General features: G+C 43.1%; 1 long non-coding RNA gene across 1 annotated transcript; it reads left to right on the top strand.

Moving 5' to 3' along the window:
• Positions 1 to 50,866: 50,866 nt before the first annotated feature.
• On the top strand, positions 50,867 to 128,483 carry LOC310681479. The gene is made up of 4 exons (XR_014513339.1): positions 50,867 to 51,473; positions 111,309 to 111,590; positions 115,053 to 115,164; positions 128,239 to 128,483. It is a non-coding gene; the product is annotated as an uncharacterized lncRNA (long non-coding RNA).
• Positions 128,484 to 144,179: the final 15,696 nt, after the last annotated feature.

Here is a 144,179-nt window from a genome sequence, read left to right as displayed (position 1 = left end):
TTCCAGGTACTCGCAAAGTTTCCCCAACCATTCTCTTTTTGTTGGGATGCTTTCCTCTTTCCAACAGCTAGCAATCAAAATTCTTGCTGCTGTTGTCGCGTATAGAAATAAGTTAGTTTTATCTTTTGGGATATCTTTATCTAGAATTCCTAATAGATATGCCTCTGCCTTTTTTGTGTGTGATATCCTTATCAATTTTTTTATTTCGTCATGGATCATGTCCCAAAAGGTTTTAATCTTTGGGCAAGTCCACCACATGTGGTATAACGTACCTTTTGTTCTGTTACATTTCCAACATTTGTCATTGTTCCTTTTATTTATTTTTGAAAGCACATGGAGTCTTAACGTTTTGGTAAAAGGTGGTGGTCCTTCAAGTATACAGGGCTCAGATTGTTCAGGGGCCATCTTGGACAAGTTTTGTAAATGTCCAAACATTTACAAGCATCAAAGGTAGCCATGTTAACCCAAAATAAAAAATCTAAAATCTACATTAGGGCAATGCCTTAATTGAGCCAAACCAAAATGTTACAAAACAGAGTGCAAGCTTTTGAGTTGTCCAGATCTCTTCATCAGGCCTGATTTAAAACAAAATAAGACTACATCGGCCATCTTTTTTCTCTGCTCTGTTTATCAGCTAGCCTGAATTATTCCAGCAAACTACAAAATCTTGCACCTTATTTTATAACATGTTGATTTACTTAACCAAGGTATTGTCCCAATATGGATTTTCAAATTCTGAGAGATACACTGAATTGGGATTAAAACAGCATTCACGTGTGCTGGCTATACAAAAAAATATAGCTTTTATCAAGCATTCATACAGGAACGACAGCATTCACAAAATTTAGGCACCTTCACTGTAGCGTATATAATAGAGAAATGATGAGATGCATAAGGGAGAGATAGGGCACAAGGTCATGGTTTAATCATTCGAAGAGGGAATGGAGTATGTAATGGAGGTTATTGTGGAGTCAAGTGATAACAGAGAATAATAAGTTGAGGCTGACTTGGTTCCGCCAATACTCTGCTAAAAAACAGAAGTGAGTCTTGAGAAATAGCTGCAAGGTGCAAAGGCATACAAGATAAAGGCAGAAGAGGATTCTGTTCTAGATGTAGGGAAAACTATAGATAATAATATGGAAATGGGTGTGGGAAGAAGAAAGTGAGGTGACCATAAATAAGTGTGTGGAGAAAGGGAAGAATGTAGGAGGAGACAAGGAAGGGAAAACGCACATAAGGTCAGTACACACACCATAAGAATGTAAGAAGAGCCTGCTATATCAGGCCAATGTCCCATCTAGTCTAGCATTCTCCTCACAATGGCCTACCCTTGTTTATTGCCTTGCTTTAGTTTATTGTAAGTTAAGCAGAGAGTCGTGAGAAACACAGCTGTCAGTTCTTTATGGTTCCAATCTTAAATACAATTCTCTACATTTTTGCATACATTTGGGGATTTTCTTTTTTAAAAAATCCACCTGAAAATTCTTCAGCATTCAACTTTGAATTTCTCCTTTGGTATGCAGTTTTGACTAATGTAATGTCTCTTAATATAATGTGTTTTGTATGTTACGTTCATTAATATAGTCATTTTTATGCACACCTTTACCTAATATATACATTTTGGAAACACTGGTTGGTTAAGCAACTGTTTCGCAAAATTCAGATAAATGTGAATTTCAATTGGTAACTGTTCCAATTCTCATATTGTTTCAGAAAGTATGAATTTGACAGATTCTGTTTTAAATGTGAACTGAATTGAATCCCCATCCTTTCCTACTCATGAGTCTGAGTAGTGGGAAGAGATTGACCCAGATTTACTCTTCTTATAAACTTTAGGACACCTGTGCTTGTATTGACTCACACTTCAAATCAGTGACAAATGTGATTTATCCATGCACCATTAAGGACACATGGTTTCCAGCATACTGGAACAGGAGATTGGCTATCTATACAATCAGTAAAAATACTTCTATTTAATTAATTCTAAGCTTCATGTGGCATAAATATTAGAAAGACCAGCTTGTTCAAATAAGGTGCAAGCAGATATTATATGTTCAAAAGATACCCTACATCATACATTAAAACCAGTGCTTCAAACAAGCTTTCCATTAATAGTATAATAATCCTCTATTAATTACTTTTATTTCATTTCTCTTAATGCATCCTGAAAATATAGCTCAATAATATTATTTACAGCATGTGGTAACAGTTTCATCCATCACTATTCACTTTTTTACCGCTGGTTGTGCATTTATGGAGATCAGCCAGATGCCACAGCTTTCCTTTAAGGTCTGTAGAAATCATAATTCAAGTCCAATTTGTGGTGGAGGGAGGTGGGGGAACAATGAGGGTGGAAAGCCAGAGATAATGCATGTCTTCAGTGCACTGAAACCTACTGAAACCGAAACCTTGGGGAAATTAACTGTGCATGAAAGGCCTGGTATTCTGCAACCTGTAAAGACTAGTTCTGCATATGGTGAGCAAGATGACCTCTGCAAACCAGAAAAACCTACCCAATTCTGTTATTTGTGCTCATAAGAGCACAATCCTAACTCCCTGCTCCTCCGTGAATGTCTGGAGTGTGAGGTTGGGGTGGAATGTAGCTTTCTTCCTGATAGCTTCTGCTAATAGAAAGCAAAGGTTTGTGTTAGCAAGGACGTGTGTTTCTGCTGTGATGAAGGCTCTGAGATTCTCTGTGGTGGGTAGTAGGCAGTAGCTCCCACTTCCCTGGTCATCAGTAGAGTACATAAAGGCACCTAGGAGGGCATTTTCGAGTGCAGTGCTGGAGGCTTGGGATCTACTGGATCTTAAGCCCTGTGTGTTCTATCCTGCTAGTCTTCAGCTACCAGCCTAGAGTGGGCATAGAGAAGAAAAGTGCCTAACAGTTTTCCACCCTGGCCAACATGACCCACTATTCCGTACCTCATCCATCGTTCTGGTTATGCTGAATTCGCAGGATGTGTCTATGAGAGCCGGACAAACGTAGTCATGCTTTAGTCCCACTGAATTCAAGGACAGTGATTAGTCACAGAATCATAGAATTGTAGAGTTGGAAAGGATCCCAAGGGCCATCAAGTCCAACCCCCTGCAATATCAACTAAAGCATCCATGACAGATGGCAATCAAACCTCCGTTTGAAAACCTCCAAGGAAAGAGAGTCCACCACCTTCTGTTGGGTTGAATAAACGACAGACGACGTGGTGGGATATCATATCCGGGAGGCATCTCGTAGCAGGAGGCTAGGAGTCTCCCTTTTATTGTATTATTGGGCTCAATTGCCCCATCTATGGTGGCTGCTGATTGGATGCAGCCAACAGCGTGAACAACGTGGGTACAACGTTCAGGCATTGAACATATTACATACATAGAACATACGCATCAGAGAGAGAGAGCACAGAACATAACAACCAGAGATAACTACCTAAGATAGATAGGGGTGTCTTACGCAGGGATTATACAGAGTGCACTTAACATTCTTCTAGTCTGTGGTAATAAACATGGGAAGTTTATAGTTAGATTAGGGGGTCATGACATCAGCTAAGCTTAGGGATCTTTCCGTGCCAGGGACGGGCACAGAAGGCACAAAGTAAGGCACTTTCCACTTACGCAGTGTCTCTGAGATATACCAGGGAACAGGCAGACACAGACCATCTAAAGGGGGGGGAAAGCATCCCGTTTCAGGCATACACAGGGATCCAGGAAACGCACTCTACAACCTTCCAAGGGAGTCCGTTCCACTGTTGACCAGCTCTTAGCATCAGAACTTTCTTCCTAATGTTTAGTTGAAATCTCCTTTCTTGCAGCTTGAATCCATTAGTTTGGGTGCTATGCTCTGGAGCAGAAGAAAACAAGCTTGCTCCATCATCCATGTGACAGCTCATTAGATATTTGAAGATGGCTATCGTGTCTCCTCTCAGTCTCCTCTTATCCAGGCTCAACATACCCAAGTTAGTCCTAAATTAGTCATGACTAACTTAGCAGACTAGAGCTAATCAATGAGTGTGACAATTCTCTCCCCATATTTCCTCTCTGCAGAGGAACATGCAAAGGTAAACAAAACTAAGAATGTATCCATCAAGCCACCTTTCTAGTGACCAGTTCCTGGTGAAAATATTGTTGACTAGAATAGCCCTAAGATACCTCACAGATAGCAACAAAGTCTGGGATTCTAAGGACAATTACTTCAGAGTAAGTCTGATTGTGTTCAGTAAGATTTACTTCTCAATAAATATGGATAGAATCTGGCTAACAGTTTTGGTCTTTTTGGATTTTTGCTTAGAAGGTGACCTTCTCTGACTAGATTTTGCTCTCAGATAGCTTGCGGATGATCAGTTTATTGAGCATTCATCCTGATTTCTTTGCACAAAGCTTGCAAGGAAGTTAGCCAACACTGGCTATTTCTTGAGCATTCGTTCTGATTTATTTGTAAGGAGGTAATATGAAGTTTCCTCATCCACACTTTTCATGGCATTTTCCCATCACTTCCCATAGCACAAAAAGTCAGATGAGGGTGGGTTGGTGGAGAGAAGCAGGTTTGTTGTGTAAAACCTCAAAATCAACTTCAGTTGCACGACCTGAATTGACCATTGAGTGACTGAATTCTACCCCCAAAATGCTGACAGCCTGGAAGTGCCCCCTAGTCTCTAATCCAGCATATAGTTGCTTCCTGTTAGTTCCAGGAGAATGTATTATGTTTTTATGTAACAGCATTTCACCCTCCCTCCTCCCTTTGTCTCCAGAAAGCTGTTCATTGCATTTTTTTTCTGCCACAGAGAAATCTGTGATTTAAGACCTAATCTTGGACTCATTGAAATAATGCACATTATGCCATTGAGAGTACAAGCAGATCCATAAATAGGATTTATTTATTACACAAAGTAAAGGGCAAGAACGAGGAAGTTCATACTACAGATAATTTGTAACAAGGGGGGAAAAATAAGATTCCTGAGGCTTGAAAAATAAAATGCCTTTTACTCTAGAGTTTTATCCATCTGTTTTTCAGAGCCTTGGGCTGTCTTCATTTTATGTCTAACCTGGGACATCATCACTCAGTTATGCATTGCATAAAGAGTGCAAGAAGGATTTTGGCTATTTGTCATCAAAAATTCTTTAATGTCTGAGTCATAAGTTTGTAAAGGGGCTTTAAGGGTTTAATTAAACTCAGAGATTCTGAAATGTATGCTATAGATCTCTTTGATCTACCCATAAGACAAAGAAATCAAATCGAAGCAGCCAGTGGAAGACATGTTCAGAGCTGGTGTTCACAGCTGCAAGGTGGAAACTCCAGTATTCAGGAAATGAAGCAGAGGTGAAGCCTGGGCAGTCATAAGAATTTCTGAAACTAACTTATTGCATAAAGCAGGTTGTGGAAGATTAACTACTAGTACTGCTGTTGCCTCTATCACTACTACTGCTGTTAATTTATATAGTGCTGTCCATGTGCTTTAGACTCTAAAGCACTGCGCACACTGATGACACTATATAAATTAGTAGCAGAAGCAAAAAGACGAGGCCTTGCCCCAAGGATCTTATAATCTAAACCTTTATGGATGGAAAACAACAGGTAAAGGAAGAAAGGGGAAGATGAACAGAGGAAGATTGGTTAGTTTTTGCAGGAGGGATGAGGATGGAACATTTAAGCCAAAGGTGCATAAACAAGGTGGATTTGGGGGAGATGGATGTTCCAGAAGAGAATAATGTACCATCATGTATGTCAGGAATGGTGAACCTGTGAAACTACAGGTGTTTTGGAGTATGAGACCAATTGGCCCTGATCATTGTTAATCCTGGATCAGGCTGATGGAAGCAGATGTCCAACAGCATCTGGTGGTTCCAGGTACCCAACCCCAGATATATGTGTTCTGGTATAAGGGATGCAGGAAAATATAAAGAGATGATGGACCGCCATAGATGTTCACACACTCTTGCATCCAGAGAGTCTCTTGTGTTAGCAGAAGGTACTCATATCCCACCCCTATTTCAGCTGCAGACCTGTGCAACAGTCCTGCCCCCATGCAGTTTAAATGAATGTGGAACAGGACTGTCCATTAAGCATGCATCTCCCTAGCCTGGTTCCACAGGAGACTCATCAATTTTGTTCCACTCACATCCAGCAGTTCAAGCAGATGGTCCATTGCTTGAGCAGAAGGGCTGCAGCAACTGTCCCCAAAGCTGGTTTTATGGAGCCCAGCACTTGAGCCACTTGTCGGAGAGAAGCCATTGGTGTAAATCCAAACATACCTCTATTGCATTGCTGTCAGTGGGATGCTCCTCACGATGTGAATATAGACTGCATTGGCACTTGAATTCATTTTTTTATGTATACCCATGATTCTTGACCCAGAAATCATATAAGCCTATAGCATAGATATCATTTAGTTCAGGGGTCGGCAACCTAAGGTCCATGGGCCAGTAGTGGCCCATGAAGCTTGTCTAACTGGCCCATGGCGACCCCTCCCACCCCCCACTCTTACTGGCTGGGGTCTGTGTGGTGTGGCGCAGTGCCCAACTTCCAGGTTAATGGCACCTGTGCAAATGCGTACGGGTGCTCCTCCGACCCAGATGTGCACCGGAAATAGCGTGTGAGCACACGTGCGGGACGGAGAAGCGCCCATGTGCATGCGCACACAATATTTCTGGTGCAGTTCTGGGTTGGAGGAGTGCCAGAAATAGGGTGTGTGCATGCGCACGGTGCTCCTCTGACCCGGAAGAGCGCGTGTGCACACACGATCCGGCCCATCCTCTGATGGACTGGCCCATCCTCAGATAAGGTTGCCAACTTCTGATTTAGTTGGATCAGGATGTGGAAACATGAACTAAAATTGGGACAATTGGAAGCTGCCTTATAGTGAGTTAGACTATTGGTCTCTCTAGCTCAGCATTGTCTACACTGCTTGGCAGTAGCTCTCCAGAATTTCTTGCAGAAGCATTTTCAAGCCATATCTGGAGACACCAAGAAGTGAACCTGGGACCTTCTGAATGAAAGGCAGATGCCTTACCACTGAACTATCATTAGCTATTTATTGATAGGACAAATAACTATATTATAATGTAAAAATGCTGGGACCACAATGGATAAATAATGTTTCTTTCAGCAACTGTCGAGCGAAGTGATGTACTTGTGGGGATTATCATCAACATTAACAACATAAAAATTTATTATTCATACCCCACCCATCTGGCTGGGTTTCCCCAGCCAATCTGGGTGGCTCCCAACAGAATATTAAAAACACAATAAAATATCAAACATTAAAAACTTCCCTGAACAGGGCTGCCTTCAGATGTCTTCTACAAGTTGTTTGTTTCCTTGACATCTGATGGGAGGGCATTCCACAGGGCGGGCGCCACTACTGAGAAGGCCCTCTGCCTGGTTCCCTGTAGCCTCACTTCTCGCAGTAAGGGAACCACCAGAAGGCCCTTGGAGCTGGACCTCAGTGTCTGGGCAGAATGATGGGGGGTGGAGACGCTCCTTCAGGTATACTGGGCCAAGTTCATTTAGGGCTTTAAAGGTCAGTAATATAAGAATACTGGCCTGCCTTACTGAGAGTTACTGAGACAAGTGCTATGAATAATGAAGGGGATCATATATGGAATCTGTTGTCCTCCAGCTGTTTGACTACAACCAGCATCCCTCACTAAATTGACATGGAACAGATTTAGCTGGTCAGCTATTTCAACCTATTATCCAAATATCTACATTTCTGTTTGAACTATCAGAAGATGACCAAGTTTATGGATCTGGTTGACAGAAATTTTAAATGTTCATATTTGTCTCCCTGGCCAGACAGGACCAGTTTACTTAGAAGCATTTTAGTTTTGTTGTTTCACCCTAAAAAACGTGAGGTACAGTGGTACCTCGGGTTAAGTACTTAATTCGTTCCGGAGGTCCGTACTTAACCTGAAACTGTTCTTAACCTGAAGCACCACTTTAGCTAATGGGGCCTCCCACTGCCGCCTCGCCGTCGGAGCACGATTTCTGTTCTTATCCTGAAGCAAAGTTCTTAACCTGAAGCACTATTTCTAGGTTAGCGGAGTCTGTAACCTGAAGCATAAGTAACCTGAAGCATATGTAACCCGAGGTACCACTGTAGTTTAACTTCCCTATTGGGGAAGAGGGGTGCTTATTCTGTCAACCAAGCACGGCCGTTAATCATGAAATTTACTTATAATGCTTAGCTGTTATCACATTCCATGGGAGCAATGAGAAACTATTGCAGTCTCTGTAATTCTGGCATTAAATTAAGCAGGGGAGGGGTGAATGACACGGCAATTTGATTTATTGCTGATTGCACATAACGGATTTTGGAACGTGCACTACAAAACCGCACCTCAGTAGACCTATAAAAAGTAATATGTGATGCAGATGCTTGATTTTAGACAAGTAATAGTCCTTAGCTTGGGGGGGAAAGCAGCGGAAGCAAAAGTGAATTCATTCAACTACATTGCAGGATACTGACAATGATCCAGCAAATGTGAAGCTCTGTAGAGAGGAGCTTCCCTGCTCCCTGGGCAATCTTTGCATCAGTGTAGTGTGTGTGTTTGTGTGTGTGTGTGTATTCTCCATAGGAGAATAAAATTACTAGAGCAGTCTGTCTCCGGTCAGATTCTTATGAACTCAGATCTCATGAACTCAGTGCAACCTGTTGTTTTTGTGTGGTGACCATTTCTTATGAATATGTGTCTCCATTGCAAGATGCGAGATTTTCTGCATCCAGGAAAGCAGTTGAAAAATGAAACCTCTGGAGATCTGATCATGTGATGGCACATTGAAGAATAAAAAAAAGAGGGGGAAAGGCACCTTGTTGTGCTGGCTTCACCACATTAAAAATGAACATGAGACACTGGACAGAATCCAGATCTATCCACACTTCCTTGCATCTGGCTCCAGATACCCATTTTATCACATCATCTGCATCGCTTTGTGAGCTACAGTCACATCATCTGCAAACGGGGGTCGCCTTTGCTGGGCTGGGGAGATTCCCCCCCCCCCCAGCTGCTTACTCTAGAGCATTCCCACTGACTTGTATGGGTCTACTTTGGCTATTTGGCATATTTTGACATATGTGGCTGAAGCACACACACTACTGTTTGCAGAAGGTGTTCTCATAGAAGAAGCAGAAGAGGCTCTAATGCTGCTTTCGAAGGCAATAACATACAGACTATGCACTGGGGACCTTCTTTGGATCCGATTAAGGAGTCCTGAAGCAGCAGGGATAATCGTATTGATTTGGAAGGAATGTCTGGTTAATTTTTCACAAGGCGTAGATTCCTCCAAAATCAATAACTTTCTGCTGGTATCTTTATTCTTCAGAATAAACTGTGTCTGTCTCGGAAACTTGATTCCTAAGCTCAATTACATTCATAAAACATTCACAGACATACCCAGCACAAAAGAAATGCAAGCTTACCCAGGCAGCAGTGAGCATTTAACCCCAAGGTAGGACAAAGAGAATTATTTCCCCTTGATATATTGTTGTCCTTGGACAGATAGGATTTTTCTTTTTTAGTGCTTTAGTGCTCTGATGTTCCCTTGTTTTTGTTGGCAATGTACAGCCATCAACTCAGAGGATTCTTTTAAAACTTTATTTTCTACCACACCCCTCCCCATCCACTTGGTGCACGAAACTGAAAGTCTTATTAATCATCCAGGAACTGGGTGAATGCGAGAATAGACAAACAGACCTTGATCCGGTAACAGAATATGCAGGCTCCAAATGAGAACTGTGCATTCTTTTGCAGAAGCAGCCTGTTGGGTGAGTTAGCTTCCAGCCAGTGGGTTGTTGTGGCTTACCAGAGGGAGAGGCGAAAGGCGGTGGAGAGGTTGGTGCAGTGCAAACACACTAGCAGAGCCAATCTTTTCCAGATTCTTTCGCGAGGTTGAAGGGATCAGCTCAGGGTGGGCTTTCACCAGTGAGGTCAGCTGATGGTTGGGTGGGAATGGTTGGGGGGGTAACCGGTGTCGTAGGTCAAATTGGACCACCTGGCGAGCCCAGGCTGGCCCTTGGGCTGGTGGTTTCATACCCTTGCTTTGTGCAAACTGATACACCTTTGCTCTATAAAGGGTCGGGTTTGGGGTTTTTTGGGTTTTTTTGCACCCTGTCACTTCCTGGAAATTAGTACAGCTCCAAACTTCAACCAATCATAAGCCAACCTGATTATTGTATGTTTTAGATGTATAATGTCCAGTAAAAACATAAAACTTATTTCCATTTTCTGATGCTCTGCACTGGAAATAAACATTCCTATTAAAAAAAAACCTCAGTGAAAGAAAATTGGAAACCCACATTTAGCAATGAGTTTCACTGGGCATTCTGGTCTAGTCATTTTCTTTCCTCCCCCTTTCTTGCCAGTTAAATAGTGGGGGGGGGGGGCACACAGGGATTGTTGCCCCGGGTGCAAAATTGTTAGGAGCGCAAAATTTAAACATCCGGTGCTGCCTCAGTACAGCTGTGGACCTTTGTCTCTGGGCTGTTGAAAATGGCTTCTCCATGCAAACCAGGAAGTGAGCTCTCCAGACAATAGAAGAACTCTTTTTATCTCTGCAGCTGTGATCTCCTGGGTGACGCGGATGCCATTAGGCAATTGAATACACATGTGTACTCTGTCCATTTCCCTCCCTCTGACCCACCCCTCCTTGTGGCCTCAGGCATTGGCAACCTATGCTACACCACTGTTTACCACACGCAAATGCACACTATTGACAAATAGAGCAGATCCCCTTTTTCACAGCAAACAAGAAAATGTGTCCAGTGCTCAGCGCAACAGCAGGAGGCACATCATATGAACAGGTAGGCAGGCAAGTGAGCATGATATGATCATTGCTCTGGGAGCCCCACCTCCTACAGCCAAAAGGTGCATGCTTGACCAAGAACAGGAAATAAAAATGATCCACATGAGAGCAAGGCTGAGAACTAAACTCAGATTGAATGGGGGAAATGTGTGCAGTGCTAACTACTCAGATTCTCAAATATTTAAGTTGCAGCCCTTGACTGTTTCCCTGCCTTCTTTGAAAAGGAGAGCAGCAAATTACGAGCCAAACAATCCTCCCCAACAAGGCCTGGTGAATGTGCACAATTCTTGGTTATTATGCATATTAAGCACATGAATTTACATTCGTTCATATAAAGGCAACAGTAGAAACAATTTCTATTGCAAAAAGGTACTTCCTCCAAATTCTTTTGCTGTCCTCCTTTTCTTGTTCCTTTGAGCAAACCTGGGCTCGCCACCAGCTGTGGAGAATAGAGGGGAGATCAGCCAGAATGAATTGGATAGGACTACACTCTCCTAGGTTGAGTAACAGCATTTCCTGCAGGTTCGTGCTCATGCAATGTTTTCACTTGACCACACACAGGAGAAACATAATAAAATCATCATGTGTTTACATCATCTTGACAAGGTTCATTTCCAAATGTATCTTAGTATTTCCAGCATTTTTACAATCCATTTTAGCATCTCTCTGCGATACAAGTACAGTGTACTGTGCATTCTTTGTACACATCACATCATTTTCCTTGGGTTTTTGTCCTTAATTTGCTATAATTCCTCAAAATGACCCTAAACTAAGAAATAAAGAGGGGGGCGGGACTTGAACTTGTAAAACGATGCTTTCTGAAGATGTATTACTGGTGCAATTGGACAATTAGAGCTTATCCGCATTTGCCTTTCCCCCTCTCTTTCCAGGCGTGGTCCATGTCTGAGTGCCCCCCATTTTTCTCTCTAGTGCTTTCTCCATGAAAACTCAGAGGAAACTCTAATGCAGAAAACCCAAATTGCCGTTCGCTTTGATTGAGTGCTAAAGTACAGGTTTTCATGGGGAAAGCTCTGGTGCAACCCCCCCACCCAGAAAAAACCACCATGGAGTATTTAAGGAGGAGTGGAAAATGTCTGCAGAGTATCTGAAGAATCACGTTAATCAGGTTAAAATGTCAGCAGGGTTAATGTAAATTCAGCAGTATAAAGTATTAAAGATACAGGGGGAGGGAGAAATAGGAATATAAGGGGAAATTGGAATAAGCAGTCTTAATAGATAAAGAAACAGAACCATGAATATATATATATATATATAACCATGCTTGGGCATGGAGCGTTAAAGCACAAACCAGTGCCTGGAAAGAACAGATCAAAAAATAACCGTGGATAAGCCCTTAGATGTTGTTCAGCTGTTATAGACCTCTCTGAGTAACCATGGATCAGTTACTGTCTCTCAAACTGCAGGGTTTCCCTGTAGGGTTGTTGAGAAGACAAAATAGGACAGATACTTATGCTGCCTTGATCTTCTTGGAGGAAAGGTAGAATACAAATGTAATAGAATAAAAATAAATGAAAGCAAGTAATTAATGGGGCCCCCATTGACCCCAAAGATTTTCTATCCACATTCTTTCAAACAGAGGAAGAGGAGGAACGCGTCAGATTCCAACAGTACAGCTGAAGTCATCACTGTCTAAGAAATTGAGTGCTAACAGTCTGAAAAGCAATTCTGAAAAGAAAGGGCTCAAGTGTGGCTTATGTAAGTGGTTGGTGTCTCAAGCATATGACAGCTAGATTACTGATGGGAACTGGTCAGCTGGAACACACAACACAAAATAACTTCACTGGTGAACTGCCTTTTTTCTGTGCAGAATTCAAAGTATTGACTTTAACAAGTGCAGAGGACCGTTAGCCCTTCAGATCTTCCTGAACTACAGCCATCATGCTTGCTGGGGCTTATGGGAGTTGTAGGTCAGCAACACCTGGCGATCCACAGTTTCCCTACACCTGATTTAAAGCCCTATACTGCTTGGGGCCTGTATATCCTTTAGACCATGGGCTGGACACAAGTGGCCCTCTGTATGTTGGATTGCATCTCCTATCCTTCTTGATGATTGACCATGCTTTTAAGGGTTGATGGAATCTGGAGTCAAACAACACCCGGAGGTTACAGCTTCCCCAATCCTATAGACCATATGCTGCCAAGTGAAAGTGAGAATATAAGAATAACCTTGCTAGATTGGAGCAAGGGCCTAACTAGTCCAACATTCTGTTCCCAACAGTGGCCAGTGGGAAGCCCACCAACAAGACACAAGGTTCTTCCACTGTTGCGTCTCAGTTACTAGTATTAAGAAGAATGTCGCCCTGGAGGTATGTGACTACAAGCCATTGATAATCTGCTAATCTATCAAAGTCACCATCCAATATTCTTCTCCAGGTGCACCCATCTCCAGATATTAGGCAGGTGGTGACCTGGGAAATGCCTTTTCTGTATGTAGTTAATTGTTTAATTGATATATCACCATACTAAATACATAAATGATATCAAATGTAAAGTTGGCCCTGGGGGCAGGCAGGTAAGAGGGTGGTGAGGGGACAGTAGGCCCCGATGTTATCTTTGCCTGCTTCTTTCACTCTCTTTATCCTTCCCACAAGACAGATAATGACTGGGAGAGAGGGGACAGTCTGACTAGAGCAGCATTTGTGGGACACTATTTTAATATTTTGTCTGTGAAATCGACACCCTCAAAATCAGTCTTTCCTGTATCACCCATCAAAACTAAAACTCCCATCTGCTTTGAGAGTTCTGGATCAGCTGTAGCATTGTTTAGTTTTTCCATTTGCAGAGTGTGTCACATTTGTCAGCCGTATTTTCATGGGGGACCTCAATGGCTTATCTATTTCTAATTTGTGCAGATCAATCTGGTCCCTGGGAGATCGAAAGAATGGTCACTCTCCAGAGGGCATCTGACACCTTAGTTCAGGAAGCAGTCAATTACCCCATCCATCATTCCTGACTCTGCCAGTCCGCATTTCTGAGGCACAGTGATGATTATTGAAAGGATGCTCAAATGGCACATAATTGCCTTTTTATTGTCCATCATTCTCCTTTATATTTCCTAGCCAAAGATTCTGAGGCATTGCCATTTTGCTTTTCCAGCCGCTATCGCTAAATCATTATTCCCCCATATTGAGTTAGTAACTACAATTTATTTAAGGTCCAGTCTTGGGAGACACTGATTATCTTACCCAGGAAAATGTTGCCTATTACCTGCTGTCTGTGCCATATCTTTAGATGTCAGATTCATTCTTTCTCTTGCTGCTTCTATTTCCTCAGTACTTGGAAGCATGAATTTTGATACCAGCATCCTCAACAATTAACTCTGTTTCTGCAGCTTATTTTAACCTTCCTTTTGTTGCACAGGATTCCAATTTCAATACTTTATTTCCATTTGGCAACGATGTGTCGTTTATTTTCACCTCAGCTGAATCCACTTTCATAGGTTTTGAGTTTCCTTCTATGAATTTTTCATCCCTACACTTCCCACACCCTTTCCTGAAGACTTTATGTTTCTTCTTCAAAATGTGAGCCAACACTATCATGCCTTTCTAACTTTTCTTGGGTTACAGCACGTGGGAAGCTGTAGTTTATGGTATTTTTATGCTGCTTTACCATGTATTGGATGAGATTTTCCTCCTTTGTACGCCATTTGGGGATTTTAAATGTAAAGTGGTTTGTAAGCATATAATCCTTATAATTATTAATTATAAATATAATTATTTGTAAGCATATAATCCTTCTTTTTTGAAAGTTTCAGGGGTCATACATTGCAATTCATATTCCTATCATAAGCAGAGCAGAACTGAATGTTATGGTATACATGGCCATTGATCTGCATTCCTCATGTAATACCTAACTGTTAAACTATTCTGAAAACTGATGTTGTGTGAGGGGAATACAGGTCTCCTAACAGCACCCTTAAGAAACCACAGTTCCCAGAATTCTTTGGGGAAAGTCATGATATGTTTAAAGCGGTATGATGCCACTTTAAATGTATAGTGCAAATGGTGTCTTTCAACACTGGCAACTTAGTAAAGATACTTCTTTACTTAAATACTTGAATCTTCCAGATGTTTAATGTTGCCAGTGCAACTCTTTTTTTTAAAAAAAAACCTGACTCTTCTAGACTTGCTTGAATACTGTTGTCTTAAAAAACCACAATAAAGGTAGCCATGTTGGTCCAGAAGTAAAAAACAAAACAAAAAAACCCAACCCACCTGATGTCCACAAAGCTGTGTAATACCTTTATAAGGAGCAATGAAAAGTCATCAAAGTGCTGCAAGCTTTCAATTTGTCCAGAACAGTTCAACAGGCAAGATGATCTGTAAAGCAAAAGATGGTAGGATGTGGAAAAACAAAAGAACAATAAAGTTGTTGTTTTAAAATAAATAAATAAATGGCTGGATGGTAAAGCCATGAGGTGAACTTGTAAGCTCAGGTGGAGATGGCAGGCTAAATGCTGCAGATATATCAGGTGCTACAGGTATATCAGGTTACGCACCAATATTCAGGGATAAAGGAACAATAGCTGCTCTCTTCATTGTTTGAAAAAAATAAACCTGATCTTCTCAAAACCTCAAGGCTTAAACAGATGCACATAAAAAGCAGAAATAAAGAGAAACACAACAGTATTTTGTCCCATCTGCACTATACAGTGGTACCTTAGGTTAAGTACTTAATTCATTCCGGAGGTCTGTTCTTAACCTGAAACTGTTCTTAACCTGAAGCACCACTTTAGCTAATGGGGCCTCCCACTGCTGTGCCGCCGCATGATTTCTGTTCTCATCCTGAAGCAAAGTTCTTAACCTGAAGCACTATTTCTGGGTTAGCGGAGTCTGAAGCGTCTGTAACCCAAGATACCACTGTACGTACATCTAAAGCATTATCACACCACTTCAAACAGCCATGGCTTCCCCAAAAGAATTTTGGGAACTGTAGTTTTGGGAACTGTAGGGTGCTGGGAGTTGTTACGAGACCCCTAATCCCCACAGAGAGCTGTATTTCCCTGAGTGGCTTAGCATGGAACTCTGGGAATGCATAGGCTTTCCTGATGCACACAGTCTATGCATGGATATCTGGAGGTGGGTCTGGGCCTTTTCCCAGTTTCACGTGATTTCTTCTTCATGCAGTTGACAAAGAGAGATTATTAAACCAGTACAAACCTTATGTGCAGATATGTCCTGCCACCCCACCCCCAAATGCCATATGGATGTTTTAGCCTTTTCCTTTAAGAGTAAAGCTGAGAATCATTCTTAAACATGTATGTTTGATTTATCCATTTCATTTTTTCCATTTGAATATTACCTTTCTGTGTTGCTAAACACAAAGCAATTTACAAGCCACAGAAACGACAAAATACGCATGTCCTATGACAATCCCATCCAAAGTCATAATTAAAGAACGGCTGGAAAAGCCAAGAATTTAAAACAATTAAAGTAATAGTCACCAATCCATTTTGAAATATATTGCATGATGAAATCAACTCTTAAAATCAGCAAATGATCAATAAACAGAAAAGCATTCCCAACAATTACGTCATTCCTAGATTACATTTAGTGAACATGACAGCAAAACCACAATAAATAGAATACCATAGTCCAAACTGAACTTAAAACTGGAAAAAATGAGAAACTGAGAGAAACCAAAAGTAATATATTTATCTTTAATGGCAAGGGTCATTTGTCCATGTTGCTGTAGTCGTGCCCTTCCTGGTTGCTGACAGACCTGTCCTCACATGAAAAGCAGGCATCAAGAGCAACCAAACTATTACAACTGCAAAAGCTTCTACACTGAACTTTTATCCAGTGCAAAAAATCTCCCTTCCCCAGGTGCCACTATACTGTCTCTGCTTCATAATAAAGCTGCCTGTGTAATCAAGTACAAAATAGCTGAGGATCTGACCGCAAATTATAACCAAGGCAGTTTAATCCTATGGATTAGTTGTAGCTCCTTGAGCGTAAATTCTATACTTGGTCAATGATGCAAAGACATACCGCCATGCTTCACTGTGCATAAACCCCAGTTATTTTCCGAGTAACAACAAAGCAGAGCTGTGCTACTGTTTTCAATTGCAGCGACAATAAACAGCTCGGAGCATGCTGGCTTTGCAGTCCTTCCTACTAATTCTCCATCCCAAATAACACTGAGAGGAAAGAAAAGAATGCTGGTGCAACAATAGGAATGTCCAGGGACCACTGCACAACTTCTTGGGCTAGAGCTATAGGGACAGGTTGTCCTTTGGCACAGATGCCTGTTCAGCTGATCAACCAGAAAGTGCCATCTGCTTGCTTGTGCCCAGTGGCTTTCATCCAAACCACTCAACCATTTTTGACCAAGAAGGTTAAATATACAAGTCTGCAGCAACACATGCAATTTAGTTAAGCAAAGTTGTTTATTTCCCTTTCCAATTTTAGTTCTAATATGCTCTCCACTTTAGCTTTCAGTTGCTTCACATTCTGTGACATCAGAGCAGCTCACCCAATGGCAGCCAAACAAGCCTCTCTGCCTGCCCCCACCCCACTAGGACACCACAGGAGTGTTTCTATTCACTGTAATATGAGGCACACAACCCATTGGCTGCAAATCAGTTAAAATTAATTTCACGTTATTGGGAGATACTGCCACTGAGCTAAAAATTCAGTTTATTTTCTGGCTTAAAATATTTCTAAAATGCCCTTCACCGCAAGCAATCCATATGGCAGGATGAAATGTAAACAATTTTAAGCCATAACAAACATTAATGAGTGCAATCATACAATAAAATGAGGCAGATAAATCAAATGGATTAACAGCCTATAAAATACAACCAAATACAGCTGAGCACCCAGTCTAGACACTTGGAACATATTGTACTGTTCCAGTTTCCTCACATCAAAAACGGTTCAGAAAAGGGCAATGGAGAAACTCCATATAAATAACATTTGGGGCATGTTAGCTTAGAGAGAAAAGGTGAGTAAGAGGCAACGTGATAGACATTTACAAAATTATGCATGGCATGGATAAAGTAGATAGTGATTTCTTTGAAGAAACAAATGTAAATTTTACCTTTGCACGGTGGCCAGGTTTCTACACACAGTTGCATTCATACCCCTATCTTCCACCCAGTAAGCAAGATGTTCAAGGGAACATTCCAGCCATGCAAAATCCCTCACATATTATGCGAAGTAGGACTGAACAGGGGCATAGGAAGCGGGGTGTGGGGATGCGGTCCACCCTGGGTGTCAACCCTGAGGGGGTGACAAAATGGCACACCACGGGGGGGGGGGCAGCACTTACTGCGAGGCCTGGCCTGCAGCACGCCTGAGCCAGGCGTCTCTCCTGCGAAAGATGTGGTGGCTCAGGGCCCCACGCTGCCCGAAACGGCAGTGTGGGGCTTACATCTGCCAGGCGGACTCTGGGAGCAGCTTGCTAAGACGCCGCCCTGTGCGGATCGCTGCAGCACCCCCGTGGCCAACTTGCCCCACGCCCGCTGCTCCGGGTGCCAGAGCAGCTAGCTACGCCCCTGGGGCTGGAGAGAGGTATGGCCTGGGGGAGGATTGTGTGCTGTGGGGAGTGTCCTGGAGGGCCACAACAGGTCCTCATCCCTGGTGTATTTCAGCCATGGGTTTAACAATTCGAATTATTATTCTCATCAATAATATTTGACTCTTGATCCCTGGAAGAATTCGGCTGGGTGTAGAGAGGGAAGAGAGAGAGGACGATGAACATATCAATTTACACTGACAAGCATACTGCATCCTTCAGGAGGCAGCTAATTTTAAAGAGACCTTTGCAGAGTCAACATTAGAAGAAAACATTACAGCAAAGGCAGACGAGCCTCATATATTAATTCCAAAACTTTAGAACTTGGAGGACAAAGAGTGCTGTTCAAAATAGCTTGAAGAACTTGAGTTTTGCATTAGACACAGATCTATTTTTACTCCACTCATTTTCCATTCTTGCCTCTGCTGTCTGACAGCTTTGCCCATTCCCCATATTAATTTATAATTCGGCAGATGATGTCAGGCAACCCTCAGATCCTACTGTTTATATCAAAAATAATTTGCTCCAGATTTTGTTTGGAAGTGTGTGTGTCAGTATGTGTGCGTATGTTTAATGCCAGGGACCACACAAAAGCTTTTGCAAAGTTATTATTTGCCCACCCCCTAAACTTTCAGAGTAAATCTTAGCTTTTCAAAGTGCCCTTATGTAATTAATTTCTCACTCCATGCATTCTCCTGTTTGTACATGGGATGCAGAGTGCAAAGAGCCGAAAACAGGGTGGTGTAGGGAATTGGTGGGGAAGGAGGAGTGAAAGTTAATTAGGATCCTATGATTCCTTAGGGATTTTGAAGATGGTGTAATTGTTTACCTGCCAATAATGATGAGGAGATTAAAAAACTAAGAAGAGTCTTTTCAGATTCACTGGATAGCCCCTGATGTTCTCCATCTTCAGGCACAGAGGACAGAATTCAGACTAACTCTGCTGCCAAGCATAGCCTACCACCAGGCGATATATAAGTTCAAGTCCTAATTTTGCATACAAATGGTTTCAGGTTCAATATCCGGCATCTCCAAGTAGGACTGGGAGAGAATTCTGCCTGAAATCTCTGCGATACTCTGCAGGTCAGTGCAGACAATATTAAGCCAGATGGACTACCCATCTGACTTCCTATGTTCCTAAAAGAAGTAACTATAGACTTCATACATGTCAATACACACAGCAATGGGTCTATGTCACTTACAACAGGAATGGGGAACTTGCGGTCCTCCAAATATCAGTGGACTCCAGCACCCATCAACCCCAGCCTTCATGTAGTCACAACAGCTTTTGGAGAGCTACAGGTTCCCTACCCTTGACTTTAAAACAACACAGGTGTGAGGGCTTTGGTAACAAGTACTTGGTGCTCATGATGGAACCAAGTAAAATTTCACGTCACTAAAAAGGTAAAGGACCCCTGACAGTTAAGTCCAGTCGCAGACAACTCTGGGGTTGTGGCGCTCATCTGGCTTTACAGGCCAAAGGAGCCGGCATTTGTCCACAGACAGTTTTTCTGGGTCATGTGGCTAGCATGACTAAGCCGCTTCTGGCACAACGGAACACCAAAATCAGAGCAGTGCACGGAAACGCCGTTTACCTTTCCGCCGGAACGGTACCTATTTATCTACTTGCACTTTGGATGTGCTTTCAAACCGCTAGGTTGACAGGAGCTGGGACCGAGCAACGGGAGCTCACCCCGTCGTGGGGATTTGAACCGCCAACCTTCTGATTGGCAAGTCCAAGAGACTCAGTGGTTTAGACCACAGCACCACCCGTGTTACTAAGGTGATACATTTCTGCTTGCCAGATGGCACAATCTCTCTCCTCCCTCTGTGTGATATTTCGAGAGTTCTCCCAACTACCCTCAGAGCTTATTTGTGAAGGGGATGCACTGGGATAGGAGAGCAGGGAAAGTCAGTTCCACTAGTGGGACTTGTTAATACAGGCTCCTGCCAGCACAACTAGTTGCTTCACTCCACCCCTAAGCTTCTGCTTGCAGAAAATGGAGAGGGTAACTTTTGGTGGTATTCGCTTGTAGCTCCTTGAAAATCTGCTCCAGGGGGGTGGGGACCTTCTAGAGCGGCGTGATAGGGGCTACTGGAGGAAGGGGATACTGGCAAAAGGAAAAAAAGTCAACCCATCCCAGTACCGCAGCATGGAAATCTGCTGGTTCCCAGTTTCCTCCACAAGGTCATCCTTCCATTTAGGGAAGCACCAATAGCAAAATAAGGGAAGATGAATAGTGTTTGTCTTCTCAAAACTCTTATAGCTTAGGACTCTGGATGCAAATATCTGCTAGGAAACTCTTCTCCTGTTCCTGGGGCTTCAAGGATAAGGTGCCCCCACATGTCAGGGAGGGGAGACTATGCCTCAAAGTAGGTCCATTAGCATCATCCATCTCTTTCCCCACCCCTATCAGAACAGCACCACCAAGACACACATCTCATTAAGAGCTAGTATTGACAAAACCATCAGATCCGTGGGCAGGGTGGGGAGGAGGAAATAGGCCCTGTGGAGTGGGGGTCCACTCACAGGGTCCCGATTCCTTTTCAGGAGAAGCTGCCTTCTGTTCTGCTCAGCAGTCACTACAAAATGCTGCATTTTGCTTCAATTACACCACCTACCCTGTGATTACATAGCTTTTCAATTCTTTGCAGTGAAGCATTCTGCTTATCCAATAGAAATTTAAATATTTGGTTGCCTGTCTCTCCTCTTAAGCAATGTCAGGTAAATACACATGCCTAATTTGTTTCAGATGTTTGCTTGTTTTCAATATGGTGGTGAGGGAAGACGTTAGAATACAAAAAGGCCGAGTTAAATCACAGAACATGGGAGCCAGAGTTGACACCAACTGACCTTGGTGGGTTTAAAAATTAGAACAATAAAGCTTATTTTTGTGTGCTGGCGGGGGTGGGGGGCAGGAACAAGGGGAAGAATCACAGCATGCAGATTCTTCTTTTAAAAATAAAAAGAATTGACTATCTGCACACAATGCAGAAGATAATGGAAGCGACTATTCATGCCCGTCTTTCTGAATGGCTGTGCACAGGCTGTAGGTCTGCTCAGTGCCGCTGCTGTAGACAGAGTGAGATTTTATAATGAATTGCTCATTAAATTTTCGGAGTCCTAAAATGGTTGGTTGAAATGCAGTAGTGAAATGCCCCAGAAACTCGGCATCACTTTGCTTCTCTTCATTAAAAAGAAGGCAAAGCAAAAAAAAAAAAAAAAAGCGAGGGATTATTTCATCTTTTAAAGTGACTGTAATCAGTGGAACGAAGGGGGTGGGGAATGGGGGAAAGAAACACACCGTATAGCTCATCATTAATAATTTAATTTTCAAAGACTCCTTTCTCCTGCTGTGGTGCCGCACCGTTTAATGAGACGTACTAAATAAATTACATATAAATACAATGAAAACAGACACAAACAAATGAGCAAGTGAACTGCCAAAGGAAAGGATCAAGGAATTGGGGGGGGGGGGGAGAGAGAGATAACAAAGCTACAGCTGGCTGATCAGAGATTGGAATATAAAACAATTATGGTGTAAGGCTACAATCCTCTGCATCTTACATGGCAGTAAATCCCCCCTGAAATGTGCAGGGCTTAAATGCACAGGACTGCACTGGGGGGGGGAATGTTCTCTAGGTAAATATACAGTTATTCCATTAACATTCTTGAAAGCTAGGTTGTGATTTCCGTGGTCCATGAGGCAGCATGCCTGGCTAGGTCATTCCCATGCTGGCTAAACTGAAGCAGGATCCATCATGCTGCACACATCTGGAGCCTGTGACGTGACGTTGGAGAAACTTCAGGAGATTATGTCTCATTTTGAGGGTCAGCAGCTATTGCTTCTGTGTCCAGAACTGCCCTAGAAGCATTAGCGAGTCAGCAGAGATTACAAGGAAGTGATGTCACCAGAAATGCCATTGGGGTAGGAAGTAGGTCAGCACTGCCACTCCATCCATCTCTTTAAGAACTACATTGAGAATCTAAGTTCGGAATACATTCTTACTCCTAAAATAAAATTTGTTCTAAGAATATAGGAACACCCTGGCTGGATTGCAGAAAAGGCCTGTTAAGTCCAGCGTCCTTTTCTGCACCGGGGCCAACCAGGTGCCCCTGAAAAGCACACACACAGGACATGATAACAACAACAACAACAACAATTTATTTATACCACACCCCTCCGGCTGGGTTTCCCTAGCCACTCTGGGCAGCTCCCAACAGAATATTAAAAACACAATAAAACATCAAACATTAAAAACTTCCCTAAACAGGGCTGCCTTCAGATGTCTTCTAAAACTCAGATAGTTGTTTATTTCCTTGACATCTGATGGGATGGCGTTCCACAGGGTTGGGCGCCACTACTGAGAAGGCCCTCTGCCTGGTTCCCTGTAACCTCACTTCTCGCAGTGAGGGAACCGCCAGAAGGCCCTTGGCGCTGGACCTTAGTGTCCGGGCAGAACAGTGGGGGTGGAGACGCTCCTTCAGGTATACTGGGCGACATGAGGCCACGAGTCCTAGAATCTTAGAATTGTAGAGTTGGAAGGGACCGCAAGAGCCATCGAGCCGAACTCCCTTCGACAATGGATATTTGGAAGAATGGTGCTTGCAGTAGAAGCTATTGTTAGCTTTCTGCTTTATGAATTTGTTAAGAACCATCTAAGGCTGCATTCATGCAGTAATTTTCCAAGGCTATGATGATAGAAATACCTTGGCTGGATCTAGACACACCAAAGAAGCGTTTCAGGAAAAGGTGTTGTAAACGTTATATGAGAAATTGCGTTGGCAAATATTCCACAGTGCCATCTGGTGTCACAATGTTATAATGCACATAAAGTGGTACCTCGGGTTAAGAACTTAATTAGTTCCAGAGGTCTTTTCTTAACCGGAAGCACCACTTTAGCTAATGGGGCCTTCCGCTTCTACCACGCTGCCACACGATTTCTGTTCTTGTCCTGAAGCAAAGTTCTTAATCCGAGGTACTATTTCTGGGTTAGCGGAGTCTGTAACCTGAAGCGTCTGTAACCTGAAGCATCTGTAACCCGAGGTACCACTGTACAATGCATATAAAACACGTTTTCTTTACCCATCTTGCTGAGTCCCTGGTCTGAGCCAGCAACAATACTCATATACCACTATTGTTTCTAAGCAGTTCACAGTTACCGTATTTTTCGCCCTATAGGACGCACCAGCCCATAGGACGCACCTAGTTTTTTTTTGGGGGGGGGGAATAAAGAACAAAAAAATTATTCCCCCTCCCCAGCTGCGGGGCTGGGGCGGGGGAAGCCCGAGCTTTTAAAAACACACCTACCGTAGTTTTTAGAGGAGAAAAACAAGGGCAGCAGGCTCCTTAGGCTGCGGGTATCTGCCCGAAGCGTGGGGTGCTCTGCTTCAGCGCACCCGCGCTCTGGGCAGCAGGCTGCTATTCGCAGCCTAGGGAGCCCTGCGGGAAATCCCGCGGGCTCCCCAGGCTTGCTGATAGCTTCCTGAAGCCTGGAGAGTGAGAGGGGTCGGTGCATTAGCCCCATAGGACCCACACAGATTTCCCCTTCATTTTTGGAGGGGAAAAACTGCGTCCTAAAGGGCGAAAAATACGGTAAGTTACTATAGAGGTAAAATACTGATAAAATCAGATAAAGTGAACCACAAATTAGGGCTTTAAAGGTTAAAGGCAGGACTTTGAACTGCGGCCAGAAATGGACCACAACCTAGTTGGGTTTGGATATTATTATTACTATCATCATCATTATCATCATCTTGCTTTCAAATGCCTCAGGATGATGTAAAAAATTCATCAGAAACAGATAAAAATGGCCAAAAACAACACAGAAATAAATAGCAGATAAATTTTAAAAATAATACAGAGTTTGTACCCATGGAAAAGACCCATTCATCCAGCTGGGAAAGTTTTTTTGGAACAGAAATATATTCAGTTGTTTCCAGAAAGTTCTGATAGTGGGCAGCTGTGATATCTCGATGGGAATGCTGTTCCAAAGAACAGGGGCAGCCACATTACAAGCTCTATTCTGATATTCCTTTTGTATGGAAGAATATTCAATATGGAGATTCCTTCTAGCCAGCAGAACTACCACCAGCCAGTGAGAGACCTGTCCTCTATAGATTTGCCTAACCCACCTGTAATGGTTCTAGGGATTGCTTGTGCGTAAATTGCCTTTAGTCCTGGCTAGGTTGCATGGTTGAACCCTTTCTGACCAGACAGCCTCTATTCTGTGGCTGCCTCAGTCGCTGGCAGAATCCATCAGTGGACTTTTCTTAAACTGCTTCCAAATCTCCTCCCCTTCTCCACTGGTGTTACGCTGATTTCCTTCCCCCGCGTATGGGCTATCCCTCCTCCAATGGGACCCTCTCCACCATCATCCGGGAGCCCTCTCACCTCCTCCTGCTCCGATGGCAGTTCCCTGACACCACCTAACCAAAACGGCTTAATAAATATACATAGATCATGGAAATAAGAATTAGAATCTGAGATTTTTAATGGGCACATCATGTACTTTAAAACACACACACACACACAAACACACACACACACTTTGAATTTTAATGATGCTCTGGGGGGCGAGTACTTGGTCCCAAAGCCCAGAGCTCTGTGTTGCAAGAGAAAGCAGACACACACTATGTCTTGTCTACAAGTTTAACACAGGCCTGGGATCCCAGGGGCATTTGAATATCTTGATAAAAACAATAAATAAAAAAGAAACAGGGAAAAATGTAATAAACTGTAATGGAAAACATGTTTCTGTTCTCTTGCCAGGAGGGATTACAATATTATTCTATGTACCTCGCCAAATGGAAAGAAGAGGCAGGCAAGACGAGAGGGTAGAAAGGACCGAGAAAACAAAACTTCCATTTGTTTTTCTATCTCAAAATATAAAAGAGATCTTTGGGGGGAAATTGATTTGATTTGAAGAAAGGCAGCTTTCATGTAGTGGCCTCATCAAATACCGGAAAACCTCACACTCTTGGCATATGCATCTAGATTGCAGACGTGTGTGTGTGTGTGTGTGTGTGTGTGTGTTAGAAAGGGGAAAAAAGAAAGAAAGACGGCAAGGGAGCCTTCATCTGTGATTGTAAACCCTAGAAAACAACTCGAAGACAGCACATTTTTGACACTTATGTTAGGTGGTGAAAGATTGTTAGAAAGCTGTCCAGCTTCCACCTCTTTTGTAGTAAAACAAAATCCCTGCAAATCCAAGATATGCTTCTAATAAATGCACTAGAACTGATCAATTAGAGAAATGGGATTATTGGAGGGGTGTGTGGAATCCACTGCAACAGATGTTGAGTTTGCAGGAGGCCTGGAACACTCATCTTTGATGCTTTTCTAAAAACAGCAAGCAATTAAAAGTTTCGTTTGTGTGGCTACAATATGGGCAGACTGCTTTTCAACCAAGCAGTTAAGCCAAAACGAGAGGACAGCACCTCATTGGGAGACCATGCGCTTTGCATTCAAAAATCCCCACATGCAAACCTGGACATCTTCTGTTAAGGTTCCCCTCTCTCCTCTCACTATTTTTGGGGACACAACCATTTGTGCTTTATTAACTCTGCTTTGGGTTGGGTTGCCACTGGCAGGGGAAATGTGCTGATACGGAGAAGGGTGCACAGGTAGCTACCACCACAATCACAATATTTCTTCGCACAATCATTCCCCACCCCCAAAAAGTGAAGGTTTGGGGGAAAGGTCTGCCGCGCTGCAAGGACAACACAACACAATGAAAGAAGCACTATGGTGCAGTGGTTAGAGTGCTGGACAGGGACCTGGGAGACCATGTATGTCACCTTGAACTCTTTGGATGAAACATGGTATAAAAATGTAACCACAAATACCGTATTTTTTGCTCTATAAGACTCACTTTTTCCCTCCTAAAAAGCAAGGGGAAATGTTTGTGCGTCTTATGGAGCGAATGCAGGCTGCGCAGCTATCCCAGAAGCCAGAACAGCAAGAGGGATTGCTGCTTTCGCTGCGCAGCGATCCCTCTTGCTGTTCTGGCTTCTGAGAGAATATTTTTTTTCTTGTTTTCCTCCTCCAAAAGCTAGGTGTGTCTTGTGGTCTGGTGCATCTTCTAGAGCGAAAAATACGGTAAACAAAATCATCAGAATAGTTCTGGGAAATCACGGGACAAACGAGTAGAAGTGGTGATGTTACTAGGGGCTGGGACATGTGCTATGTGACTCATGAACAGGCAAAGATCTGTGATACAACCACAGCAACACTGCTAATAGTCTCTGACCATAGGTGACATATGGGAAGGGTTGCAAAGAAACAGGTGCCATAATCTCCTTCCAGAAAATGTTTCCATTATTGGCTATGTGGGCACAGTGTATATAGAAAAGAACCTTCTATCTGTCCAGACCCGGGACAAAAACGTGTGTGTTTTTTCCAGGCAGCCATTAACATGTGCTGGCTACTTTGGGCTCTTTTGTGTGATTCTTGCAGCAGATTCCCTCCTCTAAATTGAGGAGCTGGTGACACTATCGTTTGAACTGTTTCTGCAGAAGGCTTTGCACCAGAGGGTCTTAGGCATTTTGTTTCAACTTTGGACGTGCTCCTGATTAAAGTTCCAAGAAAGCGTTCTTTCACTTTTCTTTTCTCTCCCCACACTTTCCCACACAATTAGTCGGGGAGGCATGTGCCAAAGTCTATGCAATGAAATAGTTAGCAAAATATACAGTTCTTGACAGATGAAACCCAGGGCAAGCAAAAATAAAATAAAATAAAAATAAAAGTGTGTGTGGGGAGACACAATATGTGGTTCCTTCTGAATCTCACGTGATGGGGCTCAAAGCCTCCATGTACATATGCAGGATTAAACAGCAGCTTTTGCACTCCTGTGCCAAATCCTAGTCACGCTAACTACACATGTTCTGTTTGCATTAGATAACAGGAGGGAGGATAGTTAAACTGGGGCCGACCCCAAATTTCTCAAGAAAGAATTTGCTGACAATTTCTGAACAATAGGTTGTATACCTCAGAGATATGGTGGGTTCAGTTCCAGACCATGGCAATAAAGTGAATGTTACAATAAAGCGAGTCACACAAATTTTGAGGTTTTCCCAGTGCTTTCGCAACTTGGCTAACTGTTTGGCGCAAGAGGCCTAGCACTCAGCCTATCTCAGCGGGGCTGCCTGCAGCTGCACCCACATCCTTGTCTGATATTTACAGTGTTTACAGTTGAGCAGTTGCTGTTTTAGCATGGAGGAACATTCAGTTATGTGTGGATCCTTTAACAGTGTAGCCTGCTCTTGTTCATGATACCAGCCAGCCATGCCCTCACCCAGGATACTCCATTACATCAACAAGGGGCACTGACTTGGGCCCCAAATTATGGGTATGTGTGGCGTAACGTGACATCACAATGTCACATTATGTTGCGTGTGCCACAGCGGTGCCTGGGAGCCCCAGAAGTCACATCTGAGGCCTTGTGAAGCCTCAGAGGTTACCTGTGAGGTGAGTTCTAGGAGAAACAAGAAGTCACGTCCGAGGCTCACCAGACGTCGTACGTCGTGTCAGAGACCTCGTGAGGACTCGAACATGATCTCCAAGGCACTGTGAGGCCTGTGATGCAACTTTCAGGACCTAGCACTGAAAACACCGGAGGTAGCATCGGAGGCCCCACAGTTTTGGTGCCAAGCACCCACAAATAATTTTTTGTGGGTGCCCAGGCACCCAAGACCTCCCATAGTTGGTGCCAGTAACATCAACCCTGGTTTTCACCTTTCCCCACTAACAGATGTTCAGTGCTCTGTGTGCAGTGAGCAAGTTCAGTCCTGTTGGGCCTCCCCTCCTCTTTCAGGTTTTTTAACAGGTTTGTTTTTAATGTCAGTTCCATCAAGAATGCTGATATTAGGCCTTTTGTTGTCCTACCCCACAGCTTTGCACTTCTGAGAACTAACATCTTTCCCACTCTGGTGTGGGTGATACTGTTTTGGCTACATAGACAAGGGCAGCTTGAACATCAGAATGAGAAAGGAATGATGTGAATCCTTACCTAGAGTCTGAAGACGCACAGCCAGAGATTTAGCACTTCAGGGAGAACTAGGGCTGAGGTTTACTTTTTACTTTTAAAAAAGAAGCTTTTATGAGACTGCAAATAAAAAACAGATGGCATCAAAGTTTTGCCACAAGTTTCCGTGCAACATACTTTTGATGAATCAGCTGTTAGATGCTTGTAACTTCCAGTATGGAAAGAAAAAGGAAGGATTTCAAAAAATAATCTCAGCTGATTTGAAAAGAGCTTATGATCTTTTCGAGCATTAGCTGCTGCCAAGCTAGCATACACATGGCTGCTGACCCACGATGGGGAAGGCAGGTATGTTTTCCATGGTGGAGGCAATTAATTACTCTCAGGACCACTGGGAAATGGCGGCCTTTTCAGTGAGACCAGCCCAGTTGATTAAGCAGCAGCAGTTTCTGGCTTCAGGGTAGCTACAGATGTTTAAGACCCAGCCTTTTCTGAGTACTGCAGTCATTCCTAGGCTGGAGAGAATAAACAGCCTGTAATAGAGAGCAGAACCGCCTGAGGTAACTGCATCTAGCGCTAAAGAATTGCAGGGAGATAACTTCCTACACATCTTGAGGAAAAAAACCATTTTAAAAATAGCAGAATTATATTTCAACCCAACGACCTTCCTCAAATGACAACGGCAAGTAATTATTCGAGAAACACAAGTGTTTGCTGTTAGTGGAGAATGGGATTGTGTATGCAATAACCTTGGGAAGACAAACATTTCCAGCGATCCTCCAAATCTGCAGTTATGAGAGGGCGGAGGTGGCAATGGGAGAGGAGGAAAAGGAAGCCCGGGAAAGGTTGTTTCAGATTGCCACTGGCGTCATGGTGCTGAGCTCTGTATATCCAATGCCTCAAAGTCAGCAGCTTGTAATCCCCTATCTGCTTTTTATATTGCTAATAATAATCTGTTTAGGGCTGTTTGCAGAGGTGGAGCACAGCTGAATATGTTGTCTTTATTTTTTAAAAAAAGCAGAGGTAGTTTCTATGGCCAAAGGCAACGTACACGTTTTGTTTGCTTGTTTGCTTGTTTTGCCTACCCACCTCAGAATAGTTACTCTTCTTGGGAAGTCTTCTGGTTTATGCTGCTGTGTGAAGCATGCCTGTTTTATTCCAACAGGTTTGGAGAACTGACTATTTTTTTTTAAGGAAAGGAAACAGTCCCCTCACTGTTTTTAGCTTTGTTGTGCTTTTTTATTGTCTGTATTTTAACAGATCCCCCCCTCCATTTTTTAAAAAAAAATTCCATTAGAGCTCAATTACTTTTTAAAACAATTATCTTTTATGCTTTTAGCTTTTTGTATTTTTGTATTTTTTGTATTTTTGTTTATTTTAGCTGGTTTTTAAAATTTTGTGTAAGCTGCCTTAAGTACCAGTCTGGGAAAAAGGTGGGATATTTATTATTATTATGTCTCCTTGATCCTTGTCCATCCTGGTGAGCTGAAAAAGGCTGGGCAATGGGCTCTGGGGGAGTGGTGAATGCCTCTCTCTATGAGGGAGTCTTCCCAGACCTGCTTAAAGAATCTGTTATTAAATCCCTTCTTAAAAAACATATTTGGACCTGGCCAATATGGCCAACTATCACCCAGTCTCAAACCTTCCATTCTTGGGCAAGGTGATTGAGCGGGTGGTCACTTAACAACTCCAGGCACACTTGGAGGATGTGGACTACTTGGATCCCTTCCAGTCAGGATTCAGGCCTCATCATGGGGCTGAAACTCCTTTGGTCGTGCTGCTCGATGATCTCCAGTGGAACAGGGACCAAGGTGAAAGCTGTTTCCTGGTCCTGCTGGATCTCTCAGTGGCCTTTCTTCTTGGGCTGTGTCCAGAAAATGGTGTTGGGGGATGAAGCCACTGGGAGATATCATCAAGGGGTTTGGGTTGGATTGTGGATGATACCCAGCTCTACCTCTCCTTCAAATCTGAACCAGTGAAGGTCCTGTGTATCTGGAGGCAGCTGGGGGATGGATGGCGGCTAACAGATTGAGGTTGAATCTTGACAAGTACTATTTTGGGGGACAGTGGGCAAGCAGGTGTGGGGGACTTCCTGGTCCTGAATGGGGTAGCTGTGCCCCTGAACAACCAGGTGCACAGCCTGGGAGTCATTTTGAACTCACAGCTGTCCATGGAGGTGCAGGTCAATTCTGTGTCCAGGGCAGCTGTCTACCAGCTCCACCTGGTACACCAGTTGAGACCCTACCTGCCTGCAGACTGTCTTGCCAGAGTGGTGCATGCTCTGGCTATCTCTTGCTTGGACTATTGCAATGCACTCTACGTGGGGCTACCTTTGAAGGTGACCCAGAAACTAGAACTAATCTAGAATGCGGCAGCTACACTGATGACTGGGAATGGCCACTGGGATGATATAACTCTGGTCCTAAAGAATCTTCATTGGCTCCCAGTGCATTTCTGAGCACAATTCAAAGTGTTGGCTCTGACCATTAAAACCCTAAACAGCCTTGGCCCAGAATACCTGGAGGAGCATCTCCTCCCCCATCCTTCAGCCCGGGCATTGAGGTCCTCCTGCGAGGGTCTTCTGCTGGTTCCCTCACTGCAAGAAGTTACAGGGAACCAGGCAGAGGGCCTTCTTGGTAGTGGTGCTCTCCCTGTGGAACATCCTTTATTCAGGTGTCAAGGAAATAAACAACTTTCTGACTTTTAGAAGACATTTGAAGACAGCAGGAAGATTGTAGCTTTTGATGTTTTAGTATGTTCTGATATATGCTGTGAGTAGCCCAGAGTGGCTGGGAAAACACAGCCAGATGGGCAGGGTATGTTAGGATATTTCCGTTCCACCTTAAAAGGGAGCAGGATGTTTGTGTCACAGCCTGCGTATTTTCCTGTTTCACAGGATGTTTATGTTGTGTCTTTGCTTTCGTTTCTCTCTCTCTCTGCCGGAGACTCTGAAGCAGGCAGTCATGTTTATCTTTGTTCTGACCAACGCTGAATAAACTTGTAAATCATGCTCTCCTGGGTGCATCTTCCGCTGTGTGCATTATCTGCTGATAGAGCGTGCATCGGTTCTGGAATGTGGCAAGCTATTTCTAGAGCTCGTGTGCTGGTCCCGGGGGTAAGGTACCTTGGGTGTAGCAGAGTCCACACGAAGAGGGGCAAGGTCCGAGGCAGAGTGCCGGGCGGTGAACAGGAACGCTGGAACAGGAGGCTGTGCAGGGAACAGGAACACCGGATGGTCGGGGACAGGAGGCCGAGCAGGGAACAGGAGTACCGGATAGTCAGGAACAGGAGGCCGAGCAGGGATCAGGAATACCGGATAGTCAGGAACAGGAGGCCGAGCAGGGATCAGGAACGCAGGAAGGTCCGAAGCCAACAACGACGTTGCTCCCGCAACCTGGGGCCGGGCTGACTGGGCTTTTATCCTCTTCTAAGGCCAGGGGCGGTCCCGGCCCCCAGGAGCCCCGCCTCCTCTGGCCTTAAGGCGAGCACTCCTCCTGGGGGCAACCAGTTCCCTTCGCCTCTCTGCTCTAAACCTCTGCAGATCAGGAGAGGCCGAAGGGTTACTGGGCCCTGGAGGAGGCTCACCTGTGGCCACTGAGTCGTCAAGCCTCTCTGGGGCCAGAAGGGCTTCACCTGGGGCCAGCTCCTGATGCACTGCCACAGGTGCAGGCTCTTCAGTATCTAGGCCTTGCCCCAGTTCAGCCGGCCCTGGAGGCGGGGACTCCTGTGCAGGCCGGGATTCCTCTGTTTCATCCTCCGAATCGGAATCCCAGGCCATCACACCATCCCCCCTCCCAGGCCCCCCCCTCAACCGAGGGTCCGGACCCGGCTTGCCGGGGTACGTCGCATGGAACTCTCGGAGGCAGGCAGGTGCGTGGACGTTGGCCGCAGGTTCCCAGGAACGGTCCTCCGGTCCGTACCCCTTCCAGTCAATGAGATACTGCAGCTTTCCCCTGCGGTATCGGGAGTCCAGGATGCGTTCCACCTCGTACTCAGGCTCTCCCCGAACCAACACTGGCTGCGGTCGGGGACGGTTCGGGTGGAACTCGTCGGGTGGGGCCACCGGACTCAAAAGGGACCTGTGGAAGACCGGGTGAACCTTCAGGGTTGCGGGTAACCGGAGACGAAATGCCACAGGAGAGACTTGGTCTACGATAGGGAACGGGCCGGTGAAGCGGGCGTCCAACTTCCGCGAAGGTCGAGAGGGGTGGAGGTGGCGAGTGGAGAGCCAAACCAGGTCACCGACGCGAAGTTCCGGCCCCACCTGGCGGTGGCGGTCGGCCTGGGCCTTGTACGCTTCCTTGGCCTGGTGCAGTTGCTCCACCAAAAGCTGTTGCTGGGACTGGAGCTCTTGAAGCCACTCCGTCACCGCCGGGACTGCGGATGTCGGCAGCACCTCTGGAAACAGCCGTGGATGATAACCATAACTGGCCTGGAACGGGGTCTGCTGGGTGGACGCATTCACCGCGTTATTGTAGGCGAATTCCGCCAATGCCAGGTGGTCGACCCAGTCATCCTGCTGGTAGCTGCAGTAACACCGGAGGTACTGCTCCAGCACCGCGTTCGCCCGTTCCGTCTGGCCATCGGTCTGTGGGTGATAGGCTGACGAGAGGCAGACCTCCGTCCCGAGGGTCTGGTGTAGTGCTTGCCAGAACCGGGATGTGAACTGAACGCCCCGGTCGGACACCACGCGCTCAGGTAGGCCATGCAGGCGGAAGACATGCTGAAGGTACAGCTGAGCAGTTTCCTTGGCTGTGGGTACAGATGGACAGGGAGCGCAGTGCACCATCTTGGTGAAATGGTCGGAGAAAACCAGAAGGCAGGTACAGCCACGAGACGAGGGTAAGTCCACTACAAAGTCCAACGAAACCGTGTGCCAAGGGTGCGGTGGAACTGGCAATGGCTGAAGTAGGCCGGGGGGTCGCCCGGTAGGTCCCTTAGCGCGCCGGCAGACATCACAACCAGCAACGTAGCGAGCCACGTCAGCCTTCAGGCGGGGCCACCAAAACTCTCGACTGACCAGATGGGTGGTCCGATACCGTCCAAAGTGCCCCGCTGCTGGGGCATCATGGGCCATCCGGAGAACCTCCAGCCGTAGTGGCCCTGGCGGGATGTACAGACGACCGTGGTGCAGCAGAAGGCCCTGATGCAGGACCAGCCCCGGATACTGTGGGCTGGACCCTTCAGCCAGCTCCCGGAGTCGTTCCTGGGCCCAAGCGTCGACCCGCTGCTGTTCCCGCACCCGAACCTGCAGTGGCTGCGCCTCCTGGGTGGCCAGGAATGCAGCCGGAGGTAGGATCGTGGTGGGTTCTGCTTGCTGTACCGTGTCTGCGTTGTCTTCAGGTTTCCGGGACAGGGCATCCGCCTTCTGATTCTGAGAGCTAGGGATGTAGCGGATCCGGAACTGGAACCGGGAAAAGAACAACGCCCACCGGATCTGTCTTTGGTTCAGCTTGCGGGTGGTCTGGAGGTACTCCAGGTTCCGGTGGTCGGTTCTCACCTCCACCGGATGTCGTGCCCCCTCAAGATGGTGGCGCCAGACCTCAAAGGCTACCTTGATGGCCAGTAGTTCCCGCTCCCACACAGTATAGTTACGCTCCGCTGGTAGGAGCTGGCGGGAATAGAAGGCACAGGGTAAGAGTGGCGCTTCAGGACCAATCTGTTGAGACAAGACGGCACCGAGAGCCGTACTGGAAGCGTCGGTCTCCACCACAAAGGGTCGAGAGGGGTCAGGATGTTGTAAGATTGGTGCCCTCTGGAAACAGGCCTTCAACCCCTGAAACGCCTCCTCTGCCTCCTTGTCCCAGGAAAACGGCGTCTTTGGGCGCAGTAGCCGGGTCAACGGGGTGGTGCGATGAGCATAATCAGCGATGAAGGTCCGGTAGTAATTGGCGAACCCCAGGAAACGCTGTAGGTCCTTGCGGTTCCGGGGTGCCGCCCATTCTTGAACCGCTGTCACCTTCCCCGGGTCCATTTGCACCCCATCTGGAGAGAGCCGGTGACCAAGGAAGTCCACAGTCCGCTGATGGAACTCGCACTTGCTGAGCTTTGCGTACAAACGGTGCTCACGCAAGCGCTGCAGCACGGTCCGGACATGTCCCTCATGGCGGGCCGGGTCACGGGAGTAAATCAGTATGTCATCCAAATACACCACCACGTACTTGTCTAACAAGTCCTGAAACACGTGGTTGATGTAGCGTTGAAACACAGCAGGCGCGTTGCACAAACCGAAAGGCATAACCAAATATTCGAACTGCCCGTACCGGGTCCCAAACGCTGTCTTCCACTCATCCCCGGCTCGGATCCGAATCAAGTTGTAGGCCCCCCGGAGGTCCAGCTTGGTGAACACCTGTGCCCCTTGCACCCGCTCCAGCAGCTCCGAGATAAGGGGCAAGGGGTACCGGTCTGGGACGGTAATTTTGTTCAGGGCTCGGTAATCATGGCAAGGGCGGAGTTCCCCACATTTCTTCTTAACAAAAAGCACCGGTGCCGCGGTGGGCGAGGTGGAAGGCCTAATGAACCCACGCTCCAGGTTCTTGCGCAAGAAGTCCTGCAAAGCCTCGCGCTCTGGCTCTGTTAGGGAATATAAGCGACTTACTGGTAAAGGCGCTCCGGGTTGGAGGTCTATGCCGCAGTCAAAAGGCCGATGCGGCGGCAGCTGGTCTGCCCCCCGTTCCTCGAACACGTCCTGGTAGTCCTGGTACACGGCTGGGAGCGTGGGTGCTGCCTCCTCTGAGGGCGCGGACGCCAGCGTTCCGGATTGAGCATGGGAACATGGGACTGGGAAGTGCACGGTCCGTTTGACCCAGTCAATCTGAACGTTGTGGGCTTCCAGCCAGTCCATCCCGAGCACCAGGGGGAAGCGGGGCATAGAGGCAATGTCCAAAGTTCGCAACTCCCGGTGCTGCTGGAGACACAGGACCAGAGGCTGGGTCTCCTGAGTAACGGCACCTGACCGCAGAAGTCGTCCGTCAATCGCTTCCACCTGGACCGGTACTGGCTTGTTCCGAAGTGGCACCTGATGATGGGCGGCAAAAGCAGCGTCCATATAGGAGCGGGTTGCCCCTGAATCTACCAAAGCATGGGTGAGGATCCAGGGCCCACCTGGAGGGTATAAACGTACCGAAACCATCAGATGTTGCAAGTCCATTGGTGCGGGCCCATTCTGTACGGTTTGGGACCCCCGGTAGCTAGGGCCATCAGCTACTGGGGTTGGCGGTTTCCCTGCGGCTGGCGTTTCTCAGGGCAGGACCGAGCGAAGTGTCCACTTCCGCCACAGTAAAGACAGAGATTTCCATCCCGACGCCGCGCCTTCTCTGCGGGGGAAAGGCGTGGCCGCACTGCCCCGAGCTGCATAGGCTCCTCCGTTAAATCAGTTGTGACCGTGGGGCTGCCGGAAAAAGCTGGTGCCGTGAACTGGAAGTGTCGGCGACCCCGGGCCTGACGACGATCCTCCAACCGGTCGTCTATTTGTAGACTCCGTTGAATGAGAGTGTCCAGCGTGGTGGGGCGTTCCATTGTGGCCAACTGGTCCAGTACCTCGTCCGAAAGCCCTTCGAGATACTGGTCCCGCAGTGCCGAGTCATTCCAGGTCAAGTCCTGTGCCAACAGCCGAAACTCCGTGGTATATGTGGCCACCGTGGACTTGCCCTGTTTCAAATGCCGAATCGCCCGGTTGGCTTGACTCTCTTTCTGGGGGTTGCCGAACGCGGCCTCCAAACGATTGCAAAACCCCGTATAGTCTGCCAGCAAGGGGGAGTCTTGCCTGAGTAGCGGCAACGCCCACTTGGCCGCCTGGTCCTTTAACAAGCTAATCAAAAAGTGCACCTTGGTACGGTCGTCAGGAAAGTTCCGGGCTCGCCCCTGAATATACAGTTTGGCCTGGGCCAGGAACATGGGAAAGCTGGCCGGGGCTCCATCAAATTTCTCAGGCAAAGCCACTGGGTACTTGCCCGGAGCCGGGGCGTCGGCCCCAGGAGCCGGTAGGGCTTCCAAGCGTTGCTGAAGTGCCTCAACCGCGTCACTGAGCTGCTGCACGGTGTGAGACAAGGCCTGATTCTCCTGGGCCAAAGCCACCAGTGCAGCCGCCTGTTCAGCCATGGCCTCTGGCTCTTCCCGAACGCACCCCTACGAAGGGGGAGTGCGGGAGGTGGCGGGAGCAAACTGTGCTGGTCCCGGGGGTAAGGTACCTTGGGTGTAGCAGAGTCCACACGAAGAGGGGCAAGGTCCGAGGCAGAGTGCCGGGCGGTGAACAGGAACGCTGGAACAGGAGGCTGTGCAGGGAACAGGAACACCGGATGGTCGGGGACAGGAGGCCGAGCAGGGAACAGGAGTACCGGATAGTCAGGAACAGGAGGCCGAGCAGGGATCAGGAATACCGGATAGTCAGGAACAGGAGGCCGAGCAGGGATCAGGAACGCAGGAAGGTCCGAAGCCAACAACGACGTTGCTCCCGCAACCTGGGGCCGGGCTGACTGGGCTTTTATCCTCTTCTAAGGCCAGGGGCGGTCCCGGCCCCCAGGAGCCCCGCCTCCTCTGGCCTTAAGGCGAGCACTCCTCCTGGGGGCAACCAGTTCCCTTCGCCTCTCTGCTCTAAACCTCTGCAGATCAGGAGAGGCCGAAGGGTTACTGGGCCCTGGAGGAGGCTCACCTGTGGCCACTGAGTCGTCAAGCCTCTCTGGGGCCAGAAGGGCTTCACCTGGGGCCAGCTCCTGATGCACTGCCACAGGTGCAGGCTCTTCAGTATCTAGGCCTTGCCCCAGTTCAGCCGGCCCTGGAGGCGGGGACTCCTGTGCAGGCCGGGATTCCTCTGTTTCATCCTCCGAATCGGAATCCCAGGCCATCACAGCTCGTGTCACTAATTGCTGATACTGCGTGTCTATGGGAGATCAATGGACGTCCGGAGGCACGTGGAGTCAAGATGGACTTTGTCTCCCTGGCAGTATCCCAACAGGGTATAGCAGTAACAGCAGGAAAAACTAATGCAGGTAAAATGCTTGTATTTACAGCAAAAACAGTTTCAGGTATGTGCTTTATGCTTGAGCAAGCAGACAAACATCCACTCACCAGACTGGCTGGAAAGAGAGTGAGAAAGGAAATAAGAGACATCACACAGAACCTTCTCTGTCAGTTACATTTCTATGGTCTGCCTGCCTATCAGCAATACAGATCAATGGTCTTAACCCCTTCACATGTGAAGTAGCAAGAATATGCTTTGTTAGATTTGACTGCAAATATGATTTGTTAGATTTGACTCCTACAGACATCTCTTTATAGCTTTGCATAATTGCTACTGTTGTGGGAGCTAGTGATAGAAAGAAAGAAGAACTCACCTGCCAGATGAGAAAATAAAAGACTCTTCAGAGTATTAGTGTTCTACCAAATACCATTGTTTGCTCAATGGAAGAATAAGCACAACTCTGAGCACATGATGCATCGTGCATGTGCCCTTGAAAGCTCCCTTTCTGATGACAGTTTTGAAGAATTGATGCTCTCTACCAGAAAGCAGAATGCTTCCTCAATGAGCCCTTTCCTGATTGTTTATTATAATGATGGTCGTATTCAAACTAGGCAGCATTTCTGAATGATCATAGTGAGTTTTGCTCTTAAATGCACAAAGTGGTGGTGCAGTGGGGGCCCTCATTCCCTGGGGCTGGACTGTCCCTAGGTCATACTTCCTTCCCAGGCCACACCCCTCACTGACCCTGCTCTGTACCCTCCTCTATTGCTTTTACCTGTCTGGGATGGGTCCTTGAACTGTAATAAGGCCTTGGATGCAGAAGTGCATCCGTATGTTAGAATGATTGCAGTCATGGGATTGTTGTCTATCACATGACGGTGTATGTTTTGACTCCACAGTGTGGGAAGTGACGGAGACAGGATGTTTGTGTTACTGTGTTCCGTGAAGTAGGACTATTGTCCTTTGTTCTTTTTCTCTTTGCTGTCTGATGCTAGAGAGAGAGAGGGAGCCATGTTACAGTGCTCCGTGTATGTTTGTATGTAAATAAAGTAGATTAGCCAAAATGCTGAGTTGCTGAGGTCTGTTACGCAAGCTGCGAAGACTCTGCTGATCCCTAAGTGTGCCGATGTCTGTTGGCATCGGTCGCTGTGATGTTCGGGCTGAAGAAAGCTTTTGAAGCTCCCGAAGGATCGACCAGGAAGGAGAGAACATGCCAGTCGGGCATGTGTCTCTGCCAGGGTCCTACTCAAGTGTAGGATGAGCTCCTGTCACTGTATATGTGTACAAACCTTTGGGCTTTTGTGTGATTTGAATGCTGTCTTCTATACAAAGGAAAGAGTCACATCCAAAGCTCTGCCCAAGGTTACTTCAGGCCCAGCCCACCTCTGGAAGGTTCCCCCAGGTTAAAGAATGTCCTCAACATTGCTGGAAAGCAAGGACAACCCAGAGCAGATAAGAGTCACAAGTGCATACTCCACCCTTCTTGGAAAGTTGCGGGTCCACACGCTGTGTCTGCCTCCCAAAGGGCAAAACCCAGGCAACAACAGGTGTAACAAACCAGACAGGACAATGTTCTGGGATTTAAAATTGGACACAACTTGTATTGATTACAGAGGTGGGTTGCCTTTCACTCAGGCATTGGATGTATATCCATTTTCCGTCTCCAGAGGGAGGGCTGACGCTTAAGAAGGGGTGGAGGGCTGTGCCATGTTGGGGCACAGCTGGTCTTTATCTCCAGGAGATGGACCAGAGTGGAGACGTATCCATTCCGCTCCGCCACCCAGGTTCCACCCCCTAATAGGGCAAATTCAAATTTCAGGATGGCACTGCCTGGGGCTGCCCACCACAACCACCCGCCCACCTCCTGACTAGGTTAGTGGCCTTTACCCAAAGAAAAAGAAAGAGTGGGAGTTGTGCAGATATATTCCACAAGCATGAAACACACTGCTGCAGATTATTTATTTATGTCCCATTGCTATTTATACGTCCCTTTGCTATGAAAAATACCGAACGATTAAAACAAGAGAAACAATAATACTAAGAGCAACAATAATATGAGGAAGGGCAACAGGTCAATAACAAGCAAAATAAGAGGGAAAGTACATTGAGAACCAGAGATGGGCCGAGTTGTCCTATTACATTGTTTTACAGCAGCAAAAGATCCACTGATGGAGTACCTGCCACATCCATTACCCTACAATTTGATTAAATAAGTATTGCCTTAAAAAAGAATCGGCTTTCAATAAATATGCATTCATGCTGCCTCTTCTGCTTACCCAGTTGTGCAACGTCTGCCCTGCCAATTCATGATGACGATGAGCATTTGTTTACTAGCTGTCTTTGTGAGCTGCTTTGAGTGTTATTTTGTATGAAAAAAGTGAAATTATTATTACTGTTCCTCATATCAGCTTGCAAAAAGGTAGCTAGTAAACAAACGTTACTATATCCATGCAACAAGAAGGTATAAATTCACAATTTTAGTAAATCCGCTTAAAACACTTAATAAACCCTAGCACATGGGTAGGCAAACTAAGGCCCGGGGGCCAGATCCGGCCCAATGGCCTTCTTAATCCGGTCCGCAGACAGTCCAGGAATCAGCGTATTTTTACATGAGTAGAATGTGTCCTTTTACTTAAAATGCATCTCTGGGTTATTTGTGGGACATAGGAATTCGTTCATCCCCCCCAAAAAAAATATAGTCCAGCCCCCCCCCCAAGGTCTGAGGGACAGTGGACCAGCCCCCTGCTAGAAAAGTTTGCTGACTCCTGCCCTAGCACTTATATCCATATATGTCAGCCAGCAAAATTACCGTACTACACCAATTAAATTTCTCTAAGCATCTCAAAAAGCAACTCCCTCAATAAATAAGAGCAAACAACCCATGAGTTAATAAACTATTTTTTTCTTTACACATTGCTAATTAAAGACTGGATATATTAGTGTGGCAACAACTATGGTGGTCTTTGTCTTTTCTTTGTAATCCCCCTTCTGGGATCACATGTTGCCAGAGTTCCATTAAAACTGACTAAGCAATCATGACTAAGCAGAATTGGCATCCAGGACTAATAGCTCATCTTTGCTGGGGTCTATTTTACACAATTACTGTCAAGTAAATTAGGCTACATAATCAGAGTTGAAGTTCCCATGCTCAGATATGAATATGAATTGGCCCTGGGGAAAAAGGCTTCCTACTTTCTCTCTTCAAAGCACCTTGCTTCTCTCCAGGTCTGTGAGTATTGGCACTTCAGGAAAGCTGATCTTCAACTTCTCATTCCAAATATTCCATTACAGGTACAAGCAGAAAGCAAAAAAGTGTCACTTGAGATAAGGAACATCTTGGCATTCTTCATATCTTGGTGGTGCAACCCTAGGCACACCTACTCAAAGGTAAGCTCCAATGAGTTCAATAGGACTTACTTGCAGGCAAGTGTGCATAGGATTGCAGCCTAAATACAGCAAGCAGAATATTGCATGAAAAGCGGCTAGATATTGATTTATGGCCTTCATGTAACTAAAGTACTACAGACTTAGGCAACATAAATCTAATACAAAATCCAACAAAGGTAGCAGAGAACAATAACCCAAGAGATAATAACATAATAATTAAGGATTGTGCTGCATTAAAGAAATTAAATTTACAATAGTAATGTTTATTAAGGCAATGACGATATGCTAAGTGGGGTAGTTTTATATGCACATATTTTAAAATTTAAATGCTCAAAAGAAAGTTAAAAGAGGAAGACACAAGACCGATCCTACCATGGGCCAGACTGAGGGCTTAGCCACACTTAACTTTTGACCTGCTCTTTCCAGGCAGAGTTCTGTGCTCCATGGCTCGTAAAAGTTGCTGGCATGTTGGTTTGATACCTGGTGCTAAGGGGAGACGTGCATTAGGAAGTAACAATGATCATACCTTCCGTTTTAGAAATACTGACTCGAGTGTTTTCTCTTGTTTTGGCTCAGCTTGAAATGGGGGCTGGTGGAAACTTTTTAGCTGATGTGCATAAAAAACTAGCAGGAAAGTGTGTGTAAAATAAAATAAAATAATCATCTGAACAGAACAAATGGAATATGCAATTGCATGAAACAGTTTAATTCACCAGAACATTTTTTTAAAAAAAAAATCATCATCTTATTAGCATATCCAAATTTGCTTGAGCATGGATCATGAAGGCTCTCAGTGACCCCAGAATCATTAGAACTAATGGGGTGTAAGCTCTGGCCTATGAATAGCAAAAAACCCCCCACAAATTCCTTCTCAGGACTCAAGCTGTATCATCCCTATTAATGTATTAACATCAGTAGATGAAACATAACTAATACTACATCTCATTTGCATAATGGATGAGATGGAGGAAGCAGTTCCAGATGGCTGATAAACACCTGGAGCCAAAAAATATTTTTTGCCCCCCTTTCTTTTAACTAACACTGAGATGCTGATGGACATATTTACCTGGTGTGGTTGGCTGTATATGATAGGGGAAAAAGTTGAAGTGCAAAACATGCAATGGCAACAATACCATAGTGCTTATCAATTAGGGATGTATTAACTCATAGCTCAGTAGTAGAGAAACAGATCCCTTTGTGCCATATAAAGCATAAAAATGGAAATACCTACCATTCATGGTAAGGTGGTAGATATGAAACATTATAATACAACCAGAAGATTTCAATTATTTAGTTAATAATATTGATTTAAATAAAACCACAAAATATCCATTGATGCACCACCAGCACAATTCTATACACGTCTGCTCTGAAGTAAGCTCCATTGATTTAAATCAAGTTTATTCCCAAGTAAGTAGGTATCTTAAAAAGCAGAGACATCATCTTGCTGACAAAGGTCCGTATAGTTAAAGCTATGGTTTTCCCAGTAGTGATGTATGGAAGTGAGAGCTGGACCATAAAGAAGGCTGATCACCAAGGAATTGATGCTTTTGAATTATGGTGCTGGAGGAGACTCTTGAGAGTCCCATGGACTGCAGGAAGATCAAACCTATCCATTCTTCAGGAAATCAGCCCTGAGTGTTCACTGGAAGGACAGATCCTGAAGCTGAGGCTCCAATACTCTGGCTACCTCATGAGAAGAGAAGACTCCCTGGAAAAGACCCTGATGTTGGGAAAGATTGAGGGCACTAGGAGAAGGGGACAACAGAGGACGAGATGGTTGCACAGTGTTCTCAAAGCTATCAACATGAGTTTGATCAAGCTGTGGGAGGCAGTGGAAGACAGGAGTGCCAGGCGTGCTCTGGTCCATGGTGTCATAAAGAGTCGGACACGACTAAACGACTAAACAACAACAACAAGTAGGTATAGGATTGTAGCTTAATTCATATTATTATGTGTTTTTGGCAGATCTCTCCCCCCGCCATTCGCCCGCCACACACGCTGTAAGATATAGTCACACTAATTCACCCCCTGAGGATTGTCCTATTTAGAGCCTTCTCTCCTTCTCACTACTCTGTCTTCTCTTAATTTGTTCAAATAAACTCTTCTTTCGATCTTTAAATTAAGCTTTTCCCTCCAGACCGTTTCACCTCATTGGAACAAGAACACAATTACAAAGTGCGGATGATGACATGCAGCGACGTGATATTTGGGTCTTTGGTCTTCGAATTAGAAAGGCTCTGATTCTTTTATTTGTCATGGGCAAAAAGTCTAGGGACACTTCACATGTTTTTGTGTGTGTGTGTGTGTGTGTGTGTGTATGCATGCGCACCCTCTTTTAACATACATAAAGCGCACACCTACAAATGCAAATGTGAAAGTGACAAGCGGTATGTTTATAGCAACATGTATCGCAGAGGGACTTCCAGCCAGGAGCTGTGATACGCTGCACATTTCAATTCTGAGTACTCATAGAATCACATCTGCAGTGCAAGCCCTTTTTAGTCATGCAACATCTATGGATAAGAAATGCCCTTTCATTCATTAGATCAGTAGAGGAACAATGCATACTGTATGTAAGGTGTTCTACAGACATTTTAAGAAGGTAGGTAAATTGGGGCATGGCAACCGCTCCCCGATAATACAGTTATAATCAACAGAAATTGACCAACTGAAATGACTTGGCTGACAAACATGGGTTTGTGTAGTGTTTAAAATGACCTTTCGAGTGCATTAAGACCCATGTTTCCCCTGTCTAAAATAATTAGAATTATGTATTACTGTTGCTTTTCATGTTGCTGAATTAATGCTTTTCTAAGAAAAAAGAATATAATGCAGCTTACACAAAATCCACACAGTGCTGAATAAGAAAAAAATACACCCACAAACAAAACAAAGCAGGGTAAAATAGAGAGGCAACAACAGTTAAAAATCAACAGTAGTTTTAAATACGAAAGAGGTAATCTATTATTATTACTAATCTTTCTAATCCCAAACCCCTCATTCACTCCCCTAATTTTTGTGGGCAAACATTTGGCACAGGCATATGGAATATAATGATGGATGGGTTTTCTGATTCCACTCACTTACCTTGGTGACGGCAGAATTTCCTAGCAGCGCAAGTTTCAGAAGGAGCAGAAAGACTGTTTGTAGGCAAAACTATTACTGGAAACACAGTTTTGGTTTCCTGACCCAAATGGAGATCCAACTGCCTCTTCAAATTTCACCTAGACTCATTTACTCTGTCAGCTCTTCAAAATCGTACGTTGCCTATTTCATTTAAAAGCTTGGCATCCCCCCCCTTTTTTTTCAGTTTCTTCACAGGCATACTGCATCATGGGTAAAATGGGGATGGATCATCTCCTGCGAATGTTTTAGCTGGGGAAAAGAAATAAAGATGGCTTGGGGTGAAAGTATTAAAACAGCAGATGGGATGGAGCAAAGAACACTTAATTCTTATTGTAAGTGTGATTCCACTCTTTAAAAAAATAATTAAAAATGAGCAATTTTGGAATACCAGTCAGAACTTTTGGATGAGGATTTAGAAGAGTGGCAGAACTGCAAGATTCAACCCCCACCTTTCTTTTTTTGGAGGGAGTCTTTATAATTTTAGCGTTAAGACACTCCATACATTGTTGATAAACTGCAGCAATGACATGGAGCTGTTTAGATTAGTCATGGAAAAAATTAATCCTTTGAAAACCAGGATTTGGCTTTTACAGACAGATGATGTAGCAATCTTGCTGCACTTAAGCAGGTCTGGGTCTGGTTAGTGCCGAGATGGGAGACCTCCTGGGAAGAACCCTGCAAATAAACCTTTGAGCTCCCTGGAGGAAAGGCATGATATAAATGTAATAAATAAACCAACAGGAAGAAGAATAGGATTTGGATGTTGTCCACCTAATGTCTGTAATCGATCTCTTCTATAGGGTAACTATGCCAAATTGGAGAGTGTTCTGTGAGCTGACACACTCCTATGAGTTTTAGGTGCCCTCCTAGAGCTAAGAACACTATAAATTTATATTTCAGTATAAATGAAATGTCTCCATGGTGCTAGCTGTGTGCTGCTCATCTCAGGCACCAGAGAGAGTCCCATCCATACTGGGAAGGGCACTGGGACTATTGGGGGAAAGGGTCCTTATGCCATTTTATTATTTATTTTAAAAAACTTATATCCTTCCCTTCATCCTAGGACCCCCAGAGCGGGTTATATCAATAAATACATAAAGCTAGTGGTAATAAAAACAAAAACCAGCAAGATGATAATTTGAACATCTTAGATGTTGCCGTAGATGTCCAGAGTGGTTTGACATCTTGAGAAGTGTAGTTCCTTTGATGTCAAATCGCCCTAAGTGAGCAGTACCTGTGAGATGGTATCAAAAGTCTTCTTAGGTTCAGATTTCTCTCCAGCAGTGGGTGCTGGTCCTTTGGGTCACCTGTGGCACTCCTCTCCATCCAGCCTTCAGCCAGCACTCACAAAGCTTCCTTCTTACTTGAAGGAAGGAGGCACTGTCTATCAGCTTCCCACTCCTTAGTCTCAGCATTGCTCCTGTATAACTCAGCAGAGAGCAGAGTGAGTTAGCTTTGCCTGTCATTAGCTCTGGCTCCAATTACTGTTGGCCTCCATTCCTTACGCCCTAGCAGTTTGAATGGCCACCAACCTCCACAGCTCCCCAGTAAGGATATAGTCCATGCCTTGCTCCAGAACTTTGCACAATTTCCTAAGGGGGCCCATATAGGAAGTCCTATTGGCCTCATTTTTGGAGCCTACGAAGCCTTGTGTTGACTCCAACTACATGCTGTGCTTATTGGCTTACATGCTTCATTTCCGTGCAAATTGACATTTTCCTAACCACCTTCCCAAACCAATTTGTTGTTGTTTTTCCAGAAGAGAGATTTAATTTAATCATCACTTATAAGCATTCACATTTTATTTTTATGGTATGAATAAGGATTTTATTTTTATTTTTTAGCTTGCGTATGAAATGTTTTCATTATCCATTACATGGGGTGATTAACTGATTAAGGAGATAAGCCACTAATTTCTGCTGATCCAAGACCTCAGCTGGTTCAGGCTGGTATAATTCCAGTGACTTCAGCTGACTGCAATATATGCCACCTAGGTAGCTGACATCAGGCTATTCTATCATCAAATTTCTATTTCTATCATCAAAATAAGGAGGGGCAAACAATTTTTTTATGTCAACAACAAAGTGCTTCAAGTTTTAAAGGAGATAGGCACTTTCATATTATAAATATGATACTGATTTTGATATCTAATGCAATGCTTTGTGTCAATGGTTTGTCAGCTTTTAGGGGAGGTACTTTGATAAAACTTTGATATTGTTAGCCTGCAGGCAAGGATTGCCTGGTTTTGATTGTAGGCAAGCAGTTCTGGGAGCCTTTTTGGCTGAAGAGTGGAGATAGTGAGATCTCAAATTTCAGTAGCGACCTGTGCAACACCAAAATTTGGTGACCCTGCCTCATGCTTTTTGTTTTACATAATAGTTATGGAGCCCCTTGCAGCACCCCTGAGGCTCCACTCCAGGGGTGCCAACTTGCATTAAAAAAATTGGGGAGGCCCATGTAAGCCCCGCCCTGCATAACTGATCACATGACATAGCACACACACACTATTTGGGTGGCAAGACCCATCAACTAGGGGGGCAGCCCCTTCAAATATTTTATGTGGGGGCAGGCAAAGGGACCTCAGGCCCTAGGAGTTGACTTCTTTGTCCTGCTCCTAGTGTGACTGAACCAGTTGCGCTCCTCTAAATCTGCCTCTGGCGGAGTACAAATGCTCTAAATAAAATATTAATAAAACAGTACTGTGTGGTACTGTTGTAGAATGACTGTCAGTATCCAGAAATGGAGAATGAGCGAAGATCTCAATGGTACTTCAGAAGAACTACCTCAGCGGAGAAAAGCGACCTGAATAACAAAGCAATCAAGTGTATCATGGTAATTAGCACAAATATTTCCCTTTTAAAACAAAATCTGCTGCTGCCCACACAAACTAGAAAAATGAACCCTCTTGTGTTGTAACATAAATTCCATAGGGGCGATGTAATGCTTAGCATGTCTTTTGTAATTCAATTATAAGGCAGAAATGGTGGATTTCCGCTTTGACATTCTTGTGCAGAGATCAAGTAGGTTTGAGTCATTATGGAGTTTTGTTACCGTAACCACATGCTATATTTTATGTCAGCTCTGATCTTTGTTGACAGAGAGATTTTGCTATTTCGAGCCTCCACAATGGTTTGATGGTGAAATGTTAAAGCAAAATGGATTGTGTGGTATCTCCTGGGATGACTGAGAGAAATTCCATCCTCAGTACTTTGGGACTTCCCCCCTCCGACCCGTCTTTGCTTTTTACTTACATGCTACCCCAAACCACCTAATCAATTTTTCATTCTGTACACTCTCCTTCCAATACAAACAGAAACACATCAAAACACCCTTTGTCTCACCAGTTGAGCATAGTTGTTTCATTTAGTGAGCCAGCAAAACCACCAAGTTGGGAATCTCTGCCCTTTCACAATCACAGACTCCTGCTATTCCTTGCCCTCCCCGCCCCCCAGCAACACATGACACATAATCATAGTAATAATGGTGGGTTTGGTGAAACATATGGGATTTCATCCTGACAAAGATATGTTACAGTGAGGGTGATGGCTGTGGGCTGCACAACCTGGTGTGGAATAAGGCACAACCAAATTCTGTGTGGGGGACGCGGGTGGCGCTGTGGGTTAAAGCCTCAGCGCCTAGGGCTTGCCGATCAAGAGGTCGGCGGTTCGACTCCCCACGACGGGGTGTGCTCCCGTTGTTCGGTCCCAGCACCTGCCAACCTAGCAGTTCGAAAGCACTCTTGGGTGCAAGTAGATAAATAGGTACCACTTACTAGTGGGAAGGTAAACGGCGTTTCCGTGTGCGGCTCTGGCTCGCCAGAGCAGTGATGTCACACTGGCCACGTGACCCGGAAGTGTCTTCGGACAGCGCTGGCCCTTGGGCTCTTTGAGTGAGATGGGCGCACAACCCTAGAGTCTGTCAAGACTGGCCCGTACAGGCAGGGGTACCTTTACCTTTACTTAAATTCTGTGTGGGACCTCTACAGCAGCCTTCCCAACCTGGTGCCCCCCCAATGTTTTGGATTACAATGCCCCTCCTCCTTGACCACTGGCCATTCAGTGATCTGACCTGCCCTCCCTATGACAAAGGAGCAAGGCAGACAGCGTCTCAGCACCTCAGAGAGCTCAGAGGAGCTGTGCCAAAGCTATGTCTTCCTGGTTTCTTTAAAAAAAGTTTTCTTCCCCAGAGAAGGGAGCTTCTAGGGTGTGTGTGTGTGTGTGTGTGTGTGTGTGTGTGTGTGTGTGTTTGGCCCATTTCAAGGCTCATTAGAATTTCTTTAAAGTGAGTATTGGTTCTGAGCTTACCCCATCCTTGTGAGATGGTTGAGGGAGATTTTTGTATTTCCAGTAAAAAAATTCTCAAGCATTCTGCAGTTTCTCAGGCTTCATGTACTTCCTGATCTGAAAAAGTCCCATGGGATGAGTTACCTCATGCTGTCTTCCCTTGGGTTTCAATTCAAGCTGCAGAGTGCAGACCACTAGTGAGGTGATTTGCAGATCAGAAGCATACCTTTGGCTTTGTGGGGCAAGCATACACACACAAACCTCACCCCCTATCCGTGAGAATATTACTGATTTTTTCTCTCCCTTTGAAAATTTTCAAAAGCAATTCTTATTAATTGAAATGAAATTCTTATTAATTGGTGGATAATGTTTAGGAATTGGGCAAATGAGGAACATTTTGGCAGAGCACTAGCTCCGAGTGCACAGCTTGCTCTAACAAACTATGGAGGTTGAGAGCCAGTGTGGGGTAGTGGTTAAGAGCGGTAGCCTCGTAATCTGGTGAACCGGGTTCGCGTCTCCGCTCCTCCACATGCAGCTTCTGGGTGACCTTGGGCTAGTGACACTTCTCTGAAGTCTCTCAGCCCCACTCACCTCACAGATTGTTTGTTGTCGGGGAGGAAGGGAAAGCAGAATGTTAGCCGCTTTGAGACTCCTTAGGGTAGTGATAAAGCGGGATATCAAATCCAAACTCTTCTTCTTCTTCTTCTTCTTCTTCTTCTTCTTCTTCTTCTTCTTCTTCTTCTTCTTCCTATAGTCCAGATTATCCCTTTCTAGGCACTCCCAGATTCTTCCTGAGGAGTGTGACTTTTTAAGAGGATAGTGCCCTGACCTGAAGCCAAGTACTTCTCTCCATGACTTTTTGCTCAGTGCACGGCTGAGTAGGCATTGAGGAATGGACTGCCTCCTCTGGTGAATCAGGTTTGTGGGGATTGTCTGTGATGTGTTTTTTTCAGGGCCCACCCTATTCCCGTGACTGTAATCTGCTTTAACTGTTTTCAATTCTTAGTTTTTAATTGGTGTAATAGCTTTCAAATTGAATTCTAAACTGTCACCTGTTGGAACCTGCTGGGGGAATAATAATAATAATAATAATAATAATAATAATAATAATAATAATTGCAGCAAATAAATGCAAATAAATACTGTGCCTATTTTTAAACAGATGCTTGCACTGAACAGCATTATGTAAATACAGTACTTTAAACAATTGATCCAATTATGCAGGTACAAAGACTAAGCAGGTACAAAGACTAAATTTAAGGCGCCCCCCCCCAAACCACAGGTAAGATCATTTTAAAGTGTTGCTCCAGACATTAAGCTTAACTGAGAAGGGTATCAGTAAATCTTATCAATCTCCTACCCAAGTACCACAGTGAACTTGAAATTGTTCTGAACAAATTACAGTCCTTTGAATGTTATCTCTGTCTGTTTGATGCAGAGTAACCAATTTGATAGGATGCTTTATTCAATCTTAGTGAAATTGAACTTGGCTTGAAATTAGTTCTTGATTATAATTCTATTTAGAAAATCAATGGGAAGCTAGTAAGCACCATGTCCTTCCCCGGAGGCATTGTGCTACAGACAAGTGCCACATTCCCCTTGTATATGCTGCCCATTTAATATCAATACCACTTTGTGGTGCAAATAGCAGCCTGATTCAAGACTGACTGATGGAGGGGGTGTCAAATGCTTTGGAGTCATCGTCTAGCAGACACAGCCCCTCTGGCTGTGCATATATTGACAAGTCTGTAGTCTACGGAATATCTCAAAGACTGAGGCAAAGAGAGAGAGAGAGAAGATGAAATGAAAATGAAAGCACAACCAGAGTGTGGTTGAAAAAAACAGGGGCAGGAGAGAATACAAATTAAAATAAGCAGTAGGTCACCAGAGGATGCATTGTCCCTAGTTCAGGAGGCATTAAAAGAAGATTGGGCAAATTCATGAACAATCAGTAGTGACCATGATCATTATATGGAACCTTCATTTTGATAGGAAGCAAAAAGTGAGAGGGCTGTTGTCTTCAATGGCTTCCTAGAACAGGTATAGGGAATCTGTGATGCTCCAGATGTTGTTGGACTCCAACTCTCTTCAATCCTGGCCAGCACAGGATCATGGAGTTGCAGAGTTGGAAGGGACCCTGAAGATCTTCTCGTCCAATCCTCAGCAATGCAGGAATACTGTATGCAGCTGTCCCATACAGATGTTGAACCTGCAACCTTGGCGTTATCAATGGATTACGAAAGGATGCCACAGTCCAGCAGCACCACCAGCAGCAGCAGCTCAAAGCAGCCTTCTGCTAAAGTCGACAGAAAGGGATAGGGACAACCTCTCTCAGTTCTCCATGGCAGGCATATAATGGTGATTACTCTCCTGTGAACATGGGGAATTATAAGGTGGTGGAAGTGCGCTCTGCCCTGTAACCAGAAGGTTCCCATGGTGGTACATAACAATCTATTAAGGCACACATATCTATACCAGAAACTCAACAATATAAAACCAATATATATCAAAAAACCCAAAGCATCAAAATAACAATGAGCCAAAATTACAGACAATGCAGAAGCAATCCGGTTCTGAAGCACTCCCATATGCCTGAGAAAACAATGAGCTGACATCTGAAAGAAAATAACATTGGAGACACCCGAATTTATGGAAATTCTATGTATGGACCTACAGTGGTTCCATCATTCTATGATTCTTCATTAATGTATTGCTTGTGGATTGACAAGTTCCTGGTAGTGGCCATGGGAGACTATATGTGCCAAGGAACTTAAGGACTTTCTGCAACTTGGAATGAAAGAACTTGAGAAAAGATTCCTTTGTTCTGGAACCTGAAGAAAGACAAAATTTTGTCAGTCTCGTTGCTAGTTTGCTGCACATTATTGCATCCATTTAACAGTTTTTTGTATACTGATGGGTTTAGTTCTACTTTTTCGAACCACTTATCCTAAGAGCACTTTGCCATGATCCTGTAGTTCTCAAGCAGAAATGCCAGAAGCATCCTAAAGGAAAGGTGTGATTAGATATTTGCCTGCACATGTGGATGCTGAAAGTGTGGTTGGGGGCTGGTGTGTTCACATCATCCTCTTTGCCAAATTCTTGTGGGATAATCTGCAGCCAAATCACAAATGTATGCTTGCTGGAGAGTCTCAAGCGGGGGACTCTATGATGTCATATCCTTGAAACTTGTGTGTCAGGATGGGAAACAATACAACCTTAATCTACTTCTTCCTGTCACTGCACACTCTTCTTCCTACATGCAATGGGGTAGGTTGTCTGTGAGCTCTTCTCCAGAGAGCACACTCCATTTTGAACTGGACCATGGACTTTTGTAATTTTTAAGGATTATCCCCTGCCTGATTTTCATCACTATATCTGTTGAATCATGGCAAGACTTTGATAAGTGAGTAAACCTTATATTTTTCTTGTTTACTTAAATGGTCTGAGAATGATATCTTTGTTAAGAGGGAAACCTAAAAGGGAGAAGATAATCCAAGTCTGCCTGAGCATTCTTGGATATCAGACTTGTTCTAGAAGGTTATACAACCTTGTCCTAAAAGCTTCTAGAGTTGAGTTGCAAATAGATGGTGATATTACTCTGATGAAATAGGTATGTGCATTCTCACACTAGTGAAAAGAGGAAGGATGGTTAATAAGTAAAATATCCTCTCCTACTCATCCAAATCCATCCAATAATTCTCATGCACAATGTCTCTCCCCTTCAACCCCTGACATTCCCTGCAGTGAGCAAGGAAAGTCTGCAGGGTTGCGTAATCAGGGACCATGATAAAGTTGTGTTGAGGGTTGCACTTCAGGAGAAACCTCCAGCAGACTCTCTCCATTGTGTGCATCCTGTGCCTCATACAAAGATATAGAGTTTGCATTTTCAGGCAAATACCAGAACTTGCCTAAAGTGATGTACCTTTCTTCCAGGGTTAATGATGTACTCAGGAGTCCACAAACTTTTTCAGCAGGGGGACAATCCACTGTCCCTCAGACCTTATGGCGGGCCGGATTATATTTTTTGGGGAAAAGAACAAATTCCTATGCCCCACAAATAACCCAGAGATGCATTTTAAATAAAAGGACACATTCTACTTATGTAATAACATACTGATTCCCGGACCACCCGCAGGCCAGATTTAGAAAGTGATTAGGCCGGATTCAGCCCCCAGCCCTTAGTTTGCCTACCCATGCTCTAGACAGTCAAGTTTGACATTCTGGACATATCGTCGTAGGTGATTTTCAAATTGCACATCTTGGGCTAAAAACATTGAATCTTTTATATGATGCAATTTCCAATAGTTTTTATAGTGGGAATGGGTATAGTTGTTAGTGAAACATTCTCATATGATTCTTTACAGGGTTGGAAGCTAAAATCTATGCAAGTACTGAGCAAGATAAGATGCAGAAATTGTATGTTTTAGGAAGATGGAATGTGGTAGGCCCTCTGAAAGGAACGGAGGGGCCTTTGACTTTCATTTTCTCACTTTACAACACAATCTTCTTGTGGAGCTCTTGCAGTGAACCCCTGATAAAAGCAGAATTGGTTGTTAAAATTCGACAGTCTTTTGCAATCAGGTCACACACAATGAGCATGTTTCCGTTGAAATCCAAGGACTGAAGTATTTCATTGCAAAGGCAAAGGATTGCCTTAATCTTTTAGTCATCAGTGCATTGATTATACATTCACTGTTTATGTGTCAAATCTAGCTGTGCCTTTATACAATGGAAATGTGTAACAACGATCCTTTTAATGTCATTTGTATGTAACCTGAGAGATGAATTTGAAAGCGATGAATGTTTTTAAATACACCTATAAGCGTGATACACAAATATAGCAAACTGTGCTCTAGGGTACTCAGACACTGGCTTCCTGAGCTTTACAAAATGCTACCATTTCAATCTTACTTGCCTCTTTTATGCATTTGTTCTTGACAAAGCACTCAGCTTATATTACTCAGTGTTTCAAACAAAGCCCTAGTTTTCAGTAAATCTGGAACAAGGCATAAATTTAAGGAAATGCTGGTGTCTACAAAACATTATGTTAGTTTACATAGGTTAAGCTTATCATGTGCTACCTTGCCTCTTATTGATAAGCACATCTTTCACACAAAAGGAAGACTCTGTCAGTGATAAATGATCTTCAGAACCAATTTCACAACAAACAGACAAGTGTGTGATAGTTTCAGTGATTGTAGCGAAAAGGTTGGCTTAATCTAATCTCAGTTTCAACTCCAGTTTAAGTGTTTTGTGATTACAGGCTGATAGTGCTGCCTAGGAAGTAGCAGTGGCTATTGGCAGTGATTATGGTACCTTCCTTTTGACAAAGAGAATCCATTCTGGAAATCCCATGAATTTCCCCTATTTAAACCCCAATTAAAGCAGGTGATTTCACCCTTCTTGTTCCCATTCCAAGAGGACAGGTATGCCTATATCTGTAATGTGGCTCTCATAAATTGTTGTTGTTGTTGATGATGATGATGATGACTTCACTCACTGGCTAAAAACACTCAAAGGAAGGATCAGGCTGGATTCTCACAAAATGAATAAAGAGACTAGTGCCTGCACGTCTTGCCTCATATCTCAAGCTGTTGCATGCTGGAATGGAAAGGGGGAGCAGCAAAGTGTCACTGAGGTCAGCATAGGGCTGACACACCATCTGTTTTATGGGTCAACTTCGGGGAATCACATGGTAGTGGTTGCCAGGACCAATGGTCAAAATGCACAGACATGAATTATCTAAAGGACTATCACATGCTAGATGGGGTAAGCTTGTTTTCTCCTGCTCTGGTGGCTAGGACCTGAACCAATGGACTGAAATGACAAGTAAAGAGATTCTGACTAAACATCAGAAAGAACTTTCGGTCTGTAAGAGCTCCTTCCTTGGATGTTTTTAAGCAGAGGTTGGATGGCCATCTGTCATGTATGATCAAGTTGACATTCTTGCGTTGCAGGCGGTTAGACTCCATGGCTCCCAGGGCTCCTTCTAGCTCTGCAATTCTATGGTTTTTGCACTGTATGCTTGTTTCTACACACTCACTTATCCCTCTCTTTCCTTCAACCAGGGAAAGCAAGAAGCATTATCAGCATTCAAGGACTCATTTCTGCCAGGCAAAAACATCTGAGGGTGGAAAGCCGTGCTGGTGAAAGGTGTGACTCAGAAAGGTATCTAAGAACAATAGAAGAGCCTGCTGGATCAGGCCAGTGGTCCATCTGGAATCCATAGGGCCAGATAGGGAAGACTGAAGGGCCACTATAGGGTCCCTGGCCTCAGGTCCCCCATCCCTACTTTAAATCTTAGAATGCAACAGGACCTGTGAGTTCTTTCCTTTGATATGTGATTCAAAGTAATACTTTCAGAAGGAACGTCAACAAGTCAGGGAAGGCTTTGAAGAGTAGCTTCCAAATGACAAATGATTTGAAGTTCAATCGGTATGAGAAAAGGTTGAAGAGACTGGACATGTTTAGCCTCGAGAAAAGGAAGATTAGAGGGGGATATGAGAGCGACCTTCAGATAATGTAGGTGAGAACCATGCAGCCCTGTCTTGGGGGAAGGACAAAAAGAGATAAGTTAAAGTGATAAGCAGAAAGATTTAGGCTCCATACAAAGAAAAGCACACTTTTCAAATGCATGAATAGTGAAACATGGTGCCTAAGGAAGTGATGAAAACTTGTTTGAGGCTGAAGAAAGGGCGATACAGGCATCTGTTGGCTATACCATTAATATATAGTTTCCAGCCTCAGATTGTGGTTAGACAGCAAGGCCCCTTCTAACGTTTTGTTTCTAAGCACCTGTCATTGTAAAAAAGAAAAAAAAGGAAGATTAATGGATGACCAGATCTTATCTTTCCATGTCTTCCCAGCTGAGAAAGGGCAGAAAGAAATGATAAAAGATTAAGCAGCTTTTCACATCTCCAATTTATAGCACTGCTCAAAGCCTTTCTAAAATATGTACTAGAGAGGTTCCATCCATTTGTTGGGAAATTGTTCCCATGGGAGACTAGAGGTTAATATTCTCCATATCATATACATCCTGAGCAAATCTATTGAAAGTCAAGAGGTTCACAATGAGAACTATTCTAGATGTGAATTGTCTTAGAATGAAATAACTCACAAGGAAATTTTATTTTCTTAGATTCACATCCCATGCTATCACATTAGGGATGAATGAATCTTTCAGTTTCTCAGTGTCCCATTTATAAGTTCCGTTCACCCAATTTTTAGATAAGACTGCGCTAAAAAGAAAAGAAATCCACATGAAATGCATAATAATTTTGGGTGTGTATTTTCCAAACAGACACATTTTTGTACACACAATTGTCCAATGTTCATTTTTTCTACACAACTTTGTCTGTTCCACACATTTTGCAAGCAATGTCCCCTAATATAATGCATTTTTATATTGTTTTCACTAAGTGATATATTTTTGGATGTGCATCATTGTATGATTGGATACCTGCATGCAAAATTCAGGGAAATGTGAATTTTGAAAGATAGCTGTGTTTCAATTCACATATTGCAGGTGTGGGAAACCTTTCGCCCTTCAGATGTTACTGAACTACATCTCCCATCATCCCTGGCCATTGACCAACATTGACTTGTAGAGCCTTGAAAGACTACAGCAATGAGAGCGGGAATGGTCAAACTTTTTTCCATCAAGAGCTGAATTATCTTGGCGGTAAACTACTTTCTGCCAGTGGGTGGGATCAGAAATTGCAGTGGGTGAGACCAGAGGTATTTCATACAATATCTCATCCAGCCCTCTTTTTCCCTGCTTGATAACCCTTAAACTAGTTAACTCTTTCCACTCCTGTGATTCTAGTGATTATTGACCCCATGCTGGTATGCAGCTTTTTCCTAAGCTTAATGGCAGTGAGTTGGGAGAGGGTTCCATGAGCAGGACCCATAGGGTACTATTTAAGGCCCAAGAAATTGTGATGATGATGATGATGATTTTATTATTTATATGTCGTCCATCTGACTGAACAAGATGACACTGATTCCTGTTACAGGCCTTATCTGTAGTATCTTTCCATTCATGGAACAAAGCCTAGCACAAACCTTGTCATAATTTCAGTTTCCCCAGGCACTTGGACAGAATAATCAATAGGGTATTGTATTGTTAAATATGTTTTTAATATATGTATGTGATCGTACCACTGAATTTTTTTACCTGCTTTCAAATCGCTTTGGGACTCTTTTAGTTGGAAGTGATACATGAATTTAATAAACCTAAGCCTAACCATTTCTGATAGAACAATGCTGTTAAAAATAAATTTTGTTCATACGAAAAGAAATAAACTGAATAATGGATCCCTTTTTTCCTCTTCAAACTGACAAGCTTCTATTCTTTCTCAAATATCAGATGGGCTTAAAAGTAACATTTTTTGTACACTATAAAACTGTATTTTTCCTTTTATAAAAAGGAAAGAAAATCAGTCTTTAAAGCTACTATTTGCCCTGATAAGGAAAACGCGTGAATATGTGTAAAATATTCTTTCACTGGAAGAGTTAACTAACTAACTAACTAACTAACTAACTAACAACTAACTAATTAAATTTGTATACCACCTTATACCCGCAGGTCTCTGGGTGGTTCACAGGATAAAATCAGAATATAAAAGCACAAAATACATAATGAAAACAAAAACAACCCAATAACCCCCCTCCCCTGGAGAACGTTGTGTGAAGGCAAACACTACTCCATTTTTGCCATTGTCTGAATAGTGCTTTCTTTAAGTGGCTAGTTTCTTTGTAAAACAAACAAACAAACAAAAACAAACAAACAAATTAAAGAAATGGGAGATCCAGTACGGATCTCCATTATTGCATGTAGCTTTGGCCTGAACAGAAATTACCTCCAGTTGATTTCTGCCAATCCCTCAGTGCAGCTACGTTATTCTGGAGAATCCATTGACCCTTGGGATCAGATTTACAAGATGGCTAAGGTGCTATAGCAGAAAGGAAGAAGCAAGAAGATCCACTTCAGAAGGGCTTATCTTTCAAGTGTTTGCATAACTTTGCCCACAGGAGTCTGATGATTTCATTTGGCCTTGTTTTGTATAAAAGGTAAAATGCCAGCTTTTAAATATAAATCCAGAAGAATAATGAAAACTCATGAACTTCAATCACCAATGAAGAGAAAATGTAATTTGAGACAGGTTAGATAGTATTTCTACAACTAACCAACTGGATGAATCACAATGGAAATTAAGTCATGTTGGATGAAGTGGCTGACCAAACAAAGTGGTCTAATGACAAGGGAATGGAGCTAAACAAATAGAGTGTAAAGTAATACATTTTTGGACAAAGAGCAAACATGTTCTGTTATCCTATCTATCAGCAACACAGAAGTGGAAGTGGCAGTGGAGGTAAGATCTTGTGATACAACCTCTTAATCAGAAGGAAACTACATGCCATCAATAAGATGCAGCTGCAAAAAGACTGGTTGGAATTCTTGGAAGTAATTAGGCAAAGTTTTTGTAGAACAGATGGAGGAGGATGAATAGCCTTCTATAAGGTACTGGTGAGGTCAAACATTTGTCCAGTTGTGGACATCCATTTTCAAGGAGAATGAATTCATAAGGAAACCTGTTATGTACTGAGTTGAATAGGATTCAGAATGCAGTAGTCTGATTGGTCCTAGAACAATAGAATTCAGAATGCAGCAGTCTGATTGGTCCTAGAACAATAGGATCCAGAATGCAGCAGTCTGATTGGTCCACAGGAGCCACCCAATCCAGCTCCAGGTGGAAGTGAATCCGCAACCTGATTGGCCTGCAGGAGAATCCTGGAATTAGCCAATCACGTGGGGCCCATTGTGTAAATAATGTATATAAAGGAGACATTCTGGGGGAACTTCCACTCCTTACCACTATGAGTTGAATAAAGAGCATGAAATCCACTCTTGACTCCGAGTATATTTCAAAAATGATGGAAAGAAGACCAGGTATAGAGGTATAGTTATGAGCAGAGATTGATCTGTTTATCTTAGGAAAAATAACACTTATGCCCCTTTCAGTGCCGTGCAGTGGCAGTTGCTTCTCAATGCCATGTGGCTGAAATAAAGCTGTGAATAATAGACCTTTCTGGGCATAGTCTGCTATGAAAGGTTTCCCCAGTCAGCTGGCTATTTATTAATCCATATGTTTTTCTTGTTATTATTATTTGCACCACCCTTCAACTTAAGATCTCACAGAAAAGGCCCATTCTTGTCTTGCCATCCTCCGGATCTCAGTATGGGGGATAAAACTGAACCCTGGCATGTTGGGACAGCCTCATAGTCATCATGGCAGCCAATAAGTTCTGAGCCACCCCAGAGCCAGTCACCTTGGGATGGATGTAGAAGTCCTCCAGAACTAGCAGTCTGGGAGTCTTCAACATCGCCTCTGAGACCATCTCTGTCAGCTCAGGCAGGGAGAATGCTGGGCAGCGAGGCTGGCAAAAAACCAGCAGAATCCCTAATCTATCCTGATTGTCCAATGCCAGGAATGCACACTCAAGATCCTGCCCCCGCACCCCCGCTGGGCATGGACATAGAGCCTGGAGAGTGAAATGGAATCTTTATAGACTTCAGCAATATGAAAGGGTACTATGGTGTTTAGAGCTTTTTAAAACTGTTATCATGATTAGGACTGGAAGCAGTGAAGTATGGGGAGATTTTATCACATAGGAATGGGGGAATTTCAGTTCACATTTTTATGGGAACCAATGTAGTTTGCATTTCCCAGAATAATACACATACTAAAAGGCAGCTATCCTTCTAAATTATCTGTATCTTGGAATGCAGTACTCCAACCAAAAAAAGTGTACAGAATTGTGTATATTAGGAGAAAGCGTAGATAAAATGCATTTATCAGCGAACGTAGCATAGACAATGCATTACGTTACAGGAAATTGCTTACAAAAATGTGTTTATTAGCCAAAATTGCATGCAAAAAAATGTGTATGAGAACTGTTTGCTAAAATGCTGACTAATTTTCAAGAGCGGGAAAAAAGAAACACCATTTCAAACTGATGCAGAAATGTTGTGAACTGGAAAAATGAGAAATTGAGAAGAACCAGAATTTACATCCTGGCAGATTGAGTGGACAAGACCAATAGTGGGTCCAACAGTCAAGAAGTGAGGGGCAGATGGGGCTCATCAGCCTGGAAACGTAGCCCGTCTAGGAGAAGGAAAACTCTGGTCCTAAACCTCCACTGCTTTGTAGGATGTCTTTGGAAGAAGAAAAGGCTAATGTGAGTTTCACCTACAGTATGCTGCTACCTGATAAATGCCACTACCTGAAATTGACCCTTGCATTAGTATAAATTATGCTGACTCGTGTAAGAATGTGTAATTGAAGCCAGCTGACAGAGTGACTAACCTACTCATGCTGAAATATGAATCAAGGACTCTGAGAGACAAAGCATCTACTGTCTTATCTCAATTATGGGATGTCACCATTCATAACAAAACCAACTCTACAGTCCTTTGTTTCTAGATAGTACATTTGCAGCTGTAATCTGCTGTGTTATACGCTGGAGAAAATGCTCTAAAAATCAAAATTCTGTTGAAAAACAAAGCAAAACTATTTTGAAAACTATAGAGTTGTGGTCATTAAAATTAATGGGGCTTGCAGATAAACAGAAATGGGAAGTATAATGACTATAACTGGAAGACAGAGTCTTAAGGAAAAGAGACATTCAGAGGTCAAAATGATGAACTGAAATTGAAATGAGATTAATTTTGATTGATAAATCAGACATCCAAAAGAATGAATATTCTGGGATAGTGGGAACAGTGTGAGTGGGGGTTTATCAACACTTCCTCTTGTCCTGCTGCTTCCTCAGGGGAAAACTGCTCTTTAGGGTTCAATTGGAGCAAATGACAATTCAGGTTTTCTCTCGATTGATGTTTGTACCTGGCTCTGTTTAAAGAAAAATAAAAACCAAAGCAAAATTGATCTAAAAAGCCTGAAGTCTCTCCTTCTCCAACATACCCTGCCCTGAATGTGATCTAATGAAGGGTTGGAGGTGGCATGCTTCTGAATACCATTTGCTAGAAACCATATTGGGGAGAGTGTCCTTGTACTCAGGTCCTTCTTTCAGGTTTCCCACAGTGGTTGACACTGTGAGAACAAGATGCTGGACTATTGGCAGTGGCGTAGCGTGCGTTGTCAGCACCCGGGGCAAGGCAAGTAATTTGTGCCCCCTAACCCGTGGATTTGCGCCCCCTAACCCGAACCCCCAGATGTTGCGCCCGGTGCGGCCGGCCCCCGCTGCACCCCCCACGCTACGCCACTGACTATTGGCCTGATTCATCAGGCTCTTTTTATGTTCTTAGGGTTCCCTAAATCAAGGAACAATGCAGGCAGCCAAGAAATGATCAAAATGAATATATAGAGGGTTTTTGGGAGGGGGGGAGAATGTCTATGTTTTCAGAAATGTGTCAGAATGTGTTGCGCTTTTGAACATGGCTATAAGAGGCAGCCATTCCTAACAAAGGCTCTGAGGGCCCAAGTTACACATTGATCACAATTTTCACCTGATTCCTTGTCACCTGAATCTTTGATTACACAGCAGTGACACTGAGACAGTGTGGAAGCCAGTTTGGTTGTGCTTTGAATATAGTCTGTCAGATCACAAGCCACCATAATCAGATAAAAAGCTGGCAGCTATGGAAAAGTAAAGAGGGGCAGGGGCTTGTTTGGGGAAAGCTTTCCAATCCCCTTTTAGTTGTTTTTTTTTTCCCTTTAAAAACTTTGGCTCAGATCTCATTATGAGTCTGAGTTCTTGACCTAGATTCACATTTCCAGTTTAGCTAAGGGCCAATTCACATGTTTCATTTTTAAGGTGGCAAAACCTCACAAACTTGGTTTTCACATGATATTTGCAGAAAACAGGTTTTGTGTAAGAAAATCTGAATGCGTTTAATTTTTTAAATGTAGAGCTAATTCATACAAATTGTTCCTCCATGCACAATGCAGAGGCAAAAGCCATCTAGAAATCAGGTCTAACTTGTGTCATGATTTCTGCAAAGCTGTTCCCTGCTACTTGTGCCCGCCCAAACCTTGAATTTCAATTATTGTTGGCCCAAAGTATTAAGTCTAGCTTTTTCATCATGTTGAGGTGGAGGGCGGGGGGGGGGGGGGACTCAGTTGGTTTGATCTTCAGTGGAAGGAATGTGAATACAATTCATAGAGGGTAAAAAGGTCTTTCTGTAATGTGACTAAAAGTTATTCACAGGGGAAGCCATGTTTTCTCCCCAGAATGCCCTGGGGATTTTGGAAGATTAAATCCAGGCAACATGAGGTGCTTCTTCATCAAGTACACAGTGAAGCTATGAAACACAATATCACAAGATGTAGTGATGGGAACCATCTTTGATGTAAAGTTCCCATTCCTCCTTGGGAGGTTTCGACAAATTCCTATCAATGGCTATCAGCTATCAATGGCTTCTTGGATGATGGATAGGTACTTACCTTCATAGAATCATACAATCATACAATCATAGAGTTGGAAGAGACCACAAGGGCAATCGAGTCCAACCCCCTGCCAAGCAGGAAACACCATCAGAGCACTCCTGACACATGGTTGTCAAGCCTCTGCTTAAAGACCTCCAAAGAAGGAGACTCCACCACACTCCTTGGCAGCAAATTCCACTGTCGAACAGCTCTTACTGTCAGGAAGTTCTTCCTAATGTTTAGGTGGAATCTTCTTTCTTGTAGTTTGGATCCATTGCTCCGTGTCCACTTCTCTGGAGCAGCAGAAAACAACCTTTCTCCCTCCTCTATGTGACATTCTTTTATATATTTGAACATGGCTATCATATCACCCCTTAACCTCCTCTTCTCCAGGCTAAACATGCCCAGCTCCCTTAGCTGTTCCTCATAATGCATCGTTTCCAGGCCTTTGACCATTTTGGTTGCCCTCCTCTGGACACATTCCAGTTTGTCAGTGTCCTTCTTGAACTGTGGTGCCCAGAACTGGACACAGTACTCCAGGTGAGGTCTGACCAGAGCAGAATACAGTGGCACTATTACTTCCCCTTGGCATGCCCCAAATTCTGACAGTGAATCTAAAATCAAGGCTACATTATGCTTTAGACCACTGTATTTTCCAAGTGGCAAACTGAAGCACAGGAGCTTCTTTGGATCGTTTGAAAGATCCAGTTCTTGTAGGCTGCAGTCCAATCCCCTAATCCACTACACTATGTTGGGAGTTAGATGGACAGTTTATCCTGCTCTGCCCATAGGTCACAAAGACAGGAGTTGGTTGGTTGTGCTTTGGTGTCTCTATTCTATGAAACTTCCTCCGGGGCATGTCCCTTTCAACTCAATTAGACTTCATTTTGAGGAAACAGTAAACATGAACATCATTGACATAACTTACTTTAAATACAACTTTATTCACTTTAGAAACTCAGAAATTTTCAACACAATTCTGGTTTGTTAGTACAGTCACTGTACTGAGATTCTGTAAAAAAAGGATGAAAAAACTTGAAGCATAAAATAAAATACCTGAATCGTTGCAGCAACAGCAAACAACAATACCATTCTGAAGGCTTTGACCTAGTGACAATCGTGAGGATAACGTTCCCCCTTTTTAATACTTAAAAGCCTTTAGTGCTTTATTGCCAGCTAGAAACTAGTCAACATTAGCATTTGACTGATGGAGTCCTCTTCCTTGTGTAAGTACCTGCAGTATGATGAATCGTGTAATAAAGGGATCAGTCACTACAGGTTCCTAGTGAACTCTGGCTGATTATACTTTGGAAAATGATCTGATGAAGGAGTAAAGGAGAGGAGATAAATCACAAACTCCCCATTTCTGTGTATTATCAAGGCCACAGTGTGCTACCGCTTCTTTAAAAGCACGGAGTTCAATAGGTACCAATGGTGTAACTTCCATTCTCCCCTCGTAAAAAAAAAAAAGGAGTTCACGGGATCATAGGATTGTAGAGTTCAAAGGGACTGTGCGGGTCATCTAGTCCAACCCCCTGCATTGCAGGAATCTTTTGCCAAATGTGGGGATCAAACCCACAGCCTGGAAATTAAGATTCTCATGCTCTACTGACTGAGCTATGCAGCTGAATAAATTTGGCATTCTGTTCTGCCACAGGAGGCAATTCTAAAGGACTTCATCCGTGGAATCAAAGGAAAGGAAAAAGTTTTAAAACAAAGATTTTTGGGGTGTATAGGCATGGGAATTAAAAGGAAGCTATTTCTGCTAGCTTGCATCCATATGTATGGGAGAATCTGTTACTTTCCATTTCTCTCTGTTTCACATTTTTCCAATCTGAAGTTTAGTTCTCCATGCTATTTCAACATCAGTTTGTGATTTATTTATTTTTTAAAAAGTTTTCATAGAAATTCACCAGCATTTTCATGTCAAGCTCTCCTAATATACATGCATTTCTACACAATTTTGTCTAGTTTACACATTTTTGATAATGCATTTTTGGATGATATATGCATTTATATGCTTATTTTACCCTATGTGTTTGTGTAGATGCGTGTTTGTGTGTGAATCTCTCTCTCTCTCCGTGTACATACAGTGGTACCTCGGGTTAAGAACTTAATTCATTCTGGAGGTCCATTCTTCACCTGAAACTGTGCTTAACTTGAGGTACCACTATAGCTAATGGGGTCTCCCACTGCCGCCGCACGATTTCTGTTCTCATCCTGAAGCAAAGTTCTTAACCTGAGGTACTATTTGTGGGTAAGCGGAGTCTGTAACCTGAAGCGTCTGTAACCTGAAGCGTCTGTAACCCAAGGCAGTCACTTGGCTAGAGAACTGCATTGCAAGATGTGAATTTCAAAGGATGGCTGAGGTTTGGTTCACCTATTCTTTTGGAAAGTACTAATTAGCTATGTTCGCCTTTAAATGCAAACTGAATCCATTTTCTCTCCCATCCATATCTATGCATTTGTACGGTATTCACAACCACAGCATTGCAATATCTAGGCATGGTTATTTTGGAAGGGTGCTTTCTTGTCATAGCAAAGACAGTTAAATAGTAAGGAGGATATATGCTGAGCTTCATCAATTTTCATGTTACGCCTGCTTGGAAGTCACTGCCCTCAAACCTGAACACCATCACCTGCTACCCTAGATCTGTAGGAATGGAAGGTGATGAGTGACTCAATGGCGGGGTTCTCATTTGTCTGCATTTTCTACTTTAGAATTCATTCCTTGGCAGAAATGAGCCCTTGGAAGTAGAGGAAGTTGATTTAAAAGTGCGACAGATACATTTTTTGTTAAAAAGAATCCATATTTGGAGGGTCTTTGTGTCCTGAGAAATGTGTCCTTAGCTTTTCTTATGCCCTTCAGACTCTTTTCTCTCCTGTATCTCTTGCATGTTGCCAAGAGCCAAGTGCTCAATAAAGGAGACTTGAGGCTGAGTCTAATACATCAAAGTCAAGGCCTGAAAGTTTCAGAGGAAAGTTTCGCACACATCCCTCAGCACAGTGTAAATGTGTAACGCTCAGCAACACTTAAAGAAATCATTCCTCATTCAAAATTCATTATATTGTAGCTGCAGTTTTATTAGGAAGCTGGTCGTTTCTATCGATTAACCCGAGGATGTTGTGGAAACCTGAGACAAATGGAAAGTGCCCTCAAGAGCAAACTGTGACTTCAGAACAGTACATAAACACAAATGGAAAGAACCGACCACTGTGCTTTACTCAGGCATGATGAGGAATAACAATGCACAAGCAGGTTGGCCTACAGAAGGTCCCAGGTATCTCCACGCAGGACTAAGAAATTTCCTTGTCTGAAATCCTGGACAGCCACTGCCAGTCATTGTTGATAATACTAAGTTACAGGGACCAATTATCTGCCTCAGTATAAGGCAGCTTCCATATAAGGCAGCTTCCCTAAGAAGGTGGTTCACTAATAGGCCCTCTAGAAGTCTAAATCCAGGCCTGAGCAGACAGGTAAGGATCCAGAGCCATTTGTCTTCTGGATTTCTTGCCGCAAACATCATCACCACAACTGATTGTGACTGGGAATTCCACATGAACTGTTTTACTTGGGAAGGGAGGACAAGAAAGGTCTGGAAAGGCTTTAGAGCTTTCTGTTTGGGGGGGCAAATCTTCTTGAGAGCCAGTGTGGTGTAGTGGTTTAGAGCGGCAGTCTCGTAATCTGGGGAACTGGGTTCGCGTCTCCGCTCCTCCACATGCAGCTGCTGGGTGACCTTGGGCCAGTCACACTTCTTTGAAGTCTCTCAGCCCCACTCACCTCACAGAGTGTTTGTTGTGGGGGAGGAAGGGAAAGGAGAATGTGAGCCGCTTTGAGACTCCTGAAGGGGAGTGAAAGGCGGGATATCAAATCCAAACTCTTCTTCTTCTTCTTGTAAATGGGCATGAACAAATTTTGCCAGAGGTGAATCCATTTTCATCCTTTCTAAGGGTGTGGTAAGACATTAACAGAGTTGTGTTGAAAAGTTCTCCAGCACCCCTTCCCCCAATTCTCCATCAGTGACTGAGAAAAGAAATGGCATTCAAAAATTACTCAAAGGGGGACTTTGGGGTGTGTGAAATTCTCATGGGTTGGGTACAGGGGTTTTGTTGCATTTACCATACTTTTTAAGTGGCTGTTTGTGAGTGTCCTATGAATCATTTCACAAATGGTCTGCACACTGCAGCCTCCCTGGGTGCCTGTGATTCAATCAAAGGGCAGAAGAAGCCACCATCTGCAGATTAGGAAGCATGAACTGATGGAGTGAGGCTGCAGAGGGCCAGAGAAATGTTTACTAGAAAGCAAAGCAAATGCACCCTGCATGATCACCTTGCAACAGTACAGTAATCTAAAAATTCCACACAAACAGTAATTCAGAAGAAATTCTAAAGCGCCCAGGGAAGGAGGCAGAAAAGTAAAAGCCTCTATTGCAGAGGAGGAAAACCTTAGAGAAACTGCGGGATGAATTTTGGCACATATTTATATTAGTGAGACAGAGTAGGACTTGTTCACTTTGAAAGCTTTTACCATGGATGACTGGGTGGGAAATGTCACCATACAAATGATAAAATGGGACCACTCTGTCCTGCTTTGGATCACTGGGTATGTTGGTTCAGTACTGAATTATTCTGTTAAATTCCACATTCTGGACAGATGCTCATTTTGTAGCATGAACTGGGTGCTTTGGTTTATCTCACCTGTCCAGTTTCCCTATTTGCTTGAGTGTTTTAGCACCAAATCCCCATAAAAATAGAGGTCATATAAAATGGTGTGCATGTTCAGAACACAATTCTGTATTTCAAGTTTGGATATTGGACCTTGCATCCATTTTGGAGGAGATTAGGAAAGATGTAATATGCTGCTGCAGTATGGGAGTCTCCTTGAGTAATGAGAAAGCCCAGTGAAGCTTTATTATATAGCAGTATTAGATATATTAGATATATTAGATTAAACTCTTTTAGAAGTTCAAACAGCATTTAAATCCCTTCATTTTCAAGAAACAGAAGAAAGGGCCAAACAAAACTGAAGTTTGAACTCATGAACATTGGGTTTTATTAATTAAAATAGATAAAACTTGTGGTGGAAGGCAAAGTTCAACAATAGCATTCAATAGGCTGCAGTCCTACCCAAGTCTTTCTAGTGTGAACGAGCACTATATATTTTAAGATACTTTTTTTTTACCTTCTACTGAGAAAATAAAAGTCTTTTGTTCAAGGTCACAGACAAATTTACTTGCAACATGATAGTTTTTGCAGTTGCTTAACAGCATTTCTTTCTCAAAGAGGGAGGCATAAAAAAGAGAAGAATTTAAAATAAATATGTCCTTTGTTATTTAAGGTAAGAACATGATTCACATTTGTGGCCTAGACTTGTATTATTTAACAAGGTTTCCCCACCCCCCAATGTGATTCGGTAATTTCATGTTTCCAGAATGTCAACAAGGGTAATAAAATAGCAATTTAAAGCGGCATTAAAAGCTAAAGTAAATGGCATGATTCTTCTGAAGCTATTATGAAAAAGTACTCCTGTTTTTACACAGCTTTGCACTGTAAAAAGAGACTCACTTATGTTACCAATTCACTTTTGGATGCTTGTTCACTCATTACATTTTTGAGACTGTTCTGTAATATTGGACTGGACGGAAGTTGTAAGAAAAGGATCAAAGGAGCTATTGCTGCTTTATAGCAACTGATGAATGTGAGAAGTTGCTACTCCTCTTGTCTTAGGGAACAGCCCTAACCTCCTACCTCAGCCTGCTAGGGCTTTATGGAGCAAAAGAGGTTTGAAGATGTTCTCAAGGCAAATCTAAAAAAAGAGAGAAAGTATTATAATCACTGACAACTGGGAAACACTGGCTTGCGAGTGCTCCAGTTGGAGAACAGCCTTTACCAAAGGTGTTGTGGACTTCGAAGTGGACTTCACTGTTAAGACCGTGATCAAAGAAGACAATCTTACTTGGCTACAAGTGATCACCAAAAGAAGAAGAGGAAGATTCTTGCCTCAAGCAGTAGATGCTGAAAACCACGCTGCAAAATTTGGAGAAGTGCAAATTTCAAAGGATGCCTGTGTTTTGGTTTGTGCATTGTTTTGAAAACTGCAAATTCTGTAAGTTTTCCTTTAAGTGCAAACTGAACTGAATTTATCTTCCATTCCTACTCCCAGCCTTACATGGAGATTGAAGCAAGGACTTTCTAAATGCAAAGCAGTTGCTCTACTGAGCTATTACCCTTCCCCATTTTTCTTTTCTTTTCTGAAAGGCAGAAGAGAACAACAAAACACACACCACTTATATGTAGGGCATAGGTGTAAACATGGAGTTGTGGGGTCTTGCTTTTAGCCTACCCTGGTGTTATATCTCTTTCCTCCTCCCCCTCTCTAAAACTACAGCTGCATGTTGCACATGGCTGTGCAAAAAGAAATCCCAACCTGGGAACTCCTACTTGTGAGTGGGGATTCCGCATTATCAGGACACCCACACAAGCAGGTGGGCTTAGAGCGCCTGTTTTTAAGTTCACACTCATGTTCCACATGCAAATAATGGATAAAGAGGATTGTCGTCTTGAGACATTCTGGCCACATTCCCAGTCTAGCACTGATACCATTTTAAACAGTCCTAACTTCCCCCAGAGGATTCTGGGAGCTGTAGTTAAGGGTTCAGATAGTTGCTAGGAGACCTCTATTGCCCTCACAGGCCTACTATTCTCAGAGCATTTAAACAATCAAACCCTCTTCCCAGTGAACTTTGGGAATTGTGGCTTTGTGGTGGGAATTGGGGTTTCCTACAGCTCTCAGCATCCTTAACAGTCTACATTCCCAGAATTCTTTAAGGAAAGCCATGACTGTTTAAAGCAGGGGTGTCAAACTCAAATTCATTGGGGGCCGCATCAGCAGTTTGGTCACCCTCAAAGGGCCGGTTGTATCTGTAGGACTATGTGTCCACTCTTTATTATCATAAATTATTGTCACTGCATTCAATTATTACTGTTTTTTGTAATAATGTAAGTAATAACTAGCTCTGAAAGCAGAAACATAGTCAGAATAATGGCAAGTAGATATTCAAATGTACAATTATTGTACAATTTATTGAAAAATGATTTTTGGTAACAGACAGTATTTTTTTTTTTAACATACAAATATTGCCAAACACTGTTTATTACACATATGGCAAACACAAGGCATTAACTTTTTTTTAACTTTTCTGACTAGATGGCTGACATCGTTTTCCTGAGGTCAGTCCATCGATGTCTGGCGTTAGGTCTTGTGCTGTAGCAATCCGCAAAACAGCATGGAGGTTATCATCAAGCTTCCCCTGGTGCGCGGGTTTTGCTTTTGTGCTCTCTTATTTATTTTTTTGCAGCAGCGACCTTGCTCAGCCAGCACCCGTCGCGCGTGGGTTGCTTGGAGGGGGGCGCGCACAGAGCGACCCGCGCGGCTTTCCGAGCCAACCCTCCTCCAGCCCACCTCAACAAGGGCCTAGGCTTGCTAACTTTGCAGCTAGACCTTGGTGTTTGTACACACTGCAGAAAATGTGAAGGACTTTAAAGGTGCAGCGACCATCCCGTATCCAGCCTGCCTTTCTGGGAGGAGAGGAGGAGGAGGCGGCAGCGGCGGCGGGCGAGTCACCCGTGCAAGAGGGAAGAGCGAGCGATGGCCCAGTATCAGGCCTCTCTGATCAAGGCCAAAGGTGAACCGAGGGAGGGAGAGAGAGAGAAGGATCCCTAGCCTTGTGCGCAGTGGCGGCTCTTACGCACGCGGACCCCTCGATGGCGCAGCCGGTGTCGTGTGCTTTGCTCCATCCAAGCGGGCAAAGCAAGGGCGGAGAGCTGGGAAGCAGTCCGCATTTCCCAGAAGCAAGCGCCGCAATGGGTACTGCGAGCCAGACAGGCCTTGACAGCGGAGGGCGGGCTCGATTCGGGGCTTGGAGAGCAGGAGAGAAACCCGAAAGGGCACTGCACGGCTGGGTTGGGTTGCAAATCAAGCGCGTGAAAGGGTTGCCTTTTGCAGAGCCGGACAGGCACGGAAGGAGCGTTCCTGCCTTTGTCATTGATAAAAGGGCTTGTGGGGGAAGGGGGCGGCCCTTACGGACACCAGGAATTGCTGGCTACACGGGCCACATGACAAGGTCTGGCGGGCCGGATTCGGCCCGCGAGCCTTGTGTTTGACACCCGTGGTTTAAAGTGATAACATAAAGCTTTAAATATGTGGTGTGAATGTTAGCTCTATATACAGGGCTCTGGATGACAATAAGGCCAGTTCTTCCTGTCTCCCTGGCTGCTGGTTTCTGTACTCATTCCACCACTCCTCTGATTGGTGCAATAGGAAATCCAAAGCAATGCCCTTCCTGCCTTCAGTGCTATTTTTCTAGAAAAAGAGGTGCTGTAACTCACCATGAACACCTCCACTGTTCTCTTATAATAGCAATGGCACCCACCTTGAGAAGTGCCGGAACTGAGTTCCAGCTGAAATAAAGCCCTGTCTGCCATCATGTGAAATTTATGACTGCTGCCCAGCATGCCAGACTCCACTAAAATCTGTAAATGCCACTCTTGCATGTTGCATGCCAATCTGCTTCTGCTACATTGTCCAGTTCTCTTAGTTCTTCATATCATATCTGAAGCAGGCATGTTCTCTTTTTGAAAAAGCAAAGTAATGGGTAGTTTCTAGGATGTATATGTTGCCTTTCCTTTCCTCTAAGGTAGCCACAAAGAATTTTAATTTCCCCCTCTCATACCTATACCAGGCTTCAAGGGACGCGGGTGGCACTGTGGGTTAAACCACAGAGCCTAGGACTTACCGATCAGAAGGTTGGTAGGAGCTCCCATTGCTCGGTCCCAGCTCCTGCCAACCTAGCAGTTCGAAAGCACATGAAAGTGCAATTAGATAAATAGGTACCGCTCCAGCGGGAAGGTAAACGGCGTTTCCGTTCGCTGCTCTGGTTCGCCATAAGCGGCTTAGTCATGCTGGCCACATGACCTGGAAGCTGTATGCTGGCTCCCTCAGCCAATAAAGAGAGATGAGCGCCGCAACCCCAGAGTTGTCTGCGACTGGACCTAATGGTCAGGGGTCCCTTTACCTTTACCTTTATACCAGGCTTTGGCGTAGTAAAGGTGCAAATTGTACAGCACACAGAGATCCCAAAGTTAGTGAGGCCGAAAGAAAACTTCACTGAGTAATACCCACATCTCGAAGCAGTCAGAGGCACAATTCAGGGATGGAAACACCCCCAATTTAATGGATGCAGTGATACTCCTTTATCTTATTCCTTATCTGAGTGTGCAAACTGAGACATGGTATAGCATGCTGAACAACTGAGTATCAGTGATGAATATAGTTTGGCTAAAAAAGAAAAAAAAGCATGGCATGAGGTCATACAGAGGGAATCTGGGAGGGGGAATAAGGGACTGCTCTATTGTAAGAATGCAGAAGCCCTAAGAAATTATATATAAAAAAGAACACTTGAAAAACTCTGAACTCAGCAATGCAAAGTGGTCTAAAACAAATGGAGAATTGCCAACTGATTAGGAGCCTTTTCTTTTGCTTGCTTGCAAGATGAAGGGTATCTGAGATTGTTAGTTTAGGTTTCCTGTAGAAAAGTGGGGTTAAAATAAATAAATACATTCAGTAGCACTTTGAACTCATGCCTGCTTAGTGAAAAATGCTGGGTAGAAGTCAGTACATTTCATTTATTTATTTTTAAAGGAAAGATCAGGATGGCTTCCCTGTGCATGGAATTGCAGTATTTTACAGTTATTGACATGAAAATGCATTTGTCTCATCTAAAATGAGCTGCGTGAAGCATGTAGCTCGATGACTTGCTTTACTAATAATGTACAAAATATATGTCGAGCATATGCTTTTACTACAGAAAGATGGGCATTTTAGCTAAAGACATCCTCTTAATAAGTCAGGCATGAAACACCCAAGAGAAGTGTGTTTGATGTTTTTTTATTAATTAAAATGCTTAAGGAATTCAAAAGGAAATAATTTATTCCCTGCCAGTCATGTAATTTTAGTGAAGTTGAATGGGAAGGGTAAAAATGAATCAGTTTTTTTGAACTGTAATCCAATTTGAAAGGGAGATTTTTATTTTATTTTTTGGTAAAGGAAGAAAGACTTCACTTTTGTACCAATTTTACGAGATCGTTTGTCACTAGAGAAATTGGAGTTTAAATTGCATTAGTTTTTCTGTCCAATTACTGCTTCACTTTGGCTTCTCTTTCTGCCCTGGTTCCTAAAATTTTTCAACAACAAAATATGATATTACAGAATAAGTCACTCTGGTGTTCTTTATCTGGGTCTACAATTCCCTATTAGCATAAAACCCGAACGGAAGTGAAACACTAGGACTTTTAGAGATTTGCTTTTTACTCCAGTTAGTTCATGCTGATCCCAACTGTAGTGTCAAACTAGAGAAATGTCCTAATAAGTGATTGACCAGACAGCACATCTAACTGCATCCATGACTGATCATAGATGAGTTCCCATGCTGGCAGACCAAAAGCCTTGACAAAAAACAATTTCCAATAATCTTTGTATTGGGAAATTCTTGTTGGTATTGTTATGTGCCCACCCATACCTGCAAACTATAGTTTCAAAGAATTTTCTGCATAGAACATGCATAATTTTATCCACCCCTAACATTTTCCTCTTACTCCCCTTTTCTCTAAAGTAAAAAGCTCTAAACGTTTTAACCTTTCCTCAAAGAGAAGAATGTTCATCCTCTTGATTATGTTTTGGATGCCTTTTTTTAGGAATGGAAGGATCTGCCCATTTCAATTCTCAGTTCCTCATTTTTCCAGTTTCAAATTCAATTTGTTTTACAGCAATTTGTGAACTTGGAGGGGGGGAAGCATCCTGAAAATTTATAGAGTGAATTTGTTTAATGTACACATATTGTTTTGCAAGCATTTCCCCTCGATATAATGCATTTTGCATGTTCTTTTCACTAATATCTTTATTTTTATATACACTTCCCCCTAATAGATGCACTTTGGTAAACATTTTATCATTAGAGAACTGTGGTGCAAAATTCAGATAGCAGTGTTTCGGTGCATGTGCAAATTCGATAAATTCAGCTTTAAACAAAAACTGAATTGAATTTCTCCTCCACTCCTAGCCCTTTTCTGAACCTTTTCAGCTCTACAATATACTTTTTGAGGTGAGGAGAATTCCTTACCCAGGAATTCGGTACCCAGAATTTCAAGTGTGGTTGTATAATTGATTTGTATAAAGGCATTAAGAAAAATAAAAGAGGACTCGAAAAAGGCCCCTATCTCATTTGACAGCCTCCTACTTAGCTTAATATGGCCATGTGTAGTTGCTGAACGTGTCTGTTATCTAGCTTCACATTTCCGAAGCAGAGGCAGTTATCTTCATGTCTCATAATAATAAAAAAAAAGTATTGAGAGAAGAACACCTAGTTGGTTTTTTCTCCCTCCGAACAATCTGTTTCTCTTTTATTGCTGGTGTTGTCAACTGACTTAGTTTATATCATTAATTAGCAGAATCAAGTCACAAAGCCTCTCATGGATTGCCACACCATCAGACTACAGGTGGGATCTGTGTGTTTGAATTTTGTGCAGCATGTAAAGCTCCCTGCAAGAATGGCAGAGAGAAGGCTCTGACCTAGCTTCTTCTAGTAGATACTGGTATATTCAAACATGCATGCTTCAACAGTTCATTGAAAGCTTACTGCATGACTCTGGAAGGGAGGTGCAGGGGAGGGTAGTTTGTCTCACAAACACAAAAAGAAGATAGTGTCTGTACAATTTGCCTCCTATCTTAGGTTCAACATAAGCAAAAAGTTTACTCATTTTTTTTAATGAAACCTGGGGAGCTGGATAGTATAGTAAGTTAGGGCAGTGGAGGGGGAGGGACGTGGCCTCCCTGTGTTATGTTGGTTCATCTAAAAAGCCCATTCCTGCCTGTTTTGTATCTTTTTCTTTCCCTCTGTTCTTGGTTGTTCTAAGTGTAGTAGGTGGTTCTGTTAACAACTTGGTGAAACTGTGTGGTTTCTGCTCAGAGGAGGGTTGGATCTGCAATCAAATGTATTTAATAAATAGAGTAGATAAGAAGTTCAAAGTGCTCTCTCTCTCTCTCTCTCTCTCTCTCTCCCTCTCATACTATTATAGATCTAGGGTGGAAGCCTAGATCTGTGACCATTCTTACATACCTGGGAGCAAGTGTCATTGAATTGAATTATAAGTGTGAGTTTTATTTATTATTTCTATTTTATTTATTAAATTTGTATGCCACCCTTAATCCATAGATCTCAGGGCAGTTAACAACATAAAACTACAATATGATTCGGATTCAGGCAGATGGAGGCTTTGCTCCTCCCCCGGAGGGAGGGACATGATGGCATTATTAAGACCCACCATTGGAAAACAAAAACCTTAGATTGTGGTTTGCTATGGGTAAGGTGAAAGCAACAAAGCATGAGAAAGACCTTTCATTAATGGCTCACACTAGACAAAATCGACACCTTACATTTTCGTATAACAGGCGATTCTCGCTTACAATAAAAATAGTGGCAGCTTCTTCTCTTCCTCACCAGCTCAGAGGCACCCGGAACATAATACGATGGGGAGGGTTATTCATCACCCAAGTTTGTGGCTTAGCTTCTGTTGAAGAATGTTTGAAATGGGATTTGGTTTAATGTCATTTGAATGGAAATTTTCCCCATTGAAACATACAAAAACCAGTCACCATCAGACTGACACTACACTGACATCTTGTAGCATTGTTTTGCTAGTCATTTACCCCACACACTGTTGGCCTACATGGGTCTCACTGCCGGACTCCATGAATTTGAGAGTTCACCTGGAACACATCCAGCACCCACCTGAGACTGCATGTTGCAGGAGAAGCCTGGTCTAGGTGGCAGAGTCATCTGCCATTGGCAATCTTTTTCAATGAAGAGTCTTCATAAGCTTCCATAGAACCTAATCTGAACACACACTGTGTTTGAACTACTTAAGCTACTCAGTCACCTATTATCCTTTGTACCTCATCTGTTCTGGAATCTGTATCCATGTTTTCAAAGATCACTGATCATTTTATGGCACTGATTGCACACATGCTATTTACCATTGTCAAGGGAAATACACACTTAATTTGTTTTTCATATTCAACATGACTAACTAACTGCACACCTGTGTGTAGCATTTAGTTAGCATTAATTACCCATTGTCACAGCTGCAAAAACAGTGATTACAATATAGTTTGGAATCTCTACACAGGTCTTTATGAAATCGCTGATTTCCTGCACCCTATTCATCTAGGGTGGTCCAGTGCAAAAGCTTTGGCTGGGGAAAAACCTGGGTTCCGGTTTCTCATTCTGCCACAAACTTACTGGAGTAAGCCTGTCTGTAAAAGAGTCCATCTACTTGTTCAAGGGATGACTCGGGGAAGATTTGAATCAGGTAATGTTTCTCAAGTATTATGCTTTATACAAATGAATGGTTCTAATTGTACATGACAGAGCCTAACACAAAACTTGCTTTTTCTGTCATCCCAATACAATTATCCTTTGAAATGGGTTGTGATCTCAGCTGATCTATGTTGCACCCAATCAAGAGTAATTACACCCCAGCCAATATGTAGTTGCCAATTTGGCAACCGTACGAGCTCAAAAATGAAGGATCTGCTTATTGTGTCTCATCATAGCTCATATCGTATTTATATTGCTGTTACTCTGGAAATGCAAGCTTGTACCCTATTTATGTCATTCAAAGTAGCTGCAATTTTTGGTGGAAGGCTTTAAGGACATTTTTTTTGGCAATATTTCTTAAATCTATTTCCTGGTCATTATGCTGGAGCACTTTTCCATTTAGCTGCTGCTCATTTTATTTCTTCCTCCCTTGCTCATTATTCTCTTTATCTTTACTGAGCTGTGTTTGGCATCTATTAACCTAGGTCCTTCAAATCACGTATATAAACAAAATCAAGGCTGTGCCTGTTCAATGGTGAGTGGGGAAAACTATGTATGGGAGGGGGAACACTGCCCACCTAGTCCATCTTTGCAGAGCAAGAACAGAAAAGATTAGACTATGCAACATTCTCTTATGCAACAAGGCAGTTTATAAGTCAACCTTTACCCAGAGTGCTTAGGGTTCATTTTATTTAGTACAAATATAGCATTGAATGTGATTGATATTCAGTAGCACTGATCTCATCAGCTGTTGTAGACAGTTGTGAGCATTTTGCCTAAACGGGACTTAATACTGGGTTGTGTGAGTGTGTAGTGGTAGGACACAACATTGACCTTGTGATGACTGTGGACTTCCTACATTTGAAGATGCATAAAAAAAAATGACTTGAACTGGGGAGACTTGGGTCCTAATCCTCAGTGAGCCACAAAGCCATTGGGTAATCTTGGGCCAGTGACTATCTCTCAGCATAACCTTACCAGTTCGGGATTCATGTGTTACTGTCAGGAGTGAGCTGGCAGTAAATCACACCATGCAAGTCTTTATTAGCAAGAACATGATCTGCATAGACTTGGCGGTGTGCCAGGCCTGATGAACACAGCAGCTTATCCTCAGTAGTTTTTGCTCCCTGCCTCCCTACAGTCGTCCAAGTCTCCTCTTCTCTAGGGTTCCCTCCAAGCAATCAGAGACTGCATGTGCATGAAGCCAACCTCTGACCCCACCCTTTTCATGCCTCTTCTGGTTCTGGGAGACAAGCAGGGAGTGGAGCTTGTCACAGTAGGAGGATGTGAGTGTCTGTGTCCCCACCCTTCCTTTAAAAAACCCATGTGCAGCCACATAGAGGAAACTAATGGTACCTCCTAAACTCCTGATCCTACTGGGTTTTCTGCTAGGAACGGGAGAGAATGTCCATGGGATTAATGATATCAACTTTCTATGAAACACCCTTGTATTAGTGAGCAACGAACCTTAACATTCCCCTTCTAAAAGTCCTTTGCTATAGAATTTTCTCCCCTCAAACAGTTCATGAACCAAAAAAGAATCTCTAACAGAACAATGCATTCCTTGGAGCCTTTGATAATTGGCATATTTCTGCTCCCACTGGGATGTGCCAATTAAGGGAATCAGTTGTTTCACTGTGTCTACCTCAAGTGGGTCTTAGGTTCTCCACTGTCATTGTTGGGAGCTTTGGTGAATCATCGGATTTTATTAGAAAGTCTAATAAGGGCATGAAGACATTCATGGGTTTTCTCTTATTTAATGTGCTCTAGTAGTTTTGTTCGTTTAAGCACTTTCTCTTCTATTACCATTTCTGTCAACGGATACAGTCTTCAACATGACTTTCTATGCAACTTCACTTCATGCTTTGAAATGCTCACTCATTGTTACTACAGGCCATTATTAACTCACTCCACCACAAATTGTCATATAGTCTGCACACCATCTTCTTTCTCTAATCTAGGGGTTACCAATGCAGTGCTGGAGGTGCCAACTGAGCCTGCCAGTACCTCCAATGGTACCCACGAAAAGTCTCAATAAGTGTCTTACCTCCTCAGAACTGCACAGTGCACAAGATTCCTGTTTTCTCTTGCTCATCTCCTGTTTTGTATTTACTTGCTTCAGTTTTTTATTCAAGGTTTCCCTGAAAACAAATGTCATTTGACAACATATAAACAACATAAGTAAATACCTTTGGTTCTTTGTAATACTAGAAAATGGGGATGCTGCAGAGATCTATCTTAGGTTCAGTGCTGACCAACATCTTTAAAATTGACTTGTATGAGGGAATAGAGGAGATGTTCATCACATCTGCAGCTGACACCAATCTGGGAGGCGTAGCTAATACCTCAGGAGACAGGATCAGGATTCAAGATGACCATAACAGATTGGGGAACTGGGACACAACTAACAAAATGAATTTCAATAGGGACAAATGTAAGGTTCTACATTTAGGCAGGAATAATCAGATGCACAAATATAAGATGGGCAACAGCTTGCTTGACAGCAGTACATGTAAAAAAAAAAAAATCTGCACAATATGACAATTACTCCTAGTGATGCTAGCATTGGATAGTTTTTTCACAAGCCCCTTTTATCACATAAATACTGAGAAAGAGAATGTTAGCTCATATGGATTGGAGCTTCACATATGGCATTTCCTAGGGCAGACCATTAAATAAAATTAGGATTAATGGCTGTGGAATAAAACGCTAACATCACCAATATCCAGAGTCATTTTCAGTGAAAAAGCAGATTGTGCCATACAGTGTAAGGTTGGTATACTGGCATTCAATTTAACCAAAAGAGGACAGACGGACAGGAATGATTTAATGCTTGGCCACATGAAAGACTTATTTAATGGCACTTTGTTCTTGGGTGTTTTGAAGAAACATCAATGCTACAAAAATAATGAAAAGGTCAGAAGCCGATTGTAATAAATTAGGAAAGACTGGGCCAATTTTCAACACCTCTGTTGCATCCATTTAAATTAGTGTTCTTTTTTTTAAAAAAAATATGAAATTCTGTGACATTCACACTTTGATTAAGGATAACGAAAGGGCCAAGCCAGCCTCAACAAAGCAAAACAGAGTCAGGGACAGTAAAAGTCACATAAATTCATCGTTGTTGTTTTTTTTAAAAGAGAACAACAACAAAAGGTTTCAGAGGAGCAGGGTGTGCTACATGCTATTCCATTAGCATCAAACAGTGATCTCTTCAAAGCAAACTTAATTGTAGATGTGTGATGAAAGAGCAACAGCAAAAATGTTGGGTATTGCTTGCATTGATGGGATACAGCAGTTATACTATGCTGGGAGCCCCCACAGAAAAAGACATCTTGCCCGAATGGTCTGCTTCAGAGGCGGCTACAGTGGCGTAGCGTGGGTTGTCAGCACCCAGGGCAAGGCAAGTAATTTGCGCCCCCCCCCACTGCACTGTCCCTCCCCCAGACAGTCCCTCGCTCTCTCTCCGCATGGCACCGCACGCCTGGCACCCTCCCCTCCACAGTGGGCAGCAACCCGGCGGCTCGGATCGGATTCGCACAGCCAGCACTGCAGTGAGAGAGAGTGAGTGAGCCAGGTAGGGGCAGAGAGCTGCGAGTGCGAGCGCCCCCCCCAGATGTTGCGCCCGGTGCGGCCAGTCCCCCCTGCACCCCCCACGCTACGCCACTGGGCAGCTACCCTTTTTTTGGCCTGGGGGGGAGGTCACATTCACCCATAGTGAGAGGATCCAGAGGCTGCATGGCACCCCACTCTTGCATGCACACAAACACACTGGACTCTTTACTCCACTGATACATGCATATCAACTGTGCTCATCAATTTATCAATCTGGTAATCAGAGAGGAGGCAGTTGGAATTCCCATTAGGATGCAAACTTTTCTGCCACCCAAGTGCCATATCTATTTGCACCCTCCCCTCTGCTCTTTTTTCTGTCCCTTACAAAAATGGCGAGGTTGAATGTGCGTGCGCAAAAACTAGCCAGTGGCAAATTATTGGAACCAACTCACAATCCAATTCAAAATTCAGAATTTTAACAATCATGTTTTAGTTTTGTAAAGCAAGCTGAATCAAGCCCTTAAACTAAAGAGAAAAGCATATCAGCAGAAGTCAGAGAAAAGCTGAACAGCTTTGCCAGTTATAGTGGTGGCTGTCTCAGTGCTTTCCCCTCCGTCATGACTACTACAAGAACCCTACTTGAAAACCTTAGAAGATAAATTAATTATCAAATTAAGCACATATATGAAAGCTTGCTTTAATGCACGTAATGCATTAAAAAAATTAAATGTACTTAGCTCGGAACCTGGATCTCCTTCCCACACAATTTAGATTTAAATTTGTTTTTCACTGTTTTCACTGTGGAAACCCCAATTCCTGTTTGTTCCAACTCAGCCATAAATAGTGGGCTTTCCCAGCAAAAGGAAGTTTGGAAGAGCCTAGAATCTAATCACAGTCATGATCATATTCTCTTCCACCATACAAAAAAGAAGTATACTTGTTTTCTCAGAATAATAAGAAAATAGCACTAGACAACTTTTACAACTTTTGTTCTGGCACCCAGTGTTCAAAATATAACAGTTGCTATTTCTTATCTACTCCTTCTCTGTTAGGATTCACCAGTCAAGGGGCTTATCCCCACACTTCCTCTTGTCCCACTGCTTCCCCTATCCTACCCTACCCCCGGGGGGGGGGGGGGAATGCTCTTTACTGCTCAATCAGAGCAAATTGCAATTTAGGCTTGCTCTGGATTGATGTTTGCTCCTATTTAGAGCAAGGGTTTCCGTGGGAAAGTGTGGGGCAAGGGGAGAACTACTCAGACCCGTGCTTTCTGAGGCTGGTTGTGACCATTGCCATTTTTACTGCAGCGCAGTGCAACGCTCACCTCCCACACACAAATTCTACAAATAGGGTCTTTAACATCCCAACCAGAAATGCAACAGCTACATGTGCACCCCAGTGTTTTATACTTGGTAGCCATCATCTGCATGTGAGTGAAACAGGGCAGTGGTGCAAACTTGAATAAAATATTGGGGGCGCCCAGCTAAGTCCTGCCCCACATAATTAATCACATGACACAGTGAGCATACACTATTTGAATGGCAATGCACATCAACTTAGGGGAGTGGCTCCCTCATCTATTTCATTGGGGGGGGGGAGGCGACCGGACCTTGCCCCCTAGGAGTTGATTCCTATGAATCAGGGGGTAGGCAAATTGTTCTGTTTCTAGTCTGAGTTGCTCTTGCATATGTTCAGACATAAGTCTTTTTCATCCTGTTTTTGCATTAATTTGTGTTCGGTTTTTCGTTGTTTTTTTTTAAAAAGCACATAAAATGCATTTAATTATGATTATTTATGGATCTCTTCCTATGAAGCATCTTGAAGTAATTTCACATTACAATAAAAGCATATATAAAAGCATTGCTCGTGTGTGTGTGTGTGCGCACGCACGCACACACACACACACAAACACACACACTCAAAATTTAATGCAGTCACATATATAACAACAATTTCAAATCCAATACAGATATGAACTAGGATAGACATCTGCATTCAGAAGACTTGTTTTCAATAGACTCTGAAAAGACAATAGAGTGGAACCAATGGGATATGTAATGGGACAGAATCCCAAAGGCATAGGCACCATTAATAGGATTCCAACATTATGTGAGGATCTGCTGATACAGTTTTATCTGCAAAGCACAGTGATCAGTTGTATATATATAAGGGATGAGAATTGGTTTTTAGGTACAATATATATATTAAGTGTACTTCCTCTCAAAATACCCATTTCTAAATCACCCCCACCCTCAAAATACATGTCTTAAACATACTTTGGTTGCAAAATCCGTATAATTGCAGAATTCCTTGGATATTTCTGATATGCAAATGAGTCTGAGAGATGTGGATCAGATCAGTTCATATCAGCATCTCGTTGGTGAGAGTGTGGTGCTGATAATGCCAAGGTTGCAGTTTCGATCCCCGTATGGGGCAGCTGCATATTCCTGCATTGCAAGGAGTTGGACCGGATGATCCTCAGGGTCCCTTCCAACTCTACAATTCCATGATCCCTAATGTAATTCAAGCGTGAGAGTGAATAACTTGCCTAGGAAAAATAAATGCCCCGGTCCTCCAGCATGTGGCTTCCATATAGGTGTGCACCTGCTGATATGACTAGCATGAACTTCCAGTTACGCAGAGGAAGTCTTAAGAATCAATCTTATCCAAAGCAAATGGTGTTGGGGAGCCCCACTGTTTCATTGCAACAGCGGGAGTAGCATTAGAGCGCTGCTTAAGTTTCCCGGCTTCTAAGTTTGCATTCATTGCCACACGCAATGGAATTGTTGGCATGCAGTGTGGAGGAGGAAAACACAAAACAATGTGCTCAAGAGAAATGAGGTACATGACCTGAAGTTTGTGTCTCTAGCGGTGGGGGGGAAGAGAAAAGGTGAGAAGCAGCACTAGTCAAATGAGAGATGCAAAGAGATTGCCAGATCAAGGCTGGAATGAATAGCACTGGCTCTGCAGTAGAGGAAGCCTTAGAGAATTTAATGGAGAGGAACGTTTTCCAGCATACGGAGTGGAAGAGAGCCGCTTTGACAGGAATGTTAAAATCTCCCAAACAATCAACACTTCAGCCCCAGAGATGCTGAAATGACAGCAACCGACACAGCTACCTAATGAACCATCCTTCGTTATCTGTTCTCTGCTGAATCTGTGCATCTTTTGTTGAATATCTGCAGCATATAACAAACACAGTCATAATTAAAACTAGGTACAAAAAGATGGTAGGCTGATACTTAACTGAAAATTCCACATTGTTGGTAACTTACCTACTTCAGTCAATAGCTTTTTATGCAGCTCCCTGACAGGGCCTTTAATGCAGGCCGGCAGCAGAGTTTCACCTTTTACCTTGTGTATTCTTATCAGCCATGACTACTGTTATACCGCGCTTTTTGAGTGGGCGATGGAGGCTTTTAAGCTTCACAAAAGGCCCAATATTGCTTAAAGCAGACAGAATATCTCTCATCCCATTCCCCTGAGCTCGGTCTGGACATGTGGAGAGGAAGAAAGAATAAGACTTGCAGCCAATTTACACCATACATTTAAGCCCTATGATATAACTTTCAATAGTCATGGTTTTCCCTAAAGAAAACTGGGAGCTATAGTTTGTTAAGGGTGATGAGAGTTGTTAGGAGACCCCTGTTGTCACCACACCAGCCACAGTTCCCAGAGCTGTTTAACAATCTATCCCCCTTCACAAGGAACGCTAGACAAATGAGAAACTAGTTCTGAGATTCATATACCAATGAATTCTTATACCAAATGAACATAATCTCTAAGTGCTTTACAAAAATATTAAAATGAACCTATCTGAATGGAACTATCTCTGCAGCCTTGCCTTAAGAGCAGTGCACCTCACCCCTGACCACCGGGGAGGCTGTTTGGGGCCAATGGAACATCTGAGGACCCACAGCTGGGGAAGGGTGCTATAATTGTTTGTAATACTTGAGGAAGTATTGATGCAGAAGATGGAAAAGACCACCGGCATTCTTTAATGCCACATGCTGGACTCAGTGGACTTGGGGGGAGGGGGGAGGGAGCAGGAAGCCAATGAAATGTGGGTGAGCAAGAGCAAATGCGGAAATGCTGCCTCACGGAAGGCCTTGAGCAAAGACAAGCTATTTCCTCCAGGGCAGGCATCCCTAAACTCGGCTCTCCAGATGTTTTGGGACTACAACTCCCATCACCCCTAGCTAACAGGACCAGTGGTCAGGGATGATGGGAACTGTAGTCCCAAAACATCTGGAGGTCCGAGTCTGGGGATGCCTGCTCCAGGGGAATTTGGGAGCTGCGGACTTGGAAAGGAAGTGCCAGGGCAGAAGGCCAGAAATACTTTTTGTATCTGTACTGAATCTTCCAACAAACCATTGGATGTCTGTGAGTCCTTGGGTTCTATCCACTTTTTCAGTGCCTTGCATGAATCTGTAAGTAAAGTTCAAAGCAGAGCTGCTGTCAATCGTCATGGTGGGGATCATGTAGAGGAGCTGCCTTGCTCACTGCCTGTGATAACAGGGGCAGCCCCCTTGCAAGTTGTACCCCTTTCAGAAGACCTATACAAATGCAATGCTAGAATTGCAGACTATTGGACTATTTCCAAGAGAAGTCCTATGCAAGAGGCAAACTTGCATAAGCCAAGGCGCATCCGTCAGCCTTCGCAACTCCATTCTGATATGGCATAGCCCATGAAGAGTGTGAACCAGGATAAAATTAAGAGGAGGAACTGCAAGGGGCAGATAGAAAAGCAAATTTGTGGTTTGAGCTGTAGGCCTGAGGTTCCTTACCCTTGACATATAATTAAGGCAAGGACACTATCAATAACATTTATATGCCCATCCAATAAAATTGTTTTTTGGCCTGGAGATTTCTTTTTGAAGTTAAACCAGTCTTCGTCTTCCCCACCATGGAAGCACATCCCATAACTTTCTTCACAGGTCTCTGTTTTCATTATCCATCTCCGAACTGTTAATGTTAACTGGTGGGTTCATTCATCATTGCTCGCTTGCATTTCAGCTAGGGGAGGCTTTCTTGAAGTCTGTATTATTACACTGGCTTTATTACAGCCACAAATAGCTGTGGGAGCTCATTGATCTCCCCTTCCTTGCTCCTTCCAATTCAAAGATCTGACCTAGATTATACTAGATAAAACTGAAATATGTTTATGTCCATTATTCCCATAGGAGGCATTTATATTTTGCATTGCGAGTTAATAGCGAAAGACTCTTTACAAGTTTTTGCATGCATAAAACAAAAGCTTTTATAATCCTGAGGAGGCATCTTGCTGTGATAATATATTTAACACACTTGCAGTGCTGTAAAACAGATAAACTTTAAATACAACATATTGTGCCAAAAGATTAGAACCGACTTTGCTTGAGTTCACTATGAGTTCAGAAAATCAATGTTAACAGTGTTTTTCCCTCCCATTTTGGTTAAAAATACAAACCGTTTCCCGTTCCCATCACACTATCTCTTTGCATGCATAGACCACAGATAAAAAGGTTTTACAAGGGGGAAAAGCAGGCAAATTTAATGTACAAATATGCTCTTATTGGAATTAAAGTAACGATTTTGTTTAGCACATGTGTATTCAAGAGTGATAAGAATTGAGAGTAGCAGATTGGTTAGGCTTAAACTGAACCAGAATCACAGTGATCCATCCTTGTAACATGGAAAGAAAAAAATAATAATTCTACTCTAGTGGATTTCCCACCCATTATTGAAAATATGGGGCGTATGGGGTAGTAGGAGAGGGAATACCTCTGGTGTGGGGCACATTGTGTTCCTCCTGGGGTCATTTGTCCACCTTTGGTCTCCACCCCCCCCCTGCACTCAGCTCTCACCTGTGGCTCCTAGAAGCTGTCAACATGTGACAGTGGCCACACCCTGAGAATGGCTTCGACTGGCTGGCAAAACCAGGTGAGGGTAGCCAATGGGTCTCAAACCCTCAGTGAGATAGGCACTTAGCCTACATGTGAGAGAGGCTCCAGAGGATTGAGAAGACAAGGTCGATAGTGGGTCCAATTGCCAAGAAGGTGGTTTCTGCACAGGCTGTAGAAGGAAGCGATGGGCAGATGGGGCTCATCAATCTGGGAAGCCACCCCATTTAGGAGAAAGAAAATTCTGACCCTAAACTTCCACTACCTTGCAGGATATCTTTGGGAGAAGAAAAAGGCTAAGGAGTAAAACCAACACAAATCCAGAGTCCCTAAGATGGTTGGATGGTGCATTGTACGCCTCCTTCTGGCAACTCCTGCAGCCAAGCTGGTGCCAAAAGTATTGCTCTGCTGTGGGGATGAGGATGCAGTGTGGGGGTGTACCCCCACCTCAGCATAAGACACTCCACAGGGTGTCTAGCCGCCATGCCCACTCTCTGACCTTTTCCTCCCTCACAGAAAGCTTTGTTTAATGTTCCACTTGGCTGAAGCATGTCGAATGACGCAGTCTTTCGGGTATCAGGGGAACATTTGGGGGGGGGGGGAAACACCTGTCTGACACATGTATTGCTAACGCTGGAAATGTGCCTTACTGGAAATACGTTATGTTCAGGGTGGTTTCACTACTGTTTCCAATTGTTGACTTCTGCTAATAAAAGGAGCCTTTGCAGAGCTAGCTAGCAGCTTGCTTGGAGCTTGCTTGCTAGCTTGCTCCTGCACAGCTCACATGGATTCAACTCTCATGCTGTCCTCTGTTATTTCTACACTCTGCTTTCCTCTGGAACACATCAGTGAGGCTGAAAGGAGGATTTTGTCACCCCAGAGCCTCCATACACACTGCAAATGCTTGTGCCCCAGGAGAAGTCACTTTGGTGCCTCTAATGCAGCAGTTTGAGGCACAACCCCAGAGACAGATGGATTCCAACAACAGTAAAAATATGTTTTGGACTGAGCCACCCCAAACTTTACAACCCTTTTCACATATTGTGAAGTTGGAAGTAGCATTTTGGCAATGCAGGGTGGGGGGGGGGATATGATTTTGGAGCTGGCAGCAAATCTAGCAACAGTGTCAATAGTGCTCCCAGGAACTGTGGAATCACAAAGACAATCAGAATGCCCTTGATCTGCAGGAAGATAAGAAATGGTGGCCACCAACTGTTGGGACTCCCAGGAGCCCTGCCGCTGTTGTCAGAACCACCAAAAGGGCTACTGGAATGGGCAGTAGCTCAGTGGTAGAGCATCTTTTTTCCCATGTAGAAGGTCTCAGGTTTGATCTCTGGCAACACTAGGTAGGGCTGAGAGAAACTCCTGCCTCAAATCCACCTCACACCATCTCTAAGTATTTGCTGATCCACACAAAACTCAGTGTGCTTGAATTTGGCTCATGACAACAACAACAAAATTGCCCTATAGAACCAAGAGTAGTCAAAATTCGGTTTCATGGTAGGACTGAAAGACTGAACCTGAGCAAGGTAGAATTTGATGAGTGATCTCCCCCAAACTTAGTAAGATTTTTTTTTTTTTAAAAAAACAACCCTATGTTTCTTTCTGCACTGAAACAAGAGATAGTTTGCATTCTGGTGTAATTTGTTCCAGAAGTCCTTGAAGGACAGGCTTTACTGGCAGTGATTTAGAGACCTGTTCCTACCTCTGGTGACTTTGTGTTGGAATTCTGTCAGCAAAATGTATCTTCAAAGCCATTTCATCCACAGTAGTTATTACTCAGCTAGGTTCACTCAGTGAATAAATATCCCCTCACGCTAACACCAATTTTTCTTTCTTGGAGCTTTCTCTACAGCATTTGGAAGGGAAGGGGGAGATGACAAAAACAAGGGAAAATATGTTAGGAAAGGCCTGGATATTGGACTCTGAAGACAAACCAAACTAACCTTTCTTTGGAAGACAGTTCTGCTTCCATGTGGATGCAGAGGCAACTTAGTCCAGCGTCTCATGAAATGGTCACATTTGCTCCTGTGACCCCATCACTTTGAAATGCCAGCCATCAGACTGGAAGATTCTGCAGCGGGAACATGATTGTTTTAGATTAACAAGAGCTATGGCTTAGTGATAGAGCATCTGATTTGCCTGAAGAAGGTCCATGGTTCAGTCCCTGGCATCTCCACATAGGGCTGGGAGTGACTTCTGCCTGAAACCCTGGAGAGCATAGCTGACAAGCGTCCCTTATTTGGAGGGACAGTCCCTTATTCCAGCGCCATGTCCCGCTGCTGTCCCTTATGGATGGAGGTCCCTTAAATATCCCTTAAATGGTGTCCCTTAAATTTCAAAGAAGCTGCTCCTCTCCCTCCCTCCCTGCTGGCCAGGGAGGAGGGAGGCTCCAACTGTGTTGCTTGTCTGTGTTGCTCACCCAATAAGAAGTCTAAGAATGACTGGGGGGGTGGAGCTTGCATGCCTTGTGCTGATCAAATCAACTGCGTTGCCTGGGGACTCACCTTTGCTCAGCACTTCCCAGTGGAGAGGTGACGGTGGTTTTCCTTGAGGCTTCGTTTGGCTGCTGGCTGGGCTTTCTGCCTTTGGCTCAGAGGGGCTCAGAAGTTGAACATACCTGTGCTGAGTGCTCGGATCGGAATCGGATGGATACGTCATCGACGGCCCACTCACCCTTGCCGGCGAAAAGGTCTGTCTGGAGTGGGGGCACATGGTGGGGGAAAAGGAAAGGAGATCTCATGGGGGGGGGGCTTTTGAATTTGTTTTGGAGGCTCCTTCGATTGACTTATGGGGAAAAAGAAAGGAGCTGGTTGACTAAAATGGTGGGTGACTAGTGATCTCGTGGCGAGGGGGGGAGGCTGTGTGTGTGGCTAGTTAATGCAAGCTGAGGGGGTTTTTGAATGCTGGACGCCATTTTGTTGCACGTGCTGCTGCAAACTTTGCAGTGCAAAGCCAGGCCGGGGAGCCATCTTAAGCTGAGGCTGCACAGGCCTTGTAGTGCATGTGATTCAGATTCTATTCAGTTGAACCTCTGGTTACAAAGTTGGTTGGACAGTGTTCTCGAAGCTACCAGCATGAGTTTGACCAGACTGCAGGAGGACAGGAAGACTGGAGTGCCTGGAACAGGTGAGGCTGCAGGTCCCTTATTTTGGCTGTGGATCCCTTATTTTCAAGGCTGCTGGTCCCTTATTTTCAAATCTGTAAGTTGACAGCTATGCTGGAGCGCCACTGCCAGTCAGTGCAGACAGTACTGATCTAGATGGGCCAATGGTCTTTTTCAGCATGAGGCAGCATGTGTGTGTGTGTGTGTTTACTGTGATTAACAAAATAAAGATTTTATTTCTGTGACGAAATGTTTTGGCTTGTACTTTCGGCTTTAATAAAAATGAAACGATACTGTTGCCAAGGTGGTAGTTATAAAACTTTGAGGATGAAATGTCCAGAAGGGCTTTGTGTTGGTACTATCCTCAAGGCTGAGGCCATGCGTTGTAAATGCATCTAATGTCTGCATCCAGATGTTGCCTCCATTCGCTAGCAGAGTAAGATCCGTTGTGAGCTCTCTTGCTCATCCTTCTTTACCTGCTCCTGTTATTTAATCACAGCAATAACCAAGGTGACGAAAATGAAGGAATGGCTTAGCGAGGTCAAATGCAATAAAGCATGCAGAGCCACAAAGGGCAGGCTTATTTAACTCTTTGTGAGAGGGTGGTTGCTGGAGGCATCCCATGAGTTAAATGTACTTCCTCACACAATTTAAGAGAATTAGTTTGATTCCATGTTGGTCATCTGCTTTTTATGATTTTGTAATGTAGTAATGTTCTAATTATTTTATTGTGCACCTCCATGATCTTCCCTTATTTGTTGCTTAGATGATAGATAGATAGATGATAGATAGATAGATAGATAGATAGATAGATAGATAGATAGATAGATATTCCTGCTGGGTAGAAGAGGTCAAGGATATAAACAATACAATAAGCTTAGATTTGTGGAGAAGGCTCCCCACTGCAGACATTGTCTCCAGCATATGGAGGGCTGTAGGGCCTCCAGCAATGCTATGAGCAGTCTTGATAAGTGTCTTTTGGGATTAATACTGTGGAAGGGAGAGGGACCAGCAGTAGGCAAAGCCAGAGTCAGACTGGCAGAGCCACCCTCTGAGTGTCTGTCAGCCAGTGGAGGCAGGCTGAGCTTGTGGAGCAGTGCTACTATCAATGATTCCAAACCCGATGGCTATTGCTCACATGTGCCCACTCAAACGCTTCAACTGGTGGAATTGACACCAATGCAGGCACCATGTAATGCCCATCCCACATTTGTAAGAACTTGGTCATTTAGTGTGGCAGCACCTCAACTTTGGAAATCTCTGCCTATTGATATCAAGCAGGTGCCTTCGCTGTACAGTGGTACCTCGGGTTACAGACGCTTCAGGTTACAGGCGCTTCAGGTTACAGACTCCGCTAACCAGAAATAGTACCTCGGGTTAAGAACTTTGCTTCAGGATGAGAACAGAAATTGTGCAGCGGCAGCGGGAGGCCCCATTAGCTAAAGTGGTGCTTCAGCTTAAGAACAGTTTCAGGTTAAGAACGGACCTCTGGAACGAATTAAGTTCTTAACCCGAGGTGCCACTGTACTCTTTTCAGTGCTTGCTCAAAACACTCTTACACAAGCCTATCCAGATGTTTAGAAATTTGAGGTAATCTTAACCTGCTTTAGTATTTTAACTTTTATGTATTTTAGAGAAGGGTTGTATTTTTTTCTTGTTTTATCTTTTTGTAGACTGCTTCGAGGGTTGTTTTTTTAACAAGCAGGCGGTATATAAATTTTATGAAATAAAATGAAATAAATAATAATGAACTTTCTCCAGTGTCGAAGGCAGTATGCTTCTAAATATCAGTTCCTGGAAACCACAGGAGGGGAGAGTACTGTCGCCCTCAGGTCCTGCTTGCAGGCTTCCTGTCAGCATCTGCTTGGCCACTGTAAGAACAGGATGAAGAAGAAGAGTTTGGATTTGATATCCCGCTTTATCATTACCCTAAGGACTCTCAAAGCGGCTAACATTCTCCTTTCCCTTCCTCCCCCACAACAAACACTGTGAGGTGAGTGGGGCTGAGAGACTTCAGAGAAGTGTGACTAGCCCAAGGTCACCCAGCAGCTGCATGTGGAGGAGTGGAGACGCGAACCCGGTTCCCCAGATTACGAATCTACCACTCTTAACCACTACACCACACTGGCTCTCGTGTGGTCAAGAATGCTGGACTTATTATCAACTGAATTTATATACCGCCCTATACCTGGAGGCCTCAGGGCAGTGCACAGAAAAGATCACAATACATAAAATCAAAATAAAAACAATAACCCAATAACACCCCCCCCCAAAAGAGCCACATTTTAAAAGGGTATAGGATGTCAATCAGGTCAACAAAAGGCCTAGTTAAAAAGGAACATTTTTGCCTGGCGCCTAAAGGTGTATAATGAAAGCACCAGGCAAACTTCCCTGGGGAGAGCATTCCACAGATGGGGAGCCACTGCAGAGAAGACCTGTTCTCGTGTTGCCACCCTCCAGACCTCTCGAGGAGGAGGCACACGAGGGACCATTGCTCTGATTCATCAGGCTCTTCTTATGTACTGTCCTAGGAGACCAACCTCCACTGCATATGATGGGAGTATTCCCACATCCTGCCTCCTTGTGCTATTGGAATTATGTGAGGAGGGGAACAACTGAAGAGAGCAAAGCAGGGCCTAGCTGGAAAACAAAACAGCATGATAATCATGGCTCTCTCTCTCACCAGATGGTCAGAAACAGAAGCTACAAATATTTGTAGACCAGATCCTTTTGGATCTTAATGTCTTACACAAATGAGACACCACCTATGTAAATAATAAAAAGAAAGTATGATAGCACAGATCTCTTATAACCACTTATCTGTTCTGTATTATGTATGCTGGCCCACCCTGCACAAGTGTTACCAGCTTAAAAGGGCTTTAATCCTCAATGAAATTATTTACCAGTATCTTCTGTTCTATTCATCCAGGCTATTTGCATTCAGTTCAGCTTTCTCAAGACAAAAAGCCACCGGAGCCTGCCTGTCTAAAGAGTTTAAGCTTATGTGCAATAAAGCAATATTACATTCCCTTCAGATTAGAACGTTGTGCTGTTGAAGGGATTATGGTGGCACCAGTCACCATGCAAGAATTTGGAGGGAGAGAAAGTTTTGCATATTACAAAGTGACATCTTAAAATAATAATAAAAAGAGTCTTTCACAAGCTGTAATCCTCTTCTGGAGTTTTTCCAATAGCTTTATGGACTTCTGTGTGAAAAATGCTGTCATAGTGATTATATTGCAAGATGACACCAGTAGGGGGTATTGAATCCAGGAGGTGACTCTGCTTTTCTTGTCAAACAGAAAGCAAAGTGATGCTGAACCTACCTAAGGTTTTATTTTAAGTAGGAAGGTGATGAGGGGGAAAAATTTGCAAAGAACTCCTGTCATGTTGGGTTTTGCCTGACCTTTTCCAAAACAGATAGGAAGGATCATATCACTGACAATTCATGTTTGGGTATAAAAAGTTACAGTTGTCACACTGATACCTGTTTAAAAGTTGAAGATTTTCAGTGGAGAATTAGCCTCACTTGGCAAGCAGAAAGCATAGGTATAGCATATGTTTGCATGGGGAAAGATAGTGTAAATCATAGCATCCTCTTCTTGGAGTTCTCTTCCATGCTTCCACAATAAAGCTTGGCTCACACAGGCACCTAACAGAAGTCCAGCTCCAGATGTGAGCTTGTTCCCCTGTGAGGAGGGCCAGTCATTCACTCTCTGCACAATTGGTATTTTCCCAAGACATATTCAGACAGATGTGTGTACTGAGTTCCATGCATGCAACAGAAGTTCTCCTCCCTCTCTTCTTCCTGCGCACCCTCAGCATCTGCTCCAGAGGTTCCTCCAACCCCCTGGAGAACATTTTGAGTGTACATAGGGGCTGTAGGTGAGATGAGAGGAAGTCTCCATTGTGCAGGTGGGAGTCTGCTGAGCTAGCAAAACAGCATCATTGGATATGCCCCTCATCCCTCCAGACATTGCATGCCCTTGTCTCCACTGTCATATCGCTTTCTGATCTTGTCCCCATGCTGTCCATTTGTTGGAGCTTGTTTGCAAAGGACAAGCCTGCTGAACAAGCACAGACTCTCCATGACTGCACAATCAGGGTTCCCAATCATAGGGAGAGCCTACATGCATTCAGCTGTCTTCTGATTTCACTTAATGCATGGATAAGGCTTCAGTGCAGACTTAAATCAGGTAAAAAGACTGCCTGGTGGTTAAATTTTCACACACATTTGTAAGCAGCATAGGATCACATTTTGGGAAAGCTGTTCCCCCTGGTGCTGGGTGAATGTGGGGAGGGGGGATCCTTTCACTAACCCCCCATGATATACTGTATAAGGGTTGTTTTGTGTGTGACTTTTATTCTGTAAAGGTGATACCATCTTTGAGCCATACACGGCTGGTCTCACAGCTTCTCTGGGCCCCACTCCTGATGTCCTCCTGTTAGGTATGATAGTCTGTAGAGGAAAGGACTGTACATATAGATGTCTACATTCCTTTGGAGCTTGAAACTTGTGTGATAAGGGTTCCAGGTAGGGATGGGATTTTCTGAAAAATGTGAGGTCTGCATGGATTTATTTTTCTAATCTTGCTCCTTAATCTTGATGAGAAACCAGATTGCACTGCTCCCCCTGGTTCTGCTAAAACTATGAACAATTTTCATGTATTTTATGCATTATTATACATTGAATATTATATATGTATTATGCATACATACACTACAGGTTTCCTTACGTAAACGGCACAGATACATATCTTGATCTTGATCCCCTCCCCCTCTTTCCTTTCTCCTTCTGTTATGGAACTCCTATTTGGGGACTTCCCTGGCTTTTTTCTGGCCCACGTAGGACCAGTCTGGATAGTTGGCCTTGGTAAAGATTTGACGTATTCATCCCCCAAAAGTTTTTGATTTGAGTTTCTACTGAAATGAAGCTGCATTTTAATGTTGTATTTTAATCTTGTTTTTAAGTTGTATTTTAATCAATTGTTTTTATACCTGGTGTTAGCCGCCCTGAGCCCGGTCTTGGCTGGGGAGGGCGGGGTATAAATAAAATTTATTATTATTATTATTATACAACCACGCATATACCTGCAAAAAACCCCACATATTAATATACTTGTAAAATTATGCTGCAGAAATATACGTAGTACAAAATGCAGCTTAACTATTTTATACATGTTAGGGGAAGAAGTCTGTGTCCCAATAACAAGATCGCTCCATCAGCACATGCATTTTTGCCTACCTGATGGAGGGATCTGCCTTCTCCCCCACCCCATGCTGTTCTGACCCTCACACCGAACTATGAGTGGCCACATAAAAGGAGGAGAGGGAGTAAAACCCCCCACTCAATTTCACTAGAAGGAGCCCTTGCACAGGCTTCCACGGGTTGGCCTCATTAGTTGAATCCCGTCCTTTAGATATAATAGTCATAATTTTTTGCATATAATTAATTGAGTTTATAAAGCCCTGCTCACCAACAATGCAATTCTCAGTTGGTTCAGAGCTGCCAATTTCAGTGTATAAATCTATTTGGTTCTTCTTCCATCTCTAGTTCTAGCTTCTGGGGAAGTCTACACGTGTAGAGATGCATGTCAGTCCACACATAAAACATGGAACTTGGGGTGGTACTAGGATGGGGGGAGAATCTGTGTAATCTCAGGGGTGGGGTGAACTGCACTGCCATACAACCTCACAGAGGCGTACTCCACAGTAACCTCACAAATGCTTCTTCATTCCCGGAACACCACGAAGAGAGATATATTTGGAAGCTTCACCTTCAAAATACATAATATTTGTTAGCTGAGGCACTTAAATAATGCAGATGACATTCTAAGAGAAAATCCTAGTAAAAATTTATTGAACAAACTGAACCAAAAAGAATACATCTTGAACAAAAAGGCACAAAGGAGTTTTGCTTTTCTGACTGACCTTGTTCAGAGCATGGTTAGCTTCAACTAGAAATTCACCCCCCCAAAATCCTCCCTCAGAGCAAGAGAGGATAACAGAACACATGCTAACCTCCCTAAATATCATGCCAAGTTCCCTGGTTGTTTTGCAACATTGCCACTCACTCCTCTTGAGTTGTTGACCAACACTGAGACCAGAATTAACTCTTAAATTTCAAACTAAGTGATCTCGGCTGTTGTACTTCCAACAGCATTTAAGCCAGCAATTTTATGTCTAGGTAGAGGGAATTTACATGTAAAGGAGTTTTAAATCATCATCTTTTTCTTTTTCTTTTTGGTGTGGGACAAAAGTATCTAAATTAGTTATGTATACAGCTTAATGTGGTGATATTAATAATAATAATTTTTCTGGCAAGGGGGAAGCAGCATGATTTCAAAATTAAACTGATTCACTTTCTCTACTGCATGTTTTATTAGTTCAATATCAGTTAATACTCCTCGTGGGTTTTTCTCCTGCACTGTATAAATCTCAGCTGAATGAAGTAATGTCTTTTGGAACTGAAAATCCAACCCCCTCAGGAGAATGTGGGACTCATTGCTTCCCCTACTCTTTCTCCTATATTAATGCCAGAAAAGAGCTTCATTCTAAGCACAGGGGCCCTGCGACTGATTCCAGAGCGGAGGGGTGGGGGGGGGGGAGACGGCATAAACACAAAAGCAACAATGATTCTAGACCAGCCTGGCGTCCTTTGGATGTTTGAACTCAATTCCCAACTGCCCCAGCCAGCGTGGAGGACACCAGATTGATTAAGGCTAGTGGTCCATTCTAACAACTCTATACAAACAGCTCCAACACATCCATTATATGTTCCACCCTTTGTTTAGCTTACCATGAAATTCTGTTTGTGTCAGCTGTCAAAATGCTGTGGACATAGTGTACTTTGATTTCAGCAGGCCTTTCTGCAGGTCCTACATGATATTCCTGTTGACAAGTTGATAAAACGTGGGCTAGATTACACCTTTGTAAGGCTGGACCATAAAGCTGGACCATAAAGAAGGCTGATCGCCAAAGAATTGATGCTTTTGAATTATGGTGCTGGAGGAGACTCTTGAGAGTCCCGTGGACTGCAAGAAGATCAAACCTATCCATTCTTAAGGAAATCAGCCCTGAGTGCTCACTGGAAGGACAGATCCTGAAGCTGAGGCTCCAATACTTTGGCCACCTCATGAGAAGAGAAGACTCTCTGGAAAAGACCCTGATGTTGGGAAAGATGGAGGGCACAAGGAGAAGGGGACGACAGAGGACGAGATGGTTGGATAGTGTTCTCAAAGCTACGAACATGAGTTTGACCAAACTGCGGGAGGCAGGGAAAGACAGAAGTGCCTGGCGTGCTCTGGTCCATGGGGTCACGAAGAGTCGGACACGACTAAACAACTAAACAACAAGGTGTGTATGCAGCTGGTTGATTAACCATATTGAAATAATGTTCATCAGTGGCTCCTCAGTGAGCCTGTAGAGAGGTGAGAAGTGGGATGTCATATGGTTCTTTTCTGGTCGACAAAGGACAAAATGACAAAGGAAGAAGTAGAGAAGTTTGTCAGAGCTGCAGATGGCACCAAAATAGGTGATGTGGCTAATACCTGAGATAACAAAAACAGGATGAAATCTTATCTTGACTGGATGGAGAACATGGGTCATTCATTTCTAATGGATAGTGCCAGGAAAATGTATGAAATGGAACATCTATGGCAGCAAACATTCATAAATGTCCGACCCAGGTTTCCTGTTCCTGTTCTCTACAAGAGTCAGAAAACAAACACCCTGATAATGTCACAAGAATCATAGCTGGAATAACTGCAGTGGTAAATAGATCTTTATTATCAGTATACCCAATAAGTAAATCTTCTTAAATTTTTCATATAGTAGCTCAACAATTCATCTTCAGTGAAGCTGAAACTCTACATTACAAGCTTTCTTCTGAGAGGTAGCTCTTTAAATGAAGCAATGCACTGAATATTGAAAGTGCATTATGCTTTAATTCTCAGTCTGAAGTTCTGTTTTGTTTCAACAAAAGTATAATCATTTTGTCAAGTAGAAAACTGCTAGATCTTTCTCCTGATTCTTAAAACGAGGTCTGCATGCATTCATACTGCAGCAACAGGCTTTGATAATCTTATTCAAAACTGAATGAGCCACAAACGGCTCGAGATACTCCCAGGCTTAAAAACCTGTGCAAAGAATTCCTAAGCATTTCACTCATTATTTTAAGCATGGAGGGTGTCCCAGCTGTTGTGAAGACAAGGCCATTCATTCATTCTATTTGTATGCCGCTTTTCACAAAAAAGAAACACGCTCAAAGTAACTTACGACAAAAGAGCAGGAATATGTTTCAAGCAAACACTCAAAAAAACACAATTCCTCAGTAGCATAGCAAAATAACATAGGAACAATTTCATAAGAACATAGCAAAACAATAGTGTTAAGTTGTGGGTGAACATATCAGACGGCACATCGATTCTTCAAACAGCTCTTGTTTATTCACAGTCCAGAACAGAACTGAACTGAAGGGTTCAGTCAGCCTGCTTATATAGAGCTCCAGTACAACGTAACTGTAACAATTTTCTAAAACTATCCAATCACTGAATGTCACTTTCGATCCTTCATTTGTATAACTATCTACAGTACCCCCCTGCTGGCCCAGGGTGAGAACTTCAGTACATAACAAATAGCAAATACAATAACATAGAAAAAGCCACATTTCCGTACTATAAATATAACAAGATTACTTAAACAACATGCAGCATTTTAATGTTTGATGTTTTATGGTGTTTTTAATATTCTATTGGGAGCCACCCAGAGTGACTGGGGAAACCCAGCCAGATGGGTGGGGTATAAATACATTATGATGATGATGATGATGATGATGATGATGATACAGCTTCATGTTTGTCCTAGAAACAGCCCTCCAGTGATGTTCCTCAGTGTCCCTCTCCTGCAGCCATTTGCAAGGCTTCTGAGGTGCTCCATTAACATTATGAAGCAATAATGTTGCTTAATAGAGGTGCTGAGTTCCACCCAAACATTGGGGGAGCTCGTTGCATGAGCATGACATCACAAGTGCAACACACATTGGGAGAAGGCTGTGAGGCCCAACAAGACCCACCACCACTGTGGGGAGGCCCAGGGGGTAACCCCTCAAGATTGGGGAGGCTCAGCCCCATCCCCACATACTTGAGGGTGCTGAGGTGTCCTCAGCCCCACAGAGTTGGTGCCTATGTTGCTCACAGTCCTTGTCCTGCAGCAGCTTCTTATAAGAGCTATGGTTTTCCCAGGGAAGGCAGGAAACTACCAGCTAAATTCCAGGTCACTAATAAGTGAGTTTACCTTGGTTTGTACCCTGAAAGAGTGGTCTACCACACAGAGAACAGAACTATGGTTTATCAAGAACATCTGGAAGGAACCACTTTGGCTACCCATAAGGAGAATCAAAAACTTTTGTTCTCTAAATAGCCTATACTGGACAATCTTAAAGAGAAATGCTCATTTGTGATGTAATTCCATAAGAAATAAGCTCCTTTTTTATCCTGATAGAATTAAGGGATGGGGGAAGAGAATTCTCTCAACAGGCACCACAGGTGGGTTTTAAAAACTTTTATTTATTTTACACCTGGGATGTGGCATGTCCAACAGATAGAGAGATGAGTTATTAAGACTTTTCAACAATAAATATTGTCTGTAAACTGGGAGATATTTCCTATTTATTCCTGGAACCTATGAAAGCAGCTACATATTTTGGGAGTGTTGTGACTGAATGGCTTCCTTGGTGCCACTAAAACAAAAGAGGTATATATATATATATATATATATATATATATATATATATATATATATTTCATTTTTTTAAAGGCATGAAACAACTGCAAAGTGCTGAAACAAAATGTCCTCTTTCAGATAGGAAATCCGTATAATACGGTATTATATAAACACTCCAGAATATTTGCTAATCAATATTCATGCAACATCATATAGAAGACATGACAACCACATATTGGAAACATGGGTGGGTGAGCAGTGATCAGCAATTTTAACAAGATGTATGCCATCTCATTGATAGTACCAACTGCATGCTTTTTGTCCACTGGTAATAGGGTTAAAATAGTGATAAACAACAGTCAATGCAGCTAAAGCATTCAGATCTTAGATAACACATTGAAAGATGAAGCTCCCAATATCATAGACATAAAGAATTCAAATATGAAAATAAAACTCAGTCTGCTCTTTACAGCATTCATAACTGAAAAATATATTGACAAAAGTGGAGAGCTTTACAGAGCTGACAGTAAGGAATACTTGAGGAATACATATAGCCTGTCACAAACCAATGAGCTATGAAAGTGGAAAGTATTTTACGTCTGTGAGTGTGTGTGCACGCGCTTATGTGTGGAAGTCTCAGTACTTAAAGTAAAATGAGCACCCTTTTCCTAATCCCTTGTTTAAAGGTTAGCCTATTAGGTTTTATTGGGTTTTTGGCTAGATTTGTAGGGCTGCCTTTGTATATCATCCAATCTGATTATGACAGCTAGCATGCTGTGTGCAAAATATTAAAAGTGGGACACTAGCAACTAATGAATGGTCAAATAAATAATGGGATTATGTGGCAAAACCTAAAATAACAAATTATGTTCATGTTAAAGAAGGAATGCAAAGGTTAAATGTATGTTTAATTGGGAATGGCATGTGTGTATTTTGTAGCAGAAAGGATATTAAGATTAGAAATGCTTTTTGTAAATTATATGTGTGCATTTGCATGCATTTGATTTAGAAGTGCAGATGTTCAAACAATCAAATAAACAACCTTCAGTTGGTTCAGCAAGGAGCTAACCGATTGCTCACTGGGGCAATGATGTTTACCATGAAAGAACTTCACAGGGGCTCTCTTGTTAGTTTTCTGAGTACAAGTCACAGCTGCACACATTTATGAAGGGCATCTGTACTCCTTGCAACTTCATTTAAGGTCCTGGATGCTAAATGGGCCTGAGCAGATTCCTAATAAAAACCCGCTAAAAATTGACTACACTCCTGTGGGCTGCACACTGTGAATAGCCCTTTCATCAGCAAGGAGACATCTCAAGGCTATCTTCTTGCTGACTTCTCTAGCTTGTCTGCCAGCCTTTGGATGGTCAAGGCTCTGCTTTTATACTGGGTGGTTTTCATGTAGGATTAACCTTTTTTGCCATTTTGAAATCCCCATGGAAGAACAGCTTTGCAAAGCTCAGTTGCTCTTTTCTGTCTGTTCTTGGAGCCTGTAATATTTAGGAATGTAGTGAAACTCTTGTTTCTAGCATTTACTTTGGAGATGAGCTAATCTGTGAAAACACAACATCTGCTAGAGCTATAAAGCAAATGAAAATTAATTAGGTATTTGAAGGTCTGCTTTGGAGACAATAGGGTTTTTAAAGTTTACTAACTTCTCAAAGGGCTTAAACTATTTAATGGGAGTTCAGTCTGTAAAATATGTTGGTTGCTACTAGTTTCTTGATTCTTGTATTCTCGCATCATATTTTCACTTTGCTGGAAAGTCTGAGAGGATTAGAAACATGAGATCAATCTCCAAGGAGTTTTGCATGCAACCGATAGCCAAGATCATTCCTTTCTCGTGTAGTAAGTTGCCATCAAAATCTCTTCCATCTCTAGTGCTGCTGCATCCTGTCAAACATATATAGATAATTTTTCATATAATCTTCATTTATTCTGCATACAGCTTTTCGTTTACATACAGCTTCCTTAGCAAAATATATGAAGAATGGTTCTCCCTTGTGAAAAGCCTGGATGATTCTCCTGAGTGAAAGCAGAAAAGCTTACATTTCCAGGAGAGAAAGATTTATATAGCTTATGTATTAGGGATGGGTAAATCTGGCTATTTCTGTTCTGGCAGTGTAATCCTATGTATACTCAGAAGGAAGTCCTATTGAATGAAATAGGACAACAAAGATGTGCTCTTCAAGGCCCACATTCCCAGCATGTTTGCACTTCTGACTCAGTGACATCTACGCTGGCTTGGTCATGTACACAGAATGGAAGGTGGCAGAATCCCCAAGCATGTGCTTTATGGGGTGCTGGCTTCAGACACCAGGCCTGGTAGCAGACCAACTCTGCATTATAAAGATGTCTGCTGAAATATACTCAGAGTCAAGTAGTAATTTCATGCTCTTTATTTCAGCTCATAGGTGCAGTGATTGAATTTCCCCCCAAAAAACCTCAGGCTTTATATACATTATTTACACAATAGGTCCCGTGTGATTGGCTGACTGCTTCCCATCTGGAGCCTGATTGGGCTGCACTTGCAGGCCAATCGGGTTGTTGCATTCTAGGATCCTCCCGACCTAATAGGCTGATAAGGTTCCTCCTGGGGCCTGATTGGGCTGCTCCTGCAGGCGTTCATCTTCCTCAACCACAATCATAATAAAAAAATGGCACCACAACTCTCCAATGGTTTGTCTTTACCGCCAATGGCACACTCTTCCATTGTTTTGCAAAACAGACAGATGCCCATGTTAGGTTGAGTAAGGATTGCAGCCTCAATCACTTCTAGCCAGAATGACTTTTAGATTATGTTCTTGTACTATGGGGATTAAGGGGCGGGCATAAAAAATGGATTTTGCAAGCCTTTCCGGTTGCCAGGAGACTTAAACATTGAACCTGGAAGGATCAACACCCAGTATCTATTATGTAATGGTCTGAGGACCTTAACACCCTTGCCACATTTGAATACACTTTTTTTTAGAAACATCAGCTTTGTTTGAATACCTGTTTTGACATCCAGATGCCATAGATTGAACTATATGTGTAAACCAAGATATATGTATTGATGGTTATTGTATTATGGATGTGAGCTGGCAGGGTTTTTCTTGTGTTTTCTCTTTCTTTTTTCATATGTTCCCCATGTTTTTGTTTTTCTTTAATACATTTGCAATAAGAGAATCAATAACAATTGTTTGCACCCCAAAATCCATCACTGTTCTGCATTAATCTGCAACAAAGCAAAAATATTATTTAAGTGCATACTTTAATACATGGTTTAATACATAATTTTCTCAAAATATGAATTTCACTGTGGGAGTTTGGGGCTCAAAATGTGTATTTTGGTACATTTAGCCTGCTGAGAAATGTTTCACAGCATTATGATAAATCAAATTCTTATAGGGACATATATTCACATTTGAAATTATGCATTCATTCAAGGTAAAATGCACTTGTAGAAGATAATTATGTTGTAATGTACTATGTGCAAGAAAATTACCCTGGCCTTTTGACACCTGAGGTGTGTTTTCCCTATTCCACTGAGAGTCATTTGTTTTAACTGTTTTTAATGCTGAATTTATTATTGCTGAAACCAGCTCTGGGATCTGCTGGTGAAGGACAAGTAATAAATATAATATCATCACCATCGGAAAGTGTGCACAACAATGCTTAAGTGAACATCTCATTCAAAAATGGGCGGATTTGCGGAGTGACCCAGGCAGTGAATTGGTTAATGGGGTCGCTGGGGAGAATTGCTTGTTGCCAATTTTGAAGGAGGGATCAGAGTTTTTAAATATTGGACACCCAACTTTGGGCGTCTTCTTGGCTGCTTGCACCGGATCACCTGCCCACCCTCCCTGTATTGGGGGGGGGGGTTGTTCACTTGACCTTGCTATGCCTGTCATGGGGTCGTCTGCTTTGAGGCAGGGGCCTGGTAGGAATTTTGTCCATTTGGCTGATTGGCTGGTGCCATTTGGTTTTTGCCTACCGCGTAGCAAATCGTCACAACTTGTAAGGTTGGCGGTTAGGCATTGGTTCAAATTGGTTGGTGGAGGGGTAAGTGCCTACCCCTCCAATGGTGGTGCGGAAAGGGAATTCTGTTAAAGGAATCCAGGGGCTTGCCATTCTTTTCGTCCTTGTCCCTGGCATCGGACTTGGGCCGTGCAAGCCACCAGGAGCATGAGGGTGAGAAGTGAGGGACTGTGGCCCAGCTTCATTTTCTCCCCAAAATTGTTTCCCTCACTGGCTTCCGCTAGAATCCGGAAGTCAGTTCTGTCCCTGCCCAAGGACAGATAGTTGGAACCAATGCCTAAGCAACCACTCACTTGTGTGTATTTAAATAAAGTTGTGCCCAAAATCTTGCCAAAAACCCAAACCAAAATTGATGTGTGATGTGTGAATTATTGGGGAGGGGGTGGCTTGGGGACCTTGACATGCAAAACACACACACACACACACACAAGCAATGAGGCAGAATTGTGGTAGGCTGGATTTAAGGTTGGAAAAATGAGAAGCAACCATTCTTAGGGCATAAAGACATACATAAGACAAGCCTGCAGGATCAGGATAATGGCCCATCTAGTTCAGCATCCTTTTCTCACAATGGCCAACCAGGTGCCTATGGGAAGCCCACAAAAGGACCCAAGTGCAGGAATACTCTTCCCTCCCTTCCAGCAACTGGTATTCAGAAACATTGCTGCCTCTGACTATGGAAGTAGAGCAGAGCCACCATGGCTAGCAGCCATTGACAGCCTCACCCTTTATGAATTGATCCAGTCCTCTTTTAAGGGCATCCAAGTTGATGGCCATCACCGCCTCCCATGGGAGCGAGTGCCATAGTTTAACTATGTACTTTGTGGAAAAGTACATCCTTTTATCTGTCCTGAATCGTCCAGCCTCAGGCCCTCCAGGCCTCTTTCTCCAGCCCTTGAGATTCTCACAGGTTTAGGACCACCTCCTTGGTCTTGTAGTGAAGTGGAAGCTTACTGGGAAATGATATATAATGAATTGAAAAGGATGTTTAAAATAATGTTTGTAGAAAAACAATCCAGAAGCTTTTCTTTTGGGAATTATAGGGGCAGAACTACCCAAACTGTATAGAAACCTATTCATGTATGCTACTACAGGGGCAAGAATGTTACCTGCCCCAAATTGGAAAGAAGTAGAAGTCCCAGCAAAGGAAGAATGGATATAAAAACTTATGGAATATGCAGAAATGGCAAAACTTATTGGAAAAATAAGAAATCAAGATAACAAACTTTTTATAAAAGAATGGAAATGGTTTATTGAAAACTTGCAGATAAAATAAAAACAGATAAGAACATTGGCAGGATTATTGTAACAACCTGAAGTTTCATAAGAATATATATTTAAGGTAGATTAATAAATGAACAAATTAAGTTACCAATTTGAATATGCAGAAGATATTAAAAAAAATGAAAGGAACTGCAGAAAGAGGGGGAAGGAAGTCAAGCTTTGAAATGTTAAAATGACTGTAAAATTATTGAAATGTATAAACCTGTAAATCATATTATTTTTTTAAAAAGGCTAGGACCACCCCCAGGCCAGCATACATCTCTCTCTCCCCGGAACAAATCCTTCACTGTCCCTTCTCTACAGCCTCCCCAAGTGCTTACACCCTTGAATTTTGATAATGCTTCTGGGCTTGCCTGTACAGTGGTACCTTGGGTTACAGACGCTTCAGGTTACAGACTCCGCTAACACAGAAATAGTATCTCGGGTTAAAAACTTTGCTTCAGAATGAGAACAGAAATCACGCAGTAGTGGTGTGGTGACAGCGGGAGGCCCCATTAGCTAAAGTGGTACCTCAGGTTAAGAACAATTTGAGGTTAGGAACGGACCTCCAGAAGGAATTAAGTTCTTAACCTGAGGTACCATTGTATGGAGAATGATGCACGTGGTAAGGATGCTGTTGCAATCTCAAACTTCTGGATGGGTGAAATCTAGTCCATTGTAAAAAGGTAAGACTCACATCCCCCCCTTTTTTGTCTCAGGTCCAGCCTGCCGCCAGCATACAGCCCCCGGAAGATTGGCCATGATGGAATGCAGTCCTCAGGCTGAAAAAGTTTCCCCACATAATATCCTGTTTCCTTTTGTAAAAAGAAAGAAATGTCTTCAAGTATATCCAGAGTTTAGCCTGCAGTTTGACAAAACATCCTTATTGTGTATGGATTCCAGACCTACTTGTCCAACTCAATTACTGTTCCAATCTAGTCATGCTGATAGAATTTACAGAACAGCTTCTCTATTTTCCCACATTTTAATTCTGTTACACATTTGACTGTGAATTTATTCTGGTCGGGCAAATGATTGTGGGGCGAGGTGGGGAGCAACTGAACCGACCTGAAGAGAAGGAGAAAATAAAATAAATACTTTTTTCTTTTGCTCTTCCCTATTCCATAATATGGAATGGAATCGACCATGAATGAACAGGGATGATGGATATGGGAGTAGAACTAAATAAGAAGGTAAAGGTAAAAGGACCCCTGATCGTTAGGTCCAGTCGTGGATGACTCTGGGGTTGCGGCGCTCATCTCGCTCTATAGGCTGAGGGAGCTGGTGTACAGCTTCCAGGTCATGTGGCCAGCATGACTAAGCCGCTTCTGGCGAACCAGAGCAGCGCACAAAAATGCCATTTACCTTCCCGCCAGAGCGGTACCTATTTATCTACTTGCACTTCATGTTTTCGAACTGCTAGGTTGGCAGGAGCAGGAACCGAGCAATGGGAGTTCACCCCGTTGCAGGCCTTTGAACAGCCAGCCTTCTAATTGGCAAGCCCTAGGCTCTGTGGTTTAACCCACAGCACTACCCACATCCCTGAAATAAGAAGAGTCAGATACAATAAGTAATGTTTGGCTCCTTAAACAAAGGAAAGGAGAAATTCATCAAACACATTGCTGCCTCGCTCTTGGTTTCAGGTAAATCCCCAAAGTGGCGTAAAATGAACAAAACTATATGCCTGCATGACAAGGAAGAAGTTAATCATTTATAATTTGAGGCTATGGTCTGGTCTTGCCTCATTCTTCAACTCTTTTGTTTGGGATTAAAGTCCTGTTCTCATTGCATCCAGCCACCCAGAACCCCTTGCAAAAGGAAGCAAGAGATTTCTGACCCCTCTAGCAGATGTACCATGTAGCAAGGAATGCGGAATCTGTCACCCTATATATTTTTAGACCACGTGGAATTGATTAGAACTCAGGAGCTGCTCTACATCTGACCACGTCACTGCTTCTCGTGTTCACACTGAGTGATTATTATGGTTACAGTGCAAGGGACTTGTGTACTAGACACGCAGGCCAGACACAAATCTCTCTGTATAAGAAAGTGATTGTTTTATGTGTGCTGACCACACTGTCCCAACTATAGGATTGCCATACGTCTGTCAAATTCCAAACATGCCAGGAAATCGAACATCTAGAATGGCGTCCAGAGGGGAGTTTTTGAATTTTAAGAGATGTCAGGAATTTCCAGGACTTTGGGGGGGTTTTCTACCCCCCCCCAATTTTTTCAGGGTTGAGAGGTCACTTCCCTTGGCCGGGGAGTGGGGGGAGAATGAGGAGGCGGGGGAGGGAGGAGGCAATGCAGTTGGAAAGAAACATCAACAAGGAATCTTGTAGGCTGGTAAAGGGGGTTGCTGGTCCCGACTGTGTGTGTGACTGTGTTGCTGCAAGAGGAGAGGTGCAGGGAGAGGGGGAGCGAAAACAGCTGAGAGTATGTAAACACTGGCACCAACATCTGTTGGGAAAGGAATTCTGAGCAGGGTGGGTTTTTTGTGTGTGTGTGCATTAAGCATTCTCTCTCTCTCTCTCTCTTCTCTCTCTCTGAGGATAGCTCAGCAGGAGACTCCTAATCTCAAGGTTGTGTGATTGCATCCTGCATTGCAGGGGTTGGACTAGATGATCCAAAGGCAGGGGTCCTCAAACTTTTTAAACAGGGGACTGGTTCACTGTTCCTCAGACACTGTTGGGGGTCGGACTATAGTTTGAAAAAAATATGAATGAATTTGTATGCACACTGCACATATTTTATTTGTAGTGCACATTTTGAGTTGTTTGTCTTAATAGCTACCTGACATATTATTATTATTATTCCTTGTGTTTAAAAATAATAATTTCATTTTGCAATATAGAATAGATAGTATGTATACAAACATATTGACTGCATTATTCTTTCATTAAAGGGCCAACATGGTGACCTACAACTTTTCATTTAGGAAACTTCTAAAGTTACTAGTTCTTCCAAACTGTGGGCCCTGCCCACAAGATTAAAACGTAGCCAACAGTATATTGTTGGAGTATTCTTTAGAAGTTTCTCCCTAATCTGGCCTGACTATCCATAAGCACTTAGGCAAACCTGGCCTGCTATTGTGCTCAGTTTCTGTCTGTGAACTTCCAACAGTCATATTGACCGTCTCTCTGAGAACAGTATGCTGGTCTAGATGACCCTTTGGGCAGATCCAGCAGGGCTCTTCTTATTCATTTCCACCCCCATCGTTCAGCCCGGACACTGAGATCCAGCGCCGAGGGCCTTCTGGCGGTTCCCTCATTGCGAGAAGTGAGATTACAGGGTACCACCACCTTCTCGCTGGTGGTGCCCGCCCTGTGGAATGCCCTCCCTTCAGATGCCAAGGAAATAAACAGCTATCCTATTTTTAAAAGACATCTGAAGGCAGCCCTGTTTAGGGAAGTTTTTAATATTTATTGCTGTATTAACTCAATTGGGAGCCGCCCAGAGTGGCTAAGGAAACTCAACCAGATGGACTGGGTATAAATAATTATTATTATATTATTATTATCTTTGGGGAATGTTTCCCTTTTTCAGTCACATGCCTGGATCCAGTCGTATTTTGCTTCTCTTCTGTATCCAGTTCTGCTTTATCTCATGACTGATTCCAATCCTGCTCTGATTCTTTTGAGATGAGTTTTAAAACAACGTTTTTTGGGATGTTTTTTGGAACATCCGAAGGCTGAAGTGTGCAGAAGTCCGTTCTATGACAACCTTAAGCCGAAGATACGCAGAGCAGGGCTAAGTAGTTTTGTCGTCAACCATCTCTTCCCCTTCTTTAGCAGCTGACAAATTTTATAGAAAATCCTACCCTGCATCAAAATTACTCAGGATTCTATATGATTTCATAAAAATCCCAAATGTCATTCATCACAAGTGTTTAGCTTACATGCACATGGATGAGTGTCCCTTGTTTTTAATCCCAGATCAGTCTGTGCTGCCTGTAATTCACTGAGGGCAAGGCATGTGTCACATACGCCATGCTTCTAACTTTTGAGCCAATATTTTCTTTGTTGGGCTTCAGTCATTTCTCAGGTGTTCTTTCGGATGGGCTATCTCCTTAGCACACACACCCAACCCCTTAACTCTTAAGACAGCAAACTGTGAAAGGGTGAAGGCTACTGCCTGACAGAGTTTGATAACAATGCCATCGTGTTTTCTAGAAAGCACCCTATGCTTTTCCTAGCTGCATAGGAGATAGAAATTCATTCTTCTGTACTTTCCACGTTCGTGCTTTGATACCTAAGATTTATTATGTTTTATTGAAATTCTCAGGTATTATATGCACTAACTCTATAGGACTGAGGAGTCTTCAGGCCCCTCAAAGTCTGTTGGGATGGGGCTGAGCATGAGGGAGCAGAGGAGGCCAAGCACGATCTCTCAGCCGTTCACCTGGTGCCTTTCTCATTATGGGGTGGCCAGGACTGTCTGGAACATCCCAGGGGCGAAAGGATGGCTCCCCTTCTCACCCCTGCCGCTGCACTGTCTCCCAACGGGGCACCTCCTCTGCTATATCTTCTGCTCCAGCTTCCGGAGAGGTATGAGCAGGGATTACAAGTCCCATCATGCCTCAGCCCCATCCATTCCTTCTGCCTAGCTGACTTCCTTCAGGGCCAGCAGTGGCGAGGCCAGCGAGCCAGGAGCCAAGTGCAGTGGCGTAGCTAGCTGCTGGGGTGCCTGGTGCAGGGGCGTGTCCTGCAGTCAGGGGTGGGGCGATCTGCCCATGGGGCGGGGCAAGACTCTCCAATGCTTGGAGCCTCTCCGCCACCTCCCCCTCAGCTGTAGAGCTGCTGAGGGAGAGGCAGTAGGCAGATGCAAGTCCCATCCTGCTGTTTCAGGCAGCACGGAACCTGCAGGCACCTAAGCCACCACATCACTCCTAAAAAGTTTCGTGAGCCCAATTTTTTTATAAAACTCATTTTGTCACACACATACCCCTCAGTGATGACACCTGAGGTGGACCACAGCCCCCCACCCCACCCCCTTCCTCCGCTAATGGCCAAGTGCAACACTGTGCCACACAGCAGGACTCTGTGCTCAGCCTGCTCCCGATGTGACAGGCACATTTGTGCAATCACAAACGCATGACCCACCCACTCCAATGTTGGGCACTACTCAAGCCTCTGTCAGCTATCATCGTGGAATAGAGAGTGCATAGAGAGATGTTCACAATGTGAAAATTATACCGCTTTGCAAGAACCTTATCATGGTGGTGGTGGTGGTGTTGGTGGGGAAATAAACATGCCTATCCTTATTTTTTCTTGGGCAGAAAGCAGAGTGCTTTATAGAATATTGTTGGCTGCCATTTTTAAAAATCCACTCATCTTTAGCCATAAATATAATGCATAGACCTACATTTCTTTTCCCTTTTTTATTCAACTTTTCCTCCAGATGGATTGAACATGGAGGGTGAGTTAAAATTTATGATCTCAAAAAAATAAAAAGAATCACATACATACCGCATAAAGGAAATAGAAAATTATCTATGTGATTAAATTAGTGTTTGGTTGTAAGTCACTTTGGGTTTCCCTGGGCAAGACAAAGTGGCAGGCATATTTAATAAATAAATAATTGAATAAGTAGATGGACGACACATACGCACTTTCTATGCTGTTAAACAGCTTTTCTGGCTGTTATTCCAGTCAACTCATTGTTTGAGAAAACCACACACATTTCCAGCAATATATGCATTTTGACACACCCTTTACTCCAGTATATACAGTTTTGTTCACTGCACTGCAAAATTTATAGAAGTAGGACTTTCAAAGCACGGGTGTCTTTCAGTTTTCAATTAGTTGCAGAAAGTGTGAATTAGATAGGTTTGCCTTTACAAGTGAACTGAACTGAATTCCTCTCCCATCCTAGCACGGAGCAGTAGCAGAGTGGAAAAACTGACAGCAAAAGAGGTAAAAGGTTGGAACAATTTGAGTCTCCAGGGGGGAAAAACACATGACACAGGTGAATATTCAGCACAGTCCTAGAGTCTTATGGGAATCATGTATGAGCTTGACTGAACCACCACCGCCATCATAATTTATTACAGTCAAAGACCAGCTCGAAAAGCACAACTGGGACAGCGTTCACAAGAATAAAATGTACATGTAAAGCAGCATACAGCAACAGCTTAAAGATTAAAATCTAAAATAAGTGCATATGCACATAAAGACCTAAAAATTTGGGCTACCATACAAATTCGCCCTGCCAACCTGGAGGCCAACTTTGACTGTTTTCCTGAACCACCAGTTATTTGTCCCTTATGTAGTTTCTTCTTCTTTTTTTAAAAAATACATCTTTATTCAGCTGAAGATACTTTGGTGATGTAAGCAACTTGGCAATGATCCAACCTTGATTGTCAGCTATGAGAAGCAAAGAATTTCAAGCGCAAGCTTTTCCAAAGCTGATAGTGGAAAGCCCCAGATGTGCATGTGGTCTCTGGATGAGTTTTAATGGATTTTTTGCCAGCAGAAGGAAAACCTTTAGTGCATTTTGGTGCTTTCCTGTTTTCACAATAATGCCTAGAGCACCTTGAGTATGGCAATGATATGTGAAGACATCGGCAGTCACTTTCACATAGCAGGAATGTATTAGCACAGACACTTCTGTCATGGCCATATTGAAACATCGCTACTCTCTGATGGGTCATTTTGAATGGGAACTTTCAGGGAAAATTAAACAAAATGTGGAGGCTCATAGCTCTAAAGTCCTAAGGAGTAATGAGATGCTTTATTTACAAATTATTTTATTTAGATTACGGATATACCACTCCATATTTCAAATCCCCTCCCCCCCAAAAAAATGTATTTTTGTTGACATATTTCAAATCTCTGAGCAGTTTGCAACAGCATAACATTGTAAATTAAAAAAAAAGAAATAAATAATCCACACTTAGATAAGATCACCTCTAAAAATCAATGTAAATGAGAAACAGCTAACATGTTGTTGTTGTTGTTGTTGTTTAGTCGTTTAGTCGTGTCCGACTCTTCGTGACCCCATGGACCAGAGCACGCCAGGCACTCCTGTCTTCCAATGCCTCCCGCAGTTTGGTCTAACTCATGCTGGTAGCTTCGAGAACACTGTCCAGCCATCTTGTCCTCTGTCACCCCCTTCTCCTTGTGCCCTCCATCTTTCCCAACATCAGGGTCTTTTCCAGGGAATCTTCTCTTCTCATGAGGTGGCCAAAGTATTGGAGCCTCAGCTTCAGGATCTGTCCTTCCAGTGAGCACTCAGGGCTGATTTCCTTAAGAATGGATAGGTTTGATCTTCTTGCAGTCCATGGGACTCTCCACATGTAGGGACAGGTAACAGACCAAAATATAGAAATATAGCAGAGACAACCAGCCCCACCCAGATGCATCTATTAACAGGTAGCAGCACTCTCACTTCTGCTGCTATTGCTCCAACTTAAGATCACCCAAAGGTAGAGCAGAATAACACACTCCCCACCGATGGAGCTCCCTGCTGTCACCAGGGAACACCCATAATTATTCCTGCCCCAGGAAGAATTACACATGTCCCACACCCCTAGTGCTCCTTGCTCTTACCAGGGAGCACCCCTAAATACCCATGAATCAAAAGCAAAACAGGGTAGTGATCTCACCCTTGATATAACCCAAATGGGTGATCAGTATCAGCACTATGGGCTGGGAGTGTGCCTAACAAGCCCCAGGTTATCTCCAACCATCTCCTCCAGCTTCTTCTGTTCAGGCTTGGCTGCAAGGTCTGTAGTCTTTTGGCTGAGATCCTTTGTTCTCTTGTTCTTCAGTTCACCCCGAGGGCTCACACCTCAAGCAAGCTGCGAGGCTTCATGCCACATCCCATACATCCAGTCAAGTCATTTACCTGGTTCTCCTTTCCGGTTCTCATGTATTTTTGTTAGTCATTATTAGATCTGGAAAAGCATGTGCCAACATAGATTTCCTTCAGAATACAGGCTAGATCCAGGAAATGGATCCTCGATACTTTCTCTACCAGTTGGCCAGCTATACTTTATCTCTTGACCATGTCGGTCTTGTCTTTTCTTTGAAGTCAACATTCTGGCTATCCATACAACATGGCAGATTCCGACATAATTAATCAGCAAGTACAGGCAGCTTTATGACAACCAGGACTTGTCGCCAAATTTGTCCCATATTGATCACATTTGCCATGTTATCAAGACGTTATACTTCCACAAACAGCCTCTGGCATGCTAGGATTGCATCGGGCAAAGCAGTGAACAGCTGATTCTGATTCCAGCCTAGACACATGAACATATCCCTTAAAATATCGCAGACCAGTCATGGACCCAGATGGCAAAAGATTGATGTTCTCCCCACCCCTTTACACTTTAAAATGTATATGAACGATTTAACATCTGCAGTGTGTCTGTGCTTCATTTTTGTGTGCAGTGATGACCTCATCCTCTAGGTTGCCTTTTTTGGGGGGTACCTAACCATCATAGAGTTTTAATAAACCTGAGCTCACTGAGTAATCACATCTGGATTGCTGCATGTCAAGAGCAGCGCTTGCGGGTGGGGTGGAGGGAGGAGAAGAAAGGGACCAGGCCATAGCTCTACAAATCAAATGTTATGGTACATGAAGTAGTTTTGAGGTGGGAGATGACTATATGTTCCAGATGTTATGCAAATACACTTTTTACAAGCACCTACTGTGAATTCTGAAAAGAATTAGCATTCAAACGTTACTGATGCTAAAACAGAAAAAGGGGGGGGGTAGGATGGAAATCCCTACAGTATCCCAGAAGACCAGGAGTCTCTCTGCATCACTTTCTGAAACTATGCTCTCCTTGTCTTCTCCTAGACTGAATGGATTCACCTAAATGCCGTACCCTCCAGCCTTGCTGCTGTGAAATAGAAGGATGAAATGTCATATGCCACTGAAAGCTCCAGGAGAATCAACAGGGTTGCAGTTCCCTGTCCATTTCTGGTACAAATTATCCATCAGGGCGGGGATAGCCAAGATGGATAGCCCTCCAGATGTTGTTGGACCACAACTACCATCATCCCTGAATTTGCTTGGGACTCTTGAGAGCTATGGTGTGGAGAGCACCACACAGGCTATCTCTGCACTAAGGTAGACAAGGTCAGTTTGGTCGATAAGCTAGGCCACAATTTTGACTGAAATGGCTCCAGGTGATTATATAAAGGGTCCACTCCCCAGTCTTGCTGCTCCTCCAAAAGATATTATGTATTATACATCAAAATGACAGAACAAGCATGGCATTTTCATGAACCAGCATGGCTTGCTCTCTCGCTCTCCTCAGATGAATGTTTATTCAACTGCAGTGGTACGCACAACATTTCTGTAATTTTATTCCATGGCTATTAAACTTGACTTTATTGAGAACTGCTATTCATTTTGTTTTCACACCACCACATTTTCTGACCTTGTAGACATCATGAAGGAGAACACTTAAAAAAAAGGGAAAAAAAGAATTAACAGTATTAGGATTTATGTTATGGTGTGTGTGTGTGTGTGTTACAATTTCATCTGGAATACTTCCAAAAGGGTCCTGAGGAACTGGCACAGTGAACTAGGGCTTGCATTTCGCTTCTGTGCTTTGGGACGGAGGTCCAAGTTCCCACTCAGCTGAATGAGCAAAAGGGTCACTAAACACAGCAGGGCTGGCTGGTCACATTTTGAAATGAAATGATGTACACAGTTAATATCTAAAGAAGGGCTGAGGAACTTTTGCCCCACCCCACCCCCAACGTTGCTGAACTACAACTCCCACCAGTCCCAGCATGCATGGCCAGTTTCCAGAAAGCAATCCAAAACGTCACCCAAGATAAGTAGAAATGGGCATTGAAACAAACTGAAATTGGTAAATATATTAAGCCCTGTCCTTCAAATACTTATTTCCAAGGCAGCTAACCAACTAAGCATAAAACTATAAACAATACAATACAAAATGAAAATGACAGCTGAACTGCATAAAACAGCTAATGTAAACACATTGCCAGAGTTATAAGTCAAGAGCAACATAAAACATTACAGCAGTTAAAAAGCCTGGGATTTTTTTTAAAGGTCTTCAACAGGCATCAACAATATGTGAGTACACCAGGAAGGAACTTAGAGTAGTTCCTCTGCTTTGCCTGGGTTCAAATCTTGACATCTCCAGGTAAGTTTGGGAAATTTTCCTGTCAGAAACCATGGATAGGCACTGCCAATCAGAGTTGACAATATTGAGTTAGTTGGACTATATTGGTCTGATTCAGTGCACAGCAGCTTCCTGTGTTCCTATTAACCCAGGTGAAAATACACACTTTTTTATTTTTAAGCATAGCTTTTTGAGACAGTGCTCTATAAGGCATCTTCCTATCCTCTTATGTGCACACCAGGTGCCCCCTCCCCTCATTCCAGAGGCCTCTCCTCAATGACATCAGGTAGCAACTGGAGCCAGCAGAGGGACTCCATAAATGACTCCTGTGCATGGACAGACTGATATGGGAGCCAGCCTTCCTTCAGATGAATATGAATAGCTCTTTGTAAGGCAACCATGGGCAGCAGATACTAAAGGGGTGTGTGTGTGTGTAGAAAGCTTCAGGAAGGTGTTGGATGAGATAGGTCTATGTGCCATGCCTTGTGATCCTTTAGCCATCCAGCCAGTCTCAGGTATGATGGAGGATGTTGTCCTTGTGGTGGAATTGAAGTAACATTCAAGTCCAGGGTGTGCATGCCATCTTGTCTTCCTCAGGCAGCAAATTGCCTTGAGCTAGGCCTTGTACTGGCTTACTTGAACTTTGCTTGAACACCAGGGAGTCCTCCACACCCACCCACCTCCTGTCTCCCAAAAACAGTACTTCTGTCTTGTCAGGATTCAATCTCAATCTGTTAGCCACCATCCATATGCTGCTGTTTTAGTTTGTGTTTGACTGGACACAAAGCAGCAGCTATTAACAGTCAAATAAAATCAGCAGAGAAGATCAGGTCAAACTTCCACAGTGACAACAACTGAAGCAGCCAATACGGCAAAAGGCCTACAAGACGTCTTCGGTCTGACACCTGGATCCCTCAGGGAACTAAGCATCCAAAGCCTGGAGACTGCAAGAGAGAAAGCTCTGTCTTGTGTACCTGGAAGCCATGTCAGATATTGGCAGGACACACAATGGGGGGAAATCATACTCTTCTAGTTTTAGGCATTTGGAAATGCCTCGGTTCTCACACAAAGATTCAACCTACCTATTTGTCAGTAACAGAAAGATAATAGTTGGCATATGGATGGGCATGGAGCAGCTTTCTCCAGCGTGGTGCCTTCCAGATGTTTTGAACTATTTATTTTATTTATTTCATTAAAATTATGTACTGCTTGATTGTAGAAAACCCACCAACACAGTTTACAAAGAAGATAATACAATAAAATACTCTCTAAAAGATTTACAACTATAATTTAAAAGACAGCGAAGGTTAAAACTGCAATAAAATAGACTAAAACAAATTAAAAGTCATACCAATTTTCTAAGCATCTGGGTAGGCTTGTCTAAATAAGAATGTCTGGCTGGGGCTGATGGGAGTTGTAGTTCAAAACCTCAGGATGACACCAGGGTTGGCAAGGACTCGTATAGAGGAACAATAATACAGCAAGTTGGTAAGGGTAGGGGAACAACCCAGGTTTATTGTTAGGAAATCATGCGGATAAGCTTAAGAAATGCTTTGCTTAATTGTTATATTACATTATGCTGAAAAATACAGTTTCTTGTCCTTAAGAACATTTTTGTCACAGGTAGTTTGTAGCTTGGTCTTCTACATGCTTACTTCAGAATATGTCCAATAAATGTTTTAAAAACTCCAATGCCCTTCTCAGAAAATGATTATGAAAGAAGAGAAGGGCTCCATTTCCTGTTCTGTCCTATTCAATAAAGTTGCAATGCTTTTCATGAGCAAATAAAATTTAAAAACAATAAGCATACTTTTCCTCCTTTGAAATTGATTCCCATCCTTCTGTCTAATTGCTATCAACATTGTAATGGAAATCATATTGCAATATTGATTAACAGTGGTTGCATTTTCCAATTATTTCTCTAATGAGTTAAGTGGCAATGACCCAGAAAATGGACCAAGACCTCACTACAGACTAATGTTAATTTGGTTTAAATTGTTATTTTTCCCCCTCTTCCAGCAAATAATGATGAGAGACGCCTACTGTTAATTAATCAAAAAACTTCTCAAAATAGAGTTCACCAGGTGGAAATAATTAGGCTTTAATTGTGTCTTGTTTATTACTCTTCAGAGATGTAAACAAGAAAAGCTGGGTTCATTTGACAGTCGTTACTAAAAAGCTTCGTAATAAATAAATCAGAGGCACCAGTGTTGTGATTATGTCATGAATATTTGTTCTTCTGCATTTGTTCTGTGAGTCAGTTTGACAGGTGAAGAACTGGTAATTTCCCTTTAGAATTAAAATATCAGATCAGCAGGTGGGAACATTTGCCTTTTGTTTCATTCTCTTCCTTTTTTGTTGATTGTTTTCAAATTGCTTAACTGACTGGCAGAAAGATACAACTCGTTGTCAGATGGAATAACTTTTAATGATGGAATTCACAGACAATGAAGAAATTTCGGTTGCACCTGCATTTTGATTTGAACAAAGATACTTGAAATTTGGGAGGAGGAAAAACCCAACAAAAACCCAATCTTCACAACTGTCTACTTTAAGGTATTTTCATTTTCCTCTCTTCACTCATTTCATCATATTAATAGGGGTCTTTTCCCATTCTTTCCTTGCCAGCATACATTTAGTTCAGAATAACAGGCAGTATGAGAGATAAAACTTGGATCAACTGAAGGAATGGCTAAGGAGGAAATTGCGCAAGCATAAACGCAACCCCATCATAATTAAGCACCTTGAAGTTCCCTTTACTTTAGCAGAATAATTCAGCCACCTAGAGATCCATTGACTTTAAGGTGAGGTGGAAGCATAATGCTTAATTTTGCAGCTTTTGGTGGAAAGTTTTCTGAGTACCTTGTAAAGCAGAAGTAGAGAACCTGTGGTATTCCAGATATTATTGGACAACAGTTCCCATCATGCCTGACTGCTGGTCATGCAGACTGGGACTAACAGGAGCCAGAGTCCAAAGGGTTGCCATTCCTTTCATCAAGAACAGAAATCTAGAGCTTCCATAAGAAAGGGACCATTGAACAATAAGGATGAGCACTGAGGAATAGGGTAGTCAGCCAGGAGTCACAATTATACAACTGCCAGAATGGAAGGCAGCAGAGTGTGAAGGAAGATGTGTCAGGAGGCATGTTATTGTATAGAGAACGTTTAAGCTATGGAAAGGACTTGGAATGACATCTGTAAACACAAGGAGGGGGAGCCTAGCATAGTGATGGGCAACTCTGGTTTCTTTCAGTTTTTCATTTTTCCAATCCCATATTCAGTTATCCATATTTCCACATTATTATTTTTATTGATGTTGTTTGGCCAATTTCTCCTATTATTATTATTATTATTATTATTATTATTATTATTATTATTATTATTTTATAATATTATTATTTTCTCCAATTAGGGTTTGCCAGCTATTCTGAATTTCTCCCTCAACCATTGGCTAGCAGGCAAATGTTTGAGGAAGTTTATTTTATCCAGATTGTCACAGTGCAGAGGTCCCCAGTCTAAGGCTGGGGTGAGAAACCGGTGACCCTCCAGATGTTGCTGATAGGTGTGTTGGGAGCTGGAGTTCAGCACATAATTTCCCCTTTAATCCTCATCCTGGAATGATCACAGAATATCAGTTGGCAATATGCAACACGATTTCCCATTATGAGCTTTACAATGCGTTTTCTTGATTTTTTAAAAAATGTGTCTAGATCCAGCCAGAGTAGTTGTTGCTTCCCTTTGTTGGGCATGGGGAAATCAATAAACCTTGCCCCCGGCTACTACTAATAAGGAAAGCCTGCTCTTGAGAAAATGTCACTTTCCTTTGAGAAATTTGGTGACATGATGCTCCCCTTCTCTGCCCACAAATGGGGTAGAGCATAAGAGCCAACTCCAAGGGGCCAAGACCATTTCACCCTCCCAATAAAATATTTGAGGGGGCCAGACCCACCCTCCCCCAAGTTGATGGGCATTGTTATGCAAATGGTATGTGTGCTCCACATCTTGTGATCAATTATGTGGGGCAAGGCTTACCTGCCCCTCCCCTCAATATTTTATTTAAGTTGGCAGCCCTGAGGTAGAGCATCTGAAGAGGCCATCAAAATCAGACTTCCATGTTGTTATCCCAGGGGTGCAGAAAGCTGCCTTATACCGAGTCAGGTGACTGGTCCATCTACCTCAGTGTTGTCTGGCCTGACTGGCAGTATGCTTTCCAAGACTTGAAGCAGGAGTCTCTCCTTATCAGATATTTCAGCCCAGAGCTACAGCCCTTTCCATCTCTTGTCAGGTGGGGAAGTCATGCACACCCACAGCTGCCGCATGTGCCTGCATCCATGTGGCTTTGTAAAGAAAACTGTCTTGAAAAGTGAGTGGGGAGCTAGACTCAGTTCTCCTCACTCTCGCTTCCCTGCCAAGCACTTGATTGGCAGGTTTTTGGCTTTCTTTGCATGACTCCCTAGATGAAGTCATGATGGTCACTCACATGCTCTGTTAGAGTGCAGCCCTGATCTAATGGATTTATTTTTAAATGTTGTGTATTTTGTTTTATGCACTGTTTACCCCAACCTTTGCCAACAAAGGGCCGTATAGTTAAATCTATGGTTTTCCCAGTAGTGATGTATGGAAGTGAGAGCTGGACCATAAAGAAGGCTGATCGCCAAAGAATTGATGCTTTTAAATTATGGTGCTGGAGGAGACTCTTGAGAGTCCCATGGACTGCAAGAAGATCAAACCTATCCATTCTGAAGGTAATCAGCCCTGAGTGCTCACTGGAAGGACAGATCCTGAAGCTAAGGCTCCAATACTTTGGCCACCTCCTTAGAAGAGAAGACTCCCTGGAAAAGACCCTGATGTTGGGAAAGATGGAGGGCACAAGGAGAAGGGGACGACAGAGGATGAGATGGTTGCACAGTGTTCTTGAAGCTACCAGCATGAATTTGACCAAACTGCGGGAGGCAGTGGAAGATAGGAGTGCCTGGCATGCTCTGGTCCATGGGGTCACGAAGAATCAGACACGACTAAACGACTAAACAACAACACTCTTTACCCCCAGAGTGAGTGGGAATAACAAAAGATATAGCTGTGAAACCATTGCAGCTACCAAACAATAAAGGCGTGTGGGTGGGGGAACGATTAAAAACAGTTCCATATAAAAAACAGTTTAGAACAATTCCGTATATATATTATATATACATCTTTAAAGTCACATTATATCTGTAAACTACTTTCCAAAGTACCCAATGGCTTGTGAAATCGTATGAAAGCAACAAATTCTAAAAGTTTTAAAGACCGATAGGGCTTCTGTCTTTTTAATCGGCTGCAATCATTTTAGGGGGAGGACTGAGGGAAGAATAATACATTTTTAAAAATGTATCTTATTTTAAAGGGGGGGTGGGGAATTGCAGCATGCTCCTTTGGACAGTTACAAATTCTTTCTGAAGTCTGTTTTGATAATTCATGGGGAATCACACACATACCCTGCCTTGGAATTATTGTTTGAAACATGCATGAAGGTACATTTTATTCTCAAAAAGTAGTGAAGATAATACTGAAATATATGACTGAGCCTATACGAAGGACCCCCTGCTGATTTCTGACACAGGTATATATAATTCCTTGACATAGCATTCGGTAGCTACATTTAATAATAAGATCACTCACTTTTTATTGTTTTCTCCTTGATTTCCCCCTTCTCCTTTATTTTATGCTTTCATCAATCTGAGCCAAAGATTGGAAATGGGAGGGGGACCCCCGCGCTCTGCATTGACGCAAGCTTTGAGATCTAGATTAAAATGTAACAAGCGGCATTCCGATCATTATTTTTCTTAACCACCAAATTAGAGAAATTGAAATTGGAACTGATTTTACACTTTCCTATCATAATATTTTTATGAGCGAAATCGGACCAACAGCCACTCAATGGGAGGGAAGGCAACCCAGGAGCCTGGCTGCTAGCAGAGATATTTATGAGGGGCTGCTGTTTTGCTTGGAGTGCAAGGAGAATTTGGGGCGTTTGAAAAAGAAAAGAAAAACCTGCACAAGGATCTTTTTGTCGTGCTAGTGATACTTTTGCCCTAAGGTAATGAGGAGCTTATTTCTACAAAGGATGGGTTGACGTGGTGCTAATTTTTGCCTCTGACCCACTTGTAATCCTATATCATACTATTATGTTGCTTGAACAAGAAGTGTCTATGTAAGTTGTTAGATTTTTTTGGAGATGAGTTTTGCAGGTCTCGGAGAATAGGAATGCGTGATCCTGAGCCAAAGTCTGACTTGCTCATATTTTTGCTGGTGGCAGCAGGACTTTCCATTGCTCAAACATGGAAGGATTTGCAGGGGGGTGTCTATGGACTTACAGTATTAGAATGCTTGTTAATTGGCTCTTGCCGAGAAGGAAACTCACAATATGAAAGTCTTAAAGGGAACATCAAAAACCAGACAGATTTCATATGGCAACGAAACCAAAAATTAAACACACACTGCCACAATTGTCTTTGCAGATTTGGATATAATAACCCTGTGAAATAGGGGCTTTTTGTCAATTTTAAAAAGTTGTTTAAAATTGTTTTTAATCTTGTTTTTCATGCTGTAACCTGGTCTGGGACTTTAGGGTGAAGGACAGGTAATAAATAAAATCCTCATCGTATCACGTGGCTGGAATGGTCCATTTGCCAGTTTCCAATTGGCCTCCTGGACAATATGTACCTTTTTATGTACCTTTGTACTGTATGGATCAAAAAAGAACAATTATATAGCAATACAACCTGACATCACTAGGGGTATAAGGGTGGAACCTATGGATTTGATGTAATCTCTGCTATTTTTTGTATATTTATTATATCCATAAAAACCTTTATTATTATTATTTTTAAAAAGCAGTGGTAGCAGAGTCAGTAAAAAAAATAATCAACAGCCCATAATTATAATCAAATAGGCTTCCCCCCCCCCAAAAAAAACTAATCAGATAAAAACAGAATAACATAGTCATTAAAAGCCCTGGCAATAAAAGTGGCCCGAACAAATGCCTCTGGAGGTCCTGAAGTAAGTCATGCTAAGAGTAGATCGAATGGAATCAATGGGCTTAAGTTAGTCACACCAAGTGATTTCAATGAGTCTTCTCTGAATATGTCTAAGTTGGATTCAAGCCCTTGTTTGTGACTCTCAAAGCTGCCTAGGGCGAGTGCTTCACAGACAAGGCACCACCTCTTAAGAGGTAATTGCCGCCCACTTCACCTAATCTAAAAACAGAAAAACATAAGAAGAGCTTTCTGCATCATGCCAATGGACCATCTAGTCCAGCATCCTTTTCTCATAGTGGCCAACCAGATACCCATGGGAAACCTGCAAAGCAAGATTCGAGCACAAGAGCACTCTCCCGTCTTCTGGTTTTCTCTATTGTGTGTTGAGGTCCCCAAAGAGAACCCCTCAAATAAATCAAACTTCACACAGAAATTTTGTTTAAGGTTTTTGGCATAATTTTGGCCACAACTTTATTAAAATACAAAATGTGAGCGGTTGCTTAGGCATTGGTTGCGACTATCTGTCCCCGCCCAGGGACAGAACTGACATCTGCAAGCCTGCAAACGTCAGTAAGGGAAAACATTTTGGGGAGAGAATGGAGCCGGGTGCCAGACCCTCATCTCCTCAAATGCTCCCAGGGGCTCCTGCGTGGCCCTAGCCCCTTGACAGGGGTTCGGACAAGAGGATGGCGAGCCCCTGGATTCCTTTAACAGAATACCCTTGCAGCAGCAGCATTGGAGGGGCAGGCACAGCTAATCCATTCCCCTCCACAGCCAATTTTAACCAGTGCCTAACGGCAACCTTACAAGTTGTGAGGATTTGCTACGCAGTAGGCAAAAACCAAATGGCCCCAGCCAATTGGCCAAATGGACAAAATTCTTACCAGGCCCCTTCCCCCAAAACAGATGACCCCATGACAGGCGTAGCAAGTCAAACATGAACAAACCCTAAAATTAGGGAGGGTGGGAGAGTGATCCGATGCGCGCAGTGAAAAGAGGAAGCGTGACGCGCGCAGGGAATGTATAGCCTCTAGGCTGTCAATCAAAATTGGCAACATCAAAATCTCCCCAACAACTCTGGAGAGCCCAATCACTTTCGTGGCCAACCAATCAAACCCACTCAGCAACAGAGACTTGCTAGACGCCACCACAAGGCATGCTCTCCATGAAGGAGAACACGCTTTCACGTTCTCCATGGCATGCATACTTTTTCAAACTCCTATCATGCCATCTCTTACTCGCTCAAACCCAGTTTCTCTTTCCTTAATCTACACGTTTGCCAAACACTAATCTATGCACACATTTGTCACTGGAAACCTGTGTTCGTCGCCTTTATTTAAATACCGTAACGTATGCAAGCATAATCACATAATCACTGCTGTTTATTTTGTGTGGTCCAACTGCATTTTGCTCGGATTATGTTTCAGTCCCCAGGACTTACCCTCTTTCTACCATACTTAATAGAAGTATGATTCATAAGCCATATCTATAGATATACACTCAAATGATGGAAAATGTGCACGTTATTTTAATCTTACACTTTGACTGTGCCTCAGCACAACTGATTGACTGATTGAGCAATAGATGGATTTCAGATATTTATAGCCTACATTTAAAATATAATATTCAAGGCGACCCACAGTATGTTCTCCATGAACACAAAACACCCTCTGATACCTCATGAACAATTCCAGAGGGGTAGCCATGCCCGTCTGCTGCAGGAAAAACAGCAACCAAGTCTCTTGTGCCACTCTAAAGAGTGACGGATTTATGGTGACATAAACATTTCATGGACTAGATAGTGATGATTTTATTATGATGCCTCCCTGTCTGAGGTCCGTTTGTGTGGCAAAATAAAAGTCCAGCCTCTAGACCACTACCTGGAAAATCGAGTGGATTCTGAGATTATATGGTTCAGCTATCCCTCTTCTAAAGCTCATATAGAAGTAGCAAACTTTTTCTGTTATGTACTGCTCTGCTCTGCTTAAAATGGAGACTCTGGGCAGGAGAATCAGGTATGAATGGTACTTACTTGGCCAGAAAAAAATAGCTGATTCTTTAATTACCAATAAACACAAGCATATAACTGGCTCTGGTTATAGATTATAGTCCTACAGAAAGGATCGTTAATTTTTATCTAAGCAAGCAGGCACAGTGGTGAAAGTCACTTGAAGCACAGAGACTTTGAGATTTTACATGCCTTCATTTTCAACACAGTTCTTTTTATTTACATGATGGTCCTTGGCAAATACTCACCATCCCGCAAATTATTATGGTCTCCACAGAAGGCCAACTCCACAGAGGGTCAAATGCTCACCATCCCTCTAATTATGTTTGTCTCCACAGTGGGTCAACTCCTTAACTGTGCAAGCCAAAGTAGTGTGATGAGCCGGATAAATTGGCCAAAGACAATATGACTTATGATACAGGATGCATTATGAAGCATCATATAAATCTTGCTTTTGGTATAGATGACTATTACAAACATGGTCGCTGGGTTATTATTGCCGTGATTAAAAGCAGATAAAAGGAGACATGTCAGAATTATATGAATGTATTTGGTTAAACAGCATTTGCTGGATCCCTTGATCCAAATGCAGTGCAAGCACACTTTCCAGTAAGAAAGAGCCCCAGCAAAAACCTTCTTTAAAAAAAAAAATAATCACAAAAAATGCAGCAAATTGAAGTGTAGGAATTTAGGCTGTTAAACCTTTTAAATATCCTGAGTCGCTTACAGCACTTCCCTTTCCTATCTGCTTTTGAAATGAACAGACCAAAAAGTTTGATAAGTTTAGATGGCTTTTACTTACCAAATTCTAAAGGTCAGATTCATGCATCTTTCATACAGCAGCTAGGAAAGCACAGGTTTACAAAATATGGTAAAATGTTTCTACATTTTTGGTCTAGAAACACAGAAATGGCTAGTGAGCCATTCATGTGGTTTTAGCCTGGAGGCCCAGGTCAGACCTCCATTCTTTATGATGTTCCTATATTAGAATGAGAGTTAACAAAGAAGCTTTACTTCCTTTACAGGAGGTGAGGGGGCATGATCAAACAAGTCTGGAAACAACAGCTTATTCTGTGGTCTTAACCCCTTCATGCATTAACTAGAGATGGAAATTTACCCCTCAGCTTTCAAAGTTTGTTTCTCCTGCCACTGTTAACTCTAGAGACTAGAATTGTGCACAAAAAGACTCTCAAAATTCTCCATCCTATTTGTGGGCAGAGAAACTGGTGAGACATTCATTGAACAGTGCGGAGAAAGATAAGATAAGATAAACTTTATTCACATTAGCCAACATAGTAGAGACATCACCTTGCCAACAAAGGTCCGTATAGTAAAAGCTATGGTTTTCCCAGTAGTGATGTATGGAAGTAAGAGCTGGACCATAAAGAAGGCTGATCGTTGAAGAATTGATGCTTTTGAATTATGGTGCTGGAGCAGACCCTTGAGAGTCCCATGGACTGCAAGAAGATCAAACCTATCCATTCTGAAGGAAATCAGCCCTGAGTGCTCACTGGAAGGACAGATCCTGAAGCTGAGGCTCCAATACTTTGGCCACCTCATGAGAAGAGAAGGCTCCCTAGAAAAGACCCTGATATTGGGAAAGATGGAGGGTGCAAGGAGAAGGGGACGACAGAGGACGAGATGGCTGGATAGTGTTATCGAAGCTACCAGCATGAGTTTGACCAAACTGTGGGAGGCAGTGGAAGGCAGAAGTGCCTGGCGTGCTCTGGTCCATGGGGTCACGAAGAGTCGGACACGACTAAATGACTAAACAACAACAACAACATAGCAACATAAAGCAAACATTATATACAATTAAAAAAGACAACAATGGATAAAAAGGACAATCAAATGATCAAGTGTGCAGAGAAATTCTTAAGCAGTATCTGTGGGTGGGGCCTATATAAGCAGTGACAGGAGTACAGCTTCTCACTCGTCCACCTGCTCCTGTCAAAGGGCAAGAGCAGCAATTGTGTTGGAAGCCTAGCCACTATTTTGCGTCTTTCACAATATCCCTGACCTAACAGCATTCCAGGGAACAGTGGGAAGAAAATGGTACCCACCATAAAAAAGAAGTTTGTGAGTATTTGTGAAAATTCTGCAACATAGCCTTCTGTTTCAAGAGGATAGAGAAAAAGAGTAATATGTGACTTTCCACCCAGAAAAAAAGTATACTAGGAAATTTCATCTTATTCTGAAAGCACTCATATATACACCTTATATTCCTAAATGGAAAAGGAGTTTATCTGTCTTATTTTTGCAATCTACTAAGGGCAAAGCAATTGATGGCTTATAGTAGGCCTGTTGGTGAAACATTTCCCACCATCTAACATTTACAGTGGTATAGCACCATATTGATAAAAAAGCCACAGTTCCATAATGCAATGGTAAGGTAAAGGGACCCCTGACCGTTAGGTCCAGTTGTGGACAACTCTGGGGTTGCGGCGCTCATCTCATTTTATTTGCTGAGGGAGCTGGTGTACAGTATATCCCACATCTGAATGCAGCTTTGGACTGGGCAGTCATTCAAAGAGAGGACTGCTTCAAAGAGAGGACTGTGAAGTAGAACATGTGACCACCATACATAAAAAGCTATAAAATGTCAGTGCTAAAAATGTCAGATTTAACCTCAGCAGAGTCATGGTGCCCCTTTGGGTTAGGCCAAAGTCAATGGGATAGAGAGCCAACCATTCCAGTGAACAAGATAGACGTCTCTGTTGGCCAAATCATTTTTTAAGTGACTTAAAATAGTCCAGGGGGTATCGTGGACCAGCCTGTGAGTAATTTAAACCTATGTGATGACAGGCAGTGTGGATTTTCACATGCTAATTTCCCAGTTCATTAAAAAAAAGAAAACTTTGAAAGACTTAGTATATATATCCATGTCTGGCTCCCAAGAAACTGTAATACTGACAAGTTATGTGGATTTTCACATGCTTATTTACCCCCTCAAAACTGAATATATCTACCATAGGGGCCTTTGTATCACGTTACCTACAGAATGGTCCTCTTATAACACTCAATAAGTGGTCTCACGTGTCTGCCATAACCTTAGCTATGTTTGCCAAGCTGAAAAGGAACAGAAAAGCAAAACAGAAGCTGCCCTTTCCGACCCAGATTAAACATATAGCTTCTCTGGAGAAAACAGTTCTCTTTGCCTGAGAGAGCTCTCAGTGATACCATAGGCATGATCTAATAATAATGGAACTCTGCATCTGTCCGGCTCCTTTTAAAATGAAGAATTCCAAGGCACTATTACATCGTAAGGCAATAGCCAATAAGAGTTAACTGCCTATTATCACTTGTCACACTGAAGCCTAAAATGTTATTTCACAATTATGATAACCACGGCTAGGTGCAGAAGGGGGAAGCAGAAGGCTTTACTCATTGTCAACAGAATGGCCCAATAGGAATGACATTACATCATGACATTCTTCATGGAAAAAAGAAAAGATGGCTTTGACTGCAGAGGGAATATTTTGGCCTCTAAAAATGTTTCTTTGTCATCCTACGCTACCTGCAGAGTATGACCTTCCCAAACTCTGATGGGCATTACATTCCAAAGTTTGGAGAGAGATTCCCAGTTATCAAGCAACGTTAAACATTGTTAAAGTCCCCAACTGCTCAGCTGCCCATTCACAGCAACCAAGGCAGTCGAAACTCATAATATGTATTTTAACTATCCTGAAAGCATGCTGTCACGTTTATTTAGTGCACTACACAGAGGCACCTGAAATAAACAGTTTTGGCTTGGCAATCTTAGCAGAGCTGGACATATATGAGGGTTTTTTGCATCATCTTCTGGGAGTTTTAGCACTTACAGCAATGTTGCAGAAGCCTGAGAGTGATGACACCCTAGAGCAATTTTACCTGGGATGTGGTTTTGGAAACAAGAACAGGATTGTGGGCTAGTTTCTGCAATTTCAAGTGGTAGTAGATAACCAGCTGCAATGTATCCTGAGTAAATGTTATTGTGGCAGCCCCTAAGAGCAGAGTTTACTTGAGAAAGGTTGATCGAAATTGCAGTTCCTTTAATAAAACACTGCAGCCGCAGTTAAATCCATATCTTTTGTCTGCTGTTTTCATTCCAGATCTGACGACAAGCGTAAAATGAGATGTTCTGAACATTTTTAAATCGAGGGTGGGGGCAGGAGTCTCGATTTCCATTATAGATGAAATAAATGCCCCCCAATATTTTTTTTTATAAAAAAATAAATTAAGTAGTGCCTGTAGCATGCTTCCCTAGTTATTATGTGTTTCCACATTCTTTCCAAGCAGTTTTGGGCGGCACGGACTCTGTCCCACTCCATTTGCCATAATAATTGCCAGCTTAGGCATCTTCAAACTCAGCACTTCAAGGCTTAACAGTTCTGGAAATGGAATTCACAGCACAGCATTGCCTCAATGTTCCAGACCTGCACCAGCCTTCCCCACTTTGCAGAAACAGCCGTCTTTGCATTCAGGCCTTGGAAAAATGAGGAGCCTGGACATTCTGCTAGTGCAGACAGGGAAAGTTAGAGTATGATCACAGGAGTGGTTTAATAGTGAGATCTTAAACTCTGATCTTTCAGATACTTGCTTGTAAGCTTAAATGTATTAGTCTTGACTTATAAGACCCTAAACAGCTTGAAGCCAAGCTACGTGAAAGACCTCTTCCTTATTTACAGACTGCCCAGGTCAGTCCACTGCAGGGGAGACTCTCACACTGAACATATGTTGCTCTGGCTCAGAGCTTGGAAAGTTCATTCCAAAAAGCAAGTAGTTCTAGTTCAATGTCCAAAAAGGGAACTAAATCCAATTCACAATCACATTCAGTTCACAGTTCAATTCAAGTTCATCCAAATGATCCCTGGCAAAAAACAAAACAAAAAACCCCCTGCATTTCCAATATTGCAAACTGCTGTGCTGATTATATAAAATAGATTTAAGATTAAGTAAACATCAAGATACATCCATAGTGGAATGTGAATTGTTTGATTTATTTCCCCCAACAATTAAGATCCTTAAGCTTAAAGGCCCAAAGAGTTTAAAGAGTAATGTAGGAGGGTGAAACTGATGGTAAACTGGAAATAATTCTACCCCCAAACCAACCTAAGTCACATCCTTTTCACCCAGCAATTATGGGAACTACTTTCAGGTACAGTTCTGAGATTTTTGATGTAATTCAAGGAACTTTGCTAAGCTGAATTTTGCTTGAGTGGTATTCAACTAAGCCTTACTCAGAGCAGGCCCACTGAAATGAATGAACATGGCAAAGTTAGGTTTATTAATTTGAATGGGTCTACTCAGAATGAAAGTTGAGGACCACCCGCTCATTCCAAGCATTGAGTTGGCTGCGGTGCAGTGGAGAACCTTCTCAGTAATGGCACCTACCTATCCTGCAGATTGCTCTTGCAGCAGATGCTAGGCAGACACAGAAGCTGAATGGCTTCTGCAAGAAATTAACAACCTACTTGTTTACCCATCATTTTTGCCAGTCTGGTATTGAGTTCCTATTGCTCTCTTTTGGTTTTAATTATCAAAATTTATTGATTATATTGCACTGCTGTATATTTCATATGTAAACTGCTTGCGTCATTGTAGAAGTGAAAATTGGGTTTTGCATATTCTAAGTAAATAAATTCATTTCACTGAATGTGTTTGAAGCTTTCTTTTAACTTCAAAACAAGATGACTAAGAAATGGGAGGAGGGACACAACAGAGGTCTCTAAAATTATGCATGGTGTGATTAAAGGGGATAGACAGACACTTTTCTCCCTCTCCCATAATACTGAAACTCAGAAGCCCTACTCAGGCACTCAGTCTCCTTGCATGTCAACAGGAGAAGCAGGGCACACTGACAGGCCACCTCCAGCACATCATCTCTACATGCTTTAGAGCCCTGAATGAATTTGTGCGCAAAGATCTTGTGATGGACAGCAGAGCCAGACTAGAATCTGGTGATGCAGTTCCCCTGGAGCCTCTCACTGATTGGCTAGCCACAGTGGGGGGAGGGAGCAGAACTTTGGGAGGGAGAATAAAAGGAGCATTTTCTGAGGGAGGTAGTTAAGGTTTGGTTTTGAGATAGGACTAAGGTTCAGGTTAAGACATAGGGTTTGAATGGAGTTGGGAGATAGGGAGTGAGATAGGGAGAACTGGTTCTGAGTTAAACATACACACTGAGGAGACTATCCATAGTGAGAGGACAGCGCCTCACAGCTTGGATAGGAAGACTGTGTCAAGGGTCTGGAAAAGGTATACAGACAGGAGTGTTCTGGGAGGGCTGAGTTTGAGCCGGGAGAGGTAGATCCTGTGGGAATTCAAGCTACCTGGGTCTCAGGATAGCCAGGAAGGGAGAAGACTCCCAGCCCAGTACCAAGGCATGAGGTGATCCTTTATATCAATTAGAATACCTCAAGTGTAGGATTGTTAAAAGAGTGGGTAACCAAGGAGAAGTGCCCCTTGCTCATGAACCAAAGTTTAATTTAATAGGGGGCAGATAGCGGGAGTGGATCTGCCACATTATTAATTGGTAGTATTAAGTGGTGGGTTCACTACACTTCTCTACTCCTGGAGGCTCCCCACATGATTTAAAACCCTAATTGCACTTGATTCTAATTTGCACAGGGGGCCTCTATGACAGATATGATCGCCATCTTCAAATACTTCAAGGGCTGTCACATGGAAGATGGAGCAAGCTTGTTTTCTCCTGCTCTGGAGGGTAAGACTCGAACCAATGGCTTCAAGTTACAAGAAAGGAGACTCCGACTCAAACATCAAGAAGAACTTGAGTGCGTTTGCTTGGCTGAAATGTCCCCTTGCATCTCTTGTTTGTCTGCATGGAGGATAGACAGAGAGGTGTGAATAGAAACTACCCTCAAGTACAAAAGATAGATGATAGATAGATGATAGATAGATAGATAGATAGATGATAGATAAATTTGTTGCTTCATCTATAAGGTGTGACTGGAAAGTTCGGTGAATGGTCACAGTGAGAAATATTCGAACATATAATTGGCAACAGAAACCCACAAAATGCTCACAATTTGTGTACAGAGATGAAGTTGTAACTCAAAAGACAGTATATGAGTGGTTTAAGCATTTCTGTGAAGGGTGGCAAACCATCAAAGATGACCCTTGGCCTGGCAGACCGTAGATGAGCAGAACGGTGGCAAATGTCGACAGAGTTTGTGAGTTATTGATGTTGGATTGGAGTTTGTCCGTCCAAATGATGGCGGAAGAATTGGATATTCTGCGTGAAATCATTACTGAGGTTACTGAGTTGTCCCACCCAGCATATTCTCCTGATCTAACCCCACCGGATTTCTTTCTTTTTCCAAAACTGAAACCTGCACTGAAAGGGCACAGATTTCCCAACATTTCACACGTCCAAGCTGCTGTGATGAGTGAACTGAAATCAGTACGAAAAGAGGACTTCTCCAGAAGTTTCCAACAGTTCTATGAACATTGTCAATGGTGCATGGTATCAGAGGGGGCCTACTTTGAAGGCCTGTAAGGTATGTATGTTCGAATATTTCTCACTGTCCGATTTCTGTGACCATTCACCAGACTTTCCAGTCAAACCTTGTGTTTTGCTTCTGGCTCTGCCTACCTCTGCCATGTGGCCCCAGGAGGCTGACCAGATGCCAACGTGGCTCTCAGTGTCAAAATGTTTCACCACTCCTGGTTTATGGAAAATAAATAAAGGCGGGCAAGAAAGACCAGTGTCTAAACGAGATGCTGCTTTGCAACACATCCGTGGAGTATGTGGGATATGGATGAAAGTGAATGGATCATTATTATTATTTCACCTTTGTAAGGTTCTCAAGGGCACCATTAACTGTAGTACAGTTAGACTAGTATTCTCAGGGACAATATTTAAGTGAATTATACTGTAATGAGCATGAAGCAAAATGTTGCTGAAGCTAATGAGTATTATGCAAACTTGAATAATAATAAAACTGGGACAAAATTTATATTGTAATTCAAGTGTGTTTGAGAGAAAGAGAAGGCTGGACTGTGGCTCAGAGGCAGAGCATGTGCTTTACATGCAAAGGGTTCCTGGTTCAGTCCTTGGCAACTCCCAGTCATTGGCTGGGAGAGAACCCTATCTGAACACCCTGGAGTACCTCTGCCAACCACTGTATACAACACTGAGCAAGGTGCATCAATGGTGTCACCTGGCTTAAGGTAGGTTTGCCATATTTCTCTGTTGAGAAAGAGAGAGAGAGAGATCCCTCTCTCACGCCTTTCTAACTATACAACCTTCACTCAGGCTAGAATTCTGAAAAGCCTTAAATTCTACAATTGCTCCACCCCCCACGCAATTCTATGCTCCAGGAGTGGGGAACTTTATGCTTCCCTCTCCAGCTCTTGAGACTCTCCCGAGGCCACATCTACCTTCTCTTTTCAGGCCATGTCCATCAGTGGCTGGAATGTCTTCCTGAACTGCTTTAATGTCTCCTGCTTGCCTGGATGGAGAAGTCGCTCTCTGTGTAGAAGTGTATGACTTTTGCGTGGCTGGAATGTAGCTTATTGGGCAAAGGTAAGATTCATAGCCCTTTCTCCACCCAGTTTTTGCCTCTGGTCCTGTCAGCCAAGAAAGTGGTAAGGAGGAAAGTGGAGGCAGTGTGGCCCTGACCTGGAAATAGTCCCTCCACTCTGCTATATTTATTCATTTCAGTAAAGTAATGGATATGGGTTGTTATTATTCTTTTTTTAAAAAACCCTTCCGCTTATGGACAAACTCCATGTTATACACAACACACCCTTTAGAAAATGAGATAAGGCCTCTTTTGTGGGGATATTCTGGACCAGGGAAGTGCTTCCAAACTGCAAATAATTCCCAGTGTGATTTCCCACCCACACTTTCTCTTAAAAAAACATGCAAGCAATGCCCAGAACCTTGGGAGGTGTATTGGTTACATGTTTTAATAAACAGATCAAGAAGGTGAATCACACACAGAGACAGAGAATCCCCCCCCCCATGGACATCGAACAAAGCTGAATGTTGGAAGATTCAAGACAGACAAAGGGAAATAATTCCTCAGACATTACAGAGCTTCACTTTTTGCTGTAACAGAAAGTGGTGATAGCAACCAACCTGGATGCTTTCAGAGGAGATTGGACAATTTCATGCAGGGTAAGGCTGTCTATGGGTACTAACCCAAATGACTATGTTCTACCTCCACTGCCGGAGACAATATGCCTCTGAATACCAGTTGCTGGAAACTTTAGGTGGGGAGAGTCCTATTGTGAGTTTCCTATAGGCATCTGGTTGTCCGCTATTAGAACATGGTGGTCAATTAGATGGGTCATTGGCCTGATCCAGCAGGCTCTTCCTTGGTTCTTACTTCTTTGAAAATGTCCAGCACGTAATAAGTATGGGAGCAAAAATGAGGTCGTAGTTATTATCAAGCCTCAAAAAGTACATGTTGGCGGATTTTAGTTCTAAGTTCAGAAACATGGTGCAAATGTGAAAAATGGCAAAGGTTTATCTGCCCTATAATGAGTAGTTCAACAACAACAATGGAGAGCTTTGAGGTTTTCCAAAGAAAAATGCTGCTATATCCAAAAGGAATTATTCAGTGTGTTGTATGCCTATTAGCAATACATTCAAAACACTGATACTTTCATTTGTTTGGTACCGACATTTATTCATGCCACTGTTATGATGGGATATGCCAGGAGGGAGGCTTTTAACAATACAGAAAAATACCTCCGAAATGCACTGTCTAGTACTCATGGTGATGTCAACACAAAATGTTTGCTTCTTGTTCAACTGCGCTTTCTAAATGCCCCGAAACTCATATAAAATGCCAAGTAAATTGCAGTTCCTTTTAAAATTATTTCTCTTTGCTATGTATGACCCATTTGGTATCATTTCCACATGGGGAGAACACTCTGTTGTGCACACAGTGAATCAAATTGTGCTGATCTGAATTAGTCTTCCTTAAACAATTAAGTAATTTGATCAGGTTAAATAAAATTAAGAGAAAACTGTGTACACATGCGCATACACACAAAGAAAGCTACCCAGCTTAGCCTAATAATAAAAGGATTTTCTGGACTACAATCTCCAATACAAATGCTTCCTAATACTTTGTAAGTCACTGAGGTTTGCAGATTTGCTGCGTTTAACTGCCCGGGAACACATTTTAGCACATCTGCATGCCAACAAACATGATGTTCAGAGTCCGCTTAGCTAATCACAAGCATAGTGTGTCCTGCTGGCTCCAGGGAGTTCTTGATGTGTAGTACCAAAACATGGAGTGCATCACATGCTGAGGATATCCTACACCATCTTGAAAATAAATTGTGCTTTTTGCAAAGCATTTCCCCGAAGCTCTCTTCAGCGTATTACTGCAAACTGTTATAGATTGTTTTACTAGAAATAAGCCAAGCCGTCCAAGCTGTGGTAATTTCGGGCAATTACAAGCAGAGATATGAACCCAAGTTTAGCAGCTGTTCAGTTTCATCTGCCTGATGATGAGAAAGCAGTGTTCGCTACTGCGGTGCCAACAGATTGCCAGGAAACTGCCAAAGCCATCCACAGTCTTCAGAGGTTAAATACTAGAGGCAAGGAGTGGATTCACACGTCCTCTGGAGTTCTGCTCCTGGGATGCTCTGTTGAAAGTAGGGTGAGACATGCTTTCTTATTCCAACCGCAACCCCCTATGTCTTCTGAAAATCTGGGAGTTAGGAGACTTTGCAAAACATTGTAAAAGGTGGGATTGGGGGCTACAGTTGGAAGTGGGAATTGGGAAAAAAGATTATCCTGCTGTCCTTGAATAGGAGCCATGAATGCAAGGAGCACAAAGTTTAATCTCCAATCCCCCACCCCCAAACAGATTGGCCATGTTAATGAAATCCTACATTGCATTTATGTTGCCAACCTTCATGTCACATTTGCAGACATTGTAAAACAGAGTTGGTTTGCCGACAGGCCTGGTGGCTGATGCCAGTGTTAAGATTCCTGCTCTGTGATTTCAGTCATGGGATTGTTGTCTATCACATGATGGTGTATGTTTTGACTCCACAGTGTGGGAAGTGACGGAGACAGGATGTTTGCGTTACTGTGTTTCCTGAAGGGGGACTATTGTCCTTTGTCCTTTTCTCTTTGCTGTCTGATGCTAGAGAGAGAGATGCTAGAGAGAGAGAGGGAGCCATGTTGCAGTGCTCTCTGTGTGTTTATATGTAAAAAAAAGTAGATTAGCCAAAATGCTGAGTTGCTGATGTCTGTGTAGAAGTGTATGAGAGTCTGCTGAGAGTCTGCAAACACTCTGTGGATTCCTAAGTGTGCCAATGTCTGTTGGCATCGGTCGCTGTGATGTTCAGGCTGAAAAAAGCTTTTGAAGCTCCCGAACGATCAACCAGGAGGGAGAGAACATACCAGTCGGGCATGTGTCTCTGCCAGGGTCCTACTCAAGTGTAGGATGAGCTCCTGACAGCTAGCTCCCCATAGAACACATCCTTGGGGATTCTTGTAGACGACCACAGTGCCACAGTCAGGTTGTGTATCTACAGCAGTGACCAGAGGAGGACGGACTGCTGGGAGTACAGAAAGAATTGCCATGGTAGAGCTGCTTCAGCACAACCAGACACTTTGTCTGCCCCAGCTGCAACAAAACATATCTCTCCTGTATTGGTCTGTACAGCCACAGCAGGCGCTGTAACTCCCCAATGGTTTGGGGAGGCATCCCCTCCCCTTACTTCCTGAGACAGAAGGCTGCGAACCGACACAGGACTAATATCAATGAGGCTTGTGCCCATGTATGTAGCTGCTTCATTTCTCAGTGAGCCTGGATGCAGTGTGAAAGTATCCAATTAATCATAGTTTCAATTTTGTCTGAACCATGAAATTATGGTTATCAGCATCAGCACAAGCCAGGATACGCTAGCACAGGTTGAAATTTGGTTTAAGATCCTGACATTTTCTGAAGCTGGGAACCAAAATGTCCTGCTTAACTGTGGTTCATTGAAAACATCTGCATTGTAGATATTAATACTGCTGCTGCTACTTAGTTTAGAGAAAGGGCATGAGAGAAAAAGATTCGCCATGCTCTCTTACCATTTCTGCACTCTTCAGAGCATGCCACATGGGAGCAGCTAATAAGCAAAACAATCTGGCCACATTTGGTTTGACCCACTATTATAAAACTCAGAGGGGAAAAGCTCATGTTCCAGTCTATGATCCAGTCTATGTTCTTAGAGAACAAAGTGAGAAATGCAGGCTCGTTTCCTTGAGCTACATATTTGAAAAGTGAACAGGAGTGAGTCCTTACCTCTCACCTCCTATGCAGTTCCATCATGGATATCCACATGCTGTTCTGAACTCAAACATCCCACATATACCTGTCATAATGGAACTTATGGGTTTCTGACCAATACCCAGGGAGCACGCTGCACTTGGCTCAGAAACACCTGCCATTTAGAAGCCTGTAACAGCAGCTAAAGCATCATGATGCATCTTTGCCTTGGTTCCAGCTGATATATTAATCTTGAGCGTCTCCCTTGTATTAATTAAAGGGATGTTAACCTCTGGTCCACAGTTGGGAGGGCCTTCCCATCAGCCATCAGAGCTTTTCCATGGGGTTTTGTATCATCAGTGAGAGATCAATAACAAGCTCAAGCTAAATTATGGTGGGTGTCCAAATAGGGAAAAGATTAACATCGGGGAAAATATTTTTCTCTGCCTGTTTTCCTCCCTACCATGGTAGAATGGCTAATAGATTCCTTTCAAATTGCATCCTACTCAGACTTGATGCTTGCTAATGAAGGAGCTTTTTTGGAAGATTGGTAGCTGGAGAAACAGTTTTGAATACCAATCCCCAGGGTAGAATAGACATGGGCCTGCAGACTTATGGCTTGAACCAGGAACCAGGCTGAAATTTCTCAGAAAAGACTTTTTCCTAAGAACATTTCAGAGAATGTTCATATCCACACACAAACACAACGCACCCTGAAAATGAAGGCCATTTTGCTAAATGTTCTCTGTCATTCTTTTGTATTGTTTTTGTGATGGGTGCCATTTACCCACTTCTCCCCACTGTCCTGGAACCATACTAGGCCCAAGCCATAGTAGAGAAGGCAAAATGGTGGCCAGGGTGGCAACATGTTTCCAGTTCTAACAAAAACAAACAGAAGAGAGATTGTCAAGGTGGGAGAGAGAGAAAGACACTATGCCACTGAAAGAGCTAATGATGAGCCCTATCTCCAAGAAAATGGTGGAGAATCTCTCCTCCCCTTAGAAAATAATTCATAGGATAGTTCCCCAATTTTAACATGAATGGTTTTGGTAAAGCCAAATTGTCTCTCCTTCCTATTTAATCACAGAATCATAGAACTGTAGAGTTGGAAGGGACCCTGAGAGTCATCTATTCCAATGTCCTGCAATGCAGAAATGTCAATGAAAGCATCCATGAGTGAGCACTCTTTGGGTTCAGTCAGTCAACCAGCTACAAATCCACCTTACAGTTACCTTGTCTAGCCCATATTTTACCGGCTTCTTCACAAGAATATCATGAGGGACTTTGTCAAAAGCCTTACTAAAATCAAGATACACTGCATCCATAGCATTCCCCTGATCCACCAAGCTAGTAACTCAATCAGAAAAAGAAATGAGATTTTCCTGGCATGGCTTATTTTTGAGGTAGTCATGCTTGGTCTTAGTAATCACAACATCCTTTTCCAAGTGCTTATAGACTGACTGCTTAATTATCTGTTCTAGGACATTTTCTGGTATTGACACCAAGTTGACTGGCCAGAAGTTACATGGGCTTTCTATTGTCTCCTTTTGAAGATGGGGACAACATTTGTCCACCTGCAGCCTGCAGGAACCTCACTTGTTGTCTATGGTATCTTGGGAGTGTCTTTCCTTGCAAGGTGAAAGTTAGGATGCTAAATTTAATATATAAATTCAGGGAATATTTCGCATCTGAGGCATAAAGAAAGAATCCTTGTGGAGAATGTTTCAAAACAAATCCACTATGAGCTTCAGGTTAAGAGGACAAGCATGTGTGTTGTATAAGGCCACTGATGTATTTGCTGTTGCTTGTACTACTTAAGTACCAAATTATGTTCTTTCAGTGCAGTGAAATTGTTGCTTCTTAGTGGAACCTGCTGTAACGTGAGATAATTCTGTGCTCATTCAACATTTGGCATGCCAGGATTTAAGTGCCCATGTTTGCGGGAGCATCATTTTCTTGACACGCCAGAAGGAAACAATATTGGCAGTAGCTGCTGAGACATTTCTTCCCAATCAGAAGGAAAATGGTTTTGGACAGAAGCCATTGGCAGAAACGTGGTCTCCATGACAGCCCTGTCCTCCTATGTAGTTTGCGAGATGCATTTCCAATGAGTAGCCAAGTGGAATGGAAAGACACTTCTATAGACTAAAATCCATTTTGCCCTGTTTAATCCAGCTCTGAGACTAAAAGATACCTTTTCTGTTTTCCCTGTGGAAAAAGACAAGAGTCATGAATAATGTGAGAACAAATGCATTCAAGCCAAGCCTCTCACAGGTCCAAAACTAACATATCAAAATAGTGTTCATATCAACAGTGACCTGTGGGACAAAAAAGGTTATCACATTTCTAATTTCTTCACATAATCATGGAGAACAGAAAAAAAAGGAACAGATGCAAAACCCAATCATGAGTCAGAGTGGACCCTTTCTGAATCTAAGGGTGATTTGAATTCCTATTCCATGAGTTACATTTGGCAGCCAGTATCCCCATGAAGAAGGTCTGATCAGCCCCAAAGGAGTTGTGACTTGGATTACTTTGCTGAATTAAATTCCCGAATCCAGCAAGGCAATCTGAATCACATAATTCCCTTGTCTCCACTCTGTTTTTTATGTCTTTCTCTATATTAAGCAACCTTCTCCACTAGTTGTGTCACTGTCCACAATGTCTCTGACCCAGAATTTGTCCAGTTTAACATTTATGTTCATGCTTTCCCCCCACAAAGTGAGATTATTTATTATTTAATGGGAAATGTGTCTATAAAGCCAGAGGTGTTCCACAGAATATCCAAGCCCAAAACAAATGGATCTGGATGGAATCTGGATAGTCTCTGGCATCTGTTTCAGATATTGATGCTGTGCCTCCCCCATGACTTCTTTATTTCTACCTAGATTTTGAGCTCTGAATTGCCTTATCTGGTTTGTGAAGTGGGGCCAATTAATTATGGATCCCTCATTGTTCCATATTTTATTTTCAACTTTGGTAAAAAGTACTGTCCGCACAGCTTCAGCAGTACAGTCTGGTAATTTTATCCTGTGGACATCATACTCTTATGGGCAAGGGGCATTTAGATGCCACTGCACATTACTTTGAAATGTCGTATACTAGCTTTCCTGCGTTGGGAGACTCGTCTGCTCTCTTCTGTGTGAGGCTCTGGACTTTTGCCCCATAGCTGTATCTTCATGGCATAACTCCACAGCTTGTAGGAAACTTCAGTTCACTTTTTATCCCTCTGCACTGATAAACCACTGCTCCTTTCCCTTCAAAAAGCATTCATGATGTGGTAGTATCTATGGTTGTTTCCAGTGCTTTTTTCTGTGGGGACGCAGGGAGATGCATACCCCTAAACAATTTGTGAATCTAAGTTTGGCCTCATTGAGGGGCGGTAATTCAATATGAGTAGGAAAATGAGAGTACCCCTAAACATTTTTTTTAAAGGAAAAAAGCACTGGTTGTATCAAAAGTCAATTTCTGTGGTGTTCAAGCAATGCTCTGGAGTGTGTGATGACATTTAGAAAGAAAAAAGAATTACACAGACATAATCTTGATGGGGTCAGATATACAATCACATCAATATTGCTTAACTTCTTAATTTGCCAGTGCATATGGAAGTGAGAGCTGGACCATAAAGAAGGCTGATCGCCAAAGAATTGACGCTTTTGAATTATGGTGCTGGAGGAGACTCTTGAGAGTCCCATGGACTGCAAGAAGATCAAACACATCCATTCTTAAGGAAATCAGCCCTGAATGCTCACGACAGATCGTGAAGCTGAGGCTCCAATACTTTGGCCACCTCATGAGAAGAGAAGACTCCCTGGAAAAGACCCTGATGTTGGGAAAGATGGAGGGCACAAGGAGAAGAGGACGACAGAGGACGAGATGGTTAGACAGTGTTCTTGAAGCTACAAACATGAATCTGACCAAACTGCGGGTGGCAGTGGAAGACAGGAGTGCCTGGCGTGCTCTGGTCCATGGGGTCACGAAGAGTCGGACACGACTGAACGACTAAACAACAACAACATGTGTGAATCATGGAGAGCAGGGAGACAAAAAATAGCTGAAGGAAAAGATCTGGCAGGTGGGGCAGGTGGCCCATGCTCCAGCTCCAAGAATCCTTTTTGAAACTATCTTCATTGCAAACAGATTTCAGAAGCAGTAGAATCCAGGGCAGAGTATACCCAAAGAGCAATAACTGAACAGAAGGGATGAAATCAATATTCTCATCCTTAATCTAAGGCCACTTACTTTATTTGCATCACACAAGAATGAACTGGGCTATTCCCAATTCTGCAGCCTTTGTATCTTCCCATAGCAACAGGAGTATCACCATAAATTTGGGTCAAGAAATTATGTACAAGATGAGAGAGATACGGTTTCATTGTTGGAATGCTGACGATGCTTTCTTGAGTGCAGAAGAACAATTCTATGATCACTGAACTCTCAGAAGGTAAAGGTAATGAAAAGAACTGGCTTTGACCTTCAGATTTCCTCTAGAATGCAGTCTAGAATCTAAGCCTTTTCTTATGCATTTCAGATGCCTTTCCTACACTTGATCCCTTTGAAAAGGGATTTTAAAATCTAGAAGGGTTGAGGAAATTTAGATCAGAAGAATCAGAATCAAACATCTTGTCTTTTGTTATGTTTCCAAAAGATTTTCAAAGAATAGAAATATGAAGATATGTCCCAATATATATACTTCCAATGTATGCTGAAAACCTATCATTGCAACGGCAATCTGATATCCAGGAGTAATATCTATTGAATCCAGTGGGGCTTGCCTTTGAGTAGACAGGTACAGAATTTGACTGCATTCCTGTGCACACTTTCTGGAGTGTGAGCACCACTCAGCTCAGATGAGACTCACTTCTGAATAAGCACACACAAGATTGAGCTATAATGCTTTTTATTTCAGGTTGCTTAATGTAACATGAGCTCTGCAAACCCCTGCTGTGCTTTCCATTTGAAATGTTCTTTGTGATGTTCTCTGTTTGGACTAATTGTTTAGACTGATCACTAGCTAGTGAGCTAGGTAGAACAATACATCCATCTAGCTAGCTAGAGATTTATTTATTTACTATCTGGCCCTTCTTATCCAATATAACTGGAATTTTTCTGCAGTGATCTGTCTGTAGTACCGGATGGTTCATTCACAAATGGAAGTCATCATGCAATGCATCAATCATCATGTGAGGAAAATGCATGTGCAAACTACCCTAGAGTCCTTTGAATAATAGCCATGAACCTCTTTAAATTTATTGCAACTGGCCAACCACAAAGTTAATGTCAAATTTCGAGTGAATTCAATTCAGTAGATGTAGTGTGGAGAGATGTTTGCAGCTTGGAAATATGGTAGACGAGAAAGCTACTTATACAGTGGTACCTCGGGTTAAGTACTTAATTCATTCCGGAGGTCCGTTCTTAACCTGAAACACCACTTTAGCTAATGGGGCCTCCCACTGCCGCCGCGCCGCCGGAGCACGATTTCTGTTCTCATCCTGAAGCAAAGTTCTTAACCCGAGGTAATATTTCTGGGTTAGCGGAGTCTGTAACCTGAAGTGTATGTAACCTGAAGTGTATGTAACCCGAGGTACCACTGTAGTAACAACACACACCAGTCCAGTGAGATGTAATTCATATGTGGAAAAAGAAAGTCTAATAGCTCAGTTGATTAGAGTATGGTGCTGATAGTGCCAAGGTTGCATGTACAATCCCCTATAAAGGACAGCTGCATATGTCTGCACTGCAGGAAGTTGTGATGATTATACCCCGCCCATCTGGCTGGGTTTCTCCAGCCACTCCTGATACAGGGATGCCCTCAGATGTCTTCTAAAAATTATGTAGTTCTTTATCTCTTTGACATTTGAAGAGAGGACATTTCACAAGGAAGATGCTACTGCCAAGAAGGCCCTCTGCCTGGTTCCCTGTAACTTCACTTCTCACAGTGAGGGAACCAGCAGAAGACCCTCAGAGGAGGAGATGTTCCTTCAGGTATACTGGGCCAACTCTATGATTATATGAAAGATTCAGCATGGGATGGGGAGAGCCCAGATTTAGAAATCATTAATAGAAAACTGCCTTCTGAGAGTCAGATGAGTCCACCCATTTCTTTTAGTCTACAGTGACAGGCAGAGGTTACAGACAAGGTTACAGACAAGAGCTATTTCCAGCCCTACCTACTGAAGCCAAGGATTGGGTGTGGAAAATTTTGTGTGCAAAAGTTGTGCTTCATCACTGAGCTGTGACTCTTTCCCAGTGTTAACAGTTACTGTGGCCAGATCCTCGTACAGAGCACTGTTCAAGGAATGCCAACGACTGGGTTGAGATCATGTGTAGGTCTCAAATAGCTAAACTGTGACAATGCTCAACACTTATTCAGAGGTGGAGTGTGGAGGAAAGAATTGAATCCAAGGCCGTCTCTGCTTCTGTCCATGCTCCACCTTCCACTAGATAACTGGTGCCGTCAAAGCTTCGTTTGTTCAGAGCGGCTCTTGGGGGACTTGAATGGGGGCCAGTCAACGTGAATAAAATGAAAACAAGCCCAAAGATATATATTTTTTGTTAAATTGTATCATATCCAAAACCTACAGCCTAAATTTGGAGACAGTGCATCTTATGTTCAGAGTTCTAGTTTGGCAAAAGGTTAGACAGAATAATATAAAAATCCAAATATTATCTTTTTTGCTATGGAGGAAAATGTACGTTCATATTGCTCTTCTCACAATAGTTTTTCTGTGTAGTTGTCCAGTATATAAATCTGTTCTGTCAAACTTCATTAGTCGCTGTAGCTCTTTTTTAAAGTCCTTAAATAAATAGAGTCTTTCCTATGGCCTTGTGAAACAATGACTGTGGGCCTGAATAGAAAAAATTGATAACCTCCTAGCAGAATTGATCCTCACTACCAAGGCCTAGTAAGGTTGGGCATCTGCTGAGGTTCCTCACCCCAGCAGGAGTCTCCTGGACCTGGTGCAATATGGAGGCAGGATCAATGGTTGAGTGGAACCATGGAGGGTGGCTTGCCTGAGGGTCCTCCTAAATCTAGCTATGACACTGTTCACTACAAAGCTTCTCTCATCAAATCTTGTTGAGCTCACCCTGCCATTATGTTTGTGCTTCTGAAGCAGCAGGTGTGTATTCCTGACCTATTCAACATATGTTCTCTTTCTACAGCCAAGATGGCAGGTGAATAGGAAGGGTAAGTGATATTGTTTGCTCTCACATATAATAATAATAATAATAATAATAATAATGGTTGTCATTAAGGGACCCAAGCCTGAGTAATAATAATAATTTATTATTTGTACCCAGCCCATCTGGCTGGGTTTTCCCAGCCACTCTGGGCAGCTTCCAACAAAGATTTAAAATACATCAAAATGTCACACATTAAAAACTTCCCTGAACAGGGCTGCCTTCAGATTTTTTCTAAATGTCAGATAGTTGTTTATCTCTTTGACATCTGGTGGGAGGGCGTTCCACAGAGCGGGCACCACTACTGAGAAGGCCCTCTGCCTGGTTCCCTGTAGCTTTGCTTCTCGCAATGAGGGAACCGCCAGAAGGCCCTCGGCGCTGGACCTCAGTGTCCGGGCTGAACGATGGGGGTTGAGACGCTCCTTCAGGTATACTGGGCCGAGGCCGTTTGGGGCTTTAAAGGTCAGCACCAACACTTTGAATTGTGGGAGACCATAGTTTGAATCCCTACTTTGCCATGACGCTCATTGGGCAATCTTGACCCATTCACTATCTGTCTGCCTAACCTACCTCACAGGGTTGTTGTGAGGATAAAATGGGTTGAGGAGAGCCAGGTGCACCACCAGGAAAAGGTGGTATATCACTATAATAAATTAAATAATAAACTTGGGACCATGAATCACCCCACACATTGCATTCACAAAGGGGGAATGTTACAAATGACATGTCTAGTTTAACCCTAAATTTGCATGTACACTACCTACTGGTGTGGAAAGCTACATTTCGGATGTCGGGTTTTTGGAAAATGCAAAGGATTTCTGTCCTATTCACATTTTCCCCAGAGTAGGCCCCACTGAACCCACTGGGACTTCTGTGTAGACATGCCTAGGATTGCCCTGGCGATGATATGAAAAGGTGGCTCTTTGATGCAGCTGTTCACTGCTCCAGCGTTTGTATCTCCAAATAAAATTCCTTTCCCCCCTAAGGATAATGCATCCTTGCTTCCTGCTATTAAAGTGCTTCTCATCATCAAAGCACATTGCTAGCATTAAGCTACCTTCTTGGTGTTTATTATCTCCAAATATTTATAGAGACTCTGCTTAGCACTAATTGCCAAATGTTAGTTATGCTTCATGCTGTTCAACTAACTATTTGCATAACATTTATTTAACCCATGCCAGAACAATACTGCATGTATCTAGAGATTTCCTTGAAATATCCACTTCAGAATTATGTTCATTCGGCTTCCTTTCTTGTAATCCCTTGTCTTCCTTTGAAAGTAAATAACTTGTCATTACTAATTCCTAATGTGTTGATCCAGGAGATCCTTGCACACACATGGGGGGGGGGGAGGTTTCCCTTCCCAGCCCACCACTGCGCCTACCCAGCATGCAAGCTTTCCACTTGGAGGGAAGGAGATTTCCATTACAGAGATTGCCAGATTCCACCCTTGCCAGCCTCTAGACCAGAATCCCATGTGCTGACTGGCATGGAGTGAGGCCAAGAGAACTGCCACATTGTAAAGGTAGGTTATATTTAGTAACTGATCATTGAAATTTAATTCCTAAAGCTGCAGAACCATGCAGCAATTTTCCACTAAATGGAGAAGAGCAATCTATATAGCTTACCCTATACAGATGTGGCACAGTGTAGAGTTCCAGAATTGTGGCTGCTGACTGACAAATTCTCCATGGATATATTTATTCCAAGGAGGTCTCTCTCTCTCTCTCTCTCTCTCTCTCTCTCCCTCCCTCCCCCCCCCCCCAAGGGGCGGTCCTGTTTTTTTCTGGCACATGTGAATCCCACTCCTCGTTTTGCATTTTGTTGAGATTTCAGGGTGTGTTTAAAAATGGTTTCCAGGCTTCAGGCACTTATCCTCAAGTCAAATACTGCAGAAAATCAATCAGAATGTGATAGTGTATATGAAGAAATTATTGTTGTTTTATGGCTCAACCAGTGTGCAGAATTGCATGTGTACATCAGCAAAATCAGCAAAGAAAAGGAGTAATATTCATGCAATACATATGATCAAATCAAGAATCCCTCTTGGCAGTGTTATATCAATGTAAAATGTTCATTGGTGACAAATGGGGGCAGGGAATATAATAATAATAATAATAATAATAATAATAATAATAATAATAATAATAATAATAATAATTTGTATTCCGCCCTCCCCAGCCGAAGGTGGGCTCAGAGCGGCTACAACAATAAAAGTAACACAGCATTCTAAAATCAATACATTTTAAAATCAGTTCAAAATCAAATTAATGGCAACCATTGGGCTAGAGTTCTGTGAGGATTACCAAAGGAGGGGGTCAGACTGTGCCCTGGCCAAAGGCCTGGTGGAACAGCTCCATCTTGCAGGTGCTGCGGAAAGATGTCAAGTCCCGCAGGGCCCTAGTCTCTTGTGACAGAGTGTTCCACCAGATCAGGGCCATGTATGCATAGGAACTGAAGAAATTAAAGTCTACGACAAACTGTGCAATCTCACATTCAGGAAATTAATTTTAGAGATTTTCCCAATCAAGCTAGGATTAAAGCAGAAGAAGTAGAATGAGTGAGTCCAAGGAACAAGAACAGAATGGAAGGATAGAAAGAAGCTCATCCCCAACTAAGCTAGTGCACAGATGAACAAAATCCCTCCCATGTCTATACTGAGTTTATGAACATGGTTTTTAGGGGAAGGCGAATTCGACATCTGCGTCTCACATTGATGTAGGTGTTTCCTAATAAAAGTACTGAGTATTTTATGGCTTCCACAAAATTTAATAGGGTTCTATGGAAGTTGCTTTATGAAGTGCAGCATTATAAGTGCATTGGATTGGATACAGAGTATTATATTTTCCATGGATTGTTTGAACCAAATTCAGTACCAGAAGAATAATTGCCTTCCAAATTGCAAGGGATCGTTTAAAACATCCGCATAAAGTTGCACCATTTATCTTTTAAGCTCTTCTTAAGATGCAATGTTAAAATATATGCAGATAATAAGGAAATGCCTTTCTGGACCGCAGGTTCTAAGAAAAGCAGTTATAACGCTCACTTTAACTAGGTGTGTGGTTTTTGTGTGGCAGAACCGGTAATCTGAAACAAGCCCCACTGTCTCACAATTACCTGCAACAGCATGAAGGCATG

This window comes from Podarcis tiliguerta, assembly GCF_965153285.1.
Source record: "Podarcis tiliguerta genome assembly, chromosome: 1".
Classification (NCBI taxonomy): domain Eukaryota; kingdom Metazoa; phylum Chordata; class Lepidosauria; order Squamata; family Lacertidae; genus Podarcis; species Podarcis tiliguerta.
The sequence above is the reverse complement of the archived record's forward strand: the minus strand, read 5'-3'. Positions and strand labels throughout refer to the sequence as shown.